The sequence below is a fragment of the Chenopodium quinoa genome, unplaced genomic scaffold (assembly GCF_001683475.1).
Source record: "Chenopodium quinoa cultivar QQ74 unplaced genomic scaffold, ASM168347v1, whole genome shotgun sequence".
Lineage (NCBI taxonomy): Eukaryota > Viridiplantae > Streptophyta > Magnoliopsida > Caryophyllales > Amaranthaceae > Chenopodium > Chenopodium quinoa.
In genome coordinates this window covers 4,319,479-4,445,575 of record NW_018743292.1, presented here as the reverse complement: position 1 = coordinate 4,445,575, position 126,097 = coordinate 4,319,479, and the positions used below count along the sequence as shown (strand labels likewise).

At 34.7% G+C, this 126,097-nt stretch overlaps 12 protein-coding genes and 1 long non-coding RNA gene across 16 annotated transcripts; 6 read left to right on the top strand and 7 right to left on the bottom strand.

Moving 5' to 3' along the window:
- Positions 1–7,190: 7,190 nt before the first annotated feature.
- LOC110736532 (chloroplast stem-loop binding protein of 41 kDa b, chloroplastic-like) lies at positions 7,191–11,166 on the bottom strand. The gene is made up of 10 exons (XM_021916760.1): positions 10,966–11,166; positions 10,312–10,446; positions 9,974–10,060; positions 9,758–9,848; positions 9,619–9,673; positions 9,431–9,491; positions 9,061–9,282; positions 8,515–8,631; positions 8,297–8,386; positions 7,191–7,525 (listed from the first exon to the last, which is right to left on the bottom strand). The coding sequence occupies exons 1-10, from the start codon at positions 11,065–11,067 to the stop codon at positions 7,349–7,351; spliced, it is 1,137 nt and encodes a 378-aa protein (XP_021772452.1). The 5' UTR covers positions 11,068–11,166; the 3' UTR covers positions 7,191–7,348.
- A 990-nt stretch (positions 11,167–12,156) lies between these two features.
- On the top strand, positions 12,157–16,850 carry LOC110736531 (Golgi apparatus membrane protein-like protein ECHIDNA). Its single transcript, XM_021916759.1, has 6 exons — positions 12,157–12,430; positions 13,211–13,267; positions 13,383–13,586; positions 13,720–13,779; positions 14,093–14,219; positions 16,519–16,850. Exons 1-6 carry the CDS (start codon positions 12,416–12,418, stop codon positions 16,605–16,607), a joined length of 552 nt encoding a protein of 183 aa, XP_021772451.1. The 5' UTR covers positions 12,157–12,415; the 3' UTR covers positions 16,608–16,850.
- Positions 16,851–17,930: 1,080 nt separating this feature from the next.
- On the top strand, positions 17,931–22,330 carry LOC110736528 (AP-3 complex subunit mu-like). 2 transcript variants are annotated; one of them, XM_021916756.1, is made up of 8 exons: positions 17,931–18,408; positions 18,572–18,674; positions 18,773–18,883; positions 20,082–20,171; positions 20,662–20,909; positions 21,135–21,344; positions 21,446–21,653; positions 21,813–22,330. In XM_021916756.1, exons 1-8 carry the CDS (start codon positions 18,374–18,376, stop codon positions 22,056–22,058), a joined length of 1,251 nt encoding a protein of 416 aa, XP_021772448.1. In that variant the 5' UTR covers positions 17,931–18,373; the 3' UTR covers positions 22,059–22,330. The 2 variants fall into 2 exon arrangements, with proteins under 2 accessions (XP_021772448.1, XP_021772449.1); XM_021916757.1 differs by lacking the exon at positions 17,931–18,408 and having other exon boundaries at positions 18,572–18,657.
- A 148-nt stretch (positions 22,331–22,478) lies between these two features.
- Positions 22,479–25,051, bottom strand: LOC110736530 (psbP domain-containing protein 1, chloroplastic-like). The gene is made up of 3 exons (XM_021916758.1): positions 24,814–25,051; positions 23,453–23,887; positions 22,479–22,903 (listed from the first exon to the last, which is right to left on the bottom strand). The coding sequence occupies exons 1-3, from the start codon at positions 24,976–24,978 to the stop codon at positions 22,682–22,684; spliced, it is 822 nt and encodes a 273-aa protein (XP_021772450.1). The 5' UTR covers positions 24,979–25,051; the 3' UTR covers positions 22,479–22,681.
- Positions 25,052–27,285: 2,234 nt separating this feature from the next.
- LOC110736527 (alkaline/neutral invertase A, mitochondrial-like) lies at positions 27,286–32,379 on the top strand. Its single transcript, XM_021916755.1, has 6 exons — positions 27,286–28,382; positions 28,921–29,086; positions 29,302–29,513; positions 30,235–30,728; positions 30,816–30,864; positions 31,762–32,379. Exons 1-6 carry the CDS (start codon positions 27,657–27,659, stop codon positions 32,083–32,085), a joined length of 1,971 nt encoding a protein of 656 aa, XP_021772447.1. The 5' UTR covers positions 27,286–27,656; the 3' UTR covers positions 32,086–32,379.
- Positions 32,380–32,994: 615 nt separating this feature from the next.
- LOC110736526 (putative pentatricopeptide repeat-containing protein At1g56570) lies at positions 32,995–35,779 on the top strand. Its single transcript, XM_021916754.1, has 2 exons — positions 32,995–33,769; positions 34,169–35,779. The coding sequence occupies exons 1-2, from the start codon at positions 33,176–33,178 to the stop codon at positions 35,381–35,383; spliced, it is 1,809 nt and encodes a 602-aa protein (XP_021772446.1). The 5' UTR covers positions 32,995–33,175; the 3' UTR covers positions 35,384–35,779.
- A 2,039-nt stretch (positions 35,780–37,818) lies between these two features.
- Positions 37,819–43,835, top strand: LOC110736525 (DUF724 domain-containing protein 6-like). The gene is made up of 3 exons (XM_021916753.1): positions 37,819–38,682; positions 42,728–43,171; positions 43,447–43,835. The coding sequence occupies exons 1-3, from the start codon at positions 38,257–38,259 to the stop codon at positions 43,465–43,467; spliced, it is 891 nt and encodes a 296-aa protein (XP_021772445.1). The 5' UTR covers positions 37,819–38,256; the 3' UTR covers positions 43,468–43,835.
- A 2,859-nt stretch (positions 43,836–46,694) lies between these two features.
- Positions 46,695–47,730, bottom strand: LOC110736524. Its single transcript, XM_021916752.1, has one exon. It carries the CDS (start codon positions 47,514–47,516, stop codon positions 46,935–46,937), a length of 582 nt encoding a protein of 193 aa, XP_021772444.1. The 5' UTR covers positions 47,517–47,730; the 3' UTR covers positions 46,695–46,934.
- Positions 47,731–59,866: 12,136 nt separating this feature from the next.
- LOC110736523 (probable Xaa-Pro aminopeptidase 3) lies at positions 59,867–67,428 on the bottom strand. The gene is made up of 14 exons (XM_021916751.1): positions 66,931–67,428; positions 66,144–66,218; positions 65,784–66,047; positions 65,527–65,619; positions 65,008–65,214; positions 64,427–64,530; positions 63,836–63,902; positions 63,650–63,757; positions 63,104–63,196; positions 62,152–62,248; positions 61,948–62,018; positions 61,665–61,720; positions 60,474–60,534; positions 59,867–60,285 (listed from the first exon to the last, which is right to left on the bottom strand). Exons 1-14 carry the CDS (start codon positions 66,979–66,981, stop codon positions 60,196–60,198), a joined length of 1,437 nt encoding a protein of 478 aa, XP_021772443.1. The 5' UTR covers positions 66,982–67,428; the 3' UTR covers positions 59,867–60,195.
- An 864-nt stretch (positions 67,429–68,292) lies between these two features.
- Positions 68,293–73,800, bottom strand: LOC110736521 (rhodanese-like domain-containing protein 6). The gene is made up of 7 exons (XM_021916747.1): positions 73,219–73,800; positions 72,563–72,761; positions 71,235–71,316; positions 71,023–71,105; positions 70,497–70,629; positions 69,390–69,567; positions 68,293–69,162 (listed from the first exon to the last, which is right to left on the bottom strand). The coding sequence occupies exons 1-7, from the start codon at positions 73,724–73,726 to the stop codon at positions 68,423–68,425; spliced, it is 1,923 nt and encodes a 640-aa protein (XP_021772439.1). The 5' UTR covers positions 73,727–73,800; the 3' UTR covers positions 68,293–68,422.
- A 1,019-nt stretch (positions 73,801–74,819) lies between these two features.
- Positions 74,820–86,695, bottom strand: LOC110736522 (importin subunit alpha-4-like). Of its 2 annotated transcripts, none has more exons than XM_021916748.1 (10): positions 86,297–86,695; positions 83,828–83,927; positions 83,657–83,748; positions 83,440–83,571; positions 81,871–82,056; positions 81,620–81,783; positions 81,389–81,467; positions 80,727–80,855; positions 79,473–79,600; positions 74,820–75,653 (listed from the first exon to the last, which is right to left on the bottom strand). In XM_021916748.1, the coding sequence occupies exons 1-10, from the start codon at positions 86,513–86,515 to the stop codon at positions 75,275–75,277; spliced, it is 1,608 nt and encodes a 535-aa protein (XP_021772440.1). In that variant the 5' UTR covers positions 86,516–86,695; the 3' UTR covers positions 74,820–75,274. The 2 variants fall into 2 exon arrangements, with proteins under 2 accessions (XP_021772440.1, XP_021772441.1); XM_021916749.1 differs by having other exon boundaries at positions 83,828–83,924; positions 86,297–86,693.
- Positions 86,696–105,134: 18,439 nt separating this feature from the next.
- LOC110736520 lies at positions 105,135–113,436 on the bottom strand. Of its 2 annotated transcripts, none has more exons than XR_002514249.1 (4): positions 112,793–113,436; positions 109,906–112,070; positions 106,072–106,136; positions 105,135–105,954 (listed from the first exon to the last, which is right to left on the bottom strand). It is a non-coding gene; the product is annotated as an uncharacterized LOC110736520 (long non-coding RNA). The 2 variants fall into 2 exon arrangements; XR_002514248.1 differs by having other exon boundaries at positions 105,137–105,954; positions 111,888–112,070; positions 112,793–113,410.
- Positions 113,437–115,824: 2,388 nt separating this feature from the next.
- On the top strand, positions 115,825–123,668 carry LOC110736519 (probable glycerol-3-phosphate acyltransferase 2). Its single transcript, XM_021916746.1, has 2 exons — positions 115,825–116,705; positions 122,758–123,668. The coding sequence occupies exons 1-2, from the start codon at positions 116,025–116,027 to the stop codon at positions 123,634–123,636; spliced, it is 1,560 nt and encodes a 519-aa protein (XP_021772438.1). The 5' UTR covers positions 115,825–116,024; the 3' UTR covers positions 123,637–123,668.
- Positions 123,669–126,097: the final 2,429 nt, after the last annotated feature.

Sequence of the window (126,097 nt, the reverse complement as noted above, 5' to 3'; positions counted from 1 at the left end):
CACTATCACCACCAACAATACTCCCACTCAATTCTACTTCACTTTCTCTCTCCTCCCTCACCTTTAGGCTTTAACCCACCTCATTTTCTCTCTCCTCAACTTTTTGCTAAATTTCTCCATTTTATTTGTTCATGGTTTATGCTTGAATTGAAGAGGATGAAGAGGAGAGAGAAAATAAAGATTGTTGATTATATTTGTCCATAATATATGCTTGAATTGGCTTGATAATTGCTTGAGATTCTCGGATTTTCCGAAAAATGTCCAAAAAGATCGATTTGGGGCTTTCTTATATGATGTATAATTGTTGAAATTGATTTCCTATGTGATTGTATGTTGAATTGTGAGCATTTTGATAACAAATGCATGTATTTTGGTTGAGAAATGAGCATGTTATGTTATACCCATAAGCTTAGTACGGGACCTTCAAGGGCGGTTCCGCCATTGTTGACCTTTTAATTATTTTTATAAAATAAATTCTATTGTGTAGATTATATCATCTATAATAAGTTGGATGATATCATCTATAAGTTGGATGATACAATGTATTGTGTCTATAATATTATCTATACGATGGATGATATCTCCTCTATTGTTTTTTTTATATCCTCTATTCACTACTAGAATTCAGCTCATTTCCGACGGAAAATTTCCGTCGGAAAATTGTGAAATTCCGTCGGAACATGTCTGTCGGAAAACCTGTCGTCGGAAAAAAGGTAGTTTCCGACGGATTTCCGACGGAAATGACGATTCCGACGGATTTTCGACGGAATAATTTCCGTCATAGTAGGATCTGACTTTCAAAGATATAGTCCGTCGGAATATTCCGTCGGAAAATTTATTAAAAAAAAATAAAAAAAAAAAGCCCCACCCAGCCACCCAGCCCCACCCACCCAGTAGCCACCCAGCCCCACCCACCCAGACACCCAGCCCCACCCACCACCCACCCAGCCCCACCCAGACACCCACCCACCAAACGCACCCCACCTCTTACCCAAACGGCCCACCACCCAGCCAACCCCTGACCAAACGCCCCCCACCCAACCCCTGACTAGACCCAGGCCACCCAACCCCACCACTAACACGACCCACCCAGCCACCCCGCTTACCCAACAAAAATCAAAATTAAAAACAAAATTAAAAAATCAACAAAAAATCAGAAATTAAGGAAAAAATCAACAAAAACAAAGTTAAGGAAAAAAAATCAGAAAATCAATCCATCAACAAATATTACAAATTCAACAAAAATTAAAAAATTAAGGAAATCAACAAAAAATCAGAAAATCAATCCAACAATTACAAAAATTTACAAAATTTACAAAAATTACAAATGTTGTTGTTGTTGTTGCGTTGTTGATGTTGTTGTTGATGTTGTTGCGTTGTTGTTGTTGTTGCGTTGTTGATGTTGTTGTTGATGTTGTTGCGTTGTTGTTGATGTTGTTATGCGTTGTTGATGTTGTTGCCTTCGTTGTTGTTGTTGTTGAGGTCGTCGAAGGAGAGGAAGGAGGAGAGGAAGGAGGAAGGAGGAAGGAAGGAGAGGAAGGAGGAAGGAAGGAGAGGAGGAAACAGGAGAAAGAGGGGAAAGAGGAGATAGAAAGAGAAGGGGAAAAAGGAGAGAGAAAGAGGCGGAGGCAGTGAGAAAGAGGCGGAGAAGGGGAATTAGGGTTAGGTTTTTATAAAAATAAAGTTTCCGACGGAATATTCCGTCGGAAACTCTATTTTATTTATAAAAAAAAATAATTCCTGTAAATTTTTATATAAAGATTTTCCGAGGGAATTTCCGACGGAATTTTCCGTCGGAAATTCCCTCGGAAAATCCTTTAATAATTTTTTTTTGTTTTTCCTGTTTTATTTACAGGTTTCGACGGAATTTTCAGTCGGAAAAATAATTTTTTTTGTTTTTCCTGTTTTATTCACAGCTTCCGACGGAATAAATTCCGGCGGAAAATTTCCGAGGGATTTTTCGACGGAATTTTCCGACAGGTCGTAATTCCGTCGGAATTGTCGAATTTTCCGACGGAATATACGTCCGTCGGAACTTTTCCGTCGGAATTTGGCCTATTTCTTGTTGTGATTGTTTTTAAGATACTAGTATCTTCTATGAGTTGGATGGTATCCTTGTTTTGATAATATCCTCTATTGTTTTTATGATATATTTTATAAGTTGGATGATATCCTTTATTGGTTTTATGATATAAGCTAGATGATATCATCTATTGTGTATATGATATCATCTATAGACTGGATGATATTATTTATAATTGCGTCTATGATTTCCTCTGTTAGCTAGATGATATCCTCTATTGGTTATATGATATCATTTATAATTGTGTCTATGATATCCTTTATTGACTGGATGATATCCTCTATTGGCTATATGATATCATTTATAATTGTGTTTATAATATCATCTATTGGCTATATGATATCATTTATTATTGTGTTTATAATATCATCTATAGGTTGGATGATATTCTCAATTGACTATATGATATCATTTATAAGTGTGTCTATGATATCATCTATAGGCTGGACGATATCCTCTATTGGCTATATGATGATATCCTCTAACAAACTTTAGTATCCTCTACCAAAAATAAATTGTACATATTTTCTATCAAATACTACATATCCTATAACAAACAATACATATCCTACAACAAAACTGTACGTATCTTCTATTAAATAACACATATCCTCCAACAAGTTGTATATATCCTGATCAAATACTGCATATCATATATACTTGACGCACGAATTGTTTGGTGCGACTTGCCGCACTCAATACCTTCTCAAAATTAAATTAGTAGACGTAATAATGAATTTTAAGATGAAATCTTTTGTACTTGTGTAGTTGTATGTGATAATTAAGATATCTTTATATTAGATAATCCTTGAGTGAGTTGAGACTAATTGTCCCACATTGATCAAATAAGAAGGAGGATGTTTAATTGTAACATATAATATTGAATTATTATACTTATTTTCAATTGGTTATTGATTTTAATTAAGAAGGGATATTGATGGGTTTAATTACCTCTTATGATATATTATATGGCGTATATGATATGACTATGTGCCTATGTGTGTAGGGCAAATTGACATATCTTGACTGAATTTATTAGAGGTATTGAAATTTGAATCTGTAATCTCTCACTCAAAACTAATTATTATGCCGTAATACTTTATAAGTAAAGTAGTTATTAAAATTTATAGTTCTAATAACTAGTTAGTCAAAATATTTTAAAGGGGGCGGCCAGTCCTGATTGGCCCCCTATGGAAGGTCCTCGTGTGTAGAGGTAGACCCATTGAAAATCTGCCATCCAATTATTTCAACATAGAATTTATACATTAACTATATTTTGGATGGCTACTTGTAGGCAATCCTCCGTAATGCTGTAGAGTGTGCAAAGATTGATGAAAAATATATGTACAGGTGTCTTATTAAACTCTTAATTACTAAATGTAATGTGTATGAAATTATGCATGCCTCCGGTCCATATTAACTTTATAATTAATGTTCATAATTTCCAAAGACACGATCATAAAGCAACGCCACAAATCGTGCTATGTTTGACGCATAATTTGTTTGTTTACACCGTTGTATGTTTATATGTATGATCGTGTAATAAGATGTTGAACAAACATGCAAGCTAAGTAAGAATAGAGAAATTAAGATTATGGGTACGGTGTTTTCGAAATTTATGCACAATATACGATATTTGCACAAACGTGTAATTGCAATTAATATGAGATGATGAAAGTGTCAATTTTTTAGCACAAACTTCGTTCCTTTTGTATCTGTCAACATACTATTAGTCCCGACGTCCCGTCTACATTTGCACATATAATGCATACTTGTATACGTTATTAACCATCTACAAACCAAATACCTAATTGAGCCTTGTTAAGAAATTCGACTTTACAATATCGTATAAGCAAATCACTATGCATAAACTTTTTTTAATCAATCTTGGTTAATCGATTATTAAAGAACTAAATAAGGTTGAATTCTGACAACTACAAGTAATAGATTATATGTATCTCTAATCTCTTTACCTCGCCAATTCAACTTCCTCCATGCTCCATCTTAAGTACAAGCTAAGCAAAGTAAGCTATAATTAAGATTGGAGTCTTGGAGGACAACCATATACCCTAAATTGTACTCCTTTCGCCCGTTTATGCTAGCCTCAATGGAGTGTATTTAATTACTTATTTAATATTTTATTATTTTGTTTGATTCATAATAATTTAATATTTTATTATTTTGTTTGATTCAATTGAAATAAAAATTGATGATGGGTCAAATACTCAAATGTAATGTATGTAGTAGTAAAGTAATGATTCCTCGTGACTACTTATACTATGTATAATTGTAAAAAGTGTTATCTTATGTCTAGTGAGTATAAGTTAAGGATTAGAGTATAATAGGTAACAAAATTATTAACATATGCCCTTAATTACTAACTTTAACCTTCTCATTTTAATTCTAATCCACATCTTTTGATCCTCTCCCCTTATACCAAACTCACCTACTTATAGGATTTGAGGAATAAGGGGGCTTAATCCTCCTTATCTCGTTCTATATTATCTCTATTCTTAAGGGAAAGTCTTATATATCTTCCCCTAACCCCTATCCCTCTCCTCTTTAGTGTAATGTTTGTTTAGGAGGATGGGGATTAGAGGAGCTAGAGTTGGAGATAGGGATAGAATAGTAAAATCTCCTTGTTATCCTACAAATCCTATACCTATTAGGAAGGGAAGGATAAGGACCTTAATGAAAAGTAATGAAGGAGGCCGGGAGAGAAAAACGAAAGAATGATAAGGTATGTCAGTAAATTTGATACTTATTTACCTCAAACATTAATTTTCTATCCTATCCTCGTCACACACTCTTATCTGTCACTGATCGTAAATAAGTTTAATACATACTCATAAAAAATTAAAAAAAAAAAGGTAGGCCAAACTTAAAAATAACGGAGTTTATTTACCCACTCACTTTTTTTTTTTACGATTTTTGTACTATTTATATAAATGTATCACTTTGACTTTTGTACTATTTATATACAAGTACTAATTTTAACTAACTATTACATATTATTAATAATATATAAATATGATTTTTATTATGTAAAATGTTATGAAATATTAGTTTAATTACAATACATATTATATAATATTTATTTTTTATATTTTTTTTATTAATAGATTATTATCTCCATTTTTTTTATTATATGTAATAAAAGAAATATTTTATATCTCATAAATAATACTTTTCTATTATACATAATTATAAAAAGAGATAATAAAAAAGATATTACAAAATAATAGTTAAAGTTACCCATTGACATATATATTAATCAAAGTGATATGCAATTTAATTTAAAAAGGCGAAAGGGTACTCAATCACCTACCAAAAACAAAATACTCGAACTTTAATTCCACATGCCATATTTTTGGAAGCTATAGTAGGCCCTAAAACTAACATACCTCATACCTCCACGTAAGCATACGCCTGCACGCGTCACGTCCATATTACTTACCGTCATTAAAATTTAACGGGTCCCAGCCGACAATTTTATGGGACCCACCAAAAATATATACGTGGCAGCTTATTTGAGCATGTGGCGTCTGCAAATGTGCCAAATGTCACCATTTGAAAGCCTAACTTCAACCCACATGGCAAATTCAAACTTCCATAAACAACGTTAACCTCGCCATACGTCATGGCGTTTTGCTTTCCTTAATTGATCTTAGACTAATTCTAGTAGTTGGTGTTAGTTGTTAGTTGGTGGATTATAATAAAATTTAATTTTAAGATTAGAATAATACTCCACAAGTAAAGGAATTAAGGATAATTCTAGCATAACTACCATATAAGTATGACTAAAATTTTGACAAGATGATTATTCAAATTTTTTTTAATACAGATTAATTTATAAATAAAAAATCATACGACAGCTACAAATAAATTCATATTTAATAAATACGTTATAATTGAATCAAATAAAAGCTTTCTTTTAGCAGAAATATGATTGCAAATCGTACATTATTCATACCCTCTTATATATCGCTGTGATTTACAGCCTTTTTCGACGAGGGGTCTATCGATTTGTTGTAGTCATGAAGAAAATTTTCGTTTGTTTCATCTGATTGTAATCGAAGGATTAACCTCTTTTTCAATCCCGCACAAATCTTTACCTATGAAACAACTTGTACCATACTAAACTCAAAAAACAAAAACAAAAACAAACTAGAACAAAGCCCACCATAGGAGCACTTTCTACACTCAAACCCACTATAGTGGTACTTACTACCTTCAAAGAGTGTAGATTTATTGGACTCAATAACAAAAACATAAATAAACTAAAGAAAAAGGGTCGAAAATAGCCAAATTTCCAGCCTACAAAACACTTTATTCAGAAAAACCTAGAGAGAAAAAATAAAAAGTAAACGACTAGGGTTTTTTGCAACGGCAGCTTTCCCAGATGATTATTTAAATAAACTTTTTAAGATAATGGATTTTTATTATTTAGCTTTTTGATACAAAAATATGAGTAAGCCACCGACGTTTAGTTGTTAATTATTTGACTTAGGTTACTACCGCCATGCATAAAATTCGAGGTTTCGTGTTATGGTAATGTTTTTATATATGGGATGGCGGCTATTTAAAAATAGTAAAGACAGGGTGATAGTTTTTAGATTTGGTTGGTAAAGTATGGGAATGACCGAATGATGATAGCTAACATGTGTAATTTCAAATCGTGTTTAACATAAAATAGGCACACATTAATGTGCGGGTGTACCTTCCTTTAGGTATCTATATCTTATTGGCTAAAGAAAGTAACGTTGCAATTAATTTATAACCTTCTTAAAATTATGAGGTGATTAAAAGGAAATGGATGAAGTAATTAAAATTGGATGTTTGGATTCGATCAATAGCATTATTATTTTCTTTAGATTATCATTCCTCAAATTTGTCTGCTATAAGTTGACTAGTTGGGCCAACAAATATTTACGGAATTATTTGTGTGGATCAAGCCAGTTCCCAAAAGCCTTATGAATTTGGGCTTCCACAAGCTCTCTTTTTATCAAGCCTAGTGGATAGCCCATCAAACAGATTCCAGTGCAAAAGCTGTGCTTCATGATTGAGAAAAAAAGTCAAAAACACAATTTGGTTTTTGGAGGGCTAATTAAACAAGTCTGAGACATGACTAATTACTTGTAATATATTTGCTTCATTCATTACCCAGCCACAATAATCTCAGATTATAATCAATATTTGAAGAGCGCGAAAAAATGTACTCTGTAGCTTACAACAAGAAATAGTTGATTATAGCAGAAAACTGTTTTAGACAGTAGCAAGGGTCTTGCCCAAGATAATGTCATCTGTTTCAAAATCAGCTGCTTTCCTGAATGTTCCCTTTCCAAAGTCAAGGCTGTATGAGTCTGTGAGGCCTTCGACTAAGTCAAACTTTGGTGTCCAACCAAGTTCCTTCTTTGCCTTTTCTATTGATGCAAAGAAATGCTGCATTTAAGAAACAAACTTGGAATTAGGACTAGTTATATCAGTTAGCTATATCAGGTAGGTCCATAGATGTTTTGAAATTAAATTATCAGGGATAGAACTATGATGAAATAAGTAGTCAGTGTGTTGCAAGAAAAAACCGACTATAAGCGCAAGTTCAACCTTCTATGCCACAATTCTTCTAGGAAAATCTTTGACGGTAAGGCCTAGAAATTGTTGCTGGAACCTACTGTGGGTCTGTGGGAGGATTTACTCTGCATGTATGTGGGTTAAAGAAAAATTGTCGTACATTGGAATAATGGTAGGAGGGACCAAAAGAAATGGCCAAATAAGTGAAGTTGCCACCCTTTCTATTGTCAACTGTGGGTTTTTGGATAGAAACTCGTTGGACTATAATGCTGTTACCACTTTCTCTTGGCGTGGCTTGGCTTAGGCACAACCAGCCATAGCTACTTATTAAGCAGTCTTGGGCATAACATTGCATTCAGAAAGGAATTCATAAACAGAATGAGAGAGGATTCTTTCCTATATGATCCAAAAATTTAAAACTCCGTATCACCCATTTCATATCATATATGGCACAGATGGCAAGACTTCCTAGTGTTACAGTGTAATTGAATATTTTGTTGCTGGTAATCTACTAATCTATTATTGGTTTTCGTCTATTTTTTTTATGCTATGAACATTTATTTTATTCTGATACTGTTTCCTCTTATCACATGGAAAATGAAGATAAAGAAACGATTAAAATCAAGCATAATCGAGTGATACCTGGTCACGGAATGGGAAAGGCTTCTTTTTACCAAAATCATACTCCTTGGGGTTATAGTGGATAATCTCAGGTTCTGGAAATCCACCAGCCTGAAAAACGAACAAAATAATTAAGACAATAATCAGATTATTAACAGTTGGTTTCCAGTGTTTATAAATGGACTTTGTTTTAACTTTCACATATATATATATATATATTCAAACTTAAGCAACATTACCTTTGCACATGCCCTTGCTAGTCCATCAAAGGTTACATACTTCTCTCCAGTAATATTGAATACTTGTCCACTTGCTGCGTCATTTCCAAGAACATTTACGAATGCATCTGCCAAGTCCTAGTATAATTTCCCCTTTATTAATCTCTCAGTTGTAGATCTTGCCTTCAAGCAAGCACATAATCTATACAGCTATAGTCTATAGACCTGGTTATCTTCAACTTCAACTGATTTTTACGGAATTGAACTGATTATTACTAACTAAAATTGATCTTTCCTGATTAAAACTGACCTAAACTCATTTCGATTAATTTTGGATGCATTAAAAAAATAAAAAATTTAAAAATCTGATTTACATTAATAATGAACAAGGCCTAGATTCTTTTCATATTCTTTATCTACGAACTGCAATTTTCTGATTGCTTATACCTGATAGCACTGATAAACAGCATAAAAAGGTGGCTATAGTTTGTTCATGAGCAATACTAGTGCACTACTTTCTGATGGTATAATGATTTAAAAGCAGATTACAGTGAGTTGTTTGCTAACCTTAACATGACCAAGACTGGTAATTTGAATTCCTGAACCAGGGATAGGAATTGGGCGGCCAGCTTTGAGGCGATGGAAGAACCATTCTTCGACTGGGTTATAGTTCAATGGACCATATATGTACACAGGCCTTAAAGCAGTCCAATTTACACCCCTTGTTTGAAGCAAGCTCTCTGTGTCAAGCTTTCCCTTGTGCCTACTCTTAGGATCAACAGCATCTGCCTGAAAATATCGTGTTACCAGTCATGTCAATGAATATAAGATTAATATACTACAAACTGTTTAAACTTCTATGTTCTAACTCCATGTTGTTAGACACGGTGCAGTGCACATCACATATGCAACTCTGTAATTGTAGTCATTGGATTACCTCACAGTGTGGCAAGAGGTCTGATTTGAGATAAACACCAGCCGAGGAGCAGTAAATATATCTGGTAAGTACAAGAATGGATTGTATGTTACTTTCTGGATTTAAAATGTCAAGACAGACTTATCCTTGACTGTCTGAATCTATCTGCCTGACTCTTAAAGAAACACAGTTTAGAAGACTAGGCTTACTGTTCTAATTTCGGAAGTGCATCCAATATTGGTTCTACCTCAACTGCCTCTCTTCCTGTAATAAGGCACTACACATGTAAATATCCAAGTATGTATCAAGCCGTGAAGTGTGTAATCGGGACATACATATACAGCTTACCATTTATGTCGTAAACAACATCGTAGCCTTCTGCAGCCAGGCTGCTTTTAACAAAGTCAAAATCCTGTCTATCACCTTTCAAGTGTAGGATCTGTGAATGAGGTAATGTGATTACTGATTAGAATAACCATAGTGGTTAAAAAAAGAGCTATTGAACCACTGTTTTAAAGTTGATGAAATCATATACACTTCGTATTTATCAAATTGTCAGCATACCTTGGATGAAAAATCAGCAAAATCAGCTTCTGATTCACCAGGCAATTGTTGGGCAATTGGTGCTTTTCCTCTTGTGAAAAGTGTCACCTAGATTAAGGCATAACAGCAAACTTACTGTAATTTAGCCGATCAAGTCATCAAGACGGTACAGAATATGCACACCCATCAGGGGTGCAGGGCAAATCACACATAAAAATAGAACACGAATGAAATAATTTAAGTCCGTTTTGTTGTCACATTTGGTCCTTAAAATGTGTTGCACCATAGTGCTAATATTAACCCGTAAATTGAATAGAGCACAAATAGTGGGATAAATGATTTGGATTCAACACGAATACCTGATGTCCCTCCTTGACAAGGAGTCTTGACAAGAATACACCGATGAATCGGGTGCCTCCCATGATAAGGATTTTCTTGGCACTTGATGCTGTAACATGTAATGCTCCTTTTGGCTGCACCACATTTCTCTTGAACTGCAACAATACCCAACACCAAGTAAATCAATTTCTTACAAACAAGACGTCCACAAGCTTAGCACAATTTGTAATTAAATTCTAAGCTAAATCAAGATCATTTGAATATTACTTCAGGATGTATATAAATTTATACTTCACAATATTAGAGATTAACAATGAATCAAAAGCACTCAAAACATTGTAACTTGGAGTAGCAGCACCACCAACATTTCATTTTGATATGAATGATTTTTATTTTTAATGGGCATGTATCAATCTTTTCTACTAACAACCCAATCTATGGACTTACATTTTCGAGTACTCTTTCCATCCAATGTATAATTGTTACACTATCTACTCATACGCAACTAACAATATACTTCATATGTCAGATAACTTAAAATAGTATATGTGAGTATTAATTCTTCTGCATAAAGAGTGCTTATCTGTAAGGCAGAAATTCGATCAACGGCCAGAGCTGTAACAACAATTCTAAAAAAAGGGGATAATTAATAAACCTTGAGCTAACTAAAATACCTGAACAGAGTGGGTGAGTCTACAGCCATTGAAGTCAGAGGAGAGAGAAGAATGAAAGAAAGCTGCTTGGTTTGGTTGAACCACTACCAATCTACTAGCCATTGTTTCTCTGAGTAGTTTATGGGTTTTTGGCAATGGCTGAATAATGAAGGGCTACTGCTTAGTGGGCTAAGTTTGGCCTTAATGATATTAATGATCAATATCATCTTTGTAGTTTGTGGTGTTCTTTCTTTCAGTTGGTTTCTCCCTCCCGTTTTCTCACCAGTCACTAACAGTTAGGATAAGACTATGACCCTATCTCATCCCCACACTTCGGTTTATAACATCCACACCCTTTCCCTCCCCTTGTTAGCCAATAGCTGCATCCGCCTCTATTTTCGGGTTGGACCACTAATATATGGAGTTAACAATTAAATTAGCATGTTAATTATTAGATACTCTCTCTGTCTTAATTTAATCATTACTCTATTTGACGGTTTTCTGACATAAATTGTGTTTGACTTAGAAGAAATAGCTCTTCGTATGAGGTTAGTGAGTCATTCCCAAAAAAACGAAGTGTAACAATTAAATTGCGATACATGAAAGATGAAAAGTGTAACGACTTACAGTAATTACTAAGAAAAGAATGTTAAATTGATCCAACAACATAAGTATCATAGATTCATAGCACTATATTTATACTCTGGAAGTCCGAACTTTCCTCCACTTCCACATTAGTTACTCATTTAATTACTCGTCACAACAATATTGTAGGAAAATGGAAAATAGAGTTTAAAAAACAATAGTAATAATTAACAGAGGATGGAGTTCATTTAATTCAAATTTTGTTGTATGTGACTTATTTTATCTGAACTTATATAGGTCAAATCATTTACTTGCTGTGTTTGACTTGTTTAATCTAAACCTAAATAATTGACGGGGTAACATATTAGATTTGAATTTTTTTTTTTTTTTTTTTTATCATATTTGAGTTTATTCTGCTTAAATTTTTTTTTTAAAAAAAAGTGCTTATCCAAACATATATAAACTTATTACTCTTATTATCTTTGAAATTAGTAAAAATAAATAGAAAGGGGCCTAAATATACATTCTTTGTATGAGAATCAACTGTTATGGACTTTTGGTGATAAATTTGGGTCAGCCCAGAAACTCGATACAGAAAAGGCCCAAAGTTATCTTCCTCAGTGATAGCGGGTCGGGCTCGGGTAAAAACCATTGAAACGTCTGTATTCTTTTTCTTTCTTTTTTTATTTTTTTTTAAGGGAAACGTCTGTATTCTGTAACAAACACAAACAAACCAAAACAAGAGAGAGAAAATAGAAAGGGGAACGAGGTGGAAGAAGAAGCAACAAAGGCCGCTTTTACTTCCCTCGATATTACATATAAGAAGCCATTTCTTACAATTTGGCTATTTTCAACGCCAAATCTTTCTTTTGTCTAGCTTTTCTCCATGGATCCGGTCCAAGTAATCTCTCTTTTTCTCTCTCTGTCTGAAGATTCAATTTGATTTGCATATTTTAGAAATTCTAGGGTTAATTTGATGAATTCAATAGCTGATTGATTATGATTCTGACTGTGATTGTTCATTACTTAGATCTGGCGCTGAATTTTGTTTGATTATCAAGCTTTATTTTTGCTGATCTTGATCTTAGTGGTGTTAATTATTTTGTTTGTCTTGGATTTTGCGCTGAATTTATGTACACCGATTAATGATTTTGTAGAAATCATTGGCATGTACATTTTCTGAGAAGATAATGTTGTCAGAAGTTTTGAAGGTCAATGTAGTAGGAAGTATTAAGAAATTTTGTTGATCTGCAAATTATTATATTTAGAAAAGGAGTTTTTTGCTAGTAATTTGTCTGATGCTATAATCGTGTTGTATTGTCTGTTGTTGACCGTGATCATTGATTTAATTGCTTAGATATTTAGAGCAAGTTACGCAAATCGGAATGTCTGCTTGCGAACATTGTTGCAATAGATTTAGAGGCCTTGAGGGATTAATTATAAAGAACTGTCGCTCATTTGGTGTTAAGCTTTCGACGTTTTGTCATGGATTTGGAAACAACACACTTCATTTGGGACTAGAAACATGCAAAATTTCCATTGACTGCCCAAGTGCGCTGGTTTGGTACAAGTAGACAGCTTTGAGTGCCAAAGCTTATTGTTTCCTTTGTTATAAAGTATAACATAAAACCTGGCATATCATTATTTCTATGATTAATGTGATTCTACTCCTAATTTGCAGGCTCCTACTGAAAATTATTCAAACCCAAAGACATGCTTCTTTCATGTATTTTTCAAGGTAGTTATGAGAGCCCATGGCCGATGGCACGCATGGTCTTAGTACTAGATGATTTTTTTTTTTTAATTATGGATATGTGGCAACACTGTAATATCATAGGTGTTTTGTTATGCAGGGTGCAGCTTTAGCATTTTACATTCTCTCTGCACTTTTCTTCGATAACTTCGTTATTATCTTTGTGGTTACTGTTCTCCTTGCTGCTCTTGATTTTTGGGTTGTCAAGAATGTAAGTGGTCGCATTTTGGTTGGTTTGAGGTGGTGGAATGAAATTAATGATTTGGGAGAAAGTATCTGGAAGTTTGAATCTCTTGATCCTGAGGTAACTACTCATTATTGCACTAGACTTATTCTAATAGTCATTGCATGTTGAGTTGCTTGACCATCTTTTGCTTAGCTGAATGGCGTGCCTTGCTAAGTTTCTCTGTATAAATTTATCTTTTTGTGCTGTACAGTCATTGGCTCGCATGAACAAGAAGGACTCGTGGCTGTTTTGGTGGAGCCTTTATCTCACAGTGAGTGAAATTCCTCGTTTCACTTTATTTTCTTTAAAATTCATTTAGTCCCTTCTTGCAAATAAATATCTATTTTTTTTTTGAGCCATAACAAATACAAATTAAATGTTACGAGGTAATCTCTTAAAAATTACATCCTGTTCCTGAATTTCTATGATGTTTGTTTTGGTACAATTGCTACCTAAATTAACTTTGTTAAGGACTTAATGAAGTACACAACGGTTCTAAACATGTCTATCTTATATAATTTGGGATGCTCATATTGGTATATTGCTATCTAAGTCCAGGTTTGTTCATTTTTCCTTCTTTGTAGGCTGCTGCCTGGATCATTCTCGGAATATTTTCTCTGATACGGTTTCAAGCGGATTATCTCCTTGTTGTAGCAGTGTGTTTGTCTCTCAGCATTGCAAACATTGTTGGTTTTACTAAATGCCGCAAAGGTGAGTAAAATCTGTGTGCATCATTGTTGATTATCTGAACTAAATTAAAAGATAATTTTGTGTGGTGTCCCTTTTTTGGTTGCTTAATCTGAGGACAGTTCTAAGTATATAAGTTCCTTTCTGGATGGTTGTATAATCACTCGGTCACCAGAATGCAACTAGTAAGGTTCCTTTTGCATTTCTATATGCAAGTCAATTTGCAATGGGTGTTTTTTTTTTTTTTTTTTTTTTTTTTTTTTGGGGGGGGGGGGGGGGGGGAGGGAGGGGGGGTAGGGGAGCCCTCAGTTTCATTTGGTAACCCAATGAAACATTCTTGATTCCTTAATAAAACCTCGAGATGTCAAATTGGTGATTGGAACCATCTTTTGCAACCCTTGACTACCTCTACATCATAAATCCAAAATAGCCATATAATATGACCAAACTCATTTTCGACACTAAATAGTGATATGTTATGGTTCTAAATTAACTCTTATGACCCCCGAGGGACACTCCCTACATCCATTTCAAATTTGGAAATACTTCCTAAACTCGTCTAGAAGCATGGATTATAACCTTAGGTTTTGTACAATTTTATCTTTTTCTTGGCCCGAAAAAGAAGATGAAAAAGTGCTTCCACAGACCCCACGAGATCCCTTGGAGGTCCTTTGAGTGGTTGTTATCATCAATAAAGCCGGTTACATACACGCCTTTCTTCATAAACTCAAGGTCATCATGGGCCTTTATGTGACCAACTAGTGGTTGTATATGATTCTTAACAACATTATATGACCCCATGATGCATCTCCTATCATCACTTGAATTTTTGACACCATGTATTGACTTCAAATTTTGCCTTCGGAGAGCAAAGTTAGGCATCGAGGTGCTTCCCAGCCCCCCGGGGGACCTACTTGGTGCCTTGAACCATTTTATTAATACCTTACTGCCTCAGCGCCTTAGCACACCCCTTGTCGTCATGTATTAAGATGCCTTTATTTGGCCTTGCTTAGCAAACTAAGACACTACCCTTTATTGCCAAAAGTAGATATTTTATAAAGAGGAGTTCTTATTTTTTGCCTTGTGCCCATATCCCATGCCTTGTGCTCATGCCTCGTGCAGTCGTGCCCATGCTTGATATGCTAGGCCATGGTGTGCCTTGCCTTGGGCAGCAGCGCCCATGCCTAGGCCATGGTATGCTCGGGCTGATCATGGGCTCAAGTCTCACTAGGTAATCTAGGAATATCCAGCATAAGCAGTAAAAAGATTGGCCAGATATGTGCATAGATAATGACTGCAGTTATTGAAGGATAGTTGTGTGATTCAAGTCCTGTATAGCTTAATTAGTATTTTAAGAAGAACTATCAGATTAGGGGTGGGGATCTCTGTCTCCATGTGTAGAGGAGGTTGTATTTGTTAGGTTTTAGCTAGCTCCAGCCTTGGAAACATCCTCTGTGGATTTGGATCCCTGGGGAAGTACACAGCACCTAGTGTGTTTCTTTTTTCTTTTCTTCTTTTTCTTCTTTTCTCTCTCTCTCTCTCTCTCTCTCTCTCTGCTTTTAGTAAGGGTAGGGGATTGAGGAATTTTTCAAGAAGCATAAACTGAACTTGAGAAAATACAGATTAGTCTTTTGAGATTGACAAACATTCTATCTCACCCCACTAATACTCCCCCATCCACCCCACCCCCCCCCCCCCCACCCCCCCAAAAAAAAAAAACCTCAGGTAGATAATTAGAAATGCTATCTCAGAGATCAACTTATCGTATCTACTTTGACCTGTTTAGAAAGTCATGCTGTGTTGATAGGTTTATGTGCTACTATCATTTAGCAAGTAATTAAAAGTTTGGTGGCATAGTACACTATTACTGCCTGGGTTTACAATATGCAGATTTTATCTTTCAAGCTTTTTTCACATTGTAACCATGTAGGTGATTGTATTTAGGGGTTAAAGTGGTTTGGTGATGGATTGTTGGTCTTCATTGCCTGATTAAACTAACCGCACTAGCTTTTATCTAGGAAATAATGGATTATTTCTGGGAAAGCATGTGGAACTATGTACTGTTTTTTAAATGGTTGTGATTATGTTGCAAGTCCTCAAGAACAACCTTGTGAAGTTGGATATGGATAATATCTGGTTGATACAAACAGATCATACATTCCAGTCCTAAACTCCGTTGTTTGGATTTTTTATGGCCATGCTATCGTTTCTTTATTAGTATCCTCAAGATTCAACCCTCTTTGTCTGGATTTCCTTATTCTTTTTTGCTGTGTTATTTTAAAATTAGATTGGTTCACTGAGAGATTTTCTGTCTTCTGTGCAGATGCCAAGAAGCAATTCCAACAATTTGCCACCCAGACACTAACATCTCAGTTTACATCCACTATACAATCAGCCTTCAGTGTTGTGTGAAGCAGGAAATTGATGTACGTGTGATTTATGCATACATGTCAAACTGTAGAAGATATTCGAAGCTGAATACTTGAAGAATTTGTCGGGGCCAGCTGCTGATCAACTTAGTCTTGACTGAATTCATTTTTGGTGTCTATTTCCTGTAAAGATGCAGCTCGAATTTCGTGAATTCATAATGATTTTGTATAAACAACTAAATTAGAGCGTAAAGAATACTTGAATCTTTTTTCCTATTCTCTGAAAGATGGTCTAATTAACCCCCTCCCTCCCCCCCCCCCCCCCCCCCTCATTACACTGTGCAATGACCTTATGCCACATTCATATCAGAACTAGTTCCTGTCTTTGGTGCCTTTGTGCTCGCGAGGCTCGTCTTATAGACCTAATATTCTCCTATATAGACCTAATATTCTCCTGTAATTTTGTTTTACATAGCCATTATTTAGAAGCTCACCAAGCATGAAGAAGGTGACTTTCAAGTATCAAGTGTGCCAATAATCTTAACATATAGCATAACTTTTGGTGTTCATATGGACCTTTTTTTGTGTATCCTTTTGTAATTGCTAAATTCCCAACTTCCTTCTGGTGGCTTATTTTTGTCATTGCACAGTTGCACTTTGCATGCTGTAGACTGTAGTAGGGAATCTTATTCAAATCACTCGCCATAACTATTAGGAATTACAACGAAATACAAGGTAAAAGATGCGCAATGTACCTTACAAAGTCATTTTTTTAGCTTTGGATGAATTTGTGAACATGAGAGAAATATTGCTAAGTCGAGCCAGTACAATTTTGGCCAGGCAGGAGGCACCAAAGCATGGGACATGCCCATGGTGAGGCTTTGGGGCAATGGCATGTCACAACATAAGAAGTGTTGGATGGAATAATTGAGTAATTGGCGAAAAGTTGACTTGTGGGTATTATTACTCCACCACGCTCAAGTATTTGGTCACGTTAAAATAAGTTTTAATCGATATATATCAATAAGTTAAAAGAACAAAAATAATAAAGAATTAGCAAAAATAATTTTACTTCTCCAAAAATAATTTAAGTTTTAATAAATATCACGTGAGGAAAACAAAGCTTAATATAAACATCAATCGTCGCCTTCTTGGAGGTCTTGCAACATATTGGCATCCACCATACCACATCTTAAAGAGTAACTTATAGGGTTGCAATTTGCAAATCGATAGAATATCAAAACCCGTCAAAGCTCTAACCCTACAAATATTAGGACAAGTCAATATATTAATCTATAATGATATATCATTATTTTTGTATTTAAAGATAAGCTAATTTATTATTATTATTGTGTATGTGTATTTGTGTAAAGAGAGTTACAAAAGACAATGATATACACGAGATTCGATTTCAAGTCTTGGTTACACCTCAAGCCTTTAACAAACATATGATCATGCGTGACAATATAATTGTACATTATAGTCTTTTTTTTTTTTTTTCTTAACCCTTCCAAATATTAAAAAATAAAAAAAAATAATAAAAAAAAAAACCTCCACTTACTTTACCATTTTTTATCCTTCAATATAGTTTTCTCCTTTTCTCCTTTCTTACACAGTGTCATTTCTTCCTCCCTTCAACTTTCACCAGTGACAGCAAAATCTTCGCAAACAAAGTTCAATTTCAACATCTAAAATTTCTACTCATATTAAATTTCTCGACGCAAAGGGTCGAAGCTTTAACATCAAAATCAACCATTGAACCTCGTCATAATCTCCAGGAGAGAGAAAACCTGAGAAAGAGACACAAACATGCTACAATGCATATTCATCTTATCAGATTCTGGGTAAAATTCTTAAACTTCACAATCCCAGATTCCCCAATTCCTTCAACAAATTTCAATCTTTCATACTAATTTCAATTGGGTTTTTTAAATATCAATGATTTCAATAATACCCATATGAAAATTTTAATTACATGTTTTTTTTTTCTTGTGCTTGTGAATTTAGGGAGGTTGTGCTGGAAAAACAGCTGACCGGCCACCGGGTTGATCGGTCTATTTGTGATTGGTTCTGGGATCAAGCCAATTCTCAAGGTGATTCCTCTTCCAAGGTACCCTAATTTGTCTATTTCTATATAATTCGTGTGAATCATGTCAAATTAATACAACCCAAATAATTGTAAGGTTGATTGTTTGAATTTTTTGATAGCTTCCATCAGTTATTGCTTCACCAACATATTACATTTTCCACATTGTTCGCGATGGGATCATATTTTTAGCTTGTTCTCAAGTTGAAATGCCGCCTTTGATGGCAATTGAGGTTAGATTATTTGCTTATTGCTGAAATTATATTTGTTGTATTTGTTTGACTTCAAAAGAATGACCTGAATTTTGGTGTGGTAATGTGTATGCTTTTATATTGTAAGTAGTTGGTTAATTGGTTGCCTTTAGTAGAAGTGGAATTGACACTCAATGTCAAGGTTTGTAAAAGGAAATCTGTCAAATGATGAAGAAGGGGTGCTCATCTCCTCGAGGCCCCGTTAACCCTTTTGTAGGAGGGTAATCACAATCGATATTTTTCTCAATCTATGCATTTGTTAAAAAGAAATAGAAACTGCATTGCTAGTTTTAGCTCTAGCATATGGGTAACAGTTACTCCTTACTAAATAAAGCTTCTGCAAGCTATACTTGCGACTTGGGTTTGGTTAACACTTCTGTCATATAGGTACAGGAACTGTTGCACTCCACAGTTTATATCTTTATCCAAGTTTCTTCCAAACATAAAGATGTGATCGGTTATAGGGTAGCTTTGATGTGCTGGTGGTGTTAGCACAATCTTTGACAGATGGTGTATATCTTATGTCTTTGTTTGCTATTATGTGCTATACTGGTTACATGTATGATTGATACTTCTTGGCGTATCAGAATATGCACTTCATAGTTAATATAATTATCCTAGACCTTCCAACCTTAATGGTGTGCTTGGTTTAGGAGTAGTCTCATTGAACCCTTATGTGATTCTGCATATATGCCCTTGGTTGGACTGTTGGAGATGGCTATCTACTTATTCAATAAGGAATGCGCTAAAGTAGCAAGAAAGAGGCATATGAACCAATTTACACACTCCTGCACACGCCCTCAATCCCGCTAAATAAGTCCTAATAATGGTGATTCACAATATTGTGGGTCACAAATAAGTGTATACATTGTTCGTGGGTGGATGAATTACTTTATAGTGTATTTCACAGCGAGGATTTGGTAGGAAAGGGGAGGAGAGGGAGTCCAAGTTATCAATTATCTCTAGTGTGTAGATAATTTGCTTTATCCAAATAAAAGAATAATTTTACGGGTCAGACATGGAAGTTTTGGCAAAATATGCAGACTATAGGCAGTCCTCTGTGCAATGCTGGATCTCATCAAATTGTTCACACTTAAATCATGCACCCTGGGTTTAGTACTTTTTTACACCTTATAATATGAATAACATTGCAGTTGAACTTTAACTGTTCCACCTTTAGTTTCTTTGCAGAGCAGCTGATGTACTTTCAGACTATCTTGGAGGAATGAATGAAGACATAATCAAGGACAACTTTGTTATTGTGTATGAGGTAATTTTAAATTATCTGTAATCTATTTCTTTCATTACCCCCTGCTCTTCCTTATGTGCTCTTGTTATAGGATTTTCTAAAGTAAAATTAGACCATTTCTCTGACAACAGAGCCTAACATCCTGAGATTGTTTATGTGTGTTTGCTTTAGATATTTCTGAGTTTAGTAGACAGTATTTGATGTTTGCTTAATGCTTCTCCTTATTCTATCACTCAATAGTTGAAAGTTAGACCCTTGAGTTTATGAAGATATAATTCTAATAGTGGCACAGTATTGATATGTGATTTTGTCATATCCTGGCATATAGTAAATCACCTCTGCTATATGTATAGTTTTTCCATTGTGGCTAGATGTCATGAATCACCTCTTTGAATATAAGGTTGTGTTCAATTTATTCCATCAGTCCGTAATATGTGTTATTCATATGTACAAGGCTGTCTTTGGGGTTTGCTTCTAACAAGAATTCAAAGTGACTCAAGTTGTCTTGCAGCTTCTTGATGAGATGATCGATAATGGCTTTCCTCTGACAACAGAGCCTAACATCCTGAGAGAGATGATTGCCCCACCAAACATTATCAGCAAAGTATTGAGTGTTGTGACTGGTAATAGTTCCAATGTTAGCAGCACGCTCCCAGGTGCAACAGCATCATGTGTGCCATGGAGGACGACAGAACTTAAGCATTCAAGCAATGAAGTGTATGTTGACCTCGTTGAAGAAATGGATGCAATCATAAATAGGTTGGCATTGTTATTTGACTCTGCTTCCACTTTGTCCTTTAGTGTATTGAGGCTTAGATATTCTCTATTTGATGTTCTTTTTACATCTCGTCTATTTGAAGTGTTATCACTGCCAAAGCATTAGTTTCTGATAATTTTTTTTGTGCTAATTTGACATCAGCTAGATACAGTTTAACATTTATGTAGTACTTTGCTTAACTACACTTTCTTTGCTGATGTTGCTAGGGATGGCGTTTTAGTAAAGTGTGAGGTCTATGGTGAAGTTCAAGTCACTTGCCATCTTTCAGGTGTCCCTGACTTAACATTGTCATTTGCAAATCCCAGCATCTTAAACGATGTAAGGTTCCATCCTTGTGTCCGGTTTCGACCATGGGAGTCACATCAAATCTTGTCTTTCGTGCCACCTGATGGACAGTTTAAGCTTATGAGTTACAGGTGAGTAGATAGACACTCACATATACTTCCAATGATTCCATGATTTGGCTTCCTTATTCCTTGAGCTTTTACTATATTTTTATCTTCTTTTCTATTTGCAGGGTCAAAAAGTTAAAGAGTACCCCGTTATATGTCAAACCACAATTCACTTCAGATTCTGGTGCATGTCGTGTTAGTGTTATGGTTGGAATAAGGCATGATCCTGGAAAGACTATCGATTCTATAACAGTGAAGTTTCAATTGCCCCCTTATGTTGTATCTTCAGATCTGACAGCAAATCATGGAACAGTGGACATCCTTGCTAACAAGGTAACACTTTTATATGATTCCAGCAATTAGTGCAAAGATTACCTTTCCTTATTTAGCTTTGAATGAATGATTTTTTTTTTTTCCTTTCTTTTTCCTACTTCTGTGGAGGAAGGTGTCAGATTTGACTGATCCATGAACTTACATTGTACACAAATTCAGGTCTGTTCTTGGTCTATTGGCGGAATACCGAAGGACAAAACCCCTTCTTTGACAGGAACATTAATGCTTGAAGCAGGCTTTGAAAAGCTTCATGTATTCCCAACTTTTGTAGCAGAGTTCCGCATCATGGGTGTTGCTCTTTCTGGCCTGAAAATAGATAAACTTGAAGTGTCAAATGTAGCAAATCGCCCTTACAAGGGTTTCAAAGCTCTTACTCGAGCAGGGGAGTATCAAGTGAGGTCATAAAGTTAAAAGGCTCTGGATTTGTGCCCCGAGACCTTGGGAAACGACTGTACAAATAACATCTGCCTTTTTGAAGCTTTGCAGAAATCAGGGTGTTTCCTCGTATCTCAATCATTCATTGGACCTTGGTGCTAGGAATTGCATGATATCAGTTTGTCAATTTATGTGAGCCATCTTTAGAGCTTATGGTGTGTGAGAGTAGTTGATTTATTTATTTATTATGAGTTATCCGTATCATATGTGTAGACTTCATAAAAAATTAGCGATTCAGAGAGGTTAAAGAGTTCAAGTTCTGGGCTCTTTTATCCTTCTCTCCTTCCCCAATTACCACTGTAATTCCGATGGCAAAGGAGGCTAATCAAATCGTTTTACATGATTTGCTTTCTTTACCCATGATACTGTACTCTAAAATGTAGAAGTAACTACTAGACAAGCAAATACAACTAATTGCTTTCATGATCATTACAGAAGAGCTGTTTAACATTGTAATAATTTAATTCAAATTGATACAGCTCATTGAGATTGGAAATGGAAGACTATGGATGGAGTTGGAATCACAAAACTTGCTTTGTTAAATTGAATTTTGAGTTAAAATTGAACAAAAAATGCCTTCCACTCATAATAAATTAAGCAGTGATCTTGTTCACTCTGAAGGAATCCATTACTTGACGTAGGTCATTTTCTGCATCTCGGAATACTTCTTCGGGTACTTGTAGCCGTAACTCATACAGCCTGTTGTTTTCCACCCCGAGAACTGAAAGGTACCTTCGATCCCATTCCTTCCTAACCACACGATCCTCGGGCATCACAGCCAACTCATTGTTGTTGGCATATGACTTAATGTTCACCTGTTTACGGCATCAAAGCATGTCAGAAGGAATTACAATACCCCATAAGCAAACATGTTATCAAAATTAAAAAAAACACAGTTGCTACAACATGACAACAATACTACAATTTCTGAAAGGAGACTGATAGACATGCTTATAGATTTAGAAAGAACACGGATTGTCCTGCGAGCTAGAGTTTCCAAAATGGAGACACCATCACATTATTAAGTATCAATTGCAAGCTCAACACACTAGCAATCAAAAGCAAGGTAGAACCATAATGCCATGCTCAGCTTTCTTATTCATGCCATGTAGGGCCAGAAGTCCAATTCAGTTCACACATCATAGTTCCGTCTCTGCTGAATCCGAGTGGCTATAGTATGCTAGGAATTCCAATATAATTACTAATCCTAAATCTCTGAACCTAAAATTCCAGCTCTTATTCATTTTATGTTCGAGTAAACATCTAATGTTTAGTTGTCAAGGCCAAAGCGAGCCAGACACATGATCAGAACAAACTATGAAACTGTAACAGTCTATAACATCTCAGATCAGTAAGGCCCTTACTTCAATTTGATAATAGAGCCTCCCATCATCAGCAACTTTAGAAGATGTGGAGAGAACATTTGATTCACGCCGAACACCAAGTCTGGTAGACATGAACTCTGTTAGATATTGTTTCAACATGTTCTTCCCAGCTTCTTCTGGTGGACCCAAATCCTCAACACTCTTGTATTTAGATGATGAGGGTGAAGATATATCCACAGACAGATTTTCGTCAAGAACAAAAGGATCCCTGAAGAAAATATCTGCCCCAGCACCTTTCACTTGAATCCAGTTCTGAGGGTACCTTAGGGAATAACCATCGAAAAAATCTATATACTCCCTGAAACCAACAGATTGTAGAGCCTGTGCACGGTCTTGGGTTATGGTTTGTGTAGCAATGCATCCAGAGAAAAGCCCCACCAATGCGTTCCTTCTTGAGACAGCAAAAGTTGGAGTCTGATTATATGGTAGAAAATGTCCTGTGAGAAGCCCATTGCAGTAATAATGCAAGTGTTACTAATGAAAGAAATGAGAATCATTGGAGAAGCTAAAGCAATGAACCTCTAGATGTATGAATGTATGATTAAAAAATTCACTACAAGAAAGCTGATCAAAGCATCCTAAAATATGTCTATATTAGTACATTCAATACGGTGATACCTGTAGAAAATGAATTTGTCTGTAAGCCAAAGTATATCTTGATTACATGATTAAAGCTAAAGAATACACAGCACAAGCAACAAAATCTAGAAAGAAGCCAAGTAACCAATATATCCTGGAAACTCAAGGTCTTTCTCCCTATTTTAAGCAGGATATTTGATCAAATTATTAAACAAAAAACACATTAGTTTAGGTGCTCTCATTATCTACACTCGTCTGTAGTTCAACATTTCTCCCCCTCTCCTGAATTTGTAATGCTGAACTCGGATACGAGTGTCGGATTTGGGTACTGTTATGAAGCACAGGTTGATGAATGCATATAATTTTTCCTATAATCTCTTGGGCATAACCACATGATGTTGGGAAATGGGAAGTCCATCTTAATCAAAATTTCAGTTTGTACTTAATTTGATGGTCAATGGATGATTTATGTGTAATTACTATACTAATTAGTGTAATGGGTTGCTTATTCTTATGTCAATTTATCAAATCATACAAGATACATTATTATCACCAATGACACCAAATGCAGTTCATAATGTGCAAGAAAACCCACAAAGGCCACAAATAAACAGAAATTAAAGCACCTATAGAAAATATATATATTGCTAAGTATAATTATAAGTAAGAATACAACCCATTAACCAAAAATTCACAATCAGAAAACAAAACAAAACAAAAAAGAAAAAAAAAAAGGATAAGGAGATAGCAAAAAGGCTTACAGTTTGAGCTTTGCAAAAAGTCCTGAAAGAAGACTTCAATTGAGGAGATAAATGTGGGAAAACAAAGGATCCCATTTGAGGACTGGAAGTATTTGTGTTGGTGGGTAGAAAACTTGAGGAGAGAGAAGGCGCCGGAAATGATTTGAAGATGATGATGGACGCCATCTTCGTTATCTACTTAGGACTCTCTTTCTACTTTGAAGGGTCCGTTTGTTTCAAGAGACTACTATGGATTATGGATTGAAGTACAAAGTAATTAAAGCCGGATCCCGGGCTCGGGTTGAACCGGGCCGGGTCGGGAATGAACCAATGAAAAATTATCTCGTATTGGGTTCGAATCGTTTCTTAATACACGGCCCAGTCTGCATATAGTGTTGTATCGTGTAACTCGTGTTAGCAAACAACAAGTTCCTTAAAAATTGTAAAAACTTTGTAAATTGGTTAAAATTGGCAAGCCAACTTGCTAATACTCATGCCGGGTTGTGCCAAATTAATGATGTATATGCATGGACTATTGTCCATCGTTGTGCCAGGTTGGGCCAATTTTGTGTCGAACTTAAGTGACTTATGTGCAAGCCCAAAGTTTTTTAACTGCATTATTATTTTCTTGTCCCACTCTTACACTGATGAGGCAAAAAAAAAAAAAAAAAAAAAAAAACCAACTTTATTATGTAAGGACGTAAGGTCGATGTTGGGTAGATATTGAATATTTTATCGAGTGTCCGGATGATGATTATCACCCTCTCAATATTCTTATATTAATATGGAGTATATCTTTACTTCTTTGGATTTCGGGTTGACTCCTTGTAAATGTCTTATGAAAATTTTGTCTTTTTTCATGTGAGGTAAAAAATGAGTAAACTTTAGAGATTTGTTTAGAAAAGATTTGTTCAACACTAATAATGACGATAAGAACACTGGTAGATTATTATAATTTTGATATGAAGAGATATGGAGAAGTTTCACAAATGTCTTGGAGAAATTTCAAATGATAAAAAAACACCAAGGTGGCACTTGGAATGGGGATAATAAATTAAAGGGGTAATAAAAGTCAAATTAGATAATTATAGTTAATTAGAGGTATTATTGTAGGGAGATAAGGTATATATGAATTAATTAAGGTTGTAGTGACATAAGAAAAAGAGAGGGGTGGAGGAATCATTACCCTCAAAATGAGGGTAATAGGTTACCCACCCTCCCCCTAGTGTAACCTATTACCCCCAAAATAAGGGTAATAGTTCCCTTTCTTCACCTATCAGGATATCACCACACCATCACTATATAAATCTTCTTAAAATCACATCATTACTAGCTCCCCCTCTCCTATGTTTACTTTAATTTTGCTTGGTTTGACTTTTATTACCCCTTAATTTAATACTCCCAATCCAAGCGCCCCTAAAAAGTATTTGTTAAGTGAGAGGCTCAATCCATGGGACGACCGGATAATTTGCCTCTTATTAAAGTTGCTAAGGGGACACCTAGTCCAACAAATGGGAGTAGTTTAATTAGGGATTATATATTTTTGACAAAAATTAGGGATTATATAGGTATACTAATGAGTGCACACCCTAATTTTCAATAGTGTTCATATTTTAGAGTTGAGTTGAGACACAATAACCTATGAGACAAATTTAGCTATGCGAATGAGGATACTGTAGACAATCAAGATGTTATACTAGCCTTGTAAGGGAGGAAATGCATATTGGTTATCAATATTGCCTAATGGCACGAAATCTAAATTGGGAACTTGAAGTACTCCATTTTTGCAGAGAAGAAAACAGGGCCATGAATTGGGTGGCTATTATTGGGCAGATTAGATAACGAGGTTGAGTTAAGCTTCTCCATTGTAATTGACTCATATTCTTTGCTAAACTATTGTAGGATTAGCTAGAGGTGATCAAGATCAACTACGGCCCGTCCTGCTATCCCCAATCGACCTGATCCGAAAAAGTATAGGTTTAGGCAAACCTAAAAACACATTTTTAGTTATACACTCGAACCCGGCTCGAAAGGCTTGCTTTGGCCTGAAAAGCTCACAACTTTTTGCAGATTTTTGCATAAGATTTGATGCTAAGGTTCGCCCCGGGCCAAATTTTGATCACGTCTAGGATTATCTATTCCGTGAAATCCTGAATCGTTCTAGCTAATTTGTTCGATATCTTTTCATTGTTACAATAGACTCGATCTCACAGAAAATAAATTAAAACTTTAAAGTTTATAATTTTGGATTAGGAGTATGAATATTTGGACATTATCTCTTACGAATAATACTTTGCTCCATTGGAGTAAGATTTTTATTTTTCATCATGGCAACTTGCAAATTAAAGTAGCCTTATGTAAAGACGAATAGCATAACGTACACGTGCCGTCATAACAATGGCTCGTAAACCTCGCATAAAACCAATTCTTACATGACACGTTAACGGATAATATCTACATTACCCATTTTTTAATTCATCATTTTCAATGAAAAATGGTGGGAAATTAAATTACGGCGTCGAAAAAAACCAACATTAAATAAATTCGACGCTTCTTTTTTTTTCTTTCTTCCCTAACATTAGGAGCCGTCTATAAATCCGCAGCCTTTAATTCATTTTCTCTCTCCAAATTTTCGGACATTTTTTTACCCATTTGCCTTAATTCGCAGATTATTCTTCCCTGTAAGTTCTAATTATTCATGTGATTTTTTGTTTCTAAATTGCTTGAAATAGCATAATTTTAGTTGCTACAAATTATATTATTGTATGATTTATATGTATGAATCATTTCTTATATTATCATAAAATCTGAATTTAGTTGGTTATTATCTTGCTATTTTAAATAATTGTTTCTTATTTGGGAAGATGAAACCTAGTTGTAGGATCCTGTCAAAATGTAGAAATCTAAGGAGTTTTGCTCAACAACCCCAAATTTGCCCAAATTTGCCAAGTGGGGATTTGTCGAAATTCAAGGTTTTTGATTATAATCGCAAAATTCACAGCTACCCATATCATTTATTTGGGTTTCGAAGTGAATTTCATCGTACCCAGAAAAAATTATGCTCAAATCAGCCAAGTTTTGGGCAATCTAGGATTTGTTTTAGGGTTGGATTAGGTAGAAATAGGTTTTTGGTTGGATGTGATTCCTCTGATGTGAGGAATTATTCGACATCGGTTGAACCCGGGGTGAATGATAAGAATTTTGAGAGTGTTTATCTGAAGGGAGGGGTGAATGTTAAGCCATTTGTGGTTGATAAAACAACTGAGGATGAAGAAATTTTAAGGGGAGAACAAGGGGATGTTATTGAAAAAACTGTTGAGAGTGAGAGGAATGAGGATTTGAGGGTTGAAAGTCGAAAGACAGAGGAGTCGGAGATTGAGAAAGAGGCTTGGAGGTTGCTGCGGAATTCCATTGTCACTTATTGCAACAGCCCAGTTGGGACGGTGGCTGCAAATGATCCAAATGACAAGACGCCGCTTAATTATGATCAGGTGTTTCTTCGTGATTTTGTCCCCTCAGCACTCGCTTTCTTGATGAAGGGAGAAGGGGAGATTGTCAAGAATTTCCTCCTCTATACTTTGCAGCTGCAGGTGATTCTGATTCTGTATTATTTTTTAATATTCAAATCGCTCTATTCATAATCCGTATCTTTTAATATTGTTTCTACTTGCATATATATCGTATTGTTTGTTTGGAGACTTTGAATATGTTGATTTTTGGGAACAACGAAATAATTTATTTGTACTCTAGAGTCTAGAAATAATGGGGATAGCAGAGGAAGATTGTGAATATAGGGGCTTTGGGGCAGTGGTACTCTCAGGGTGGGTTGGCAGCTTCTGATAAAAATTAATTTTATTGTTAACAATTATGATTCTGAAGCTTTTTCCTTTCAATAAGTTTTTGATGATAATTATGTTGTTGGATCCAACAGCAAATGTGTGATATCCAAAAAGTAATGTTTGAATGTACAATATTTATGCTTTCCTCATGCACAGTATGATTATTGTTGATTAATTATGAAAGGGCTTAATAACCTGGTGTTTATTTGGTTTTCCTACATACCTTAGAATAAACCAGTTATTAAATGCAATACTTGTTCTGATGGTTATACCTGCTGACTGTGCTCAGAGCTGGGAGAAAACTGTTGACTGCTACAGCCCAGGACAAGGGTTGATGCCTGCAAGCTTCAAAGTTAGGACTGTACCACTTGATGATAGTAGTGGTAAATTTGAAGAGGTTTTAGATCCAGATTTTGGTGAATCTGCTATTGGCCGTGTTGCACCAGTTGATTCGGGTAAGAACTTATATCATTTTTGAATACAAAGTGCAAGTCTATAGACCAAGAATTGTTACACTCGTGTTCAATCTTATTTTCTTACCTAAGCTAGCACATCAACTCTCCTGCTAAAACTTGATCATATCAGGTCTTGTAAGGCTTTAAACTTGTGAGAAGATAGTGGTCTTTGGATTTGACTTTATTTGTTTTTTCATTTTTTGTAATGTTGCTAGGATTATGGTGGATCATCTTATTAAGGGCTTATGGAAAGCTCACTGGTGATTTCACATTGCAAGAGAGGGTGGATGTCCAGACTGGAATCAGATTGATTTTAAATTTGTGCTTAAGCGATGGGTTTGATATGTTTCCTACCCTTCTGGTCACTGATGGATCTTGCATGATAGATCGACGAATGGGTATCCATGGGCATCCCCTTGAGATTCAAGTAAGTTCATATTTCTCTGGTTGCATTGAAGTTTTTGGTTGTCATATTCCAAATTTGGCTGACATGCTCATAGTTTGCAGCCACATTTGGGTATTCTTGTGGAATTTGTTATGATAAGCTACCTCAATTTATTTCTGGATCACTTCAGATTTCTTAAAAGCTTTTTGAAGCTAAACTTTGAGGAGGACCCCTTTGTGCAGAATTAGCCGTTAATATACATTAATTACTAGTCTCTGGAATTTCTTTGACATAGAACCTTGATAGTCACATTTAATTCTCATCCAACATAGGCTAAAGCAGATTTGACATTATTTAAGTGATAAAGGGAGTGTGTTAATGTAGAAGGCCAAAGGGATATAATTGTCCCTTATCCAAACCCAGTATTTAGCGTAGTCAAGGGTAATCTAGTAGGAGAACTATGATCTTAGGCCCAGTCATAAGTACTTTTGCAACTATGAAAGCCGGTCTACCCTTGAACTGGCTGGAGGTCTGGACCTGGAGGTGCAGAATTCCACTACTTGACTCTCTTCTAGCCTAAATGTTGCCTCATTCTTAACAATCTGCATTTTTAACTATGAATAGTACCCGTCCAAAAAAAAAAAAAAAAACACAATGAATAGTAGGTTTCTTTTTAATTTTTACCAGCATCATCATTGTTGATGTTTTGGTCTGGATATAGTGAAAACATTTCTAATTTGTATCCATGATTTTGTCTCAATAGGCATTATTTTACTCAGCCTTGCGCTGTTCCCGTGAGATGCTAGTTGAAAATGAAGGATCTAAGAATCTTGTCAGGGCTGTCAATAATAGACTGAGTGCTCTCTCTTTTCATATCCGAGAGTACTATTGGGTAGACATGAAGAAGATAAATGAAATTTACCGGTATAAAACAGAAGAATATTCCATGGATGCTATTAACAAGTTCAACATTTACCCTGAACAAATCCCTCATTGGTTGATGGATTGGATTCCAAGTGAAGGTGGATATATGCTTGGTAACCTTCAGCCAGCTCACATGGATTTTCGATTCTTTACCCTTGGAAATCTTTGGAGTATTGTTTCTTCCATGGGTACTCCAAAACAGAATCAGGCAATTTTGAATCTGATTGAAGCCAAGTGGGATGACTTTGTTGGGCAGATGCCTCTAAAGATATGTTATCCTGCTGTGAAGAACGAGGAATGGCGTATAATTACAGGCAGTGACCCAAAGAATACGTGAGTTTTCTTGTACTATCTCTCTGATTTTGAGCTTCTCATAATCTTTGACTATCTGGTGACATGAATTGATTCTTGTTCTCACAGTCCTTGGTCATATCACAACGGTGGAACTTGGCCTACGCTTCTATGGCAGGTACGCTTGAACTCGTCTTTGGTTTTTTATTTAAGGAAAATACTTAACCATGGATAATGCATCCTTTTGGCCATGTGAACATGGTAAATAGAAAGTGTATATGTTACCTGCTTTTCCTGCAGTAGATTAGGGTTGCTGTTACTACAGTCCTTGCATTGACTCATTAAGGTCAATTTGGTTATGCATATAAACAGCTGGAAAATACTTGGGTCTGTCCTTAAATTTTTTTTACCCTGTATATGTTCATGTTATTTGATCCCAAAACATTTTGTTGTTGGTAATATCATTTCTGTTACTCAACTTCGTGAAGGTGGTTGCCGTGTAATATTTTATATTCATTGTGTCTTTTTGCTATCACATTCACATGTTTGTAGTTGAATTGTTAAACATTATGGTACTTTCATGTTACTGGATAAATTGTGGGCTGTTGCTATGATAGATTGCTGCCATGAAGAGGAAAACTCACATTTGTTGCAATGAGTGTTTTGTTCAACCTGTGTTTCCTTATATTGTCCTGAGAGTGCATTGACAGTATATTTGATGTTGGATAGGCCATCGTTGGTAAATATTCAAAGTCAATCTTTGAGTGTGAAGGATTTCCATTTCCATGGAAAGAGTCTTGATCTGTACTTAGAGTCTCAGAGTGCTCACTAAACTTTTTATTACATGAATGCCTCCCTCAGTGCATCAATTAATATCTTGTACTTACATATTCAGCACCTTAGATATGGGAATTTCTTCGTCCCACCAAGCTTGTTATATCTTACTATTTGAGATATTATGGAACTTTCTTAGTACAAAGTTGGGATGTTAACATCTGTCATCTGTCTGTAAATGTAGAACCATATGTATGGCTTTTCAAATGAACCATTCTTACCTTTTGCTATCTTATTTCAGTTTACATTGGCATGTATCAAAATGGGCCGAACAGATTTGGCAGAGAAGGCAGTTGAAATGGCAGAAAAACAGCTTCCTGCAGATCGATGGCCTGAATATTACGATACCCGTTTTGGAAAGTTTGTTGGGAAGCAAGCACGGCTTTACCAAACCTGGACAATTGCTGGGTTCCTCACTTCCAAAATGATGCTGCAGAATCCACATATGGCATCCTTGCTGTATTGGGATGAAGATTATGAGCTTCTGGAGATTTGTGTTTGTGGGTTAACCAAAAGTGGCCGCAAAAAGTGCTCTCGTTGGGCTGCAAAGTCTCACATCATCTAGAGTTTTTGGAGGCATTTTACTTAAAAAAAGAGATTGTATAGTACATATTACGTAATTCTTAGTTAGAGAAATGGGGGTTGTGTTTTTTGGTCCCTCACAGAAATTTGTTAATCAGTAGCTTCCTCAAGTCATAATTTAGCTATGGAAAAGCTTGCTCGACTTGCTAGAGTTTTGAGGAAGGTCTGGCCATATTTTTGTATATACTGTGACAGATGATTACTGACCCAGTTTGGGTGATCTACAGAGAAAAATAGGATGAAATTTATACAAACATTTTTGATTTCTTGTTCCTCAGTTTAAGTTATTTTACTTTGCAAGTTTTTCTTTTAAAAGCTACTCTTGTTTGTAAAATTTGACAATTGTAAGTTCAGATATTGTTTGTACGAAGAAGCAGTTTATAGTGTAATTTTCTTTATTCTTGCCTTGGGGTTTAAAGGCTTAAAGCAGTGTTGTAACTTGAAATTGTTTCCAACTCATACCTGCAAGGTTGATGGAATATTTTGACAAAAACTGCGGAAAAGACAAGTTAACGAGTATGAGAGAGTATCTTAAACATGGAAAAAATTGGCATTGTTTGGTAAGAGACCAAGAGGTTATAATTGTGGGTATAATTTGTATGTAAATATGAAATTTTGCAATATAGGCTTTACTATATCAATAGAACTAGAAACTAGCATTACCATGGACATTGACATAAAACATTCTTTACAAAGTTACTCCGTATTACTTATGAAATCATTACTATTACCACCATTTATTTCCAATAGTCAAACGCATCTTTATGTGGCGTTTTGCATGGGATAGAGAAAAGAAGGATAACGGAATAGGATAAGAACAGAAAATTATTAAAAGTATAAGTAGATAAATACGTACTCAGAATTTAGTAACAAATATTTACGCAGTAGCTTAATATTGCACTAATCTAAATCTTTCTTACATTAAGTACACTTGAATATCGTTTGGACAAGTAGCTCCAAATTTCAGACGCCTACACCTTGGCGCAAATTCTTTGCAAACCAGACTTGAAAAATTAGAATCAATACTTATTGTATTGGTTTTCTGGGTTAAAATTAGTTGTTGCACAAAAAAGATGAACACTATCAAACTATCAACCCCTTACATTCGTCCAATCCCATCAATGGTTCTCAATGCTCTTCAATGTACCCAACCTAACCCATCATTCTCACCCAAAAACCCATCTTTTTTAGCTACTAATCTCATCAAATCATACTTTGACAAGGGTTTAATCAAGGATGCACGTAAACTGTTCGACGAAATGCCTGAAAGAGATGTTGTTGCTTGGACAACCATGATAGCTGGTTATACATCATGTAACTATGACTCATTAGCTTGGACTGTGTATAATGAGATGTTGAAGGAAGGGGTTAAGCCGAATGCCTTTACCGTCTCTAGTGTGTTGAAGTGTTGTAAAGGGATGAAGTGTTATGCTTGTGGGACTTTAGTTCATGGACTTGCTATTAAGCATGGTTTAGTGGGTTCTATTTATGTTGATAATTCTTTGATGGATGTTTATGCTACATGTTGTAATACTATGGATGAAGCTTGCATGGTTTTTCGCAATGTCTATCCGAAAAATGGTGTTTCATGGACAACTTTGATTGCAGGATACACTCATCGAGGTGATGGATATGGTGGATTAAGAGCTTTTCAGCACATGTTATCTGTAAGTATCTAAAAGCTCATATTATGGGGTGATATCTTTTTTGCTTTCAATTTGCTGCTCTCATAGTGCAATGCTTGTGTTTCGGATTCATAAGCAAATTTGGCCGAGCCAAGAGTTCAATCAATTTTGTTAGTACTAAGAGTGAAGAGTCTATTTGAGGAAATGAAAGTGTATCTACCCACTAGCATAACATGAATGATAATCGTTAGTAGGATACTGGAACCTTTTGAGCATGTGAACCTTTTAGTTAAGTCTATCCTGCAATCATAACTGTAATTTGAATGTGGCAGACTTTCCGGGGAAGAGTGGTATGGTGAATTAATTGCTTCCTAAAATGCCGCATAATATATTTTCCTACATGGGTTGTGCTACTTCCTAATGCTGTTTTAGTTTTAACAGGAGGGAGCTGAGCAAAGCGCCTTTAGTTTCTCAATTGCTGTTAAAGCTTGTGCTTTAACTGGAGCAAGTTCCCACGGTGCGCAATTACATGCTACACTTGTTAAATTCGGACTTAATTCTAGTCTCCCTGTCATGAATTCCATTATAGACATGTATTGTTGGTGTCAAAGTCTATCTGAAGCTAGTCAATGCTTCAGTGAGATGTCTCAAAAGGATTTAATCACATGGAACACTTTGATTGCTGGCTACAAAAGATCAAATTCCACCAAGTGTCTCTCTGTATTTACCTCAATGGAGTCGCAAGGTTTTTCTCCCAATTGCTTCACATTCAGTAGTGTAGTAGCAGCTTGTGCTGATTTATCACTTTTGAATTGTGGGCAGCAAATTCATGCGAATATTCTTCGTAGAGGTCTTGATAGGAACATGGCACTAGCGAATTCCCTCATAGACATGTATGCAAAATGTGGAAGCATTAGTGACTCTAGGAAAATATTTGAATTTCAGTCCTCAAAAGATTTGGTCTCTTGGACTTCTATGATGATTGCTTACGGAGTGCATGGTTATGGAGAGGAAGCTGTCAAGTTGTTCAATGAAATGGTCAGATCGGGCATATGGCCAGACAGAGTCGCGTTCATGGCAGTTCTTAGTGCTTGCAGCCATGCTGGCCTTGTAATTGAAGGTCTTAGGTGTTTTAACACTATGCTGACAGAGTATAATATAGTTCCAGATCAGAATATATACGGATGTGTGGTGGATTTACTGGGGCGTGCTGGGAAAGTTGAAGCAGCTTATGAACTGATAAAAAATATGCCAGTAGATCCCAACGACTCAGTTTGGGGGGCACTCCTTGGATCTTGTAAGGCACATAAGCTTCCAAATTTGGGCAAGTTGGCTGCCTCATTCAGGATAGAGGCAAGGCCGGACATGGCTAGGACTTTCCTGATGTTATCAAATTTGTATGCATCAGAAGGTGAATGGAGAGATTTTGCGAAAATGAGGAAATTAATGAAAGGATTAGGAGGCAGGAAAGAGCCTGGTTGCAGTTGGATTGAGTTAAATAGTGATGTCTACAGCTTTGCAGTTGGAGATAAGTTAGGACCTCAAACTGAGAGGGTTTATGAGGTTTTGAGCATGATCATTCTGCATATGGAAGCAGTTGGCTATGTACCTGATCTAAACTATTCTTTACATGACCTAGAAGACGGGACATATTGAAGAGCATATTTCTATCGCAGTTTAACTGACAGTCTTGTAGAAAAAGGTTTGTGGTATAGCTAACTTGATGAAGCTTGGTAGAGAATGATAAACATTCATGAAGCTTTGTTCTTAGCAACTTTTCTTGCTGGCATCGATTATGTACTCTTTCTGTTGGTTAGCTTCACTGGTATATGGTGGATTCTCTGGCAATCTCTTTTCTGGTTGCCAAATCATAACTTCATAAGTCAAGCAGTTAAGATGTCAGCTGGTGCATCAGTTAATACAAGCAGGAAGCTTGTACTTGTATATGGATTGTATCTTTATTGTGAGAGAAAAGATTGCCGATTGGTAATCTCATAGCAAATAGTCTTGGAATGACTGACGGAATGGAGAGCTATAGATATTTTGAATGTGGAAGTATAAAATCCAAGTCACGAGCTGCGATTTTCTGTTTTTTGGTTTTCAAAATCATAAGATATATGTCATTTAATGAATAAAAAATTAGTCAAACTTATTAATATCATGATAATTTTGAAAACTGACAACAAAAAAGTGGAAACACCTTTTTCTTGTTTCCAGTTTTTGGTTTTTTGTTTTTAAAAAAAAACAGAAAATTAAAAACATAAAACGATGCCAAACAAGCCCGAAGATTTTTGTTTCTAAGCAAACAATTTAGACAAGAAACTCAGAAATACAGAAAAGTATACAAAGCTACATTCTTTATTCTTGTGTAACATTATATGCCTGATTGAGGTCTCTGTTATTAAACTACTCATATTTGCTAATGCAAATTAGCTTGATTTAATCCTCATATTCAGTTTCACTTTTTAATCTTGCTAATCCCAAGATGTGACTAAATATTTGCCTTCAATTAAGCTCCACCTTGGAGTATTTTCTGCTCCATATTATCCCTTTTTGTGCCAGATCTCAAGTACATCATTCCAATCACCTTTCGTGGCAATATGGACAACATTATATTCTCAGGATGCAGCTCAATGAGCTTCCTTCCAATCCGCTACCCTATAATGTTGTGACTATATTTTGGACAAGCACCAAGCAGTGCACCTGAAGTGGTGACTTCAGGTTTCATAGGCATATGAGTTGCTCTGTTTTGTCCAAGGAGGTCTACCATGCTTCCATAGTTTCTTACATTTGGTTCTATATTGTGCTCTTGAAATGGTGATGATCATTATCTACTATACACTCATAATACACCAGTAAAAGTTGACTCATTTGAAAGCAATACATACAATTCCTTTCAGTGCCCTCTCAACAATCCCTTTCAAGAAACACTCCTTAGCCCATTGTAGGTAAAAACCCGTATATCGTGAACAATAACATCAAAACAAAACCATATCATGTTGACAATGAATGTTTACAAAATAATTCTAAAACTAACAAGGTCTTGTCCTGGAAGGCATCAAAGGTATTTGTACGATAGATTGTAGGGTCAAATTCCCTCTCATTCCGATTAAAATAAATAAAAAATTAAAATAAATCCCAAAAGGCTAGAAGAGAAAGATAAAGTAAACACAAATCAACTGAGGGAATATTCCGATTAAAAAAAAAAAAAAAAAAAAAGAGGGACAAGGAAGAGAAGTATCAATGGAAAAAAGATGAAATTAACAAGAATAAAATTGTATTCTACCCAATCCTCAATATTTTGACCTTGCATTATTATATATATATATATATATATATATATATATATATATATATTTTTTTTTTCTGGTTTGAATATGGAATGAATCATTTTTGGATCATAAAGTATTGGGTGAGTTTATTTCATTACGAGTCAATCCACCAAAAAACAAATATATATGTCCAACAATTTGTGTGTAATTTTCATAAATTTACATTCCTTAAAAAATGTCAAACCTATACAATATCTAAATTTCAATAGTTGAGATATTCAAAAGCTTATACTCCCTCCGTCCCATTTTCGTCCGTCTCATATTAACTGACACGTTACTAAATATAGCATGGGACCACTAATTAAAAACTATTTTAGTCTACTCTTTCATGGCACATTGATTTTTGAGAAACAATTTAGGGATTAAGTTTAGGGTTCTACAAGTTGCTTTTATATATAGGGATTAAACAAATGTATTAAATTCCCTTCAAAAAAAAAAAATTGTATTAAATGGCCTCATTCAAAGTTTTTTTAAATTATATGTCCATCCCAATGTCCCAGATATTCTGGGACAGGGGGAGTATTATATTACATTTGTCTCACCATGACTCATTCAATATCTTCTCTTTTCAAGTAAGATATCATTCAATTTTGATGAATTTGGTTACATCTTGATCCATCATTAATTAGATTTTATAGAAAAAAAATACAATCAGTTTAATTGTATCTATATTTATAATCGATTCAGACCAGATCAAATCATATTATTGAATATAAACTTTATCCAATACAAAGTATAATTGATTATCATTGGTTCGATCTAGAAAATATACAGATTTGGGCAAACCTTACAACCGTTATAGTACAAAACTGAGCACGACCCAAGAAAAGCACAAAAAGCCCACTTTAGCCTTATAAGTTCGACATTATTTTGCGAATTTGGACATAAAATTTTATATAAAAGCCCGACCCGATATAATTTTTAATCACCTCTATATAAAAGCAACTTGTAGAACCCTAAAAAATTAATCCCTAATCTCTACCCTCCTCATCTCCTCTCTTCTCCCTCACTATTAGTATTACCCCATTGTTTGTTTTCCTCACCTCACAACTCCATACCATCACATATCCATCAACATCCCCACCACCGAAAAAAAAAAAAAAAAAAAAAAAAAAAAAAAAAAATCAACTTTCCCTTCAACTCCCTTGTTTCCCTGTTTTTATCATAAAAAAAACAAAACTCAAGATTCATAAAACCATGGCTAATTTCCAATTTAAAAAGGGCACAAAGGTTGAAATCAGCATTGATGAAGATGGTTTTAGAGGGGCGTGGTTCCCGGGAATAGTGGTAAAAGCACCTGCAAAAAATGACAAGAAAGTAATGGTGGAATATGAGACATTGTTGGCTGAAGATGAATCAACCCCTCTAAAAGAGAAGGTCGATTTGGTGCAGATTAGGCCAATCCCACCAAGAGAAAGCAAAAGGGTTTATGAATTGAATGATGAAGTTGATGTTTCATACAATGATGGGTGGTGGGAAGGTGTCATCACTCAAGTTCTTCAAGGTGGTCAATACTCTGTCTATTTTAGACCTACAAGAGAGCAAAGTGAGTTCAATGATGCTGATTTGCGGCTCCATAGAGAGTGGGTTCATGGAAATTGGGTTCCTCCATTGGAAGAAGAGGTATGAGCAATTTTTTTTTTTTTTAATTTAATAGTTATATTTTGGATTTAATGTTTCCTATTAGTGGATTGTGCATTGTGCTTTTTTATGGGTTAAAGATCCTAATTTTTTTCCTTTCAAATACTAGGTTGCATGTATTAATTAGACCATTCATTTCTTAAAATATTATTCCTTTGTTTTATTACCTATAGCACTTTGACTTTGACTAGATATGATGATTGCTAGTTGAGAAAAAAAATTGTCACATATAATCTTGGTAAATTCATCTCGATTTATACTCAAATTTATATTTCTTTCGTTTTCTTTATATTTGTAATAATTTGACTTTTACACTACTCATATGGTTCACTTGGCTAGTTTTGATGATTTATAGCTAAGCAAAAATATAGTCACGTGAGATCATGTTAGATTTGTCTCGATTTATACTATTTTAATATCATATGTTTTTAATTTTAACATATTGTTAATTAAAGATATTAACGATTGGAATAATGTATCGGTAAGCGTGAAAAGAGAAGTGTTGCAACTTGCAAGTATAAGATGAAGTATAATTTTAACATATTTATTTAAAGATTTTAACGATTAAATAATGCATTGGCAAGCTTGAAATGAGAATTGTTGCAATTTAAAAAAATATTCTTTCTTCGTTCTTTTTGTTGACATTGACTTATGACAATTCACACACTCTTTTCATTTATATGAGATCTTGTTAGATTTCTAATTTTTCGTTATTTTCATTTGGAAGCTTCATGGATCTCTAAATCATATAATAGTCGTGTTGCTAAGTGGAGAGTGCACAAGTGCAATAGCACTACATGCATGCACACGCACCATCTCTAGGTATAATCACTAGTAGTGCCATTATGCTAGTATGTTAGTGTGTTATTAAGAGTAGTGTTGGATTCAGGGTGCATATCTTAAAGATAGACGTACCGAGGTTTCAAGGTTTTAAATTCACATGGAATTGGATATGGTTGTGGGAACAAATACATTTACATATATAAACAACCCTTGTTATGCATTTTTCAACAACATAATGGGATGGTTAGTAATGAATGAGTGAGTGTAGGTTTGATAACCCAATGAAAGATTCCACGCACCTTGATAAGACCCTAGGATATCAAGTTGAAGATTGAAACCATCTCAATGCAACAAAATTTCGAAAAAGCCATATCTCAATTTCGGAACTCTATAGACCTATTGGTAAGTCTGTTATGCTTCCAAACCAACTTATATGACTTTGGGACAACCCTCCTCCCCCACATTCACAATTTTGAAAAAATTCCATAATTTAATCCGAAAACGTGTATTAGCCTTCAATTTAATACAATTTTTAAACTTTTCAAGTTTGGAAAGAAAAGAGGTTGTATTACTTCTGATGGATTATAGGAGGCCGTTTAGGTGGTTGGAAATATCCACTTGGCCTTAAAATTGTGAGTTTAGCTAGTTTTGTAGACGTCTCCCTTCATTTACTTAAGGCCACCACGGCCAGCTAGTGGTTGTATCCCCTCCCATTACTTGAATTTTGACACTATGTCTTAAATCTTTATAAAAGAAAAGGTCCAATTTTGTGTATAGAGAATGTGTGGTCCTTTTTCAACACTGAAGGACACTTGAAACCTTTATATGACCTAAAATGTTATAATTGAAACCATCTCTTGTAGCTTTTGATTACCAATGCAACATATTCCCGAATAACCATGTAATTGAACCAAACTCATTTTTAGGGGTTTATAGATCTATTGGTAGGCCCGTTATAGTTTCAAACAAACTTATATGACCTTAAGGGATACCCTTGACATTTACTTCAATTTTGGTTGTTTTCGAAATTGGTTCGAAAGCATGGATTATAGCCTTTAGTTTTGGACAATTTTCGACTTCTTTGCGCCTGAAAAGAAAGAGGTTATGATGCTTCCCATGGATTTTTCAAGAACCTAGAAGGTTATTTGTGCGGTTGAAATCATCCACTTCACTTTTAAACTATCAATTTCGCTGATATTGTAGACGCCTCCTTTTATAAACTCAAGGCCACACAAACTTCTATTTGACAGACTAGTGGCCATATATTGTTCCAAATATGTTATATGACCTTGGAATGCATCTCTTACAATCACTTGAGTGGTACGATTTCGTGTATTGAGAATGGTCCGATTTGTTTTTGATGATGAAGGACTGTTGAGGTGGAGATTTAAACTATTTCTTACATCTCTTAACTATCTCTTACAGCTCTTAACTACCAATGTAAACAATTTTGAAATAACCAGATAATTGAACCAAATTGAATCTTAGAACAATGTACCTATTGGTAGGCCTCCTATGGTTCCAAACCAATTTATATGACACTTGGAGACACCCCCCCATTCACTTTATTTTTGGAAAAGTTTTCTGAAATAGGTCCGAAAACTTTGATTATTACCTTCGGTTTGGACTTTTTTTTTTTTTTTTACTTTTTAAAGAAAATGGGGTGTTTGTCATGGACCCCACGAGACTCTAGGAGGCCATTTGGGTGGTTGGAATCATTTATTAGCTTTACACTGTTGAGTTTCGTATAAGCCTCCTTTCATTAACTTAAGGCCTCCACGGGCTTTTATGTGACCATCTAGTGAACATGTGTTCCAGCAACATTATATGACATAACCCCGGGATGCATCCCCCTGACAACACAGCATTCGACACCTGGTCTCAAATATTTAATAGTTCGATTTTGTGTATTATAGCTTTCAAATTTGACCTATGGAGAATATTTTTAGAACCAACAAGATTAGGCATTGAGGTGCTTCTTGTGGTTACCAAATTGCCTTAATTCTAAAAACTATTGCATTTCATTTAACATTACAAATACATATACATATGTTTTCGATTTACTTGTGTTCTTGTTTTGGTTATAGTTCTTGTCTCAAGGCTCAAGCCTAACAAACCCCTTTGTGAGCAAATATCTCTTCATATGAGTTTTTTTGCTTTCCCTTTTTAGAGTTTTCCTCTACACATGTGGATCACGATAATTAAGGAGTTGACATAATAATCTAATTGTCAGGTAAGGATATCATACTTGTTGGATTATTGAGAGTCTCCAACATTGGTTAGTAAGATAAGTAGAAGGGTTGAAGTTACATAGGGCCACTAGTTGTAGACGCATGCATCCCGTCTCATATAAATATCTGTACTATAAGTATGTATGTGCAGCACTGCAAAGAGAGGTTCATGCCTCTGGTTGTTCATGAATTGAGGCATGGTATAATGTGTAATGGCTAGGCAAGTACATGTCGACATATGTGTACTCAAAATTAAAGACCAATGGAGGTGTACTGTGATGCATGCACTCATTGCTAATCCCAGAATGAATAATGCGTAACTCAATTCTCTATGACCTTGATGATAAAATGTGAAGCAAGTCATTACAAAGGCCAGAACCTGTTCACAAATCTCAAAGATGGCCTGGATGTGGCTTTTTAGACCAGGGTTTACACCATTCCTGTTAGCACGGTATAGAGGATTGAGGCCCCTTTGTATTAATGACTTTCTGTATCGAAGGCTACACCATAACTTAGGAAGTGGTCCTAAATTAATAATTTTAATGATGTTTTTAGAGATCTGAGATTTGGATCTCTTAGTGCCTTAGTGGCCCTATGTTGTAAATGATGCTCAGTCTAACAATTGAGGAAGGCTTAATGAGTTTGACTCTAGATTTACGGAAGATTTCCCTTGAGTTGTGTTGGTTTGTTGCTTTCATGAGCATACATCATATGCTAGTCTTCCTTGAAAGGATGTCTAGACGTGGTGAATATAGCCATATTTTCCATATTGTTCTGCTTGGGATAATTGGAAACATTGACACTTAAAGTAGTGATTTGTTATCGCTATCAGAATAACGAATTTAGATATTGTAATTTTGCTAACTCATTGGTGATTACTTGTTGCTTTTTCTTTGCCAATTTACTAGATCAAAGTGATTATCATAATGCATGCAGTTTGCACAAAACAGATTTATTCATTTTTTTTACCATTTGTCATGCTTTTTATGTAATAATTGGCAATTTGACTGCAGGCAGTGCTGCCAACTGAAGACATGGGGAAAGAAGAGAAACATTTCAGCAAAGGAAGCTTGGTCGAAGTGAGCAGTGACGAAGATGGCTTTGAAGGTGCTTGGTTTGCTGCATCTGTTGTTGAGGTGCTTGGGGAGGACAAGTTCCTTGTTGAATATAAAGATCTTAAAACAGAAGATGATAAAGAGTTTGTAAGAGAAGAGGTTGATGCCTTGCACATTAGGCCACGTCCTCCAAAGATAGGAAAAGTCGACAAATTCAAGGAGTTTGAAGAGGTTGATGCCCTTTATAATGATGGGTGGTGGGTGGGCATCATTTCCAAAGTCCTTGGTTGCTCAAAATATCAAGTTTTCTTTAAAACCACAAACGAGGAACTGGAGTTTAAGGATGATGAACTGAGGCTGCATCAAGATTGGATCAAGGGAAAATGGGCTATGGCTTCTAAGGTAAAAACTATAAGTTGCTGGCAAAATCTTTTCCCCAGCAAAAATCTTTGCATTCATCTTTATTGTTTTGTTGAATGGAAGAGATAGTTGTATGTTTCACATTAATTTCCTTAATTGTATACTCTACTTCCACGGAGAAGGCAAATTGGATCATTTCTAGCTCCATTCACTTGGAAATTGGAAGGAGTTCCAGTTTTTTCTATCTATTCATTTCACATAATCATATTTGACTGTTTTTTGTGGTAAGTAAATATTTAACTGAACTCTTTTTGCAGGCCATGGATTTGTCAGGCTGAAGAGAATGGTCTGCGTAGAGTGTCCTGAACTGATCCAAGTGTAGGTAATCATTGTATCATAAATTCTGAATTATATGTTGATTGTCATCATCTTCTTTTCAAGGCCATGTTTTTGTCTTTGGGTGAGAATGAGAAATTTCTTCAAATAGTGTGCTAACATCACACTTTGGCCGATATGCTGGAGCTTGATTAGCAATGGCTCCCTATTCAATGTGATTTCTATTGAGTGGTCTGGTAAGATGACCCAAAATTGTAATGGTTATTCTGTAGGCTTAGTCATGTGTTAATGGTGGCATCCTCCCTAGGTGATGCTGTTGTGTACATTGTTGACTTTCCATTTAATAAAATCCCATATAATTAAGCTGCAATCATTGTTCCATTGTAAATTCTAGTTGAAGACGTGATTACTGATTATGTGATTGATCTTAGATTTCATACTTTGGAAATTGACCATGGAGACAAGTGACAATTCAGGCTATGAAAAAAGTCCGCCTGAACTTGTGGAAATTGGGACGGAGTGCATCAGGCCAAGCAGGCCTTCGACCAAAATGGTCAATAAAATGCTATTGATGATGGGGCCACACAGCCCTTGAAGGGCCTTGCCTATCAGGCTAGCTTGCCTGGACCATACTCGATTAGCTCTACATATAAAGCTGTCTGTGTCAACTTGAATGATTTGTGTTTTGAGGTGCTTGTGTGGGCAACCTTCCCAATTCCCATAATTAATATTGGGTTGTAATACGTAGACAACCTCCATTCAATTGCATGATGTGCATCCATATTTGAGTTGGTTGCAGATCTCATTTATACTAACTTGATGGCATCCATGTTTATTTGGCAATATCTGTTATAGAGGGTTACTTGTGTAATAGCACTCTGTGATGAAACTGTGAGGATACGCCAAGGCTGTTGCAATGCAGATGGCGTAGGAAACTGGGGGAGCATTACATGCATATGTGATTTAGGGAAAATTGCTACATGAAATTGTATTAGATCTAGGTTTAGGCAGGGGGTTAATTCATTTGGCTTTTGGTTAAGACCTGCTAAAAATATGTGGGTTCTTTGTGGTTGTTTGACTAAGAACATATTGGAAATTGTTTGGTCGACAAAAATCTAATAAGTTGTACTCCAGAATTCATAGGAAGGCGGAAGGACTGACCTAGCAGTCTAGCACCTAATTCTCAGAGGAGCAAGAATAACTCTAATTAATTTTTGGTCAACCAAATGAGAAGACATTTTTGTGAGGTACTTTACCCCTTTCCTAAAAATACAACATTTTACATAACACTTTTACTTCTATATTTTTAAATTATTTGGTCAAAGTTAGCATGTATAACGTAAAAGTCAACACGCTGTAATCTTAAAGAAATAAAGTACTCCTGTAATTATGTTTAACATTTTGAAGTGAATCGTATAACTAGTTCATTCAATCTTTTACGTCGGACAATCTTGGTTTTGATATCGAGTCATAAGAAAGAAGGGTAGGAAGAATTTGCGAGTAAAATTCATTTACATGTGCGCCTTGGTAGTTGGCTAGTTGCAGTTTATGGGTGCAATAACTTTAGATGATAGCCCATCTTTTGTCTCATACTTCTGTTTATTTTTATAACTTTACTTGTCTATATTTATGATCAATTACCCAAAACAGTTGAGGGTAACGTGATGCTATTTCTGTTGGATAGTTAAGACACCTTACTAAATATAATACTATTGCTATTATTAGAGACAAAATAAGTATGTGAATTTTGTATGTTGTATCATTGTCTTTTATTTCTTTGGATACTTAATGCTAAAGAAATTTAATAAAATGTCTCTCGAATGATCTTGTTTTGGTGTAAAATCTATCCAGAGTGTTAGCATGATAACGAGAATTGAACTCTATGAGATCGAGTCTTCCGTTGTTTCTGGGTAGCTCACTAACTAAAATCAAACCACCGCCATTGCGAAATTTGTAATAAAGCTTGTGAACATTATGTTACTGAAGCAAATTTGAACATGACATTTGCTCATCTTTATTGTACATATGTATACTAGGTAATGTCATCGTGTGGCCTGAGTCAGGAGCCTGTTTGCTACACTGCCAACACGTATTTTGTGTCTAGTTTGATGTGTGTTAATAATTTAATACAAGAATACCAAAGAGAATTAATCTAATCTATAACTTTTACTAAAATAACAATCGCTGACATTATTTTTTCCCCTAACTTCACACATGTTAAGTTGTGGTAGAAAATTTGCCCTCCTAAAATTTATGTGATGTCATCATTTTTAAATTTTTTTTATTTTTATTATTTGATAAATTTAAGCTATTTCTTTTTTATGAAAAAATTTAAGCTATTTCACTAATACTCTAATTTTTTTTAATTTTTCTTTTTAAATGCATATGTGTAAATTTTTATTTTTTTCTTTGTAATTTGTAATTTTAATATTTATTAATATTTAAACTTAGTTCAATAATTTCACAATTGTGACAATATAACAATTTTTATCTAACATAATTATGCATCGCATGAGACTAATTTAGTTATTTTTATTAGATAAGCCAGCTTTATAGGTTTTACAACATTGGGTGGGATGTATGCGAGTACTCCGTATGTTGTACATATATTGTGCATTTTGATACATTTTAAATCTAAACACATTCTTTTTTGAAAGGTTACCTACTTTATTCATTAATTGCAACTCTACTTTATTTAACCAATGGTTCTTTATATGAGTCTGTATTTTTTTTAATCTCTCTATTTTCTTTTTGAAAATCGTAAATCCCCCACATCATCTATATACGGAGTATATAAAGAATTTCCAAAAAAAAAATAAAAAATAATTCTTATTCCGTTTTTTTTGTGGTGCTATTTGCATCAGCACTTCCGTTCCCACTTCTCATTTCTTCTTGATTAGTTGAGTTTATACCAACTTATATGTAACTTTTCATCGTTACACATTTGACCATCTTAATTAATCCCAAACATTTCTATATATGTTTATTTAATCTCATTCATTTTATTTATTTTGGTGAAAATATTTAATCTCATTCATTTGTCTTAATCATCCAAGTAATAAGACCCTCTACATCATCTATATTTTAAAATAGGCAATTCAAAAACATTTTAACTACATAATAACCAAATCGAATTGGCTCAACTCGTGGTATCTAGACATCGGGTTAGAGATCAAACTCATAATATTAGAATGCAAGACCCGAAAACAGATGTTTGATTGTTCATACATGATTCTAAAGTGAGAGATTATATTCCAATAGATAACATAGATTTAATTTGACAAATGAAAAGAGTGAGCAACATACAGCCCTTTTAGTACATCAGTCCATAATATACCTATTTTAAAAGACATCTTTAATTCTTTAGCATAGAATTCTCAACTCTCTAAACAAAAAACGCAAAGATAACATTGTTAAAGCACTGAAATCCTTATGTTTTAGACAATACTTTCCTAGCTAGTTTCCTTTCCTACACCTCCTTCACAACATTAGCCACTTTCACATCCACCCCATTTGCCACCTTTCCGCCTGCAGTTGCAGTCGCAGCTGTAGTAAAATCAGCAACTTTTGCCGCCTCTTTCTCATCTTCGGCATCCTTCCTCAACACCTTGGTAGCCTCCTCCTTCTCATCGACAACGAAAGCATCAGTCGGGAACACCTTGGAGATACCTGTAGGGTTCCTGAACACGATCTTTTCGCTTTCGGGGCTGTCGACTGTGATCTCAGAGATAGTCACCCAAAGAAACAACTCCTTGGCCTTAACTCCAGTAAGTTTCTTAATCTTACAAGGCTCAACATAAGCAGTAACTTCAGAAGCATAACTTACTAACTTCCCAATCTTCTCAAATTTGTGCTTGATTTCTTTCTTGTGTTTTAGCCAAACAAAGCCTGTTTCTTCAATATACCCACATTCCTCTACATCTTGTAGTGGGAGAAGCCCATTGGGCAGGCCCACTTCTCTTAGAAGTCTCTTGGATTGAGCCAGGCAGACGTCGTTTCCGTGGTATAGCTCCGTCGCCTTGGCCCGAATTTCGTCTGTTATCATAGACATGACGTTTTCTTGCTATTCTTCTTCTTGGCCTTGTTTTTGTGTTAGAAGGTTTTTTTTCAGAGAAAATGATCAAGTTTTTTTATTGTGGTGTAGTATGAAATGGTTAAGTGAAGGAAAAGGAAAGGGGTTGTTGATATATAGGGAAATGATTACAAGTTTACCCTTTGAATTTGATGATATTTACAAGGGTATACCACTTGGAATTTTTAAGTAGTTGGTATAGTGAAATAAATAATTACTGAGATCATTAAATGTTTTCTTCATCTTTTGGTTCACCTCACTCTTCTCCTGTGTGTGTAGGATTAATCCCTTCAATTATTTTTTTTTGAAATTTTTTGTCTTTGTTTTAATGCCTGTTTTTTTCCTGGAATTATGTCGGTAGAGGTTTGTTTAACTAACTCGTGAGTTATCATTTACTTCGTTGTAAGGACATGTATAGTTGCTATAATTCTAAAATCCGATCAACTCGAGGTTGCTGTAGTTGGTCGTTATGTTCGATTTAGTCTTTAGGCACGCAGGACAAACTCGTCGTGTGTTTGCTTATTGTCGTAGCATTGATCACTAGACCAGTTTATTTTAGAATTTGAGCAGAATTAGATTTGATCGAGCTACGCCTTAATGTAGAAATTTTAGGACTTTTCTCCAAATTAAGCCTTTTTGGCAAAATATTTTGTAAATTGGATGCGTGGCAAAACTATTTACCAAACTAAGATTCTGGGGTAAAATGCTGTCTCGGACAGCGTTTTATATCCTGATTTTTTTTTTAAAAAAAAAAATATATGTATAAAACGCTATCTCAGACAGCGTTTTACTTGTTGACTTTTTTTTTTTGGGATTTTCTTAGTTTTTGATTATTAAAAAAAGAAAAAAAAATTCAAATATACATAAGACGCTGTCTGAGACAGCGTTTTATGTACAACTTTTTTTTGTACATAAAGCGCTGTCCTAGACAGCGTTTTTCTGCTGGACTACAAACCAGCAGCCTGTAACCTACAGCCTCCAAATTCTGCCCCCAACACACCACCCCCAGCCTTCAATCAGCCACCACCCTCAACCACCACCACCACCACCGACCCCTACCGTCCCACCGCCGTCGACCACCACCAACCACCACCTCCCGCCACTTTCGACTACCCTTATGCACTTCAAAACACTCCAACCACCCCCCGCAACACTACAACCACCCCCACCATCAATCCCAACCTTACCACCAATATCGACCACCACCAACCACCACCTCCTGGGAATTCCGTCCACCCTTAAGCTCTTCAGAACACTCCAAACACCCCCAACAGCACTACAACCACCATGAACCATCACATTAACCACCACGGGCCATCGCTTCTACCCCGTTTCTCATTATGGAGCTCAAATGTCTTGTATTTGATATATATCGGCCTATAAAGATCTATTTTGACTGACATAAGTCCGATTTGGACAAATAAGAAAATTAAATTTCAAACCACACAGATTCATTCAAAAAACATTTATTATATTAATAATGTAAGTGTTATATACATCATTCTAGAAAATTCGGCTACAGGAAATAAATCAGCTAATACTATCTTGACTCATTTATTCGGGATAACTGTTCTCTATCCTGTCTGTCGTCCCTCCGTTTGACAAGACGCCGCTTGTAATGTGCAATGGTGGTGAATGGGTCTCGGGGCGGTGGGGGAGTCTGCTGGCTGGACGATGGGCCCTCCTGGGTAGGGGTAGACGCAGAACTGTGGATGATGTAATCCTCTGCGTCACTGGGTGACGTAGGATCACCTCCACAGCTACTCTGGCCGAGCTCGAACTGTGAATGGACGGAGTGGCCATCATGGCCGTCCTGCTAGTGGACGAGATAGCCGTGACCATATCTCTGTAAGGTAGTCACGCATATATCTCGTACCCGCTCGACTTGGGGTCTGGTGGGTCCGTCTGCAAGGGCGATTGACAGTGCATCAACCATCGCCACCATATCCGCCGCCTGCAGTAATCATCGATCAGTCAGTTGTATGATATAGAAATTAAAAAATTGATGAAAATAAGTAGAATAAAAGAAACTCACACATCCGCTAATGACGTCATATGCTGGATGGTAATGTGTGGAAGGTGGTGTGTAGTTGGGGTTGATGAAACGCCGTGTAATCCGCCTGTGCCAGACCATGTACGGATCGTGAGGATCCATAACGCCCTACATCGGATCACCGTCAACAACGAACTCCAACCGTCGTTGCCATAGGTCAATGCAAACCCTATGCTCCACTGACCAGTCTGTCTCCCCCTTTCCCCGATGGTCAATGCCGTGCAAGCGGATACTAGTATCACACTGCTGGGGGACGGGCTGGCGTAGTCCAAACTATCGCATGACTCGGTCGGGGAGGTGACTCTCCACAACATCGAAACAGATGACGGGGGTCCTAGCACACCACTCTGCCCGATGATCCAGCAGATGTGCAGGCATGGCATCAACCAATTCAGCTACATACGGATCCCATGTCACCTGCGAAAACACGTCAAAAGTAATACCGTAAATAGGTTAGTGCACTGACAAGAATCATATTAAATTACTGTTTACAAATTCCTTTTAAGTTACCACCTGATCTTCGGTAAATCGGTCTAGGGCGTCTCGGTAATACAGAAGACCCCTCGCCGCATGCGCAAGTGTAAGTCTGGGGACCACCCACCTAATACCGAAAAATGTTTCAGTTTTTCAATTAGCACAATAAAACCATATGAAGTCTAAAGTAATGGCAACTGTAACAAACCTGCAACTGTACGCCTCATCAGCTGTAGGGAGCGGTGGAGCATCGTACGCCTGGTACTGGTCGTCTCGGTCCTGCTCCCCCCGACGATGTCTAGCAGGCCTACCTGATCTGCCTACATTGATATGCTCCCAAGCCCAGAATTGCAATACAAAAATACAAAACTAGGTTTAGTATATACTAGGTAAGTGGCTTTTGAAATAGGTTATTGGTAATTAGGTGAGTTACCTGAAACACAATCAAGGGACCTCCGATCTCGTTAGAACTGCGATGGGATGCTCTACACAGCTGGCGATACAACATCGCCAAACAGGCACTACCCCAATTGTAGCCACGGATATGATCCCAGTCGTGGTCTTACATCTGTAGGTAAATGGGCTGCAGATGGCTCCCGCTCTTGTTGCCAAACAACACACCCGAGATGAGAAAGAACAAGTTCGCCCGAGCGTATCTCTGAACCGTGGCGTCATCAGCGCCCAGAGGAAGCTCACGAAAAGTCTCGCATATCCAGTCGGTCCTCAACCCGGACACCCTGATATCGTCGGGACCTGGCTGAACCCTGAGAACCGGAGCTACCAAACCAATGGGATCGACTAACGCATGTCCTATCACCGCAGTCCCGTGTATAGGAAGGCGCGTGAGTATCGCAACGTCCCGCAACGTAACGGTCGCCTCCCCAACAGGTAGGTGGAAGGAGTGCGTCTCCTGTCTCTACCTCTCCGCGAGCGCAGTGACTAGCGCTCGATCAATCTCCCTGAACGCCATCTGATGAAAACCACCCAAGCCAACCAACTCGATGTACTCAATAACGCGTGGATCGACAACCCATCCCACCATAAACCTGGTAGTATAGTGCCTGCAAACCAGCTGCTTTGCTGGATCAACCTGAAAAAAAAATCGTACGAACGAAATTAATATCAGATAGTATATCAATTTAACATGCATAAGTACATGAAATAACGGATGATATATTACCGTCTAGTCCCATATGTCGACGCTCCAATGTTTGTCTAGTAGTGTCAAGACAAAAGGGTCAACAGGTTCGGGTGTCCTATCTTCTTCGTCCATGATATTTGTTCATTGAAAACGTTATATACTAAATACCAACACAATTACTGGATTAGCAATTAAACATTAGCTGGACGAGTTAAAGGCAAAGACAGAAAATTGCAAACGACATCCAAAGTAGAAAATAGAAATGATCTAACTGTTACAAATGTTACAAACTTTAGAAAATCTGATACAAAATAATTCTACTTTCTACTTCTACAACAAATAACAAATACAGACTTGGGTCCTATGTCGGCCTAGATGGACACGTTGTCCGTTTGTGACCCTGCTGGTGACAGCGGCTGCATTTGCTCGGGGGCCGGTTAGTCTCATCCATTTCATTGCGTATGCGCTTTGACCTTGGCTGCCCTTTTCCACACACCATGCTGCCGTCAGGAATGAGTTTGGGGCCGATGTACTGCGTTCAGGTTGTCTCGCAGGGGATAGGCCAGAATTGTGGTGCGTATGTATTTGTGTAGGCCTCTGATTGCAGCACAAGGTCCACCCACGGCCGCTCTGATAGTGAATACGTCGCACAGACTGCTAAAACATGAGAACATGGGAGGTGGAATATCTTTGGTTTGCTGCATGTACACGTTCTCAAGTGAAATTTAACAGTATGTTTATGGCCTCCTTTACTACCAAGTCGCTCTCCCCTTTCTGTTGTGACTTGGTAAATATGCAATCGGCGGTTATATATACGCATCTACTCTGTAATATCTGCCTTTTGCGGTGTTCTTCTCCAGAATGACAGTGTATGCAAGTCTCTGTTCAGACCTTGCCTCAGAAGACTCCCTTCTCAAAGTGAAATACCTATTAACTCTGTGAAAAGTTAACTCGACAAGGGACATGATAGATAGAAATTGAGCTCCCTTCAACACATTGTTAAATATTTCAGAGAAGTTTGTAGTACATATCTCATATCTGCGACCAGCGTCGTGAAATAGAGACCACATAGTGAACGGGACTTGAACAATGTACTCCATGGCCTTGGTACACGCCTCACCGATGAAACACAGATCAGCTTGAAGTTTTCTTTCCTGCCTTTGGTACGCCGCAACCTTAAACATATCTCTCATTTCGTTGCTTCGCATGTGAGTCTTCAAGATAGAAGATATGTGGCGAACACAAAACCTGTGATAGGCTCGCAGCTCGGTGAATCCAACGTTAGGATCATTCATTGCTGCAATGATGTCGATCAGATATAACACAGAGGGCATCTCGTTGCGTGACATGAACCCGAATGCAGCCTAGGAACGAAGACCAGCTGGAAGTGTTTTCCCCTTCAACCACCGCAAATGTTAGCGGAAATACTTGGAAGCTTGCATCCACACTTGTAGCAACCAACAGTGTTCCTTTGTACTTTCCGTACAAGTGCGTCCCATCGATACAGATAACAGGCATACAATGTTTAAAACCGTCGATACAAACACTTCCATGTTGCTGTAGTATACACTGTCCACCAGAGTTTTGTGTTTCCAGGCCATACGACACACGTTCCCGGGTTTAACTGTTGGAGTGCTTGCATGAAGTGCAGAAGTCTGCCGTAAGAACTCTCCCAATCCCCAAATATTTTAGCTATTGCTTTCTCCTTGGCATACCATGCTCTTCGATACGGAACATCGAAATGAAATTGCTTGGAGATGAGTTCCTGTATGAATTCAACTTTCAAGGACGGATCTTTCCGCACAAAAGACTTCACATACTCTGATATTATGGACGAATCCAAGTACGGGTGATCAGTAGATAGTACTTCAGTGACACAGTTCTCCCGGTGTGGGCCTTTGTACGTGACTAGGGTAAAGTCACGCGAGTGCTCACTTGATTTGGTACCCTGTAGCATCCAACCACATTTCTTCTTGCACCGCAAATGAAGGACACTCTCATTCGATGTCACTGTGGTGTAGAATTGATTCCTCTATATGGAATACATCTTCACCATTTCTTGAAACATTTTCTTACTTTCAAAATACATCCCCTTCTCAAATTCTCCCCCGGGAACAAACGATGTATGGCTACCCGATTCGGCCCAATACTGATCAACTTCATAGTTCTCGTTTACCTGACTGAACCAAGATACGAGAGTTCTAACCAGGGGCTCGCCAACTTCCATGTGTGCAGGTTCAACATCCATGTTCTAAAGTCCATCTTCCTCATCTCCACTCTCGCCCTCATCATGTGTATACACATCATACACAGACAATTCGTTATTCACAATAGTGTCAAGATGAATTTGCACAAGTTGAGACGGCGATGCTTGAACTTCATCTTGCATAGGCGAATAACTATGCAATTGCATCGGTGAAGGTGTGACAGTGTTTGATGTCGAAGGCCCAGGTTGCCCGGTCATTGCCACATATGCCCCCCATGTACAGGTGAAGCTATATGAGAACTAAACGGCATGTGAAATTGATCGTCGTGCAGCATTCGACTGAAAGATCCCATCCCATATTCAGTTGATGGAATGTCGTGTGAGGGCAATTGGAAGGGCTCTGTGTTGTAACCGGAAATATATGTAGATTCTTGTTCTGGCCGAGTACTTTGTTGGGTACATATAGGTAGGGGTGTACATAAACAGGACCGGACCTGAAAACCGACCTGAACCGGACCTGTTGGGACCGGACCTGATCCGGACCTGTAGATTCAGGTCCGGTCCCGGTCCTTGAAATTCAAGGTTTCCGGTTCCGGTCCGGATCAGGTCCAAAACCGGGGTTTTCAGGTCCGGACCTGAAACCCGGATTTTTTATATAATATATATATAAAAAAAATATAAAAGCCTAAAAAACCTAATACTTCAACTATTCAGCAACGCCTCTTCTCCTCTCACCTTTTCTCTTATCCTTTCTGATTCTCAGTATCCCCTCTTCCTCTCTAATTCTCAATCTCCCCTCTTCCTCTCTGATTCTCAATCTCACCCTTTCTTTCTGGTTCTCAACGACTCCTCTTCCTCTCCTCTTCTCTCTTCCTGGCTCCAGCATCGTGGGATTGGAGCACCGTCGTCCAACATCGAGGCCCCGTCGTCCACCATCTGCCGTCACCAGAGTTTGTTTATACTTTAGTTTTAGTTGAATATAGGTTAGTATGTAGATCTAGTTTTATTTTTCACATAATTTACGATTATAATTATCTTTTTTAATGAAATTGTAATGTAAAATTATAAATTTTGTAATTTAAGTTTGTAGATCTATTTTTTCGAAATTTCTGTTTTTTTTTCTCGGATTTTCTGACAATTTATGTATAATTTGTTTTTTGCGATTTTTTTGTTCGTTTTTTTGTTTTTTGTTCGGATGTTGGATGTATGTGTGGAATCGATTTGGGTTTTTTTCTTTTTCTTTTGTTTTTCTGGGTTGTGGGTGCGGTGGATGCCTGACGGTGGTGGGTTTTTTTTTTCAATTTTTTCGTTTTTCTGGGTTATGGGTGGGTATCAATGGGTCTGGGTTGTTGGGGTTATGGTGTCTGGGTTAAGGGGGTTAAGGTGGTTAAGGGGTGAGTTGGGGTAGGTGGTAGAAGGAAAGAAGCTTGTGGTGGTGGGCTGTGCGTAGGGGTGTATGTATTAGTGGTGGTGGGTTGTTCGTAGGAGGTTGTTGATGATAGTTTTTAGTCAAAACTTTGGCTTGAATAAAGAAAAAAAAAAGGGAAAATACAAATTCAGGTCTGTTCAGGTCTAAACCCGGACCGAACCTGGATTTTCAGGTCTGACCCGAAACCGGACCTGTTGATTCAGGTCCGGTCTCCGGTCCTCAAAATTCTCTAATTCAGGTCCCCGGTCCAAACAGGTCCGGTCCAGGTCCGGTCCGGTTTTGGACCGGTGTACACCCCTACATATAGGCACCATTTCTACATATACTCAGTGGGAACACCCTTCATTGCAACAATCCTCCTTATTCGTAGAAACAGGTAACACTTGAACCCCATTGCCAGTCTCAAACTCATTTTAATGTTTAGTTCAACATTCCTTGGGTTTGAACCAATACTACTATGAACCTCGTTCATCAAATCATTTAAAGTCATGTTCGGTTCAAGTGTTGGTGGTTCCATATTTCCTCCACTATACTCGACACGGGGTCCATCAAACAGAATTTCACCTCCCCATCGGCATAACAAAACTACATTTTGTGCAGCCATATTCTACATAACCAAAACACATTTTAGGATAATTGAAATCTAGAGCGAGGTAAAAAAGGTTGCCCACAAACTAAGCATTAACTCCATTTATAAACTCTTAGTTTAGGTTGAAATGCAAAAACGATTACTAACAAACTAATATTATAAACATTACACTAATATGAATTGATAGATAAATTATCAATAATGAAATAAGAGTCTTCTCACCATTAGTCTACACTAATCAACAATTATATTTCACATATTACCATCAATAATTTCAACAATTTCACATATATATACCACATTACCATCAACAATTTCATCAATTTCATGAACAATTTCATCAACAATGTACCACATCACCATCAATAATTATCAACAATTTACCACATTTTATTAATAATTAGCAACAATTTGATACAATTTACATTAATTAACCACAATTAAGAGCAATTACACTAATTTGAATTTAGGGTTTACCACAAAATTGAGTGAGTGAGTGAGAGAAAGAGGGGCAACAACAACAGCAAATGGCGGCAGCAACAGTGGCGGCAGCGGCAGCAGCGGTAGCAGTGGCGGTGGTTGAGTGTGAAAGTGTGAGAGTGAGAGGTAGCGGTGGCAGCAGCGTTAGTGAGAGGGAGTGATACAGTGAAACTTGAGGATGAATTGAACTGAAAATCCTGCGACCAAAACACGAAAATACTGACCCAAGAAACGCTATCTCAGGCAGCGTTTTATTAAAAAAAAAATACACTATAAACGCTGTCTCAGGTAGCGTTTTATGTGCTATTCAATTTTTTTTTTTTCCTTTTTATTTTAAAAAATCATAAATTACAAAATTTTAAAAAAAAATGTCAACATCTAAAAACGCTGTCCGAGACAGCGTTTTATACTTTAATTTTTTTTTAAAAAAAATCAGGGCATAAAACGCTGTCTCGGACAACGTTTTATCCCTGAAGCTTAGTTTGGTAAATAGTTATGCCACGCAACCATTTTGCAAATTATTTTGCCTAATAAGCCTAATTTGAGGAAAAGTTTGAAATTTTAAATATGTCAAATGTACTGTGATTTTTTTCATAAATTTTCTACCTACAACCACAACCTTAGTTATTGATGAGTTTTCTAGAGCTGGCGCAATAGCTATAGACATTTGCAAGGTGGTGTGCACGTTTTAATTTTTTGACGTGGTGCATATATTAAATTCATTGACGGAAATAGAAAGTTGTTCCTAATTCAAATTTTTTTGGTGGGTAACATCTTATAAATATAATGTCGTGACAAGACTATACATTTGGACATCTCGTATTTGATTTGTCCTGCATCTTTAATGCAGAAAATCAGGCATGAAAAATGAATTAATTGCATTACTTGCTGTGAACTTAAAGCACTATAAAATGTCTTTCACTGCAAGTTAACTTGGTAAAAAACATAAATTAGGTCTTTGAAAAAGTTGTGTAATTAAATGAATCGATGAATTCATCTAGTGTTATTGTCTTCATTTAGTTCACTATCTCTAACTTACCAAAATTACTACGGTTATTTTGGCCTTTTGGTATATCATTTTGTTGAAACGATTGCGTTTTGCTAAATGGCAAATTGTTAGCCACCTACGATCATTGACGTGAAGTAACTAAAAGGTCTATAATATTCTCTTATGTGGCTCTTCTTTTTTCTCAAGTCTTTAAGTTACGTGGCCCTTCAAAAAATCATCCTTCACATGTAAGTAGTATTTAGGATATTTTGTTAGTTTGACGATTATTAAGTGGCTAACATGTTCTCTTTATTTCTTTAATAGGTTCATTAAATAATCTTTGGAGAAGTGGTTACAAGAACTACAAGAAGGAAATCTCAAAGGAAAACCCAACAAAAGCATCATTTGGTTAAACTAAAAAGAACAAAAAAATTTGATGGATGTCGACTTGTTTACAACTTGTAAGTAATAAATAGACCAAATTATTTAACGATCATATAATTATAGTTAAACTAGATAGAGAAAATACTAGAGTGTAAGTAATAAATAGACCAAATTATTTAACGATCATATAATTATAGTTAAACTAGATAGAGGAAATACTAGAGTGTAAGTAATAAATAGACCAAATTATTTTACGATCATATAATTATAGTTAAACTAGATAGAGAAAATACTAGAGTGTAAGTAATAAATAGACCAAATTATTTTACGATCATATAATTATAGTTAAACTAGATAGAGAAAATACTAGAGTGTAAGTAATAAATAGACCAAATTATTTTACGATCATATAATGAAGAAATGATCTTGTTTCGGCGTAAAATCTATCTAGAGTGTTAGCATGATAACGAGAATTGAACTCTATGAGATCTATCTAGAGTATTATGATCATATGAAGAAATTTAATCGATTATTACAACAATGGTTGGTAATTAATGAAATACATATTGTCCATATTAGTCAGAATTGCAGATAATATGGTGATCTCGGATCACCCAATTTGAGCATGTTGTTTATTTTCTATTGCAAATCTGAGCTTAAGCCTAAGAAAGGGGAGTCCTCCAATCAGGTTATTTCCATTCTCTAATGATTAAATTTAACAACATTTTATTGACTATTTTAATACTTGATGCATCAAAACAAATAATTTGGTTAACAACACAACTGCACTAGAGTTGAAAGAAGAAAATTTTGAAAGGAATTCTCGTATTCCGCGTGGCATATACAGAGGATTAGAGGCTGTTGCCTGTTGAGAATATTTATTGTTAAATTTCAATATTTAGTTTGTTACTTGTATAAAATAGACAGATGATATTAATAATTGATAAAATGAATGAATAGCAATGTTTATGCACCTTGGTTCTTCTTACAATGTCCTTTTACTTGTCCGAAATAAATACTATTTCATCTGTACCAGTATATATTAGCCAAGTTGACTTTTTTGGATCAAGCTAATAAAATTCGACGTTACTTTCTTATGTATACAATAAATTGGTCTAGAATGTAATTGAATTAGGAGTTTTCCGAGATTTTTCTAATGTTCTTTTTTATATGTATGTGTAAAAATAAAATATAAAAATTAAAAAAATTAGTTTAGTCCGTACACTAATTCAATATATACATGTGAGAAAATAATTAGATAGGCAATTTTTTTTTTTTTTTTTTTTTTTTTTTTCTGAAAGAAATTCAGAGGGAAAAACATTTATAAATATAATGACTAGTGATGCAATGTAGGTGGAAGTTGTTAGCAGCCCACCTAAAGGCCTAGTATAGTATGCTCTAATGTAGGTGAAGGCAACAAATATGAGAAAGCATTGAAGACTAGAAGAAACTAACTCAAACGTTAATAATACCGATTGATATGTGATTTTGACGTACTTTTCGACATTCGAAGTATCTTCATAGATTAGTCCTTACTCCCTGCGTAAATTATTAATTGTTTTATCTTACTTTTGTGGTTGTATTTTATTACTTGCTCCATTTCTTTTTTTGAAACTTTTTCACAATATTTTACTAATTTTTTTCTCCTGGTGGACCCCCCAACTACCATACTTTTGTATTTTTAGATTCTCTTTCCTCCCAACTATCATACTTTATCCTTCCACAACCTTACTTCTTTTATACTTTATTATTTTTTTACAATTTCTCCTAAAACTCCATACATGAAGAAATTGAGCAAAGAGCAATTAATAAAATACGAAGGGAGTACTTTTCATATACGGAGACGAAAAATATGGAAAATACTTCGTATATGTCACTTCTTATTTATTAGCAGTGCAGAGATCCAACAATAGCAAAGTAAATAGACTGCAAGTGTACTACATCATTATGACCTTCATCTAAACCCTTCTTCCAGAAGCCTTGCAATTAAATGGTGATGGATTTAATTTATGAGCTATTTTGGTAGAGAGTAGCTATTTCAATGCTACCACCACCTTCCCAACCCTTATGGTAAGTTACTCAGCAGTGAAACACTTGTGCACGTAGGTAGTAGGCTTAATATTAATCGCATTAGGAATTACTCCCGTGAAAAGAATTTTCTAATGTTCTCTCTTTTTCGTATCTTTGTAAGCTAAATTGGAAAGGAATTGTGTTTTTACGTCAAAGGTAATTATTTTTCACTTATTGTGTTATTAGGAATCACGCAAAAGTTAGATAAGAATTGAAACCTCGGCCTCAAAGCATGAATTTTCAAACTACCTTGTATGAAGCTAATACAGGCAGATCTAAGTGGAAATTTAAATATGGCACTTGAGGAGAAATTGTTAATATAAGCAATAAATCATAGAGTTAACCGGCAAACAGTAAGAAGCTACCTGAATAACTTCTTGAACTAATACTAGAGCATTGTAAGCATTGATCAATTAGTTATGTGACACCCCGGTAGGCAGTAGCATTGTTTGAAGGAGGTCGTGTTTACGGGCAGCCATTAGACATGAGCAAAGTTTCCCTAGTCACAAATCAAGTTTCAAAAATATCACGAAATATTACTCTAGCAAAATTTGACAGGTATATTTTCCTCTTCTACATGATCTTTCATCTACAGCTCCATAAGCCATTACAACTAAGCAGCCTGCTTCTAATTTGAAGCTGCAGCCATTACAACTAAGCAGCCATTACAACTAAGCATGAATTTAAATATGGCCACGTATATGAGTACCGGAATTTTTGACAATGTTTACACGAGATACATCAAACTACAAAGATCCAAAGAATATTTGTAATACATTTGCTTCTGTCTGAGTTAGGAGTATCTCGACTGGAACCCTCCACCACTCTAATTTGAAGCTGCAGTTCATATGCAACCTGCTTCTGTTTGTGGAGAGTAGTCGTTTAACATGGACTCGAGGTGACTTATTTCTTTAGGCATTGACCCAGTAAGGACCTGTTTCCAAGACCATAAGATGCTTTAGCAGAATGCTGTTTAGAGTAAAGGATGTAATTTACTAAGCAAAACGTACAAAAGATGCTTAAGTGGAAGTCGGAGTTGATGACATCCAACACAAGGCATCAACAAAATAGGCCAAACTCTATGTAGATGACAAATTACAACAAACCGACATTAGCCAATACCTCGTAACCACTGTCAGTTATAAGGACTTCATCCTCAATCCTTATCCCAACACCTTGATACCTGCATAATATACAAATGCAAACAATTAGTCAAAAACCTTGGCATTGGCAGAAACATCCATGAGAGCAATAGTTCAGTTGATCAAAAACAGCTTTGAAACATTTGGGTCATATGACCACTGCCAAGAAATGTTTATGTACTACGAGGTTTACACAGGAGAAGTGATACAGAACTTTATGAAGCTCAATTACATTTTTTTCTCATCAACTTTATGACAATTGGAAATCAGTCTAAGGACTTCTAATGAGATGGAAAATATATACTTCGTATAAACCCTAACAAGACATAGTCAACTCAACTAGTACTAGTTGTTCTCAAATCAACATCTTATATGTCTATAACTTGAAATTTCTGGTCAAACATAGAATATAAACAACTTCAGTAAAAGACTAACAAAAGATTCTACAAGTCAAACCACAAAGATTATAGTTTAATCATAACCACAAATCACAACCATAACAGTGGAGTCCTTAAATCAAAGAAGGAATTGGATCTCCCTACCCCCTCAAAATTCCCTACCCCTAATCCATATCAAATGAATGAAATATTATATAATTCTTCCATCCCTTCCCACTTAATAGTTAATCCTCTCACCCATATACACTGCTTAATTGAGGAAATTACATAAACACTAACATCCTGCCCAAATAACCAGCAGCTCCACATTTATAGTAGAACCAGGGCCGCAACAGATCATATATACATCAGCAATAGATATGGATCTCATTTTAAAGCTTAAGAATAACCTAAGTCATGGCAACTACAAACAGACCTCTGCATTCCACAGCTTTTCCTTACTTCAGACCTTAATGAATAAAAATTACAGTAATTCTAAACGGCATTGCAACAACTAATTTATTGACTGCCTCATCTGCTAACAACATTTAATCATATGAGTAACAAAATCAAGACATATATAGATGCAACCTAAAATACTCCATCCATACCTTTACATGTGACATATGGTCGTGCACACAGATGGACACATACGTTAGTTAACTAACTAGTCATACTTCATTGGTTTTTTATTTTTAAAGTGACAATTAAGATTGCATTGCTATTTTAATGTGACAAATAATATGGAATAAGAAAGTTTAAGTTGTTAGATAATAAGTAATCGAGGGAAATACCTCGCTGGAACACTGAAGGAAGATGGAATATATACACCTGGCTCAATCGTTATGATCTGGAGAGAAAAGCAAATATATGAATTTTTGCAAACAAACACAAGACATCTCCAGAGCATTCCATTCAACAGACCAAGCCCCATCTCATGTCACAAAACAAGGGACTAAATGTACCATAAAACACAGCCTAGGAAAAATTACAGGGCTGCTTTCTTGTTAACGATGTGCTGAGGGGAAAGAAAAACAAAGATAAAAAATCAAGGTTAAAAAATTGTCTACAACTTACAGCCCCTGGCTGAAGAGGACGATCAGTGCTGATTGTAGAACAATCATGTACATCCATCCCTAGATAGTGTCCTACACAGATCAGAAGCAAGTGTTAAGAAGTCAGAAGGTTCATATGTGGAACATATGTTTACACTTACCAGTACAAGATCTAATTTGTCATAAGTCACAATCCACTATGTCTAATAAGAGTAGCCAGAGATACCTATATTAGTTGGATTGAGCTGATGGTATGTTCGGCTACTGCTCGCTCTATTTTTCAGTACTCCGATATCTTTCAGTCCTTTGTAGAGTTTCTGAACCTGCAATCATACAGAGCACAGAGTTAGTCAACATTTATCAAAAAGTGTCATTACCAAGTCAACAGATGGGACTCTTAATAATTTCATATTGGGAAGAGATCAAAGAGATAAGTAACTGCTTGTTAATATATTGGTACAGAATGTCCTCTGCATTTGCATAACAAATACCTAATCATAATACTTTTAAAATCAGATAGCATGAAAGTACTAATGCAAATGTGTATATCCTACTCCTTTTTCTTGAAAATGTATCACACTTTATTGTGGTAGATTTGAAAAAGCAGCCTACCAGAAACATTAACAAGACAAACTTTAAGTAGAGCACTCTATTACAGAAAAGGTAGAAAATTTACAAACTCCAAGATAGAAACTGAGACACTTATTTGACAATAAGAGACTAAGATATTAACCATGTGATGATGCGAATGTACATGGAATTATGAGATTTTAGTCAATCAACTATAGCTGTCTAACTTATCTCGAAGCACCATCACAAGGTAGCATGAGATAAAGCAGGGTAACCACACCATTGACATATATTCTTCAGATGTTCTACTAGCTTGTGACTTGACAATAAAGATGAAGCTACATTAGGTCAAAGAAGTTGATCAATTGCCGAATATAGGGTAATTACCAAATAAAATACAGTTGTTTAGTATAAAAAATTTCAGATTGAATAACATAAATACTCATGCTCCCTCCCCAAAAAGAAAGAGATGATTTGGGTTTTGTATCTGCTTGTGAGTATATCATATATCTGACGACCATAGCTAAGAGTACCAAGATTAGCAAACACACAAATTTTAAGCCTGAAAAAACAGGCAAATAGAAAATAAACACCACAGAGCATCATACCGATTGCTCATGTATTTGTCGTATGCTTATGCCAGGTTTGCAGAGCTTTATACATTCTTTATTCGTCTCCAAAATAAGCTCATAAAGCTCAACCTGTAATTATGCGAAAAATGTCATCATCTGAGATTACAGCAATACACTTGAGATGATATTTCCAGAATATAAAAGCATTGGAGACTTACAGAAGTAAAATTAAAAGGCTAAACTAATGGTATACCATGGCATCTTGGTGAATCAATTATAAGGCAGATAAGAAACGAAAAAAGAAGGATACAACTAATAAGATTTAGAAAGAAAAACTGCATAAAATATCTTAGAATAGAAGTCTTGGAGGACCCAAACATAAGTAGAGTCAATCACTACAATGCTGCTTTAAACTAGTCTTAAAGCCTCCTCACTTCGCAAAATTTTATGCCTAACAACTAGTCTCAACAAGATAGGGTTAAGCATCCATAAGACAGACTGGTAAATATTTATTTATACATGAGATGGAGAAAACTTTCAAACCAAAGCTCCCAAGACATTAAGATGAAATTGACTACATACTTGAGCAGGTGAAAATCTACCAAAGGGAGGCCATGTGCGAGTCATATCACTAACATAGCCGTGAAACTCACATCCAATATCCATAAGTACAAGTTCCCCATCATTAACCTGCAAAAAATAGACATTGCTTCATAGGGTGCAAAATTTGCTTAATTTTTAAAAGGATAAGTAACAAGATGAACTCACTTTACGATCATTTCGAGAATAATGTACCACACTGCCATTAGGACCACCACCCACAACAGGGTTGAATCTAGTAACAGTAAACAAAACAGAAATCACTCCATAATTTCAATGATCTTCAGTGCATAGCTGAGGGCCAAAATTCAGCATATTAGTATGGAGAAATTCGGCACATCGGCCTACAAGATCTTTTATACTATGTAGTATGTACATTTAATAGCAAAAATTGCAAGGTAATGGCTACTACACCAGGAGAATCTATCAAACAATATAAAACTTTGGTATCATCCCAATTACTAGACAAGTAGACACATTTTTAAAAACCAAGAAGTCAACCGAAATTATGGCTATTGCCATCTTCCTTGATAAAGGTAAATTGATTATGCTAAAAATCATAACTGAAATGACTGATGCATAAGGTTCATAATAAAATAATAATAATAAAATATACATATTTCTTTCTACAGGTTTTTTTTTCCCTTCTCTACAGGGGGAAGGGGAAATGATATCAGAACATTTCATGTGAAAACATGATTATACGAGAGTCACAACCGTCTTATGCCTGAGAATGTTCAAAAGGGAGGAAAAGCTTACGCCATTCTTTGGGCACCTCTCATTTTGCATTCATATTCCACCTTCGCAGCCAACATACCTTCATGTGGATATATCTTTGAATGAAACACGGTCTGCAACTGAGCCTATGAATCAAACAAAAATGGCATTGATTTCGGACAATTAGCAAAGATATTCACATCAATTACCACCAAATGATGTTGAAACTAATCAATCATAGAAGGCGGAAGCATATTGTGAAAGACAACTATGAGATAGATACTGATTTTTGAAATACTGTCTCAACAGTTTGATTGGTTGCTAAAAATGCAAAAGAAGAAACACAGTGGGAGAGATAGACATCAATATGCCATGAATTAAAGAATCTTAGCCTCATTAAGAACTTTTCAGCTTCTCAGAAGATACAAGCAATCCTGATAATCCAGAATTTGAGGAAAAAGCAGAGCATGCCATACATCTAGAGAAGACAAGGTAGCAAAGCCAAATGGAAACCATGTAGTTTCACAGGCTCATAGGCAGCAGCATCACCATCCCAGCAGTAGCACCAATTCTACAAAAGATCTTTCTTTTGTACAGAAAACTTCAAGTGAAAGAGAGATTACCTGACAAGCAATTGAAGCAGCCTTTCTCATCAACTCAACTTCAGCTGGTGATTTGAGCCAACGCAACTCATGAGTGTATTTAGAAAGATCTTTCACTTTGCCTTCAACAATTGTCTTTTGAAAGGACTCAGAGTCTGTGTAAGTTCTTGTAGCAGTTTTCACATTATGAAACACTTCAGAATATCTTCCTAAAAATCCTGATAGCATCTGCATGCGTAAGTGGGTCAATGGATGAAGGATTTATTATGAAAATTACAGCTATAAGGAACCAATTTAGAAACTTCTCTTATGCTACATGTATTTTGCCTTTGAAGTATGTACCTCTAGCTTCTCACTAGTGTAATCCAATAAGTAACATGTCAAACAAACAGCAATCCATCCCAGTGTCCCCCTTTAATGTCTCCTAATACAGCACCCACAAATTGAATTTGGAGGGAAGAGGAAATTTAGATCCAGTTTTCTGCTAATGGACATGAGCAGCACGGCGAGAATTTATTTAAATGCCACAGAAAAAAATACCTGTCGAAGTTCGCTAATGGGTTTTGCCTGATCAGCCTTGAATATCTCCAGTGCCTCATTTACGCCAGCGGTATTCCCTTCCCAAGTGACATCCTAGGATCAAACAGAAAATATTTTCACGAGGTAACGAAGTCAAGGTATCGGAAATACATAACAGCATCATGACTACGCTGTCACTTTTAGAACCTTTACTCCCAATTCCTTTGATTATGATTGCAGATATTACTAGATTACATGTTGGATTCTGTTGTACATACATGAAGTGTTGGTTCTGGCATGAACATACACAAACCAATATCATGACCTAAAACAGCTATGCCACCAGGTTGCTGACAGCCAGTGATATACAGATAGTCAGCATCTTGCCGATATGGGTAAGGCACAACATCTGTCATCATCTTCACCGGGGCAGCTGCAATGATGGCAATACTCTTCTCAGGGAGAAGCTCTAACAATTTCTTTCGTCTGGAGATATATTCATCACAACTTATACTAGGAGTCATCTCCCCTTCTTTCAGCAGCTACAACAATATGAAGAAAATTAATTGCTTTTCCTCCTCAAACAGGACAAATTGAGAATCAACAAAAGCAAAATGAAATGATCGATCCAGCAATACCTCAGGATGAGAAGCTGCGGTTGGCTGACCCGCATCAAAGATCTTTGTTGAACAGTATGTCCGGTATCCATTTGCCTAGAAAACCAAAAAATCCAACACTCAACAAGTCAACAACATATTTGACATAGAAGGATCACTGACTTATTACTTTGAGAATCGGGATGTGTATATAATAACCAACTTCTCCTATGAAAAATAAGCATTTTTCCAAATCAAACACTCAGAATCTAAATGCAGAAACTGCCATTGGCTCATTTCTGTAATTATTACTTCGTAAATCATAAACAATTTCTAGATTAACAAGTTCGTATTTTATCCACAAAAAATCAGTCCAATCCTAGAGGTCGAAATCCGATTTCTATTACTGATTTGCAATTGTGTTAAGCTGAACTCTAATAATCCAGATAGAAAGACAAAGTGATGATTACATTTACATAAGACATTATGTTACACAATAGAAACTGATTCCTGCACTCCAAAAAACTGAATTAAACGATGGAAACAATCACAAAAATAATTGAAAATGATTGAACAGCAGTAGAAAACAAATATTGAGTACACAATTTAACTGCAGGATATAGTAAAATCAAATCAATATAAAAAGGATTGACTAGTTTATATAAACCCAGAAAGATTGGAGCTTCAGAATTATAGCAATGAACAAATATTAATAATAGAAAACATTAATTTGACATCAATTGAAAACAAAAACAAAATTATATTCAACACTGAAGGAAAAATAAGCAGAATCTGAAATGATAGAAGGGTTGAAGCGCAAGAAACATACTTTACTGTAAAAATTTCTGTGCAACAATCTTCTGGTGAGGGACTGCATCATTTATGGAAATGGTGATCCCTAAATTGGGGGATTGCTGGATTTTGGTTGAAGAAACCTCGTAATAACACTTCAGAAAGACAAATTTTCTAAAACCCTTTAATTTAGGGTTTAAAGATGATTCTTTTTTTTTTTTTTTTTTTTTTTTGGTATGGGTAAATAAGGGATTATGGGTGAGAGGGGAAAGGAAACAATAGATGAGAGTTCATATCATCATATGTGCCTACTGCCTAGGTGGTGTGTAATGTGTTATATACTTATATGTTTCTTTGGAAAATTGGACGTGGACAAATCACAAAGCATGAAAGCATCCCTTCTTTAATCGGATAAATTAATCAAACTAGTACTCCGCTACTTAATTTAACACTCGTTTCATCGTTTGACATATCAAAATATGTATATATATAAATAGGGATTTTATTTTACTACCTTTGTTTCAAATTATTTGCAGCGATTAAACATTTTTTACTCACATATATGTCATATTGTTGCAAATTATTTAAAACAAAGGTAGTATGTTTGCGGAACTCAAAAAAAAATCCGTCATATAATCTAAAATAAATTAGATAAATAGTTTAATTTGCATATGTATTGCATCCTCATACAGTGATGAAATGGAAGGGGAGAGCACTTCATTTTCAATTGTTAAAATAATTTTTAATCAATAAAAATATAAAGTCAATTTAATCAGTAAACTAATTCGAGTTTAGTATAGGTGAAGATAATGGGTGGGTCTAAGAACACTACTCTAATTAAGAGAATGTCAATGAAAACATGAAGATAAAAAAATTTAATCAAACAAGGATGGGATTATGTGAAAATTAATTTCAGACAAGATTTCCATTCTACTTTGAATCATTTTTTCTTTACAATGTGCTTCAAACTGTACTTGGGAGTTTAAACTATGTCAAAGGATTCACAAATTTCTTAAAAAGGCGGATGTACGTTAATTTATTGTAAGACGGGTTAAAGTTATATTAAAAGTATTTAAAGTTATCATTTATACTACAAAAGTTATTATTTTTCGAATAATAAATTTATCTTTAAAAAAACTTATAATGTATTAGATTAATCATATTACCTTTTATAGTATGTATTCATAAATGTATAAGATTACACATTAAAATAAAATTCAAACCAACGACAAATTAAAAGTTATCCTTTAAGGGATTAAAGTTAGCATAAAAATAGTTAAAATTACCCTCAAACTGACCGTCTTATAATAAAATTAACGTACACCCGCCTTAGACAAGACTTATTGCAAAGGATTTAACTTCACACTCTTAACTTCAGACTATCAGAAACTACTTGATATTCGAGGGCCAAGTAAATTACAGTACATAAGATGATAAGATCAAGCTGGAAAGCACAAGGGTAACAAGTTGTTTGCAATTTTGCATACAATTACATATTGCCATATCCGTTAAGTTAAAATGTATTAATGTTACATAAATCGCCTAAGAAACTCTTTGACCTCATCAATATAAGGAGGTCTTGTAGGAATTATATGACCAGAATCGTGCTCGATAATCACTCTGCATCCATCTTCAAAATATGATGATAGATCTCGGCTAAAACCAGATGATATTTGCCGATCACCTCCATCCTCACTTCCAAAAACATGAAGCGTAGGGAGAGTAATGGATCCTTTTTCATGTCCTGCTAGATTAACAGCAAATCCAGAACATAATATTACAAATCTGAAACCTAATTCAAGGTCTAGTCTTCCTCTCTCAGCACATATAAGAGCCACCATAGCAGCTCCCTGTGAAAAACCCAAAATGCCGTCAAAGGGCCCATCCTTAGAAACAACAGATTTCAGATACAATAATGACTCGGTAAATCCCTCAGTCTGCTGCTGATACTGAAGTGGATCAAAAGGCTTATCAATCCTTTCCCAATGAGTTGCTTCCTTCTTATTGAAATCAGGAGCTACCAACCATGCATATTTCTTGCTGCAATTTTTAGTAGGTGGGGAATAGTCATGATGAGGAGGACTTGATATGCACTGCTTATCTGGTTTACGAGGTTGGTATATAAATGGTAATTCATGGGGAGCATTCACAAAAACAAACTCTGCCAAGCTTTTCAGTTTTTTTGCCAACGAGGCAGTTCTTCCTTTGAAACTAGACGCATTCTGACGAAATCCATGAAGACACAATATCCGGAGTTTCTTCGAAGACCCTATACTTCATCAGATGGAAAACCACAACAGAGTTTAGTGGCAGTTGTAGCATTTACTTTCTAAATAAAAGAATAATGATCAAATCATAATGAAACAACTTTGATCCAGACTTCCAGAGAATCAACACAGCAAGGTGTTCAAGTGACCTCATATTGACCATGGAAAGAATCAATTACTACAATTGTGGTGTGTAAGTCAATAAAAAAGTCCGAAGATGAAACCTTACCAGGCATGCAGGGTAATTGAGAGTGGCTTGCGCTAAGAGGAGTTGGGCAATCAGTGGGAGCCGTTCCAACATCGCATGCCAGAATTACTTCAGGACTATTATCATTAACTAGAGGAACAGACTGGGCAACTTTTCCATGTTTCTGACACAATTCACAAGCATATTGGGAATTCTCCTTCTGTAGAAACAAGAAGTGAAGCTTTATATGGAGTACAATAATTAAACAATTGTAGACCATCATAGTTCTAGAAACTGATGACTTGAATGATGTATGAAAAAGTATGTGAATATGATGATTATTCGCAATCAATGTCAAGATTTACCAGGCAAAAGCTCAAGTTTAGCACATTTTAGAAAGTCAAAGAAAACGCTTGTATGAAGTGGGAGTGTTGTATACAATAGACTTATAAACCTTAATCACACATTAAGGATAACTTTGCATAAAGGTAGCTTTAATGATTTGAGGTGATTAAGCCTGTTGTATACAAGAGAGATAATGGAGGTTTGTTGAGCATCAAGGATTCAAGGGCAGTGAGCTAAAATTCAAATGATATAGTTCTTCCCAGCATTCACTACAAGAATATATCTCATCCACAGCTTAGGGACTCTAGAGATCATAGGACCACTTGATCATAATGCCTTCAAGACAAGGTACCCAAGACCATTTCTAAACAAGTGACATGCTTTCCCTTCGACTTCTTTTCAGGCATTAATTGGTCCTCAAGGATCGAGATCTACAAAGGAAAAGTTAGAATTTTACTTCTAGCAAATGTTAAAAATATCATTATAAATCTCTAAGCATAACATATTTCCCTCCAATCATCCGCATTATTGAAACTTGTTCAAAATCACCCAATATGCAATTAAAAATCATTCTAGCCTCAAAGCATAACAAATTTCCCCTAAGGACTGCTCTATATCAAGTGTAGTGTGGGGACTATAAACCCTACCCAATAAAAATCCATGGTGACTTTATAATCTCCACCATATAAGCCATCCTTCAACCAAAGCTCATTCTTAAAATGGGTATCAGTCTATCAGATGGGTAACACTGTAAAAGGATGTTTGAATTTGTTGAGTAAAACTGTTATTATTCATTATCCTTACCTGACAACCAATGCAGACCAATACAAGCATCCGACAAAATGCACAACGACAGCGTGAGGAGTAATCATCAAAAGAGGTCCCACAAAGGAGGCATTTACCCATGATACATTTACTTGAACTCCCAACTGAAATCCTACCACAAGCATAAACGGCATCAGCCAAATAGTATAATTGCATTATGATTAAACAATAATTAATCAGAATTTCTAACGAAACTCTTATTTAAGACAGGCATGCTGCATGCATATTAGAACAGTCCAAGACATCCCAATTTCAGTTGAATATTATCTTATATCCCGATTAAAGCAACTGCCCCCAATAACCAGCAAGATGAGCGCCTAACCAAATTGTTGTGTACATCATTTTAACAAAATTAGACAAGAAACAAATTTAACAAGAGTGCAGAAAAATAATGTATTCTAGATATTCACTTACTCAGCAGCTGATTCTAAGATCGTGGAACTGGTGAATCTAAAGGCTAAACATAATAGATATTGAAGAAGGCTCAGACCAAGAATAGGCTTACCGGGGGTCATAGACAAAGTTTTTTCCTTTAAAAAATCCACCATCTGGAAATTGTTCTAGGTAACGCTGTATTCCGCCATACAACTGCAGTTAAACTACATTGGGTCATGAAAAGTCTCTTAGACACAGTATGCACAACAAATTAACAAGAAGGCAACAATAACAAGACAACAAACACTAGCTAATGAAACAAACATAGATACATATGCCAACCTGAAATACATTCTCAAAGCCAGCACCTTTCGATCTTATGTAAGCAGATGCCATCTCACACCTTATTCCTCCTGTACAATACCTGCAGCATAAATCAACAAATTGAAGTAAGGTCAAAACAGAGATGGGAACATAATTTCACAAACAAAAAAAAAATCTAAAAAAAATATCAAACAAGACTCTAGATGTAACATGAGAGCAAGAACCTAGCAGCAGATCTTTCTTATAATAAAACTTTACTTCAGTTCAAGTAACAGCTCTTCATAGATAAAAAGATGAGCCCAAATTTTCTTGACATGGAGGCAAGTAACATAACCAAATTAAAGAGATACTGTGTTTAAGTTAACTGTATCATTTGTCAGTGACTTGAAATTTTGAAGAGCATCAGCATCATCACAGGATTAAAGCAGAAGTTCTATTTTTTAACAGCTCTACAGAGCATCAAGTCTTTGGTGGAATTTAGAAAGCAGGATACTGATACTAAAGTCCTGAGACTTGATGCTCTACAAGGAATATAGTGAATATTAAGCTCTACAGGGAAGCTGTGTAATGAGAGGACTGAAGATCAACCTTCAAAAGTTTGATTTGTTTGTTTGATGAATCTATGGCCCATTAAGTGGAGTCCTGGAGGGACAACCAAAAGGGCCTTAATATTCACTATATTTTCCAAAGACACTGAAGAGGAAGTAGTCTTTAGATTGATGGAGTTGTAGCTACAGGTGATGATTTAAAATATTTGCATAACAGCTAAGGCAGTTTTCCCATTTTTCTTGGGATGAAATTTATTTAGTATAATACCTTCAACAGGATAAGTTCTACAACGCACAAGCTTCAGCATCAATCTTACCTAATGTCTCAAAAACTGCCTAACACTACTAACCCTAATCCTAGAAAGAACAGAAAGGTGCCCACGGTAGCCTTGATCTAAAATGCAATAACGTTAATATCTATTGTTGAATATTGATTTAATCCATTGAGACCCAACACCAAGAAAGGGTGATCTTTTGGCTCAACAGAAAATTAACAAATATGGGGAATGAACTCAGAAGAAGAAACCTCAATCTTGAAAATGTTTTATGTGGAAGAAGATTCAATTGACAAGGCCTAAAGGAATATTTAAGATAATTGGGTCATTGCAGACTAATGAGGACATTATTCACCAGGTAAAAGGAGAGTTTGGAGACAAAAAGGACTTCTATACTTTGGAAACCCGAACTTTCCAACATGGTTACATAGCCTTCTTGATTTATAGAAACATTGTTCTACATTACTAACTAACCCCCCTACCCCCAGAAAGAACTTAGTAAAAATAATGCCTTCAAACTTACATGAGGACGCAATTGCCACGCAGCTTATCAGCATTACTGTCTATCCAGGCAGGCAAATCACTATACTGCCTTGTAACAGGATCCAAAGTCTCAACTTCAGGAGATTCAAACTTCCCAATTCTTGTCTCATACAAGTTCCTTGCATCCAGTAAAACAAGCTTTTTAAAGTCGATTGGCGACTCCTCTTTCAAAAGTTCTCCTTCCAAACACAACAAATTTCATATTGCCAATTAAGTACCAACAATTGCCAATATACCTCCAACAAAAATGACAAAACAATTCACAGCATAAAGACTACTCCATCCCACTTATATAAGCCACATTCCTACATTGCGACTACTTTCTTTTGGGAATAATTTGTAGTATGGTAGTTAAACATTTGTTCTCAACAATAGTCAGTATAAGTTATCATAGATAATTATAGAATTTCGAGCAAATTCCGTAAATGATCAAATGTGGCTGATTAAATTGAAACTTAGAAAGTATTATTCTATACTCACCAATAACCATATATCATTTAAAACATAAGTAACCTGGAAATGCGATCAATATACACTTTAAAACCAAAAATATGAACAATTTTACACATTATCAATCAAAAGAGCCAAAAATTCCTTCAATTCACAAACAATCAAAAGAGATACGAAAATATATACCAGAATTTTGAAGAACTGAGTGAAATTCAAGCGCAGAAAGATGCCGCCCAGCATTCGAAATCGAAGGAGTCTTAATCAAAGGATTCGACGAAAGAGTAACCAATTCCTTAACAATTCGAATAGAAAGAGAAGTGAAACCGCACTCTTTCGCAACCTCCATACTCAAGGGTTCATCGCAGGAGGCGAGCTTGAAGTCGGTACCTTCGAAGAAACCGCCATAACTGTCGAGGAGTGCGGCGATGTGGTTATGGAGGAGAGAGAGTTTACCGCCGATTGTGACATTGACGCCTTGAGGAGCGAGTCGAACTCGGCCGAGTAGACCGAGTGAGAAACAGTTTGACTCGTAGAAGGTGAAGAGTTGGTTTAGGTTTTCGATGGGAGAAGAGGTGTACTTGTAGTATAGTAGGACTCCTTGTTTCTCTTCTTCTTCTTCTTTGGTTTTGGACATTGATGGAGTTGTTCTCTTTGTTTCTCTCTCCTTTGTGTTGAGCTCTGCAATGGCGGCCATTGATGGAGAAGAAATGGTGAATTAGATGGTATGGGGTAATGGGTTGCTAAAATGCTAAGCCCAGAATTGTAAAGTCTGTTAGAAATAACAAGAACAGAAAAATGAGAATGTATAGTGCATTAGTGCCTATAGGTATTGGACCATGTCGAGCTTGTACGCCTAAAATTGGTTAAAATATTAGAACCACCTAACCATGGTATGACCTACTAGGCACTAGCCGTATACAGTGTTTGTGCCGGAAGTTTATAAAGGGAGGTCTTAATATAGTTTGAGGTAATGTGCTAAAGTCAAATTTCAAGTAATAAAACGTGACTCGTAATGTGTCGTGCTTTTCCAACAAAATATAACTTAGACATAGTTTACAGCACACATACTTCATATACAATATTGTGAAGTTGTGCCTCCTTCCAATACTAACATGGCTTCATACCATCTAATGTCACAAGTCACAACATACTCACTTTGCTCTCCATACACTTAGTTTTACACCTACCCTCAATCCTCATGATTCTAACTTTTGTCCCAAAAATCACTCCAACTTAGCATTAACCCTTTGCCCTAATCTCAACCAACACTACGACATTATCCACAAACAACAAACACCACGGTATCTCATCTTGGATAGCCTTTCTTACTTGTCCAAAACTGGTGCGAAGAGGAAAGGAAGGAGTGAAAAAAAATCTTCGGAGTAAACTAATTGTGATAGAAAACTCTCGTGTTACTTCTCCACAAGTCCTAGCATGTCTCTTTCACAATAATGCATGACCTTTGTATTTATATTTGTCAATATACTTGCATGGTAATCCTTTCTTCATCATAAGACTCAAGGCACAACAAAGCACATATATTGGTACCTTAAGTAAAACACAAGGTCAGAGGAATTAATCCACCTTGTCGGATGCTAAACACATGGTCATTTTAACTAATCATGGTTAAAAGCAATAGATTAGACTTTAAAATCAATTTCACATTTTACAAATCCATAAAGTGCTGGTATGCATTGCATCGTTTAGCTTCAATTTATTCGTTGAGTTTCGGTAAACCGTGATGACCTTTCAGTGCAAAATGATTTTTTCTTGCAACACAATATTAGTACAAGTTGAAAAAAAATAACTAGACATGGAGTTCAATCTTTACAGCTTTACTAATACCAAAAGATTATAAAAATAAAGGGAACAATACACCCATATAGTAGTAATTATGCATAAGCAAAACAGCAAGAACATTCTCCTTACTCAGCCCGATGACCAACCTGAAACTTATATTTTTTAATGAATTCAAGGTGCCAACGGCAAGAAACTTTTGACTACACTTGTGCAACTAAATACAAATTCCAAGTATAACATAAATTTTCCTGTGAGAGGCAGAAACAATACAAAATAGACCCATAGTTCATAATAAAACAATGAGCCCTAAGAGCAAGACCAAAACACTGGCTCCAAGGGGGGCTAAAATAGCAAAGACAGCTTCCAAAATTCGGTCCGGGGGGTTGGGGTGCAGGGAAGAGGCCTAACAGACACAGAGACTACAACCACCAAGAGCTCCACTTCAAACAAACTTGAAACCGCCAGCTGGAATATTGGGTTGGGTAGCACCAAAGTTGAAGCCCTGCTGATTCATAACTGCACCATCTTGAACATTCTGTTCCTCTTCTTCCTCAGCCCAGTATTTTTCCAAGACTTTCACTGCCTTCTCATATATGTCGTTATTATCATGAGTCTGCAAGTTCTCAATCTTGTCCAATCCTTCACATTCATCAATCATTTGAGCATAGATATTTACTCCGCCATTCATTCCCATTTCTTTGTCAGCTTCTCCTACCTTGAGTATGTTCTCTAGCCCCTCAAGGCAAACCGTGACAATTCGAGGATCAGGGCATATAAGAAGATCACAAAGTGGTTTGATACAACCTTGAGTGACCAAAAATCTGCAGGAACACAACAAAATTCAGAGGATAATGTAACTCTATACCATAATAGATGACTTAAAAATCGAATAAGTATATAATACAAAGATCTAAGACAGTCAAGCTCAAAGTTATAAAACAGAGATGCAAATTAGCATCAATTTGACAATTTTACTCTAAATCTTAGAATTATATTGTACTTGCTCAGTTTATTTTAGTTGACACATTTCCTTTGTACTTGCTCATTTTATTTTAGTTGACACATTTCCTTAAGACATGTTTGCCAATGCATAGTTTCAAATATATATATCTTCAATCGCCTATAAGCTAGGATTATAAAAATTAGATATTTGGAAAATAGATGTCAAGATAAATCTAACAAGACCTAGCATAGCCTTTTTTTTTTTTTTATTTTTTTTTTATTTTTTTTTTATTTTTTTTATTTATAGATCACATAAAGAAGTCAAAGCAACTAGTGTGAATAGTGATCAAAGTCAAATGTGTCAACTAAAAAGAAAGGAAGTATGATTTAGTGAGAGCATGCATGAAGACAATTTATATTTTCCCTTCAAAAAATACAAAGGCTTAAAGCTAGCCAAAATTCTAATCAATGAGGATGCTGGGGCATGTAGGTCCGCCCATGAAACAGCACATGCTAGATATTCAATTCTATAGCATATTTATCCACATGACGGGTTTTGGATTGCATCTAATTAGATCTGAGATAGAGTCAAGCAGCACATGCTATTCAGTCCCACAACATACGTTTGCACATGAAGAGCTCTATTTACTGTCGCAAACTAACCAAGGCTACCATGAGTCCATGACCTATAGATTTAGCAGGTTCAACAGTGTGGAAATCATTATCCTGTAAGTGGGTAAAATGCTTTTACATACACAAAAGTTGAAACACAAAAAGTAGAACCTAGAATCAGCAATGATGATCAGAGTTAACAAACAAATCACGAATTTAGAAAGAAAAAAAAAGTAAATACATAAAACTTAGTTATGAAAAATTCTTGACATCAACAGCATGTATTCACTGTGATAACAGATAATCTGCCACAACTGTCACACAGACAAATTTCATTCCCACCTAGAAACATCAAGCAACTTTCATAGGCTAAGCCGCTAAGATAAACCATTTATCATAATTGATATGTATAGCATATTTAAAGGCTTGCACAGCAAGACATCACTTGATTTAGTATGCCCACGGTACATATGATCTGTGTAAGATAAAATTTGGACAAAAGAATTTAAGGATGTATATATCAGCCTAGACAGCTTTCAAGTAGTGGATACTCCACTGCTCCACGTTCTCCCCCCCCCCCCCCCCACACACACACACACATAAAAAAAAAAAAAAAAAAAAAAGAAGCCATTGTTAGTCAATTAACTGCTATGGTAATTTTCTTCTTTTATCTTCATTTCTCCAAATATAATTTACTCAATAACATACAGTATAACCCAAATAACGTGTTCCAAGTGCCCATCTTATTTGTATCTAGACTAACAGAACCAAAACCAGTTCCAAGAGAACATTATTTGCTGGTCAAAAAAAGAAAAATAAATAAATAAAAATCTTGCCAAGTAATGGCAATGTTCCAGGGTCCAGGGACTATTGCTAGTAGAAGCCACACCTCTGCAGCTCTACCATTAGACAAAGTCTTCCATTAAACTTCTCTGAGAAATAGTAGGAATTCTAACTGTACAACTAGCACTTGATACTGATGTATGAACAAATATTCTGGAAAGAGAAATATCAATATTATCAGTGTTCAATGTGAGTGGTTTTCCTCCCTTATAATGTGTGCTCCACTGCTCCTGCAAGTTTAGTGTTTGTTCTCCTAGGTCTTTTGTGTTTAAGAATGACAATTTGGGGCTGTTGGGTGATTAATTGATAATTACTAAAGGACTTCGATTCAATTAAGCATTCAGTAACAATTTAACATATAAATAAGAATTCTCTTCAACCAAGCTAGCTGACAAAGAAGATAATGAGGTACCAAAAAACTTCCAAAATTCCATCATGGAAATGAAAAATTCAAGAGTATTGTTTACGAAATGGAGCAGATAATAGGGACTGAATGTAGCAACGATACCACTTGAGTCCTATGCTTTTTGAGCTGATGTGCGGGTGTGATGACCGCCTGTTCATGAATTAGTTTTTTCCTTGAACTTGAATTTGGTTACTAGTGCTTTTAAATTCCCAGAATATGGTTGCTTGCATTAGTATTGTAGTTTGATCCTTATAAAATCGAAGCTCTCAAACATAGAGTTAGCTCAATAGCTCAGTACCTTCTAGTAAAACTCACATTGTCTCTCTACAGTTGTAACTTTTGTATACTTCTCAATCTCATGCTATGACCACCAAAGCAACCATAACCCAGCAGTTTAATACCAAATTAGCCAAGTTCCAATAGAAAATAACTAAACTCTATCACGAGATCAGAAGATGACAACAGAAGAATATTCCCTGTTGCTTCCTTGTTCACATACTAAGCATAAGAAACAAAATTGTCTTACATGCCTAAAAGTCTTTTCTATACTTCCAATCGTATCTTCCCCAACTAGTATTCCCAAAAAGAACAAAGAAAAAAACCTCAAGGTTATAAAAAGTGGATTGCCCACCAACGTTTTTTATCAAACCGCCAACAAAAGTGATTAAGGGACAAAATTACCCTTACTCATCCCCATTTTGCTTTCTCTCTCCTAAGTCCATCAAGCCTCAACCACCACAAAAGCAACACCGCCCACAACCACCAAGATGTACCAGATTTGTGTTTGTGATGCCGGAACCACCACAGCAGTCAACAATCATGGAAAAACAACAACCCACCACCTTCCCTCGTCGGCAGGAGGGTGGTGGTTTTTTTATACTTCCGAAGACTAGCACAATTGGCGCGCAAAACCGGTCACTCGGGATGGTAAGCGGTTTCCATCGCCGGTTGACCATGGTAACCGAAGTCTAAAACCGGTTACCGTCTAGGGTGACCGGTTTTTCACCGTGGTGTGTAATCGGTTTCGCATGCCGGTGGTCCTCGTTGTCGCTGCCCTTCCACCTCTGACGTACGGATGAATACAGTTGTTTAAATATTTAGGATAATGTTGTTTAAATTTTTGCACTATATTGCTAGTTGCTACGTCAATTGTTTTCAACTGAATACATTAATTTTTGCACTTGCTAGTTCATCACATCCGGTCGTCGCCGTCGCTACCCTTCCACCTCTGACGTACGGCTGCCGCTTCCCTTCATCTCCGACGTACAGCCACTGTTGTGGTTGATAGTGGTTGGGATGTGATGGTTGTGGCCCTTATGGAGTTATGGGTGAAGAGAGAAAAAAATAAAAGAGAAAGAAGATGGGTGGGGGTATAGTAAGGGCATTGGTGTCCATTCACCTTAAAAGTGGGCGGTTTTGATAAAAATTGTTGGCGGAATTTAACACCCCCCTGTAAAAATTGGGAAAAATAGCATTTACGGTTTTACACTTTTACCTCATAATAGATAATAGAAGAAAGCAGGAAACTCGCTACCAGTAAGGATGTTAACCCCAGCATTCCATGCAGAGTAGGCAACAAGGGATACAGCTACCGAGCTAAGTGCCATCCATTCATAACCAAAAGTGTTAAAAATAGGGCATTAAAAATACCAGGGAGAAAAATCCTTAGTCCAGGCATATTACTGGAGAGGCAAAGTTTAGTCCAGCCCACCCTTCCATAACATTCATCATAATTCATGATGTCTTAATTTAACAAAGAACAGTGCAGAACCCTCTATGGCTCTATAAATATAAACACAAAAAAGCTACCAGAAAGCACGGATAATATATGGCATACCGTATCTGATCAGGAGATCCCCCAGATGTGGCATTTGAGATTGCCCATGCAGCCTCCTTTTTAATGTCAAATTCCGCATTCTGGAGCAATTGCACTAGAGGTTGCACAAGACCAGCTTCAATAACGGCCTGAATGACAGGAACAACAAAATGTCAACAAATTTATCACAAAGGCACAAATGCACATGGTTCCTTCATCCTAGATCACAATGCAACAATACTGCTAGCAGAAATTGAAGATCCTCACAATCATAACACAACAGGCACAACAAAAAGCAGGTAGCCATCCCTTGAAAGAATCTCTACTAAACTCATATAACTTAAGATACAAAATGCTCTAAGCTCAGCATATACCATGGATCAAAAAGACAAGAATTGAGAACAGTGTTACCAGATTCGTGGTTCGCTTCAGTACGTGGTACGGGTACGGGTTCGTGCTTCGTGGCTTGGTCGATTTGGGATTCGCTAGATTTTTTTACATAAAGTTTATTTTTTAATATAAAAAATAAATAATGCAGTCTTTAAAAAAAAAATTAAAATTCAATAAGTTACTCTGATAAAAAAAAAAAAAAAAAAAAAAAAAAAAAAAAAGTAAAAAGGGGATAGCCAGCTGGAAAGGATGGCGATCAAAATAATAAAAAAAAAATTACTTATTGACCGCTCAAATTATCTACTTGCCACATGTTTTTCTCACTCCTCACCACACCCTTCTCTTTAATTGTTTTCTAACTCTGTTTTCCCCAGCCATTTTCAACATCATTCCTCTCAACACTTCGCATCGGAATTTTCAGAAAGACTATCATGGGAATCCTCTCGCAAGGGCTACCAAAAGCCCTAACATTTACACCTTTTCCAATAATTAATGTGCCACCCTTGACCTTCAATTGCTAAAACTAGGGTTGCGGATTCGGATGATGGTACCAGCATTCGGTTCGCGAACTACACTGAATTGGGACACGACGAACCACGAATTGGTTCGTGCGAACCCAATCGAGATTCGTGGGGGGTAGGCGCCAATCTGGTAACGACGATTGAGAAACATAGCAAGCAGTAATTATGAAAAAACACAAGTAAAAAAAAATCCAGCATGGAAGCATATCAAGCACTTCCTTCAGCCACAAGTCTGGCCAATACATTTGCAAACACATTAGAGAAATAAATGGTGCCAGTTTTTACACATTAATCATATAGGTATTAGGCAAAGAAAAAGTCTTCACAAAAGAAAGCCAAAATATTAGCAAAATCAAATCAGGACCTGAATTTGAGCCTTATTTCCAGCAGTTATGTTTGATATTGTCCAACATGCTTCCTTCTTGATGCTCTTTTTGTGATTTTGAGTGAGAAGTTGGTGAAGACAAGGAAGAACTTGATTGTCTAACACAAACTGCAAAATCAATATAACAAGTCAGGTAAAGAAAATATAGAGTGATAAAAGATTGACATAAAAATATGGAAAGAGAGCTAGACATTATTCGTTCACAAGTAGTTGCTAAGAAAAGGCTTGAGTGCTTGAACATCTAAGATCACCTTTTTTTTCATCTTATAATTCATATTACCAACTTCTTCCTAAGGAAACTTGTTTTACATATATGCTTGCACAATATCAGACCCCTAAAATAATGTTCCCAAAAGTAAACTTAATGAGCCATAGCCTTTCTTTGTTCCATTAGCTAAAGCAACCTCTAGAAGAAAAATAATTACATTAAAAAAAAAATACTACATTTAAAAAATAAAAATAAAAGAAGAAAAGAGAATGAAAAAAAAATAAATAAATAACTCTAAAGATACAGCTAGGGGTTTTTTTTTATTTTTTTATTTATTTATTATATTTTTTTTAAGGGGAAGATACAGCTAGCTAAATGCCGTAAACAACAAAAACTAAAAGATTACCAACCATAAGTACACCAAGATCAGTACCTGGGTCTGGTTATCATCTCCAGTGACAATATTCCCTACTGTCCGAAGAGCAGGAATAAGAACTGTCGGTGAAGGATGACTAGATGAAGTAAAGATTCAAATTAGTCACAACATCAAGGGTAGAGTATGTTTCGAAAAATTAATCACCAAACTAAAACACAATGAAATGAAAGCATGTATATTACAAAAAAAAAAAAAAAAAAAAGAAAGCACATTAGTACAATAACATACAGAAGGAGCTGCATGAGCCGATTGCATACTCCAGCTTCAATGACAGCCTGAATTTTGTCGTTAGGGCCATCAGACAAATAAGAAAGGGCCCAGCAGGCATCTGTTAAAACTTCTTCATCATTTAAATGAATAAGGTGTTTAAGAACAGGTAACGCAGGTTTGACCTGAGAAAACCAAGCAAAACATATTCAATACATGGTCTCTCACTCAATATTTTCTGCCAAAATCACGCCATCAGATAAAATAAAAACCTGTTCAAAGGGTGCAGGTGGTTTGCCACGACAAAAGTTGGACAATGTCCAAGTAGCATTCCTTAGCATTGACAGTTTGGAGTTTTCGTTCAGTTGAGATAACAATGGCACTAGTGCACCATGACTCAGTACGAGATCCCTACAGCTTGGAGAATCACCAGCAACATTTCCCAAAGCCCATACAGCCTGCACGTCAAATGCCAATGATAAAATTCGGGAGTTCTTACATCTCATTACACCATCACCAAGAAAGATAAACACAAGCATGACAGATAGAAGATACACAGAATTAAACAAAGTTCCTAATAAACCAATTAATATATCTCTTCAAAATCCTTAAAAGAAAATTGAACAGAATAAATATCAATATACCAAAGAAAATAAAACTAGTATTAACTAGGCTGTCAAACGGGTTGTGTCATGTCGAGTTCGTGTTCGTGTTGATGTTAAACGGGTTGAAAAACTCTTGACCAAAACCTAACCCGTTTATTAAACGGGTTGAAAACCCTTGACCTAAACCTAACCCGCTTATTAAGCGGGTAACCTTTTACCCACATAATATGTAATAAACTAATTAATACTTCCTCTGTTTTTTTTATAGTTGCAACACTTCTCTTTCCACGCTTGCCGATGCATGTTTTCAATCATTTATATTTTTAATTACCAATATGTAAAAATTATAAACATTTGATATTAAAATTGTATAAATCAATACGAATCTAACAAGATCCCACATGACTATATTTTTACTTTAATATAAATTGTTAAAACTAGTCAAAGTGAAACACATGAATAGTGTAAAAGTCAAACTGTTGCAACTATAAATAAAACGGAAGAAGTATTCAATTTACAAATTAAAAAGACATACATAATTAATTCATTAAAGATACTACAAGATTTTAAATTTATAGTTTTAGCAAAAGATAATACAAGAGTTCAAAGCTACGGAGTAGTAGTTTTAGCAACACAACCATACATAAGAATTACCAAATTAACTGCCAAATTTTTAATTTACAAAAGTTGAAAATTTTTAATTTATCCGCCAAATTAACCACCAAAAATTTACCAAAATGTACAAGTGGCGCCAAGGCAATACAATATTACAACTTTTGAATAAAAAATTCAGTTTTTTTTACTACTTAACTAATAGGTTAAGCATATCTGGTTTGGATTAATGGGTTGTTGTTCAACCCATTTATGTAATCGGGTTATGCGTGTCGGTTTCGGGTTGAAAATTTCAACCCAAACCTAACCCATTTAATTTCGTGTCGGGTTTGTGTCGACCCAATTATGTAAACGGGTTGAAAATTCTTGACCCAAACCCGCTTATTTCGGGTCGGGTTATCGTGCCGTGTGACTCGTGTCAGCTTTTGACAGCCGTAGTATTAACTATATAAAGGCAATGATTCAAACTACAAGATGGTGTGATTTTTCACAAGAGAAATACAACTGAATTAAAAAATTTGTTTATAATCAAGATTAATTTCAAGAAATTAGCCAGAAAAGTGCACAGCAAAAATTGCAAAAAAAAATTAAAAAAAAAAAAAAAAAAAAGAAAGAAGTAATTACCTGTTCCCTGACATCATCACTAGCAGACGCTAAAAGTTGAACAAACTTTGGGACAGCACCATGGTCAATCACAACTCTTGTGTGCTCTGAAGTCCCAGATGCCACATTGGTCAGAGCCCAAGCAGCCTCAAACTGCAGATAAGACAGATAATAGATCATCAAACAGAGACCTGCAATGGTATTAATCATGAGACAAAAAATTGACAAGAAATCCAACCTGAAGTTGAGGAAGATCATGCCTGTCAAGAAATTCCACAAATTTCGGGACAACACCAGCTTTAATGACTTCATCAATTGGAGGACAGCGTTCTGTAAAGAAATACAATACAGTATCAAAAACATGTTCCATGAAAGAAGGATGTATACCAGAGGGCAAGTTCATACTAACCAATAGACAAAAGCTTCCTGAATTGAGTGGTTGCCTCTAATTGAATATTAGCATCAGCAGACGCCACTCCTTGCACCATTATAGGGATGCTTTCCAACTGCTACACAGAAACGAGATGAAACAGTTGAAATGTGATATGCCACCACTAGCCTATATGCTCACAAGTCGCATTGTCAATTTGTCACATGGCCTCCTGGTATAATACTCCAACTACTTCCTTGGCCATGTAAAATTTAGATCTTTAGATGTTCAAAAATATGATTATTGTTTGTATATTATATTCCCAATTCCAACAAAATAGCCACAAAAGCCATACTAGAATAGCCATGTCAAAATGGATAAACTCAAAAGACAAGTATACACTTTTATGTCCTATTAGTAACACCAAACTTTAAGATTTAAATCAGATTGTAGATAGCAAGAAAAAATTGCTTTCTCATAATTTCCATACAGGACTTCCTGAACAAAAGAAGAAATAGTAAAAAGAAATCAAAGATTTTTAATAAAAAAATATACTTTCCTATGCTGATCTATATAGCTATCAAAATATTTAACACACATATGAATCTATCAAGGGATACCAGAGAATTTACCCTATACCAATATCAAAGAAACAAATGAACATCCCGCCCCACGATTTCTACGAAGGCAAAAAAAAAAAAAAAAAAAAAAAAAAAAAAAAAAAAAGTGAGTATGAGACATTGTGAGTTTGTGACCTTGGTAGATGATTCACAATCCAAATATGGAGTCATCACACTTTCAAAATACAGCTAAAACCAAGAATCCGCTTTGCAATTTTGAGGATAAGGTTGCATAATTAACAAACTATCCATGTTGCCAGCAACAGTGGTTCCACACCCATTACCAGTTTACCACGATCAGATCTGAGATTAATAGTTACCTAAACTTATTATTGGTTATGATTCCAGTAAATAGGGCCTGGTAGCCCTTATCTACTTATCTCAAATAATCTAAACTTATTGGCCCTAATGTGAACCTATTTCTCCCCGAGCTTTTTTTTTTTTTTATGAAGATAGCTAGCACAAAATGGACAACTGCAAATGCAAGCCTTTAATCATGCCCTCAACCCATATTATTCTACCTATCCCTCTTTTAACATGAATCAACTGCAACAAATTACCCTTTAGCTCAGGCTCATCTCTCTCAAGGTAAGTATAACTATAAAGCAATTTAACGGCCCTCTTCATATATTAAGTTCTCTCCCAGCTAAATTAATTTTATTTACCTATTAAGCATATAATTTTTCATAATGTTGAGGGGATAGTAAACTTCACAAAGTGGCAGCAACTATTTATTCCATAAACTACTCTAAAATTATGGCACTCGTCCCTTCCCACCTCCAAATTAGATTGAAATTGTTCAAACCAGACAGATTATAACCTATTTTATTTCTAAAAGTCATAACAACAAGGAAAATCAGAAAAACACTAAGGATGTTGCACCAATTGACAACAGATGGCCGAAGATGGGCAAGGGGCGAAAATAACCAACTGGAAGCCAGTTAAAACTCAATGAGGCAACAATCTTAGCAAGCTCCTAAGGAATCCAGAAGCTTCTAGAGTTTGAGTCTAAAAAAAAGGATTCAGAAAACTCCTCTACGCTCACAGCTCTAAAAAGATAATGCAAATTGGTGCTCCATCTGTCTTAGTCAAACTTGAGGCAATATCAATGTTTGACTATACTAACTCAAAGATATTCACCAACTCATTATGTAACGAAACTTGGTAGTGATTATACCTAGTTTCATAAACAGGCCAACAGTCTTCCTACTTGTATGCCTAATTCCCAACGCTTCTAAAAGTTAGGGTTTGTGAATTAAGACATATTCGACTATCTTCATAGAATAGCATTTAACAAAATACATGGTGCATCAAGCAGGCAGATGTAAGAGGTAGAACCTAGGTGACCACTCCCCAAGCAAACTAACTTGGCAATAGTTTAAATCTCTTGGACTTTTATTCCAACCCAAAATACTAAAGTAAGAGGATATGATCTCACATTCAAACACTACAAACCAAACCAAGAGCAGACAAAGCTACTCTAAAATCAACGATCACGGCTCATAATCGATCCTTATCCCAAAATCCAAGTTACATAACTCACTGGATTCAAACTACTTTCGCAAGGAAAAAACCAAAACTTATCATAAAATACAATTCTCAATTCACTTCTCTCCCCTCATTAACCAATCACGCTTAAAACCCATCAAATCTGAGCTATAACATCAATTAATCCTCTCGGCAAAACTCCAACACGGTAAATCAACCCTAAAACTACACTTCCCAAGTAAAACAAACAACACGACCAAAAACCTAAACCTAATCAAAACCTTAAAAAAAACACAGATTAATCATAAAACAAAACAAAACAACCCAGAAATCAAAGGATCGGCCCAAAAAACAAAAAACAACAATTCCAAAAAAAATGTACGATTAAATAAAATTTTACCTTCTTCTCGATATTCTGAGAAGCATCGTGATTGAGGGGTTGAGGGTGAGATTGAAGAACCATACCCTCTCTCCTCTTCTTCAAAAGATTATCTTCTCTCTTATTTTTCCTGATCTCAACCAAATTGTCCTCCCTACGACGGCGAGCTTCGTCAGCATCGACGCCAAGTTTGTAAGACTTCTTCCTGACCTCGGTTCTGGAATTGGGTCGAAGCGACATTGTTGAAGTTGTTGATGAGATGAATTTCTGGGCAATTGATTGGAAGGTGTTCGACGAAATGCCGGAAAGAGGAGTTGCAGAAGAAAGAAGGTAGGAGAGAGAAAATTGAGGGAAATGGGGGAGACGGGAGAAGAGGAGAGGTTGTGAATGGGGGGAAGTGGGAGGAGAGTGAGTTGGATTGTTGCATTTTTTTTATTATTTTTTTGATATAAAAGGAAAAAAAAAAAAATGGGCGGGTTTGGGTTGAAAAATGGAGGAATTTTTGGAGTGTGCCAACTCAAATGATGTACAGTACGAGTAGTACAAATTATTTCAATTTTGGGGCCCAATTATGAAATATTTGTTGTCCAAGTTCTTTGGCTTTAACTAATTCATGAGATTGTAACATGCAGTCATACATGCATGTAGATGGTAGAGTACGGGTGATCACGGATCGGATATTTGATTCAAAAAATTTTAAATTGGATGCACCAAACATTTGATATCCAAAATATTATATAATAATTTTTAATTTTATTTATTTCTAAATAAAATGTAAAATAATACATAAATTTTTGGATATATGGTTCGAATATCTGTTATCCGATATTCAAAATATGGATATTTGGTTCGGATATCTGATATCCAAAATATGGATATTTGGATTGGATATCCATTATCCAATATCCGAAATCCAAAATATTTTAGATATTTTTTGAATATCGGATATCCGAAAAGGTATCAGATATCTGAAGATATTCGAAAATTTCAGATCAGGTATCCTAATTTATTGGATTGGATTTTCAAATAGTTTTGCTCAGCTCTAATTGTAAACCTCTACTAGGGCCAACTAGGCTCTCCTTGATATAGAGTAGTAAAGAATGGAAGATTACTACTCCGTATTAGCAATTGGTGATAAGCTAACTAAGCAGCTAGCTGGTTAGTCAATTATGGGATTAATTTGTCACAAAAGTTAGTTGTGTTTGAGGCGGTTCCTAAAGATTTGTATGTCGTATTAGTGGAGGATCTCGGTGGTGTGTGGCATAGCCAAGCAGTGTTGAGAAAGATTGGTGCTCTTGGTTGGTGTTGACGTTGAGTAAATGCTTCGTTATTTGTATTTTATTTTTTTGTGCTTTTTTTGTTTGTTGTTTATTTTTCTTTTCCTTTAGGGTTTTGTCCTTCCCCTGCACCAAAATATAAGTAAATAAACTTTTTTATTTTTTGAAAAAAACTATTGTAAGGATGTGTTATATATATATATGGTCGGGATCCGGTGACAACCATCCTTTATGTGAGAACTCACACCTTATATGAGGACAAATCTCAGCTGCTAGATTAGATCAAATCCAACAGCTAAGATCATAACCCAAAGCCTCCCTAACAATTACGCATATTGAAATTTTGTTACCTTCAATCTCTGTTTTATCTCTCTCCTCTATTCTGTCTGCAAATCAAAGCTCAAAAACTATTAATGGCGATTCATTAACTAGGCTCTTCTTTCTCACAAGTAATCTCTCTATTCTTTCTGCACCTCAAAGCTCAACAATGGCAACTAATTAGAAATTATCATCGGTTGACAATTTCTCTCTCCTATTCTTGTTAAACAGTAAATAATTTCAACGGTCGACAATTTCATCAACCATTGAGGGTTGTTCGTACTTTTAATTTTGAATTGCATGTTAATCTTAATGTTCAAAATTTTTTGATTTTACAGCTCTGAAAATTTTGGAATTGCATCAATTATTGAATTACATGTTAATTTAATTAGATTTTCATTAAAATTGTCTAATTACATGTTAATTTTTGAATTGCACTAATCATTGAATTGCTATTATTGATTTGATTGAATGTAGTTCTTTGAAATTTTTTTAATTGAATCAATTATTTAGGTTTGATTAATTTGATAGAGATTTTAATAATATCAAATTAAACTTGATAGTGATTGTAATGATGTCAGATTAAACTTACGATCACAAATTAAGAAATGTTCTGAAATTTCTAATTGAATGCTCTTATTATGTTGTTAGTAGGTTCTTATTTTCAATTGAATGTTGTTATTATGTTCTTATTTTCAATCAAATTTAAAATGAGCAAATAGATTAAAATGAGCAAACCTAAATATGTATAATAGAACATTTCTTACTGTTTTCTGAACTTGAGCAAAATAGAATTAAAATGAGGAAATATTAATGAGATTCACATGTAATTCAAGGATCTATAAGTACTCAGTATACACAATATGCACAACAATGCATTTTTCTTTTCCAACTATAGGAGCAAGAATAACTCAATCTTACAATAATCAACAGTTATAATTCAGATAAAGTGGAAGCTACAAATTATGTAAAGATTGTTAGTTAAGGAATAAACACAGTTGTTCTGAAAAAAATGTGCAAATAGATTATGAGCAAAAATAATTAGCACAAGCCCCACCCCCTTCTTGGTCTATTTCCTGCACACCAACCCCACTCCCTTCTTCCACTTCCCTACACTAACTTATCCCCCTTGCCCCCCCCTTCTTCTGCTTGCAATTCTGATTTTCAGAAACTGATTTCAGTTCTAATTTTAGATTCTGAAATTTGTTTGTGTGTGTGTTTGCTTCTGATTTCAGTTCTAATTATTGAAAGTGTGTATGTGTGTGTGGTAAGTGTGTTTAAGGGGGTGCAGAATTGCAGCAGATCAATTACAGTTATGTTATCTATATTTTGTGTGATTCACTTGTTACTATTTTGTTGAATTGTTCTTCACTTGTTCATGACTTGTTATTTTTATTGTGTTTAATGACAAAAATGATGAGCAACAACGAAATGACTGGAGTTAGTGTGCCAGCGGAAATATTTGTCAAACCTCCCAAAATTTCAAAGAATAAAGGCACTGGAGTTCATGCATCAAATGAACAGAATACAAACAAGAAACGGACTGACATTGATGAGTCAAATATTGAAACAAGAGGTAGAAGTGCAAAAAAACTAAAGGGAGAAAAAGAGAAAGTTGTAGAATAAAACCAGAAAAAGAAGAGATTATGCAGAGGTTGTGGTGAATTAAGTCATCATGATGTTAGAAATTGTCCAAAAAAAGTGTAATGATACTTTTATATACATATAAGATTTAATGTTTTTAGCACATCCCCTCATTATTTATCGAACATATAGAAATTTTGTGTTTTTAATTTTGTTGAAATTTTGTTAATTTTATATTTCTTAACAGAGTCAGCTATTTGCTCATTTCACAAATGAGTAATCAATTTTTCTTAAACATGTAGGAGTGTCTTGTTCATTATGAGATTGATTTCATTAGTCATCGGAATGTTATGAGGTTGAGCAAATTAGCTATTGAATAAACTTGTAGCAATTGATTCTATCATTGAATCATATGGAACTTTGGCTATTATTTATTGAATATATAGTTCGTACAAATGAGCAAAAGAATTAGCTGCTCATTCAAATGAGCAAGCATCACTTTAATTATTCATTAAATCAGCAAGCATTTCTTTGCTCATTTGTAAATGAGCAACCATTAGTTTGCTCATTTGTCAAATAAGCAAATAATTAGTTACTCATTTGTAAAATAAGCAAACTTTTTTTTGATCATTTGGAAAATGAGCAATCAATTTTTTGCTCATTTAGCAAATAAGCAAATAGTTAGTTGCTCATTTGTCAAATGAGCAAATACTTAGTTGCTAATTTAACAAATGAGCAAAAACTCAGTTGCTCATTTGTCAAATGAGCAAATAGTTAGTTGCTCGTTTGTCAAATAAGCAAACATTTCTTTAATCATTCATTATTCAACAAGCATTTCTTTGCAACCATTAGTTTGCTCAATTGTCAAATAAGCAAATAATTAGTTACTCATTTGTCAAATAAGCAAAAATTTATTTGATCATTTGGGAAATGAGCAATCAATTTTTTGATCATTTGGGAAATTCGCAATCAATTTTTTGCTCATTTAGCAAATGAGCAAATAGTTAGTTGCTCATTTGTCAAATAAGCAAATACTTAATTGCTAATTTAACAAATGAGCAAAAACTTAGTTGCTCATTTGTCAAATAAGCAAATTGTTAGTTGCTAATTTAACAAATGAGCAAATAGTTAGTTGCTAATTTAACAAATGAGCAAAAACTTAGTTGCTCATTTGTCAAATGAGCAAATAATAAGCTGCTCATTTGTTAAATGAGCAAACATTTCTTTAATCATTCATTAAATCAACAAGCATTTTTTTGCTCCTTAGTGAAATGAGCAATCAATTATTTGCTCACTTGACAAATGAGCAAATATTTCCTTAGTCATTTGTAAAATGAGCAAATAGTTCATTGCTCATTTGTAAAATGAGCAAATATTAGAAAAAAAAAAAAAAAAACGCTAGGTATAACAGTCACCATAATTAAAAAAAAAAAAAAAAAAAAAAAAAAAAAAAAAAGGTCACCATAATATAACCACCACAAAAGTCACCATAATCAAAAGTCACCACAAAAGATCCAATTTCGATTCAAATATAACCACCATTTTGCATCATTCAAAGACTAACAAAGATCTAATATTGATTCAAACTATGTATCTAATTTCGATTCAAATCAACACTACTAAACTACTTACAGGTTGATAAAATCATTCTTTCTCTACTTCCCTAAACCTAGAAAGCCAAATCAACACCACCAAGTATCTAAATCAACACTACCAAGTAAAATACCGAGGTTTCATAACAGTACAAGTAGCTTTCTTTAGCCTTTTCTTCTTCAACCTTTTCTTCTTCAGCCTTAACATAAACTTTCTTCTGCTTTTTCTTCCCTTAGGGAATTTGTTTAACGAACTGAATTGTGCTTACTTCACTTGAAATTATTGACTGGGTGTACTTCACATGAAGTTTTCAATGATTATCACTTGTAAGAAATAAAATAGAAAAAATAAAGCCACAAGATAATTTTAAAAAATATAAATGAAGGAAGGAGGGTAAAACAGGAAGCAGAAGAATAGAATAGATAATGTAAAACATCTTACCAGGAAGCATTTTATTCTTTGCTCATTTGGAAAAATGAACAAATAACAATTTGCTCATTTGACAAAATGATCAAAGAATAAAAACATCAATACTAAAGAAAAGTCATGTTTCCAGATGACAACTTGTATGAGTATAAATCCAAAAAAAATCTACTTTAAATAGATGGGACACAAAACAAGTAGCTCTAAATGACAAATTATGAATGATGGGTCGCCTAATTGCAGCATATAAAATTACTACAAGTATAAACCATCATTGTAATGGATAAAAATTATTGAAAGGCGGGAGAAATCAACAAGGGAAAGGTTAAACTACTTTGGCATTAGCAGACTTTCCATTGTTGACTAGGGAAGTAAGATTGAAGGTTTAGGCCATCATCAGCCTCTGAAACCCCTATATTGGCCATAGCTAGAATTCAATAAAAGAGGAAAATGTCATCATTTATTTTGAGCAAAGAATAATTTTCTCATTTGACCAAAGAATAATTTGCTCATTTGAAAAATGAGCAAAAAACAATTTGCTCATTTAACAAATGAGCAAAGAATAATTTGCTCATTTAACAAAAGTGATAATAAAAGTCAAGTCCAAAAATCTTAGCTCTCAGGTTTGGTAATAAAGTCATAATTATAACTCAACCAGGCCAAAGGATAGTAGGTTTCTAGCTTGCTGCTTGACATAATTTTCCTTCAAAGGAAGCTAATCATAGACGGGATGACACTCTGGGTCAGAAAACATTTATCCCAACTTAGCTAAAATTGAGCTGAGACATTGTTGTTCATCTCTAGCATATATTTCCTATTCTTCATGTACACCAATTCACAAACAGCTATACTCCTATTCTCCTTGTACTTGCACCACTGATAGTACCTGGTTATACTTGCACTCCTCACTGATATTCTATGAGAAACACGCAAAAGTCAGGAGACTCCACAAGCAACATGCATTCCTAAAATATAGAAGCACAACTCCTAGCGAGCAACTACATAGACTCGAGGGTGGTAAAAGAGCCTTGGAACTGGTGCACCTTCTGCATATCCAACAGGTCTAGGAAAAGAGCCATTTCCAAGAAGACCATCATGTTCATGGGGGCTCTGCCATGACCTCCTTGCCTGGCTTCCATAACGCCTTCTAGACTCTATGTAGCATATTGCTTGTCAAATATTATTATAGAAGAGAATACTGATAAATATAATTTAGCCTAAATCATCAAAACTACTTCAACAAACTCCTAATTCAGAAACGCCCATATAAACTTGCATTCCTACTTCTGTAACAGTACCATTTTATCTAAAACAAACCTTTGTTGATAATCAGAACATATTAAATTCCTTCGACAATATAAAACCCACATAACTCAAATTTCTCAACTCCTCAAAACATCAAAGTAAAATTTTATACCAACTCAAGTCACACTAATGCCATTTCATATGAAATGTTTAGGAATCATCAGAGGCCATTCATGTCAAAATAAAATGAGCAAATTAAAATAAAATGAGCAAATTAAAATGAGTAAATTAAAATAAAATGAACACCATTCATCAAAGTTCATACATCATTGGCAAATATGAAATACATTGATTGTAATCACCGTATTTTACTTCTAAAGTTCCAGAATACAAATGAAGTACATATTACAATTCTGCAATTGCTCAATTACAGTGAAAAAAATCGAAAAAATCAATAAATTGATTGTGTTGACAGATAAAAACGCTACAAAATAAAAATCAATAAATTGTTACTTACATTCTTCCTTCATAGGTAAGAGCTATAGATCTTGCTTCGTTGTTGGGAGCTTGTGTTGAATCAATTTAGCAATTCACGAATTCTAAGGTTTAAAGTGAAATCGGAAAAAATTATAAGCTAACGATATTTAAAGATTGAAGCCATAAATCGAATAATATATAATTATTACAAACCTAACAAAGTAGTTGAAGATTCAAGTTAAAAATTGATGATAATGAGGCATTACAATCAAAGAACTATGGGAGAGGGGAGAGAAAGGAAAAGCTGGATCAATTTTTAGAGGGAGAAAGAAAATTAGTTGCAACAATTTTAGAGAGAGAAAGAGCTAGACTAATTTTTATAAAGCTTATTATATACAACTTAGAAAGTTCTTTTGCTTACAAAAAGTGTCATTACTTTGACCGGGTAGAGTTTGAAGCGTTGGATCTAATTCGATCCAATGGCTGTAAGTTGTTCTCACATATGATGGGTTCTTATATAAGGAAGGGGTTCTCACATGATCTCATTTCTCTCTCTCTCTCTCTCTCTAAATATATATATATATATATATATATATATATATATATATATATGACCAAGTTATAATGAGAACCAATCTTATAATAAGAAGTAGGAACTAATCTAGGCCCTTAGATCATGTTAATCGGACGGTCCACATGTTTCCCGTGTCATTAATGGCATTTTCGTAATATTTCAACTTTACAAAGTGATTTCCAGTTTCATTTCTAAAAAGTAAATGAAAGTTAGTAAAAGTAAATAAATTAAGTCATAAAGTAAACTAAATTGCCTTAAAAGTTAAAAAACTGGAAAAAAGTTTGAAAATCTATGAAATTACGAAAATGCCATTAATGAAAGCGGGTGGGATGTAAGCTGTCAGATAGAGTGCGATTAAAGCCTAAGATTGGTTCCTAGTTCCTATTATTCACCTTGGTTCTCACATGATCTCAATTCTCTCTCTCTCTCTCTCTCTCTCTCTCTCTCTATATATATATATATATATATATATATATATATATATATATATATATATATATATATATATATATATATATATGGGAAGGCTCTCTTGAAAACACCTCCTATATGAGAGAACACTCTCATATTCTTAATTTTTACTCGTATGTTCTAAATTTTAAATCACGTGTTCTAAATCTTAAATGAGTGAAATCAAATGTTTTAAATTATTACTCACATGTTCTAAATCTTAAATTATTTGTTCTAAATTTTAACTTATATGTTTTAAATTTTAAATCGCGTTCTAAGATTTTTAATCATATGTTTTAAATTTAAAATCTGGTGTTCTTAATTTTTATTCACATGTTCAAAATTTTAAATCTGGTTTTTTAAATTTTTAATCACACGTTATAAATCCAAAATCAGATGTTCTAAATTATTACTCGTGTAGATGTTCTAAATTTATACTCACGTGTTCTAAATTTTAAATCATGTGTTCTAAAAACTTAAATCATGTGTTCTGGATTTTTAATCATATGTTCTAAATTTTTACTCCTGTGTTCTAAATTTTAGATCAATTCTCATATAAGTATGTTTTCTCACATATGGACTTATTCTCACCGGATCCCTCCCCTATATATATATATATATATTTGGGTTCATGTGAAAAGCTCTCTTAAGGTGAGAAGGGTGAGAAGTAATCTCCATTAAGATATGGACGGTAAAGATTAAGTGATTTATAAATGTATATTGAAGGGGGAAAAAACGCGCGAGCTCCTTTTAATTGCTCTTGATTCCAACTCTTTCTACATTCTTTTCTCTTTGTACTTCATTCCTTTCTCTCTCCTATTCGAACCTCCATTACCAATTTTACTTCAATTTTCTCTTAAATCTTCAATCGAATCAAATTGGCTCAAGATTTTGAATGCAAAATTCTACAGATTTTGTTGAATGTGAATTGCACACGCTATATTTTGAGGTAAAAGTTCTTCAAAATCATAATTGTTATTAAAATTTTTGATTAGTTTCATAATTGTGGTAAATTGATAGAGTAGTTGTATTTTGTGATTGTTAAAATTAGTTTGATTGTTGAATTGCAGTATGGATAATCGATTAGTTGTCTTAGATACTGCTTACTTAATCTAGGTTTTGATTTTCCCCTCTTTTGCTCTATCACTACTAGAAAAGGCCGATTTCCGACAGAATGTTTCCGACGTACACGTATTTCCGTCGAAAAAATCGGAAATTCCGACGGATTTTTATTCCATCGGAAATTTTCGACGAAATTTAACAATCCGTTGGAAATTTCCGACGAAATATAAATTCGTCGGAATATATGGGCTTTCCGACGGAAAATTCTATCGGAATATATTTATATAAAAAAACAAAAAACAAACCCAAACCCTAAACAACCGCTCCTCCCCCTTCATTTCATCAGTTCTCTTTCTCTCTCCTCCTCCTCCTCCTTTCTTATTTCATCTTTTCTCTTCCTCTACGCCCCTTCTGTTTTCCTTCTCTTCCTCTACGCCCCTTCTCTTCCTCTCTCCTCCTGGTCGCCTCTTCCTTTTTTCTTTCCTCTGTTTTCTTCTCCTTATTTCTCTTTCCCTATTTTCTTCTCCTTCTCTGTCCGCCTCTTTCTTCTCTTCTCTTGTTTCCCCTCTTTCGACCAACAACAACCAACACCACCACCATCACCAACAACCAACAACAACCAACATGACTGACCACAACACCACAACCACCGTGCAACAACAACAACGACCACAACAACACTGGCTACGCGCGACAACCGCACAAGTATTGTAGATCTTGTTTTAATTTAGGTTAGATTGTAGATCTATTTTTATTTTTTGAGTAATTTCTGATTATGTGTAATTTTTGAAGTAATTGTAATATTAGGTTATAAATTTTATGAGATAATTGTATATTTTAAATTTTATTTTACTGTAATTCGATTTTTTCCCTTGTTTAGATATTTTTTTTGGTTTCGATTAGATCTATTGGTTTCGATTTATTTTATGGTTTTGATTTACTTTTTTTTTCTACTAGTTTCGATTTATTTTTTGGTGGACTGAGGTTTGGGCTGGTGGTGTTCGTGGTGTGGGTTGGGGGTTTTCGGTGGTGATGGGTTGTGGGTCGTTGTGGGTTAGGGATTTCGGTGGTAGTGGGTTGTGGCTCGTTGTGGGTTGGGGGTTTCGGTGGTGGGTTGTGGGTAGTTGTGGGTTTGGGGGGTTTCGTGGTGGATGTGGGTTGTGGGGATTTTGTGGGTGGATCTGGGTGGTGGCAGGGGCTGTTTTTTTTATTGACTTTTCCGACGGAAATTCCGTCGGAATTTTCCGGCGGAACAGTGTCCGTCAGAAATTTCCGGTGCCGGAATTCCTCTTCCGACAGAAAACCTGTTTTCGACGGATTTTCCGTCGGAAAAAGTTGTTTTTCCTGCAAAAGGTTTTCCGACAACCGGTTCCGATGAAAATTCCGTCGGAAACGGGTTTTCCGACGGAATTCAGGGTGATTCCGACAGAATTTTTCCGTCAGAAATGGTCTGTTTTCTAGTAGTGTATTAGTCAAATCTCTCCAAATTGATGCTAAATTGATTTAATTTCACTTTAGCTTGCTGTAATTGTTGCTCATAATCAAGGTATCTAATCAATTGTAGTCATCATAAAATGCTTAGTTTTTTGGGTAAATTTTCATCAATTGTCAAAAGTTTACCCAAAAATAACTAGTAAAATCAAATCTTAAAATGGTTGATGCAAAATATTTAGTCTGCTATTTCGTTTACTTTAAAAAGATTTGGTAGCATGATACATTATTGGGTCCTACCTAAGTAACATTTAAGTAGATCTTAACTTGTGATAATTGACTAAAATTTTGGTTAAATTTGCTGAACAAATCCCAAATTATTACTCCGTACTTCAGTGCTTATGATGGCGGATAAATGCTAGTTCATATAGATGATACATATAGAAAGTAAGAGAAGGAACATAATATAAAACAACTAGCGACATATCACTGTTGGTTTTTGATTTTAAGGCTCTGTGCTATTTCATGGTAATTACTCTGGACATACTCGTCTAGCTTGTGTATCTATATGTTTTAGCTAGTGTGTCTACAAGTTTTAGCTAGTGTATATGTAAATTTTAGTTGGTGTATCTGTAAGTTTTAGCTAGTGTATCTAAAAGTTATAGTTAGTGTATCTGCAAGTATCTAATAATGTTCACTAATGTATCTATTGAAATTATGATGTCTCTATTGTTTGTGGTCTTTGATATATGGTTTATTTTATTAACTTTAATATGACGCTTTCTAATGTTTATTTAATTCTCTCATGTATGGTAGACGAGTAGAAAAATGAGTGACACAGAGCATAGAATCATGCCCAAGAGAAAGATGCAAGAGGATTGGAACTATGCGTCTAAGCACATATGTAAAAGCTCCTAGCTAAGGGAAAGACGAGTGAGAATATTTGAAGTCGTCACATTGCTAGTACAAGCATGGTTATCCAAAAGCTACCTACTCTGGAAAGCCAAGTACTTCCAATACTCAGATGTGTCCTACTAGGCCATACTACATGAAAAAAATAAAAAATAAAAGTTGGATGATAATAAGGTCTCGTTTTCCAGAAGATATCATTTGGTGCTTTAATGTATCTATAACACTTGGTCAATGTATTCGTAATGTATTTGTAATGTATCTTAACTGATTAGTTGATGTATCTACATGCCTTTTTAATGTACCCATAACTTAATTAAATTGATTTATGTGCAATGTATTTTCAATGTTTCGACCTTTATTTATTGTTATTATTATTTTTTAATGTATCTATAATGTCTAGATTTTTAAATGTATCTAAACCAATTTTGAATGTATATCTATAAAATTTAACTAACTTATGTACAAAATATTTTCAATGTATCTACATTGTCTTTTAAATGTATCTATAGTGTTTAGTCGAAATATCTGCAATGCATTTTTAATGTATTTGATCTCTCACGCTTCTCACCATAAGGGCACTTCTTACCGGATCTCAACCCTATATATATATATAGGGTCGGGATCCGGTGAGAACCACCCTTTATATGAGAACCACCCTTTATGTGAGAACTCACACCTTATGTAAGGACAAATCTCAGCCGCTAGATTAGATCAAATCCAACAGCTGAGATTTTCTTTCCCTTCTTTAGATTTTCTCTCTTTTCTTCCAGGTTCTCTGATTTTCTACGATCTTCCATTTCTTCGCTCTTCAATTTCTTTGCTTTTGCTCATCAATTTCTCGCGATAATCTATTAAGGTATGTAAATTTCAGTTTAATTTTTAATTATTAGATCGATTTTGAAACGTGTTTTTGCGATTGATTTCGAAAATTAGGTTTTACGACCCGAAATATGATAAGGATTCGTGTGGTGTTTGTTTTGTTGCTGAACTTTCCGGCGAGTGCAGCCGTAAAACGGTAAAAAATTGAATTTACATATGATTTTAGGGTTTTTGATTTTAAGGATTAATTTTTTGGGATAAATTCACTAATAATTGGTAAATATGGTAAAAAAAAAAAGGTTACGAATGCAACTGAAATGCTGATGAGGATGTCGCACAGAGGAGCGTGTGGTTGTGAGACTAATACTGGTGATGGTGCTGGTATTCTTGTCTGCCTTCCTCATGATTTCTTCACTGAGATGCTTTTTTTTTAATTTTTAATTTTGATTTTTGTAATTATTATTAGTATTAAAAAAAGTATTTGTCATAACTTATCTATAATTTCAGAAATTAAGAGTGTTTTTTTTTTTGTGCAGTTGTAATCTGGAGGATGTTGTTTCTGCTGATAAAATTATGAGTTATCAAAGGCTTTCTATGACAGAATTTGAGTCTGAGATTTGGAATGATTTTGGCAGAATCATTCTCCATCAAAATAAACGACTTAATATGGTCTAATTATTATTGTTACCTATTTTTTTAACAAAAATTTGTAGTATTTCATCACTTAATTATATTTTTTTTAATGAAATTTATAGGGGAACTAGGAAAGTGGAGCTAGTAATAGCTTGAAAGATGGAATGTAGGAATTTAATTGAAACATAGGACATAGAATATAGAATTCTTGTTATATCTGTATTGTGAATGAGGTGAATTGGGAAGTAATCATCTTGTGTGAAGTTTTGGTTTTGATTGGATTTTAGAGTAAAACAAGGAAAGATGATTTTATACTTTTTAGTTTATACTATATAATACTGTGACTATATAATGGTGAAAGGAATTTATATTAATTTTTCTGTAGGGACCTGTCATACAATCAGCTTACTGGGGAGATTCCATTCAACATAGGGTTTTTGCAAGTTGCATGCAACCTTGTATGAAGATGCAATATCTCTGACATTTTAATTAATTGAAAATCGTTTTCTTCTAAAATAAGCTCTAACCAAATGATTCTTCTATTAATGCATAGCCGCATAGGTCATTGCAAGGAAATCAACTGTTTGGGGAAATTCCTTCTGTTATTGGCTTGATGCAGGCACTTGCAGTATTGTAAGTCTTCCTTTAAGTGACTCTGTTGCTCCTAAAGTCCTAACAAATGTTTTATGCTCATGCTAGGATCACACAACTTGCATAATAAAACTTAAACTTATCTCTTGAATCTTGATTTAGTTTCCCCACTGATCACTCTTTCATGCTTAATTTGTTGCCTTTTTCCCCAGAGATTTAAGTTTCAATCATTTGACTGGGACGATCCCTCCAATATTGAGGAATTTGAGCTATACTGAAAAACTGTTAGTACCCACTCAACTTTTTAAATTTGTATCCTTTACTTATATTGTAATGTTTCTGGCTAGTTCATGTTTATCAATATTTATCTGCTTTATGGGCTACACTGTCACAGCATTATATAGTATAAACTAAAAAGTATAAAACTACACTTTGAATTTCAGGTTTATTGCCTTGCCTCCTAACTTTAGGAAAGCTCAAAGTATAAGAATAAAATTTAGAACATAAAGAAAGCTCACAGTATAAGAATAAAATTTAGAACATAGAAAATGATTTAAAACATATGATAAAACCTATTAGCTCAATTGGTAGAGCACTGTGCAAATGTATAGGGGATGTAGGTTCAATTCCTACATAGGTTATCTTTATAAACAAAATTAATTAAAAAAAACTCAAATTCGTACTAATTATATGAGCAAAAAAATGGTTTGAAATGATTTATAACTATATAAACTTTGTTACAATTAAACTCTCATACAAACTTGTGTCTCCACATTACATAAATGAACCTACGTAGGATTCGAATCCACATCTTTTGTGCATTTGCACGATGCTCTACCCTTGAGCTAATAGGTTAACGTATTTAAAACATTCAAACACACTCACAAATGAGCATTAATTTGACAAAATGAGCAAGATTCATTTGCTCATTTGAAAAATGAGCATTAAATAGTTTGCTCAATTGACAAAGGAGCATTGCATTTTTTTGCTCATTTGACAAATGAGCAAAAAATAGTTGCTCATTTGACAAATGAACAAAAAAATTAATTGCTCATTTGACAAATGAGTAAAAAATTAATTGTTCATTTGACAAATGAGCAAAAAATTAATTGCTCATTTGACAAATGAGCAAATAATTAATTGCTCATTTGTCAAATGAGCAAATAATTAATTGCTCATTTGACAAATGAGCCATAAACAGTCAAATGAGCAATTAATTATTTTCTCATTTGACAAAGGAGCATTGTATTTTTTTGCTCATTTGATAAGTGAGCAAAAAATAATTGCTCATTTGACAAATGAGCAAAAAAAAATTGCACATTTGACAAATGAGCAAAAAATTAATTGCTCATTTGACAAATGAGCAAAAAAATTAATTGCTCATTTGGCAAATGAGCAAATAATTAGTGACAAGAACAACAACTTTCTTTGGGATGTGCCCACCCCATCATCAACAAACTCAGATTCCCGAGAGCGTTTACCCAACTCGTCTTTCACCAAGCTAGGATCACTCCCACCTACACCCTTTCTAGCAATTCTCTTCTAAGTACGAACACTTTTGTCACCATCAATCCCCTGAATCGTGCCTATTTTTTGAGTTGTGGACAAAGATTTAGTCTCCTGATCCCGCTAAAAAATACTCACATTCACCACCCTCGATGGTGTTTTCCCTTCCATTGAACCAGGTTTTGTAGTCTTCTCAGCCACTACCACAATACTTTGCAAAGGATTTTCATTACTGAACTCCTTAACAGGTGCACTCACACTCTTATTTGGGGCTTTTTGATTTGAGACTAGTATTTCTCTGCTATACATACATACCTTGCAAATCTCAAAATTCTTCAGCAAGAAGATCCTCATAAGTGATGTCATGACCCCACCAATAATGTTTTAAAAGACAGTGTTATATGAATCACTTCAATAACTTCCTCCACCAATCCCTGCAACTTATAAGACTACATTTATAGTTTAGTAATAGTTCTTAAATCTCTCAAAGTAAAACTTTCCTTTATTAAAGTACAACACCATTAGGACTTGCAACTTCAAGTACATCTACTTTCAGAGCTGAAAATATATTGTAGCAAAGAGTAAGTCCCCAGCATAACAACCTTAGGGTCTTTAAAACAGATGAGATCACAGCCACTGCACGCTGGAGTTATAATTTCATAGGCTAAAAGTAACCACCTAGAGGAAACAGTTTCCTCTAGAACACATCTAATCATGCTAATCAATCATTATAACAAGTTCAAGACAAAAGACAGATCCCATGAAAAAGTAGACATGAAGAGATCAAAGGGGAGCATCACATCACACTCAGAGCTAGTTCAAAAGGGAACAAAAGAATCCAGAAAACGCAAGACAATACACTACAAAGTGCAAACAAACAACCATGACATGATTATGCCTTGAAGATAACTATCATAGGCAAAATTTCTTAAATTAGTTTAGTATTTCAAATACTTTATCAAAAGATTTTATGTTATTTAGTATCCAATAACAGACTTAACAAACAACTATAGAGCATAAACTAGTTTATACAGTAGTATTAATCAAAGCCTCACCAATTCCACAGGACAGCATGTAAGGTTGTTCTTTCCTTTGCAGCTTTCTCCCCAGCAAAAAGTGTCACCACCCTTTCATCACTCACCAACTCTTCCGCCATTATCTCTCTAATCCGTACCCCTTCCCCACTTCCACCACCTTCCCCTATCACCTTATAAATCACACGAACTGCTGCACCAGCACTGACTTGGCACCTTCCTAATAGCCCTAGAAAAATACTATTCACTGTCTCAACTCCGGCCACACCAACCGCCTTAAAATAACTACAAAATGAGCAAAAAAAAATTACAAAATCCCTATAAAAAACAAAAATCAGTTAATTGATACTTACCTTTTGTATAAATCATATACGTAGTAATACTTTACAAAAACACGTCAAACACATAATTCAACTATAAAAGTGTTCTAAATATTCAAAAAAACAATTGAAATTATTGCAAAACAAAGAACAATCCAGCAATCAATAAATATTTTTAATAGAAACGATTTACAAGTATCAAAAAAGAGGATCAAAACAATCATACACACAAAAGATCGAACACAATTGAAAAAATTAAGCCAAAAAAATCGAACACAAATCGAATAGATTAAACCGATAAAATCGAACACAAATTGAAACAAATTACGCTGTATAAAAAATGGAAAAAATTGTATACATTAAACATTAGACATTGAAAAAATCGATTTACATAGAAGAATTTGATTGTGAATTGATGAACTTACCAAAATTTTATGATGTATTTCGCCCAAATATACGTTGGTAAGAGAGAGAAAATGAGAAATAGCTGCACAAATTTTAGAGAGAGTATGATTACTGTGTGATGCGGGAAAAAGAAAAAAGAAAATGTAAGCTACAAAAATTATGGAAATGCCATTATTAAAGAGGATGAATGGTCTAGATTTGTTCTCATATAGATTAGAGTTCTCACATAAGGGATGTGTTCTCACATGATATATATATATATATATATATATATATATATATAGGGGAGGGATCCAGTGAGAATAGGTCTGTATGTGGAAACCGAATTATATATGAGAACAAATCTCAACCATTGGATACCTCTTGATTCAACTGTTGAGCGAGATTGCTCACACAGTAATGGCAAAAATGTAATTTACATTTTTTTTGTTTGGCTCATTTTAAGCAATAATTTTTTGTTCATTTATCAAATGAGCAAAAAAATATTAATTTTTTTTTTTTGTTAATTTTTTTTTTTGGTTTTTTCTCATTTATCAAATGAGCAACATTTATTTGTTCATTTATCAAATGAGCAACTAATTTTTATTCATTTGATAAATGAGCAAATAATATTTGCTCCTTTGATAAATGAGCAATAATTCTTTGTTCATTTATTAAATGAGCAAACAATATTTCTTTGTTTTGTTTGCTCATTTATCAAATGTGTAACTATTCTTTGTTCATTTATCAAATGAGCAACAATTCTAAAACATTCAAACTAATATGAAACCTTAAACTTACTTACTATATCTGAAAATGTAAACAATTGTTGGACCAAAGAGCATAATGTATACTAGTTTATATTATGCACTTCATTATTTGCCTATTTTTGAAGTAGATAATTCACAAGGTTAATTTAATATATGTTGTTGTGCTCGTATCCTTCACAAATGAGCAAACTGAAATTAAAATGAGCCAACTAAATTAAAATGAGCAAAAGCACATACAATAAAAATGCATAAATGAAAATGAACAAACTTATTTTAGAATCTCAGAAAATTGCTCATCTCCCTCGTTGTCTCCCGCCGTATGTTTCCATTCAATGGTTGTCGTTCAATGAGTTGGTTATCAACATCTTGTCAACTATGATTTCCTTTGTGATTATTTCTATGGTGTTTCTCTTTTTGTTGGCATACCTCTGTGACACTGCGACATTTCAAGTTTTTGGTCAGTGAAATTCGATCAAATGGGTTTTCCGGGTTTATTTCTCCAATTAATTAGAAATCCTTCTCGCATGATTAACCTTTTTTGGTTTTCTTATCGTTTTATTATTTTGTTGATGTCATTTTGGTAAATATATATTATTCATAGTTTAAAAAACACCAGTCCAAAATGGTTTCTAAGACCAGATTGATTCTTGTTGGTCCGAACACCGGACTAGCCTTTTATTTTTTATTTTTTGAATAGAAAGGGATGAATTCATTAAAAAAGCATGCAACACACATCCCTTATCAGATTTAAAAACACAATCCAAGTATCAAACACCTCTAATACCAGACTAGCTTTTGAACACCACCACCAATTTAAGTACAAAGGGGCAAGTCAAACCCGATGCAAAACATAACTACTGCCTTTTCATTGCTGCTACAATGCTAGCTACTGGAACTTGCGCCACTTCTAGTACTTTGACGATAAATTTGCTACTCAGCTACTGTCATTGACTTTAGAACCTAAGTACTACATAGTTCTATTTTTTGGTTAGTCAAATTACATTACATGAGAGATTATTTAATAAAAAATGGCTCTTTAGCCTCAAATTAAGTTCAAATCTTCAAACTATGTAGAAACCTATATGTCCTTCAATCAACCGCTACTCGATCTATACATCATCATTATGTCAACGATTACTTACATGTGATATCAATTATCAATACTATAAGAAAATATGAGTAAATTAGAGGCCTTGTTCAGTTGTTTGTGTCGTTAATTGGACCGATTAACATACTACGTACACATTGTATTCATAATATATTGCTTATTTCTTTTTCTCCCAGCCCCTTTTACTAGTATTTTCTTAACCGATTACTTTAATAAAATATTATTTTGTTTCAATTGGCCAGTTTGGCTTATGTCCTTACACCTGTACTAGCCATTAGAAATAGACGATATTGATATTGGAACCTTTATGTTTTTAACTACTAGAAGTATGATGTGGTTAGCGGCTCTTGCCTTTGTCAAAAAGAATGTACGGAGTATGATGAATTGATGATGTAATTTGTACATAGTAGGGTCAAGGGCCGGTGGATGTACATTGTTTATTTATCCATAATCAGGTCATGTTTTTTGCATTCCATGCTCGAGATTCAGAGCCTTTACGGTCCAATTTTGTGTTACAGATTGTACTTTTGATTTTCCAAATATGTACCTTTTTTTTTTTTTTTTTTGGGGGGGTTGGTTTTGTTAAAGCATATTTTCATATTTTGAATATTGACTGTTCAGATATTAGAAGCCCAATATATTGGAGTTAGGCCTGAGCATGGATTGGATATCCATATCCGAAAATTCGGATATTAGATATCCGTATCCGATTCGATAATGTTGGATATCCGTAAATCCGGATATCTGAAATTTTTGGATCGGATAAGTAGGATATCCTATATCCAACTTCTTTAATTGCGGGGTTTTTTTAATGGCAAAATTGATTTTTTCACCCATTTTTTCACACATTATTGTCTTGTGGACCTTTTTTTACTATGTAGACAATTAATTCATAACCTGAACAAAGAGGGATAAAATAGACTTGAAATTATTGTCCAACAACTAATTTTCAGAAATTACATAATAAAATTATACACAACCTTCAAAATGCAAACTAATTAGCTAATTGCAACAAAAGTACCAATTACATAAGAAAATTTGAAGTCCAAAAACATTAATGTCCAAATGTTAACAATGCATAAACATTTTATCTAACACTAAATAAGTCATCAACGCCGGAAACCAATAACGGATCAACAAAGTACGAGTGTACGGCAAGTCAACAACCCTACAAAATATAAAATAACAATATATTAGATAATCATAAGGAAAAAAAAAAAACAAAACAAAAAAATGCAGAAATTAAACTATAGCTTCTAAAATATTCAAACTAAAAAAGTATTACCTTCTAATGCTAAAAATAATCATCAACGACGGAAACCGAAGGCGGATCTACAAGAGACGACAATTCTACAAATAACATGATGAAAATACATTAGTAAAACAAATATCACATGCCAATCTAAGTCATACTACTTAATCACACTTAAGAGCTTAAATTAATTACCACAAAACTAAATTTTGTATGCACTGTCAACCAAGTTATAAAAATACACTAAAGAAGAAATTCATCATACATCAACAGAGCATAGAGTAAACTTAAGAACAGAAAAAGAACCAAATCAATTTAAGCTCGGAATAACAAAAAACCAGCAATTGCAAAAGAAACACTTAGCCAGAACATACATCCCATTAATCAGAACAATCAAACCAACAATATTAGAACAATAATTTAATCCCACAAGATTAGAACAAAACAATAATTCAATCCCACAAGTCATATCTTAGAAAATAATTTCTGAAGTTTATACCAGATAAAAAAAAAAAAAAAAAAGTGCAGATCAACTTAAGAAGAATGTCGATTAAACAACTAAACTGAAGGAATCGGGTTCACACTTAATTAATAAAAGAAAGACATAATCAGCAAAAACATTAAGGGATATTCTATTTGGTGGTCTCATGGTTTCAAAAATTCCACATGGAAGACAAACTTTTTTTTTAGTCTCTGTAGTGACCTCGTGGTTTTGCATATTTGATTATAGTGACCTTTTTTAGGTTTATGACTAACCTTTTTAGTTAAAATGGTTAACCTTTGTAATACCCCGTATTTTTGAAAGGTATTTTAGTCTCGTATTTTGACGTATTAATTATTTTCTAAAGAGTATTTTAGTTTTGGAGCCAAAATGATATTTAAATTTTGGCGCCTAAATCATTATTTTACAAAACTAATTAAATTGGATAATCCAATAAATGAAACTATTTTATACTTATGTTATAAATAGTATTTTTGATTTCTCAAAATTTAAATAGCTAAACCGAAATTATATTAATTCGGTAGATTAATTAAAATGTATTTTCGATTTTCATAGAATAAAAATCTAAATTGTTTTAATATTTTTCTAAATTAATTATTTTCATGAAATATATTAATTTTCGGATTTTATACAATAAAAATCTGATTTAATTAATTATTATATGTCAATATTTTCGGCCACTCATGAATTTTCTAAATGGTTTTAATTTAATTTATTAAAAATAAAAATCCTTTAAAATTCCTTATTTCTATTCTTAAATCTAAAATCTCTTGATCTTATTCTATACTTGCACTCCAAGCTCAAATCCTACTAAATAATATTTCATGACCAAATAAAATCTAATATCCTTCCATACATTTGAAACCCTAATTTCTATTCTTTAAAATTTCCATAAATTATACAACCCTAAATTTCTATAAACTCATCACCTAAACACCTATAAATACCCCCTCATAACTCTCATATTCTTCACACCAAAAACTCAATTCCCTTCTTTTCTTTTACTCTTCTTTTCCCTCAAACTTTTCCTATTTTTCTTTTCCTCTTTTCTAAAAGAAAATCTGCCCGTATATCTTTGGAGCCAATTTTCGGGAACTTCTGGTCATTTTTTGGATTTTTCTATTTCTCAGAAAATTATTTCTCTCAAAAAATCCTTGAGGTTAGGCTCAAGAATCACCCAATTCGGAGTTATATCAAAGGAGTTATGATCTCTGCAAGTTCTGCCTATTCTTTTCAACGCAAATTCAATTTCCTTTAATCCTATTCCTTTATTTTCTTCATGGTTAGTTTTCTAAAATATAATTACCTATTTAACAGTTATAATTTAATATTAAAGTATTATTTTTAAAAGAGTTTTATAATCCATGTACATTAGATTTGGGTTTATGTCTAAAGATGTTGTGATAACCGTATGGTTATGTTGATTGCAAGGTGTATTCGTGATTGAACTTTGAAAGTGCGAAGTGTTGATTGATATTCGGAATTAAGGTACGTTATGTGGTTTGATACCTTCGAAAGTTGACTATGAAATTATGTTTTAATATAGTTCTTATGAAATTATGTGCCGTATGAAATTATGTTTTACTATATGAAATTGTGTTTTATGATAGCTTGAAATTAATGATTTTGGTTAATCAAAGAGGCTTTGAATTGTGATTAAAATTATTAAAAGGATTGGATTAAAAATGATTTACAAGTTTATTGATGTCCAAGTATAACGGATTTTTTTTTAAAAGGTGCTTTTAAGCAATCAATCGATATGGTTATGAATCCCTCTTAGGGAATGGATTAGAGAAGGCTATGGACTTTGCATGACCTAGCCTTTCCTCAAGATTGGCCTTTGTTCATAAAGTAAACCACTTGGGGGGTGTGCACACTAAGTGAGGAATTGGTTTTGGAACGTAATCGATTGAGTTTTTAAATTTTGTCTTGAAAGAATTGAATTGGAAAAACTCTTACTTGAGTACGGCATTGGAATTCTTATGAATTAAATCTAAATGATTTAAATTATGTTTTACTTATCTTACACATAATCTACTTAGCATAATTTGCTAATACGTGCTTTTGTTTTGGCATTGCCCTGTTTACCATTTATGGTAAGCAGGTGAATGTTTCAGGTGGAAGTTGATTGATGCATACGGGAGTCCATGGGAATTTCACCTAGCCTAGGAAAAGTTGGAGTCGTTTTTGTGTCACAAATTATGAACAAGTTTTATTTAAAGTTTTATTAATAAGAATAAAGGTTTTCCGCTGCAAAAGTATTTTTTTGTATAAGCCTTGCGTCATACGCGGCGGTAATACGCCCCAGTCTATCTCTACGGTATTTATACGTATTTTCTACATATTCCGTAGAGGGAGATTTGGGGGTGTTACAACCTTTGATTTTTTTTATTAAAAAATTATTTAAATTATATTTTAAAATAATAAAATTAAAAAAAAAAAATACCCCTAATCCCTAACCCAGCCACCAGCCCCACCACCGGCGGCTGTCACTCCATCGCCGGAGACCCCCACTGCCGCCGGAATCCCTTCCTTCACCGGCGAAATCAACGGCCGTCACCCCCACCGACATCAGCCCCCTGCAAATCCCCATCCCCTTCAATCTCCCCAAAAAATCACCCCAACCAATAGTCATCGCCGCCCCATCAGTTCAGCCTCACCATTCGAAAATCAAAAATGATTTTTCTGGGGGTAGGCCGAAAATCGAACAAGTTTTTAGGTGAGTTGGTTGGAAATTGAAAAAGGACTGGAGGGGCGGCGTGACGGGAAGAGGTTGGCTAGAAACGAAAATGGATCGGAAAGTTGGTGGGGGTTTCCTGAGTTTCCTGGTTGCGCGAGTTTGTTGTTGGTGGTGGTGTGGTTGGAGGGGAGGTGGAGGCGGCCGAAAAAGGAAGTGGGGACAGGAGGGAAGGTGGCAAGAATAGTGATTTTTCATGGAGAGGGAAGGGGATTTGCCGGGGGGTGATGTCGGTGAGGGTGACGACCGGTGATTTCGCCGGTGAAGGAAGGGGTTTCGGCGGCAGTGGCGGTCTCCGGCGGTGGAGTGATGGCCGCCGATGGTTGGGCTGGTGGCTAGGTTAGGGATTAGGGGTTTTTTTTTTTTTTTTTTAATTTTATTATTTTAAAATATAATTTAAATAATTTTTTAATAAAAAAAATCAAAGGTTAACCATTTTAACTAAAAAGGTTAGCCATAAACCTAAAAAAGGTCACTATAATCAAATATGCAAAACCACGAGGTCACTACAGAGACTAAAAAAAAAGTTTGTCTTCCATGTGGAATTTTTGAAACCACGAGACCACCAAATAGAATATCCCAAACATTAAAAATATTCATAAAAAAAAAAAAACAGAAAAAGTACTACCCTTTTCAATTTGTTGAATGTCATCGATACTTTCTTCAATCACAAGTGGACCACGTGTAGTGCGCATCCAATCTTGTGCACATATCAAAGCTTCAACCATATGTGAAGAAAGTGAACTACGAAATGGATTAAGTACTCTCCCACCGGTGCTAAATGCAGATTCGGATGCAACCGTGGAGACCGGAATGGCTAATACATCCCTAGCCATAAGACCAACTATAGGATATCTCTTCACCGCTTTTTTCCACCATCCCAAAGCATCAAAACTCTTACCGATAATATTAGGCTCTCTATCATCCATCAAATACTTGTCCAAATCACTTTTTTTGTCAAAAACTATTTGTCCACCAATATTCCTCTCAAACTCATAATCAGCAACATCATTCCAATCATTATAGTTTTCAAAGTCTTTTGAAGTCAAATCAATATTTTCAGAAACACTTGACACATTTTGAGATTGTAAAGCAGCATAATGTTCATGCAAAGAAGTCAAAGTTCCCATCATTATATCATACAACTGTGTGGCCTTGTCAGAATCATTATTGATCATTAATAGCCCACTTAACATAATGCATTTTACGTCTAGGGTCAAGCACAACAGCAACATACAACATCAAGTTAATGTTATCCACATTTTCCCAATACTTGTCATGCTTTTTCTTCATTCCATTGGTCATTGACCTTTCCCTAATATCAACACTATCACACTTTTTTTTTAATCATCTTGCCAATTGTCACAAGTTCTAACAAATACACATTAGTAGTAGCATACAAAGATCCTGAGAGTCTCAAAGTAACATCATAAAAAATCTTAAGAATAGGGAATAAAAGAAGCAACACGATCCTAATCCAAATCAGTAAGAACACCCGACATCTTTGTTAACTCAGAAAAAAAATTACCACCATCAGAATTTTCAAGCAAATCAAAAGCCTTACGAAAAATCAAAGCATACTCCAACATCAAATAAGTGGAGTTCCACCTAGTTTCAACATCCAAGCAAAGCTGACGTTTAGATTCAATTTGTTCTTGATTTATATAATTTCTGAATTTTTGTAATCTGGTAGGGGAAGATCTAACAAATCGAACAACATTACGAATTCTTTTTATTGATTCATCACATTATTTCAAACCTTCTCTTACTGTCAAATTAAGAATGTGAGTTGCACACCGCATATACACAAATTTACCCTCTGAAACAGTCCCATCTTTCCATCTTAGTAACCTTTTCCTCAAATATTGGACCCCTACATCATTTGAGCTTGCATTGTCCACGGTAATGGTCATTACCTTAGTGATACCCCACTCAAGCAAACATTTTTCTACCGCTTTACCAATAGCCTCACCTGAATGGCCACTAATTGGACAAAAATTTAAATTTTTTTGTGTAAGTTCCAATTGTGATAATAAAATGGGCTGTTAAACACATGTATGGCAGATTTTGGCAAGAGGTCCATGTGTCAGTAGTGAGAGAAATATGAGAAGATCACTTGCTAAAATAACTTTTCAGATTTGTTTTTTCATCTAAAAACACACGATAGCAATCTCTAGCTACTGTAAAACGAGAGGGGATAATGAAATTAGGCTGAATAACAGACATAAAGTAGCGAAAACCCTCACGATCAGCAAACCTAAAGGGCAATTCATCCATGATTATCATTTTAGCAAAAGCTTTCCGACCCTCCTCCTGCCTAAACTTCCAAAATTCTAATTTACCCTTTTTTTTCCCCACTTGCATTATCACCTACACTAGCATCTCCTAATGTTTGCTGGCTTTGCTCAATTTGAAATGCAAGAAGCCTTTGGGATTTGTCAACATTAGGGAGGTATTCCTTACACCTTTCTATATGATTTTTCATAGCACTTGTACCCCTTTTAGAGATACCACAAACATCAACTTCACAATACACACATTTTGACCTTTTATCCCCATCTTTTACTATTAACTCAAAATGATCCCAAAGTCAAGATCTTTTTTTCTTACTTTTTATTTCAGCTCCATCACTAGTCGCGGTTGAAGGCCTTTTTTTGTAACAGGTGGTTGTGGTGGTTTTTCAATTCCAGCATGCTCCTCAGCAGCAGCAGCAGCAACAGCTATTGATGCCAAGGGCTCCTCCTCACTTGATGGATTTGCTAAGTTAGCAGATTCTACAATAGCATCATCCATCTAAAACACATATTTCAGAATGTAAATTTGTTGACAAAATAAACTGATTGTATATTTCTCCCAACATAACAGACTAAATCAACATAAGTAGGAGGACAGGAGCAGAAACATAACAGAAATTTCTCCCAACATGGAGCACAAGCAGAACAACAAAAATTTCATAATTTAAAATTCCTCCAAATTTTAATCAACAACAACAGAATTTTCAAATGAAGCAGAATCATAACGGTTAGAACCAGAACAATCGAAATTTAAAATGGAGCACAAGCAGAACATAAATTTCTCCCAACATAGCAAAAGTAGAACAACACTTAATTAAATTAACAGTTCAAAAAGCATAACTTATTAACCTAAACCCATTATTTGTAAGAAAAATTAAAACAAGAACAACTATAAGAACCCAGAAATTGGTTTCCAAAATCAAACCTAAAAACCCAATTAACTAATTCAAATTAGAGGTAATAACAAAGAGGAAAGCACAGCAGCGTAACGGATTATTAAATTACTAGCTTTTTGTTAATTAAATTACTATAATGGATTAATGGGGGCATAAATATTATAACAATAATTTTTGTGAAATTATATAATATCAAAAATTAGTCTCCCAAATTACAATTCATGGCTCTCAATTTATTGTCTCCTAAATTTATATGAACGATCAATTGAAAAGAAATCAAGTACACAAAACAAATTGAAGATAAGTAAAAATGTAAAGGATATACCAATCAATTCAATTAGCTTGTGAAGCAGAGCAAGGGAAGCAGCGCAAGCCGTCACTGGTGGAGGAGCGAGGGAAATCAGGTCGTTGCTGCCGCAGCCCGCAGGTAGAGGAGTGAGGGAAGTCGCGGCTGGTGGAGGAGTGAGGCTGTGAGTTTCAACGACGGACAACGGTGGAACGATCTAAGAGATTTACGGGGAGATCTGAGAAGCGAGAAGAGGGTAGATTTGAGATGAGAGAGGAGGGAGAAAATAGAGGAGAAAGAGGCGGATATGAGATTATGAGGGAAAATTAGGGTTATCCGAGTTTTTGTCTTTAGGGCATCTAATAATATGAAAATATTTAAAAATGGTAAAAAAAGTGTTTTTTTTTCGGATTTCGGATCGGATACCTGATCCGATATCCGATATCCGACTTTTTTTCAGATATTCGGATATTCAAAATCGAAATTTTCGGATCGATTATCTTAAATTTTCGAATCGAATGCGGATCGGAATTTTGGATTTTCGGATTATCAGATAGCTTTGCTCAACCCTAATTGGAGTACGGAGTAACTAGCTCACAACTCACATTGTATTTAAGACAACAGTACATAACATCGACTTATCAACAGTAACATCTACTTCATACGTAACTAGTTAACTACCAACCATAACAATACAACATTTTATTCTCATCTTAACATCTTACATATCGATCAGCATCATATTTATATCAACCGTAACAGAAAGCAACTGCCAACGCAAATCAAACCAGCAGTATCGATCACACTCATAATATCGAAGTATAACATTATGATACGTTAAAAATGAATTGAAGTTACAACTCTTAGAAGATTATATGGATTCCATCAAAATTATACATTAAAATCGATTTAAATCCTACCTTTTTGCTTTGATTGGTTTGTTTGATTTAATTGCATGTATGATTATCGATCACTACCTAAGGATGAGGTATGTGACGAAAGAATCCTTAACTATATCAATGAGCTCAAAGACATTATATATTGGTTGTTTGGTTATACAGGAGATGTTCATGATAGAGTATTAAACTGATCCTGAATTTCAACCATAAATTTAAGCTTTTGGCCTAGTTGAGTTGATGCATTAACAATTCATATTTCAAGTATGTATGTACAAGTACAAGTATAATTTTAAAATGTTTAACACTCACAATAATCACAAGTATTTTTTTTTTTTTCGATAAATTTGCACTTTCTCAACTAGTATTTCGAAATCTCAAGCCATTCGAGGTCTCGAGTTTATATGTAGGAACCCAAGAGATGGAAGGCTAGGCCAAGGGGGTGAGTTTTGGCTCATTCCAACGTAACCGGGCCGGTATATATGGGTTCGTTTACTGAATCGATTTCAATTATTTAATCTGGCCAAATCAAACATATCCCATGCATGATCACGTTGCTTAATTAATTAGTTGAAACTGTTAACTCGATCATTTCGTTTTCTGATAATTAAGTCATAAAAATGGACCGTTGCACTAATATTTCACACACTACCCCAACTTCACGATTTCTTTTTACGAGCTAAGAGATAAGCATCCACGTACTACTATTAGTAAGCAGTCTCACAATTTATTACGGAGTATGCTACTACGTTACATTCATTGACAAGGATGGTTCTAGGGGCTTACCAATAAGTAATAGTGACTGTTGAACTGTACAATTGAAGGCCAATGAATCCATTGGCGACCTGTTTGATAGCCGGTTATAGTTAATTAGCGGTAACGGTAATGATTTTAAGAGCATGTTTGGTTGAAGTATTTTTTGATTGGAAACGGATTCAAATAAACCATTACCGTTACCAAGTGTTTGGTTGGAAGGTTTGGGTAACAATTACCATTAGTTAAAGGAAATGGTTTCCACCCATTTGTTACCTCTTTAAAACCTAAGGTAACAATTATCCTTACTCTCCTCAAAAAAAAATAAAAAAAAGATAGGTTTAAGTGATTCCTTTCCATAATTAAACCAAACAAATGAAAAGGTAAGAGTTAAATGATTCATTTCCTCCCACTTATTTGTTTCTTTTCCGCTCTATTTCCATTAGTCATACCAAACGCCCCTTAAATGTGATTAATTAAATTATTAATGGTAAGAAAATTTGAAGAACTGTAGAGTAAAAGAGCTAAACCGGTAACATTACTATGAGAATAGACCTTGACTATTCTTACAAATTTATAATTTTTTTTCCTATTAATTTCAACATTTTCTTTTAATTTTTTGTAATAGTTCACTGCTTTTTTTATTAAATCTCTCTCCCATACCAACACTACATTCGCTACTCATTTTAAAATTATTTTCCTCACCCGCTAACAATTTATGTACGTAACCTACTAGCTATACTTTATATATCGATCATAAAATTTTCACTTTAGCCTGGTCTTTAATTTATACGAGTACATAGTAATTTTTCTTAAACTTTTGTGCAACCCTATTACGAGTATTGCAATATATAGTTAATCAGAAATATATAGTTAATCAGAAACGAAGGAGTACACAAATTTATTCTTATTACAACCATTTATTATCGCTCATCTAACGGAATGTCAGAGATATGTTATACTTTATATCAACAGATACGAAGTACTCGTATTAATTAGAGCTAGCAAGGGTAGGAAACCAAGAGTAACCGTCTTTGGCCCCAATAAAGGTCCCCCAAATGTCCCACAATTAGTTAGCTTAATTTTTAATTGATTTGGTTAGAACTAGTTAGATCCTTAAATAAGCGCATTTGGTTTTCTTATATTATTGTCACATTTAAGACTTAAGAGTATAAGTATCATGCAAGAAGAACCCTTTGTGCATAACCAAGAATTCATTGTGAGTTTATTAACTTTATTTTATTTGTGTAACTTGTAGTTTATAATAATTCAACAATAATAATTGAGGACAAAGACCTTAATAAATGCAATCTCAGGTGGCCTAAATCAACGAGCTGAGCTTTGCCTACACGGTACAAATTCGCTAGCTAAAGACCTTAATCACTGTCTTAATCACAAGTTAAGACAGATCAAGAGTCCATTTGTCTATACTTGGAGACACTAGCTAGGTATTTTCACTTTTCAAGTTTAATTTGATATAGATTTGAGGTTTGAAAACGGCCGTATGCTATCTCTTCATAGTCCTTATATATGAGTATAATCTAAGCCTAAACTACGTGTTATGTAACTTATGTTGCCAAAAAAATTTGTTAGATTTGATTCTAATAAGGTACCACAACAAAATGGGAACTTGTCTTGGATCCAAGTCATGTTTCTTGGATATATGTAAGAAGCTTAGGAATACTATTGATTTTTCTCAGAAGATAGAGTCACCAAAAGTTCATGTGTACACTTGTCTATCCTCGCGGTTAGAGGAGCTACTAAACCATACTTTGGTCTTTAATATGGAGGAAACTTTGCTAAAATCTTCCTCATGGTTCCCTTTCTTCATGTTGGTGGCATTTGAAGGCGGAGGTCTTTTACGTGCTTTTTTATTGCTCGTTTTGTACCCTTTAATTTGCGTGGTAGGCGAAGAATGGAAGCTAAACATAATGGTTTTCGTGTGTTTTGTTGGGGTTAAAAGGAGTGCCTTAAAAACAATAGGAAGAACTGTCTTGCCGAAATTCTTCTTGGAAGATGTGGGATATCAAGGGTTTGAGGTGCTCACGAGGTTTCGAATAAGGGTGGGAGTAAGTAATTTTCCTAGGGTTATGGTCGAGGCGTTCTTGCAAGAATATTTGGGAATTGGCACAATTGTTGGAAGGGAGATTAAGGTATATAGAGGGTACTATTTAGGTTTGATGGAAAGAAAAAAGGATGTAACTAAGGAAATTACAAGTCTAGTTTGCAAGGAGGAAAACGTTATTGTAATATCTGGGTGTGAGAAAACATTTAAAGATCAACAACTCATTACAAATTGCAAGGTATGCTACGCATATATGCTTAACATTTTGCCCCACCATCAGTACTTATTGATCTTTACTCATTTAAAGCTAGGTTCATAAGTTCAATATTTAAGTTGTTTAAATAAAATATATGTAAAAGGATGCCATATGAGAAGCAATGAATGTGAGATTACGCCATGTTCAGTTTAGCTTAATTAAGCAAATGTTTCTTATCTTAGAAATGATCAAATAAATACATGCATGCCAGGTCAATAGACTAGACCTAGTTTACCCGCTTTTGTTTGTTGCTAAATTACATAAATACAAATGTTTGGAAACAAAAATCAAATTCGGAAAGTACACAAAATACGAATCTAATGATATTCATAAAATAGTGTACAAATATGATCAAATTTTGATCAAATCAAAAATCATATCAGAGGTGGATCGTACGATATTTTGCCTAGCTAGACTAGTATTAAAAGCCTTCAAGGTATCATAAATCTTTATGCATACGTAGAAGAGTTATCCTCTTTATTATTAAAAAGTAGTGTGTGGCTCGGGCGATGTTCCAGCTAGTTTGTTTTTTTTTTTTTTTTTTTTTAATTTGATAATTATGTTCTACTGTTTGTATAGTTATTGTGTGGTTCGGGCGTTGTCTCGGGTGTTATTTTTTTATTTTTATTTTTTTTTACCTCATATGTATTTGTTTTCTAATCTTGTGAAATATAAATAAAAAAATATAACCTCTAATTTACTTAATATATTAAAGGAATATATAATATTAATTATGTGAAATTTAAGACGTTAATCAAAGTTGGTTGAGATGGAAAATGTATGACCTTTGTATTTTGGAGGTTAAGGGTTTGATTCTTGCTCAAAGCACAATTTATTTTGTTAAATGAAGTGGCAAACTTATGTGGCGCATAAACCTTAAGGTATTGACATGCCATTGTCCAAATACTTTGAAGAGTGCCACGTGGCACAGTTCCTTTGAAATGAACGCCTTTTAATATATAGTATAGACTAGATGGAAGCCCGTGCGATGCACGGTTTTTTCATCTAAGATTTTTAATTATTTGATTTATTGTATTTAATAATTTCAGACAAAATTATAAAAGTTTAATATTTTTTTATTTTTTACTATAATTTATAATGAATTTATTAAATTTAAATAAATTGTAAATATATATGAAATTTTTGCTGTTATACAAAATCTTTAATGTGAAATGATAAATTTTTAATAATTTAAATCCTAAATCATTATTCATTGTTTTACCATATCTTTTATTTCGATAGAATCACCAACCTCGTCTGCAACCAACCTACTACATTAATGGATAAATTGAACCGTGAAATGTTAGCCAAATTGAAATGATATAAATTAAATCCTTACATTTATATAAAATAAATCAATATATTTACCAATAAATGAAAAATTGTTGCGATATAAAATCAAAACTATGCATTGGAATTTTTTCATCATATCCAAAATTAACCAAAGCCATCCATATATTAAGTATACAACATCTAATCGTATGCCATTACATGAACAAATTATTGTTAAATATCCTAAATAAATACATGTAACTAATAATTACAAATATAAATCTAAACATAAGATTTTAAAAATTACCCGGACATTGATGACCTAAAACTAACACAAAATTACTAACACAAAATTCGCTTGATGGGATTTTGTATTAATAAGAAATTTTATTTGTGTCGTATGATGTGTTACATCTCCATGTAAAAAAAATTTAGTAAATAAAACATAAACATATAATCGTTGAGTATCCCAAATTAATTCAATGTAAGTAATAATTAGAAATACTAATTTAAACATAGGATTTTAAAAATTAAGCTAAAATATTCCCGGCCATTGATGACCAAAAATTAACACAAAATTACTAACACAAAATTTGCTTGATGGGGTTTTTTATTGATACGAAATTTTGTTTGTGTCGTATGATATGTCAATTTATAATGGTAGATATCACAAATTTTAATTTAATTATAATTAACGAACAATTTGTATATCTTATTATAAATACTATCAAAATTTATCTTATAATGATAGGTATCAAACTTTATTATAAGCATTTATCATTTAAATATTTTTTAAATATATTTTTTTTGGATTTCTTATACTTGTAGTATTGAATTAATAAATTATCTTTTCCTATTTTTTTACTCTATTTTTTTCATTAAAATAATTTAATTCGTGGATTATAATCTACGTGGCATTAAAATTTTAGATATATCAAATCAAATTCGTTACTTTTATCTAGGTGGCGATGCACGGTTTTTTTTTCATACATAAATCTCAAGAAAAGATATTTTCCTATAGACTCTAAGTTTATATATATATAATTATTTGATTTATTTAACTATTTAATAATTTTAGACGAAAAAAACACATAATAATTTAATTAAAGTGTTATTGCCTATTACAAAAGTGTATATATATTTTTTAATGTAATTTATTATGCGACTTTATTTATTGTTCCTTTGTATTTTATTCGTTGTTGTTAGTTATATGACAACTGCATTTATTAATATGAATAAATTGTAATATATGATATCTTTCAAAAAAAATTGTAAATATGATATTTTATCGATTACATATTAGGTTAAAATCTTTAATGTAAAAAGATATATTTTTTTTTATTTTTTGAATAATTTAAATCCTAAATAATTATTAGTTATTTTAAAAAAAAAAGAAATAATAAAAAATAATAAAAATATTTAACTATTTATCTTCTATTTCAATAGAATCACCTACTTCGTTCACACCCATATCTCTTCCATCTAATTAAAGTGGATAAATAAAACATGTTAACAAAAATAAAATTATATAAAATTAACCATTATAGTCTTTTAAAATAAATCAATATATTTATCAAGAAGTGAAAATTGTTGTGAAATTGATCTAAAAATTGTAATTGTACAAAATCAAATCTATGCATTGGAATTTTTTCATCGTCCCTAATCGCCCGAATAATAGTATTTTGGAAAATTGAATCATTATTTTGTTGTCACTGGCAATGCGTGCAATATTGCTTCTTATTTGTAACAAATGAAAAGTATTTAATTGAGTAAAGTTTCTTTAAATTAATTATGGTCGAATTGTACAAAGTTGGGTTTAATTGAGGTATGAACGTAATCAAAATTAAGTTAATTTGATGACTTGATTAAGCTACCTAAATCACAAAAAATTTGTTCTAATCATAAAATTAATTAATATAAACTACAAAGGTTTATAAAAAAATTTAATAAATGTAAAAAATTTATAAAGATATAATACCTTCTCATCTAATACACTACTAGAAATAGGCTGAATTCCGACGGACATAATTTTCGTCGGAAATGTCGAATTTTCCGACGGAATTTTGGTTTGTCGGAAAATTCCGCCGGAAAAAGGAATATTCCGACGGAAAACAATTCCGTCGGAAATTGTCCCTTCCAACGGAATATTCCGCCGGAAAATTTATTCCGACGGAAATTTCTGTCGGAAGATATAATTACCGAGGAACTAAATTCCGTCGGAAAAGTTTTAAAAAAGTCAAATAATTTGCCAAGGCATTCCGACGGAATGTTCCGTCGAAAATACGTTTCCGGCGGAAAATTCCGTCGGAGAAATCATCCGTCGGAAGATATAATTTCCGAGGGAAAAATTCCGTCGAAAGAAATAAAAGAAAAAAAATAAAAAAAAGGAACATTAGAGGTCTCCGACGAAATATTCCGTCGGAATGTATGATTATATAAAAACAAAAACCCTAACTTCCTCTCTCTCCTCTCGTCGCCTCTCTTCTCTTTCTCTCTCCTCCCCTCCCTTCTTTCCTTTTCTCTGCTCTTCCTCTCCTCCTTCGTCCCTTCCTCCTCTTCTCCTTTCTTTCTCCTTCTGCTTCCTTCTCCTTCTTCCATCGTCCCTTCCTCCTCTTCTCCTTCGTCCCTTCCTCCCTTCCTCCTTTCTTTCTCCTTCGTCCCTTCCTCCTCTCTCCCCACCCTCAACATCATCAACAACGGTGGCAACAACCTCAACAATAGCGCAACAACCTCAACAATAGCGCAACAACCTCAACAACATCAACAACAACGCCCTCGATTTGAAGAACAAATTGATTATAGATTTAGTAAATTCGTTTTTTTTTTCAATTTTTATTTGTATATTTGATTGTTTGTATATTCAATTTATTTGTATATTATAGATCTGTTTTTTTTTTACATTCAATTTTTATTTAATTTGGTTTTTGTTTTTTCGGATTTTTTTGGTATTCGATCTGTTTTTTTTTTTTTTTCGGACCTTTTTTTGTTTTTTAGGTGGCTGGGTGGGATCTGGGTGGGGGCTGGGTGGGTGTTTGGTGGGTGGGTCTGGGTGGGGGCTGGATGGGTGGTTGGGTGGGTTTGGTGGGGCTGGTGGGTGGTTGGGTAGGTTTGGTGGGGCTGGTGGGTGGCTGGGTGGGTTCTAGTGGGTGGGTCTGGTGGGTGGCTGGGTGGGTCTGGTGGGGCTGGTGGGTGGCTGGGTGGGTCTGGGGTGGGTGGCTGGGTGGGTCTGGTGGGGGCTGGTGGGTGGGGTCTGGCTTGGATTAGGTAGGTTAGGGGTCTGGACAGGGTGGTGGTGGGTGGGGTCTGGCTTGGGTTAGGTGGGTTAGGGGTCTGGACAGGGTGGTGGTGGGTGGGGTCTGGCTTGGGTTAGGTGGGTTAGGGGTCTGGACAGGGTAGTGGTGGGTGGTGGGCGTTTTTTTTTTTTAATTTTTTTTAATAAATTTTCCGACGGAATATTCCGTCGGAAGATGAATATTCCGACGGAAAATCCCGTCGGAAGTTAACTGTTCCGACAAATTATTCCGAGGAAAAATTCATCGGAAATTTGCGACGGATTGACGTTGAAAGTCAAATCCTTCTACGATGGAAATAATTCCGTCGGAAAAGTTCTTTCCGACGGAATTTCCCTCGGAAAACCCCAATTTTCCGACGAAGGGTTTTTCGGCGGACCCTTTCCGACGGAAAAAGTCCGTCGGAAATCGGCTGTTTTCTTGTAATGATAGGACCATCAGGCGATTTTTGCTCGAATCTAATTCTCTGATTAAATCAGATCTACGTGTAAAAAAAAAGTTCAGTAAACAAAACATAAACATATAATCGTGAAGTATTCCAATTAAACACAATGTAAGCAATAATCACAAATATACATTTAAACATGGATTTTAAAAATTAAGCTAAGAATTACTCAGCCATTGATGACTAAAACTGACACAAAATTCGCTTGATTTGGTTTTGTATTGATACGAAATTTTGTTGGTGCTGTAGGATGCGTCAATTTATAATGGTATGCATCACAAATTTTAATTTATTTATTATTAAGGAATAATTTTTATTTCTTATCATAAACACTATCAAGATTTATCTTAGATATATAAATCCTATATCTAAAGATGATTTTTTATAAAAATAATTTTTAGTTTTTTGAATAAATTAAATCCTAATAAATCACTATTCGTTGTTTTAACTACGTGGCAAAATTCTTAAATCTCATTGTCACTTTTTCTTAGGTGGCGAGTAAATTTATTAATTCTAAAATAAAATACAAATCTAATTTTTAATTGGTCAAAATAATACCTTTACTTATGTGGCGCGCCGAATGCTCTCGAAAATACCTACTTTATTTATATATATTAGATTAGAAATTCCAATTCATGGCAATAATGTTTAGTTCCACAGTTATACTTTCAATTAATTGATATGTCGAAGGTACAAAAGACTTCTACTCGGCTACTCGCTCGTGTTAATTAGAATTATAATTGGATGATGATCTAACTTAAAGTTCTATTTTGTTCACCTGATTATTACTTGAATGAAATTATACTTACTAGTTATACTATTTTATTACTCATGAAACATGAAATTTATAAGAACCTAAAGAAATTTACGAATTACACTGTATGACGTAGTTTAATTTGATGAAATATGTAGGAGTATTGGTACACCTAATTGAGATATTGACAAATGATATGACTATATATTTTTCTCCTCTTAAATGTTTGATTAGCTACTCAAACTCTCTTTCTAATGTTACGTTTTATGCTAGGGCTTCTACTTGGTGAGAAAAGTTGAGAAGGAAAAATGGAATTATCTTCCAAGGGACAAATACCCTAAACCCTTGATATTCCACGATGGAAGGTTAGCATTTTTTCCAACTCCTATGGCTTCATTGGCCATGCTCATATGGCTACCCTTCGGCGCGATCCTATGCATCACAAGAATCATAATCCCAATTTTCTTACCTTTCAAAATCTCCCTCCCAATACTAGCCTTCCTTGGAACAAGTGGTTTGACGTCAAAAAATTGTTCACAAACAATATTAAATAGCTCAACCAACCAAAATAGAAATTCCAAGGGCAAAATTTACGTGTGTAACCACAAAACGTTGCTTGATCCTATCTACATATCATACGCTTGTGAAGTTCCTCTAACCGCGCTTGCCTATAGCATTAGCAGATTCAGCCAAGTTCTCGCCCCAATAAAGACCGTTATCCTTACAAGGGACAAGGAGAAAGACGCGAAAGTCATGCAAAAAATGTTAAGCAAAGGCAGTGTTGTGGTTTGCCCTGAAGGGACTACGTGTAGAGAGCGTTACTTGCTAAGGTTTAGCCCCTTATTCGCGGAGATGACTGATGACATTGTTCCGGTGGCTTTAGAGGTTAAAGTTAGCATGTTTTATGGTACAACGGCGAGTGGAATCAAAGCGTTGGATCCAATATTTTTCCTCTTGAATCCATATCCTTATTACTATGTTGCCATACTTGAAAATTTACCTAAATCTCATACTTGTGGAAGTGGTGGTATGTCCAATATTGATGTTGCTAATTATGTGCAAGCTGAAATTGCAAAGTCATTAGGATACACATGTACTGTATTAACTAGGAAAGACAAGTATATGATGTTAGCTGGTAACACTGGTGATTGAAGATATATATTAATTTGAATGTTGCAGTATAATGAATAAATACGTACTGATTAATTGTAATTAGATTCGAGTATGAATGTTGCAATGTATTGGAATACGGATGAATTGTAATTAAATTCGATGTAATTAAATTTTCTTGCTTGTGAACAAATTATGTACTCCCTCTGTTAATTTACATTATTCGATCACTATTACTTGCTCAATTATTAAGGAAAGAGACATGAAGTCTATTTTTTTAGACGTAGAGAGAAAAAACAATTATTGTCAAATACAAGTAAAAATTACTTATAGATATTGTAAAATTGTTCGTATAGCAAGTAAGAAAAAGACATATGGAGAGAACATTATTTATGTTCGAAAAATTGAAGGTAAGGAAAAAGGCACTACATAGGATCGGAATTTCTCATAGGTCATCCCAACCCAAGTTTACAAACAAGGCTCCTTGGGAGTGTGTGTTCGGGGTGGTGGTGGGAGGGGGGAGGGGGAGGAGGTAAGGGAATATCCTTGCCCAACCCTCAAGTTGCCTCTAGTGGGAGATTAATATCACAAGATTCACAACCACCACATGGTTATGATAGTATCTTTACCGCAAAACCAATTACTATATGGTTTGAAAACTTTTTCTTAGGTCGATACATGGTTAGAAAACTTATATAGAATACTTGTATTTGTCAATAGTACTCAATGTATGTATAAAGTAGTTAGTAGTTATACTTGTAAGTATTAATTGTATGATAATTTGTGAGTTGTACACTACAAGAGTGGGTCGTATTGTATTTATACCAAGGTCTGAAAATACAATACTATTTATACTTGAAAAGGCATGAAATAATTAGCCTCTTAATATAGCCGATTCACGTAGCCTTCAAGCACTTTATCTTATGTCCTACAATAAAGGTTTTATACAGTAACCTGTATATATATGGGGTAACTTATTGAAGTAGAAGTCCATGTCTATACACTATGAATATCATGTAGGTCCATGCGCCAAATTTTCTTGGTCACTCGTTCATTCCTCTCTTTAATCAATTTTGTTTCACATATTAATTAAGGTCAATTATTTCCTAACTAATAGAAAGACTGATTTAAATGAGTATATATATTTATGAAATAAATAACATACTACGTATATCATGTTCAATCATTTATACTAATGGTTAAACTTAGTGACAATGCTTTCTATCTCCCTACGTATCGTTATTATTAGGCAAGTCGCAAGTAATGTGGCGCCATGCATGTCATAATATTATTGATCAGCATTTTTTCATCATCACAAAGAAAAATTAACAATAGTTAGTATCATATATCAATATATGAACTGGTGACCTCGTAATGTGACCTACCTCGTGTTCATTAAAATTTTATTTTTTTTTTACCAATTCTCTAATGACGCGACATCCAACTTATATAACAAAGTTATATAAAAAAGAATTAACCATGCTCATAAATTATAAAAATTTAATACGTACGTACTGAGCTTATACAATTATATTCTAGCAAGTAACAATGTACTTCATACTCCGGACTGTATATGATAACAAAATTATATACCTCACCTCTCTTTGATCACTCAAACCTCAAATCTATAGGTTGTTGCTATTTAAATAAATTTTAGAAATAATAAAAATAAAATTGTATTAATTTAGTTATTCTTTTTTTTTATTTTTTGTGCCACAAAATACATTGACTTTTAAGTTCAATGTAAATAAACGATAAAGAATTTCTTTTAATTGAATGAAGAACAAAAAATCCAACTTTTGACATATAAAACATTCTAAAATTCATGTTATTAAATGTTGAAAAATGAATTTTGGCCTAGTATTATTTTATACTTATACAAATAAAATTTAAATGATACATACAAGTACCTTTTATAAATACGTTGATTTTATCCTAGCTAATCTACTATTTCGCTATATTATTGTAGAAATTTATTTATATATATATATATATATATATATATATATATATATATATATATATGAAGTATATCAGAATAATATATAATGACTCTAAATACGTATTGTCTGGGCCAGTAACAAGTTTTATTTAGATTCATCATGTACTGTATATGGTCATATACATAACGTATTAATTAGATCTCATTGTCTGTTTTTTTATTTATTTTTTGGACCACGCTTAGCTTGAGTGACACATGTAGATGAATGAATGATAAGATTGAATTGAGTATATCCATTAATACAATGCATGATCCATCTTCTCCATTACATTAATTAATCCCACACTAATTGAGTTATTTGAGTATTATGCAGAGGAATGGGTGCGAGGGAGGAGATAGAGGGGGGTTGATAGGTCATGAGCGGATTGGAGAGAGGGAGTGTTCTAACTATCTACGTAGTTTATAAAAGAGGAACTTTTCTTTTCTTTTTTTTTTTGACAAGATAAAGAAGGTCACATAATCTTGTTTTGTCACAATCTAACTATCTAGATATCTAATAGA

What these genes read in the sequence shown, in the direction of transcription:
- LOC110736522 (XM_021916748.1), bottom strand. Translation starts at nt 86,515, where the DNA reads ATGTCGCTTCGACCCAATTCCAGAACCGAGGTCAGGAAGAAGTCTTAC. An exon ending in CAGGAAGCTTTTGTCTATTG is followed by an intron (nt 83,749 to 83,827) that starts GTTAGTATGAAC and finishes ATTTCTTTACAG; the next exon opens with AACGCTGTCCTCCAATTGAT. An exon ending in GAGATGATAACCAGACCCAG is followed by an intron (nt 80,856 to 81,388) that starts GTACTGATCTTG and finishes TTGATTTTGCAG; the next exon opens with TTTGTGTTAGACAATCAAGT.
- LOC110736527 (XM_021916755.1), top strand. Translation starts at nt 27,657, where the DNA reads ATGAAACCTAGTTGTAGGATCCTGTCAAAATGTAGAAATCTAAGGAGT. An exon ending in TCTATACTTTGCAGCTGCAG is followed by an intron (nt 28,383 to 28,920) that starts GTGATTCTGATT and finishes GACTGTGCTCAG; the next exon opens with AGCTGGGAGAAAACTGTTGA. An exon ending in GGCCTACGCTTCTATGGCAG is followed by an intron (nt 30,865 to 31,761) that starts GTACGCTTGAAC and finishes ATCTTATTTCAG; the next exon opens with TTTACATTGGCATGTATCAA.
- LOC110736521 (XM_021916747.1), bottom strand. Translation starts at nt 73,726, where the DNA reads ATGGCCGCCATTGCAGAGCTCAACACAAAGGAGAGAGAAACAAAGAGA. An exon ending in CTCAGTTCTTCAAAATTCTG is followed by an intron (nt 72,762 to 73,218) that starts GTATATATTTTC and finishes TGTGTTTGGAAG; the next exon opens with GAGAACTTTTGAAAGAGGAG. An exon ending in TCAATTACCCTGCATGCCTG is followed by an intron (nt 69,163 to 69,389) that starts GTAAGGTTTCAT and finishes GATGAAGTATAG; the next exon opens with GGTCTTCGAAGAAACTCCGG.
- LOC110736528 (XM_021916756.1), top strand. Translation starts at nt 18,374, where the DNA reads ATGCTACAATGCATATTCATCTTATCAGATTCTGG. An exon ending in TTCATCTTATCAGATTCTGG is followed by an intron (nt 18,409 to 18,571) that starts GTAAAATTCTTA and finishes TTGTGAATTTAG; the next exon opens with GGAGGTTGTGCTGGAAAAAC. An exon ending in CGCCTTTGATGGCAATTGAG is followed by an intron (nt 18,884 to 20,081) that starts GTTAGATTATTT and finishes TTCCACCTTTAG; the next exon opens with TTTCTTTGCAGAGCAGCTGA.
- LOC110736523 (XM_021916751.1), bottom strand. Translation starts at nt 66,981, where the DNA reads ATGATGCAGTCCCTCACCAGAAGATTGTTGCACAGAAATTTTTACAGT. An exon ending in TGCCAGAACCAACACTTCAT is followed by an intron (nt 65,620 to 65,783) that starts GTATGTACAACA and finishes GTTTGATCCTAG; the next exon opens with GATGTCACTTGGGAAGGGAA. An exon ending in TAACTGACAGTGGTTACGAG is followed by an intron (nt 60,286 to 60,473) that starts GTATTGGCTAAT and finishes TCTTGGAAACAG; the next exon opens with GTCCTTACTGGGTCAATGCC.
- LOC110736525 (XM_021916753.1), top strand. Translation starts at nt 38,257, where the DNA reads ATGGCTAATTTCCAATTTAAAAAGGGCACAAAGGTTGAAATCAGCATT. An exon ending in TTCCTCCATTGGAAGAAGAG is followed by an intron (nt 38,683 to 42,727) that starts GTATGAGCAATT and finishes ATTTGACTGCAG; the next exon opens with GCAGTGCTGCCAACTGAAGA. An exon ending in AATGGGCTATGGCTTCTAAG is followed by an intron (nt 43,172 to 43,446) that starts GTAAAAACTATA and finishes CTCTTTTTGCAG; the next exon opens with GCCATGGATTTGTCAGGCTG.
- LOC110736531 (XM_021916759.1), top strand. An exon ending in TCTTTCATGTATTTTTCAAG is followed by an intron (nt 13,268 to 13,382) that starts GTAGTTATGAGA and finishes TTTGTTATGCAG; the next exon opens with GGTGCAGCTTTAGCATTTTA. An exon ending in TTGAATCTCTTGATCCTGAG is followed by an intron (nt 13,587 to 13,719) that starts GTAACTACTCAT and finishes TGTGCTGTACAG; the next exon opens with TCATTGGCTCGCATGAACAA.
- LOC110736526 (XM_021916754.1), top strand. Translation starts at nt 33,176, where the DNA reads ATGAACACTATCAAACTATCAACCCCTTACATTCGTCCAATCCCATCA. An exon ending in CTTTTCAGCACATGTTATCT is followed by an intron (nt 33,770 to 34,168) that starts GTAAGTATCTAA and finishes TAGTTTTAACAG; the next exon opens with GAGGGAGCTGAGCAAAGCGC.
- LOC110736519 (XM_021916746.1), top strand. Translation starts at nt 116,025, where the DNA reads ATGGGAACTTGTCTTGGATCCAAGTCATGTTTCTTGGATATATGTAAG. An exon ending in AACTCATTACAAATTGCAAG is followed by an intron (nt 116,706 to 122,757) that starts GTATGCTACGCA and finishes GTTTTATGCTAG; the next exon opens with GGCTTCTACTTGGTGAGAAA.
- LOC110736524 (XM_021916752.1), bottom strand. Translation starts at nt 47,516, where the DNA reads ATGTCTATGATAACAGACGAAATTCGGGCCAAGGCGACGGAGCTATAC.
- LOC110736532 (XM_021916760.1), bottom strand. Translation starts at nt 11,067, where the DNA reads ATGGCTAGTAGATTGGTAGTGGTTCAACCAAACCAAGCAGCTTTCTTT. An exon ending in TTGTCAAGGAGGGACATCAG is followed by an intron (nt 10,061 to 10,311) that starts GTATTCGTGTTG and finishes GCCTTAATCTAG; the next exon opens with GTGACACTTTTCACAAGAGG. An exon ending in ACCTCTTGCCACACTGTGAG is followed by an intron (nt 9,283 to 9,430) that starts GTAATCCAATGA and finishes CGATATTTTCAG; the next exon opens with GCAGATGCTGTTGATCCTAA.
- LOC110736530 (XM_021916758.1), bottom strand. Translation starts at nt 24,978, where the DNA reads ATGGCGTCCATCATCATCTTCAAATCATTTCCGGCGCCTTCTCTCTCC. An exon ending in CTTTTTGCAAAGCTCAAACT is followed by an intron (nt 23,888 to 24,813) that starts GTAAGCCTTTTT and finishes CCATATAATCAG; the next exon opens with ACTCCAACTTTTGCTGTCTC. An exon ending in GGCTCTATTATCAAATTGAA is followed by an intron (nt 22,904 to 23,452) that starts GTAAGGGCCTTA and finishes TGCCGTAAACAG; the next exon opens with GTGAACATTAAGTCATATGC.